The sequence below is a fragment of the Berghia stephanieae genome, chromosome 3, assembly GCF_034508935.2.
Source record: "Berghia stephanieae isolate SIO BIC M18660-M18661 chromosome 3, UCSD_Bste_1.3, whole genome shotgun sequence".
NCBI lineage: Eukaryota > Metazoa > Mollusca > Gastropoda > Nudibranchia > Aeolidiidae > Berghia > Berghia stephanieae.
Genome location: NC_088362.1, coordinates 84,294,662 through 84,402,090, shown reverse-complemented (window position 1 = coordinate 84,402,090; position 107,429 = coordinate 84,294,662). Strand labels below are relative to the sequence as shown.

Below are 107,429 nucleotides of genomic sequence, written 5' to 3'. Positions count from 1 at the left end.
CTCTCTTGCACTATTGCTTTTTGGAATTCCGGACATGTTCGAGATCGTTGCTCGAGCTTGCGTGTTCGTGATAGGAACAAAGTTCGGATTCCAAAACGCAAGAATCAAGGAATCTTATATTCTACAACTCAAGGTTTCTTATTTTGTTTTTAATTTACGACATTTTAAAAACATCAATTTTTCTTCTGTCATATTTAAGTTCAGTTAGACGCTGGATAATCTAATGTCACGAATTATGTTTTGGGAAGGGGTAGAATCAACGTGCACACATTACCAGCAAGTCTGACGACCGAACGCAATTATGGGCTTAAATGATCATCGCTATAATGAACAATATTTTGTGATTTGAGAGTATTGCAATTACAGCAATGAGCACACATCCACTTGGGTTATCCGACCTGTAATTAAGTAGAGTCGGGTAGAATCATTTGTGCGCAGGCAGTCATTGGTGTAAAATATATTTAAAATGAATATTTGATTTAAACGCGTACCATTAATTATTCGTTCACTTATTAGGGGTTTAAGGCGGGTAACAATAAATTTATTCACTCAACAACTTGGCTTTTCAAAAAGTATATATTATAATTGAATTATTCGGGCTTCTGGTAAATGGTCGTATCTTCCTTCAGCTGGCCGAAGACCAGTCACCCAGCGTCCAGTCACCCAGCGTCCAGTCACCCAACGCCCAGTCACTAGACGTCCTACCACGAGACGCCCCACTAGCCCTGAAGGCGGGTGTAACCTTCGATTTGATGCCATTGAACAGAGTAAGTGTGCGATTCTTGGTTGTACGAATAACAAATTGGGCACGAATTGGAAAGAGATTCATACCTCCAACTATGGAACGCTTATCGTTATCTGTAGTTAGAGGGAAGACGAAGTGTACGGGGGGGGGGGGGGGGGGGGGGGGGGGAGAGGAGGAGTAATAAAAGAGGAAAAAGAAAAATTATTATTATTATTATATTATTATTATTATTATTGTTTATTATTATAATATTATTATTATATTATTATTATTATATATTATTTATAGTTAGTATAGTATAGTAGTATAGTAGTAGTAGTAGTAGTATAGTAGTAGTAGTAGTAGTAGTAGTAGTAGTAGTAAGTAGTAGTAGTAGTAGTAGTAGTAGTAGTTGTTGTGTGTTGTTGTTGTTGTGTTTAGTTGTAGTAGTATTTGAGTAGAAGTAGTAGTAGTAGTAGTAGTAGTAGTAGTAGTAGTAGTAGTAGTAGTAGTAGTAGATATAGTAGTAGTAGTAGTAGTAGTAGTAGTAGTAGTAGTAGTAGTAGTAGTAGTAGTAGTAGTGTAGTAGTAGTAGTAGTAGTAGTAGTAGTAGTAGTAGTAGTAGTAGTAGTATGTAGTAGTAGTAGTAGTAGTAGTAGTAGTAGTAGTAATAGTAGTAGTAGTAGTAGTAGTAGTAGTAGTAGTAGTAGTAGTAGTAGTAGTAGTACAAATGTAATAGCAGTATTAGTAAAGGAGAAGAAGAAGAAGAAGAAGAAGAAGAAGAAGAAGAAGAAGAAGAAGAAGAAGAAGAAGAAGAAGAAGAAGACTTGCTTAGGTGAGGAGAAAAGTGCGGCTATTGGGAGTTGACTCCGGGATCCGAGTGTTATGGCACCCTTCCACAGGCTGCGAGAGGGATGTTCTACAGTTGACGGCATCCACCACTCCAAAAAGTGGTTTCCAACGTACTGTCTCTCTTGAGATTCACGAGGTCAACACACAAACACCGCAAAAGTTTGTTTAACGAACTAGTATTATAAGTTATGGGCTCTCTGTTGTTGGCTTCCTTCTTGAATGAAAAACTCGTATGTCCTTTCAGTCCACGACTCGAAAATCCTGGCTTTCAAGGGAAGAGAGGTATACACCATCACTAGGAACGGTCCCGGAAACGCTACAAGAATTAGGAGAATGTTCCGTGGAGCTCCCACTAATATCAACGCTGTTGTCTATGACAGATACGGCAGGAATCTCTTCTTTTTCAAAGGTGAATTTACTTTACTTCGTTTGTTTGTTATTATTGAAATACTTTATTATGTTATTTAGGTATTACCTTTATTTGTGGCCTGATTGAGATGTACAGCGTTACTTTACTTTTCTTTCCCATTACATGGTATTCAAAGGTCACTAGACCCGCTCAACCCTTATTCATGATATGATTTGATATGATATTATGTCATATTCTAGTCGGAAATTTCTCGTTATTAATATTTCGTGCTAAATTTCATCACTTTCAAATGTGACCAATGGTTTCAAAAAGGTATTATGTCGGGATGAACCTGATACTATAAATATAATTTTAAGCTTAACATATCAAATGTGAGTTTTAGAAATGACATATTCTAATACTGATCATTTTTTACATTCAAGTCAGTTTTCTTCAACTAGTGAATTCGAAATAATATCACTTTGCCACGCTGAGTCAAAATGGTTTTTATCTACTTTAAAGAATCCCCCCCCCCCCCCTATCAAAATATCACAGTCAATAAATAGTTTCATGTATCTTCAATTGGTTTATATGAATGAATTGTGGAGAATCTTGTTTTGTGTTTAAATGAACATGTCGGTACATAATCTATTCTTTTGAAAATACCAAGCGAGTAAAAGTGAATACTAAGCTGCTCGAAGCAGCTGTTGACCGTTAAAAGGTAATGTACAAAAATGAACATAACAGCTTTCTAAAATACCAAACATGGAATCTTCTGGACTCAAAACTCGTCTTCAATCAAAAACAAAAATCCAGTTGAAACGGTAAATCCAAAAAAGTTCGTGTTTGGTATCATGTTCTTTTTGGAAGTAAATGAAGTGAGCTAAATTCCTTCCCTTTGTTTAACACGCAATTGCTCTAACCCTTCAGGTCGTAAATACTGGAAGTTCAGGGGCTACCAGAAACAACCCGGTTACCCCCGAGTCCTCCCAACCCCCTTCCAACGTATCAGGGCTGCGATGCAATGGAGAGATGGAGGCATTTACCTCTTCAAGGTACGTATGAGGGAAATTGTTTGCTTTGTTTTGTTTTGTCTTATCATCGTCATCATCATCATCATCATCATCATCATCATCATCATCATCATCACCACCACCGTCATTACCATCATCAAAATCATCATCACAATCATCATCATCATCATCTCCAAAATCATCATCATCATCATCAACATCATCCCCACTGTATGATTCCCCAGGGCCGTGACTACATTCGATGGACAGAAGGGCTAACACAAACCCCATCTGGATATCCCAGAAGAACGAGAGAATACTGGACTAGATTCCCCAGCAATCCTGACGCAGCCTTCAGGAGTTATGACGGATTCTACTACGTCTTCAAATATTTCAGGTAAAATTTTAAATAAATTAACGTAATATGAGACAGAAAAAGATAACGAAGTAAGATATTGATGATTTAGATAATCTAGATCTATATGCATTTGTGCATAATGTAACAGCAACTCACAAGTCACAACACGGTTTGAATTAGGTCTCAGAGTTCGAGCCGTCGAATTTGCTGACGAGACATGCCAAGAACTGTTCTTGACGTGTTGTTAGAACGTTTTAACCGCCATCGTATCTGCCGACTACATGGGACACGAATTCTAGATTTGATGTGATATATTAACGTTTTAGCTGCCATCATGTTTGCCGACTAATTGTGCTTTTCTGTCATTTGACTGTGGATGGAAGTCTCAAGCAACTTGGTGTCATCTGCATACATGTGATAGTACATTATGATCCCCGATGACTTAATCGAGGGTTTTAAGCTCCGAGGCTTGGGGAGCACGTATTTTATGGGCAAGCTGCAGGATATTTTTCCACCAATGAAAACAATCTGCTACCTGCATGCAAGATATGCCGAAAACCATTTTAAGACAGTACCACGAATTACAAAAATGGTCCGAAAGAGTTGAGCATAAAATGCGATAATCGTTCGTACAAAATGTGGCCGATAGGTCCAAGAGACAAGACGGATATTATTTTGTTCGTAGTGTGCGCAGATGACGTCTTTTTTTGTTTTTGTTTTTTTGTTTTTTTTTTTCTAGATGGACCGTAGAGAAAATTTTCACTTGAAGTCGAATAAAGGAAAATATATTTTATTTCATTTTTATTATTTTAATTCTTTTTATCTATTTCCCTTTCCTGTCCACATTCGAATAAAGGAAAATATTATACTTTATTTCATTTTTATTATTTTAATTCTTTTTATCTATTTCCCTTTCCTGTCCACATTCCCCAGATACTGGCGATACAACTCCCGTGCCACCATGTCATCTGGCTACCCCAAGGATACCAAGACCATCTGGCTGAACTGTAACCGTTCCAGTCAGTTGAGATCCCAGTCCCGAAGCCAAAGTGACGTCTTCAGCTGGTTGACATCTGACATCAACAATGGAGTCACTAACAACTGATTCACTCCATCCCTTGCCCACCTATTTGCAGGTCTGATAGCCTCATGCAATTGAGGACTTGATTCAACATTGTCGTAATGGACAGTATTTTGTGATGGTTTCCGGGGTTTTTTTTCATTTAAACAATTAGACAATTATACAATTTTGGATATTAAACTTCTAAATCAACGCCACTTTGGTTTGAGAGTATTTCCATTACAACAGTGAGACCATAACAATCCTGTGTATCAGACTTGTAAATAAATGTACGCATATCTTATTCCTTCTGCTCCTTTATTTCATAGATTTCTGTTTATAACTGTGACCGATCGTCCCAAAACGGTATTATGTTGGGGTGAATATGATGCTGAATGTTAAATTTGCAGCTGACTTATGACATTTCAATGACAGTAAATACCTTCATTAAGAACAGTGAGTTTCGTTTCTTTAACTTTCAACGACTAAGAATTCTTAATATTGATCATCAGTATGACTTTACATTTAATCTTCTCCATCTGTTCCATTTCGACATAATACCAGTTTGACGCGATGGGTTGCATAATATTAAGAGGTGACTTTCAAAGCCTGCTCAGTCAAATCCAGATGGAAAATGAACACTCTTAAGCAATCTATTGGACACCCTAGAATCACCAGAGAAAATTTGAAGTTACAGAATACTCAGGATATTGCTCAATGAGGCAAGCAATATTAGTATTTTCCTCTTTAAGTCACTAAAAACAAATCGCTAAAATATGCAAGTTTTATTTTGAATGATGACATGCTACTATGCAGGTTTTGAAAGTCTCCTCTTTGTATCACAGCATTTTTATAAAGGTGACTAATCGTCTCAAAAAGGTATTATCTCGATGTGACATAATGCTTAAAATTCAATTTTAAGAATAATTTATGAAAATTAAAAATAATTATAGACATTAAAAACATTTTCTAATCAAATTATGCCGTTATTGATAAGATCGGGTTTTATTTCCACGAGTGCCAAATTTGTAAAAATAAAATTGCAGTCTATCGCTTTGTCCATAGTGCTAATGTGCTGTGATATGTTGATGTCAAGAAGTGTTCAAAACACTTTAGTCTATATTACCTTATACTAAGGTAAAAAAAATACAAGTATAATATGATAGACTTAGAATGTGTTTTGTGTGTGCTGGTATAGACTGGAATCCGTATAAAGTCAACACTCTTAAAATCAACTCCTGCTTAAAGTTAACACCTCTTATAGGTCCCATTTTTTTGGGGGGGGGGGGGGGGGGGGGGGGGGGGGGGGTTCTTTGTTTTGTTGGCCTTATTGAATATAATTTGATAATGGATAAGGTCAATCTTGCTTAAAGTCAACCAACCCTCTTGTCCGGTAGAGTTGGCTTTCTCAGGATTCCACGGTATGTGTGTGTGTGACTTTATTATTATGTCTGTATTTATTCACTACTTATTGTGACCTATCATCTCAAAAAGGTGATATATCGGGATGTTTTAGACGCTGAAAGTTGAATTTATAGTCAATAATTTGAGACTGTTATCAAATTAATATGTTTTATTGAGAAGAATAGATGTTGATTTTACAAGCACAAAATTCTAAAATCTTACATTTCTGATCATTCAAACTTTAAATTCATTTATTAACACGTAGTTCATCCCGACTAATACCGATTTTAGGCGATATGTAACAATTTGTTCAGTTTTTTCGGGTTTTGTCTTAGCCTATTTCTCTCAATTTCCTATTTCTTTTTTTTAATGCATAATATTATTATGCTTCATAAAAGCAACCAGTTATAATTAATCGTTTTCCTATCTTTTTATACCCGCCCACCTCTCAGAATGTTGGCTATTTTATATACACACTCTATGCATATTAAAGAAATTGTAACAAATATTTGTTTTGCTTGTTTGTTTGTTTTTTGTAGGGGGGGGGGGGGAAATAAAAATGAATGAATGAACGTGATGATAAGTCGATCAACTTAAAATGTATGATTCAAGTGTTGACTAAAACTTTAAGAGAAGAAAATGGTTATATGAATTTAAAGAAATGGATCGTATTCAAAATAATGAGAGGAACCACTGACTGGTATCAATTCAATGCAAGTACTCCCACCTCATTGTCATACTCGCTAACCGGAAGTTGACTCACAACCCTACTAAAAATGAGGTCTCTGTTATCGGTGGAATTTGACTAAACAAATGTGATATTCCGATAAAACCATTACAATGTCTAATTGTCTTATAAAACATGGAAACCATCTTCATGTCAATTGTAAACACCATGCAAAATTTGGCGATGTTGATTGATAAGGTGGTTTCTGAGCCTTAGACTCCTTCCGCACTAGGACAAAACTGTCCCAGGACAAATTTGTCCTGTCCCGCTGGAGAAAACTTCTATTCAAATGGGGTTCCGCACTAGGACAGGACTGTCCCGGGACACACCCGCGCGAATGCATTATTTTTTTTTTTTTTTTACAAGATTCAAAAGTTAATTTGTAGGCAATTGTCAATATAACTCATACAAGAATATAATATTTTCATCAACAAATCAAGTAAATAAAATCAATAATAAAGCAAGGCAAACATTGATAGTAATAATGATAGTAATAATAATAATAATAATAATAATAATAATAATAATAATAATAATAATAATAATAATTATAATAATAATAATAATAATGGTGATAATAATAATGTAAAATCTTCTATTTAATAGATAAGTTATTTAATAGTTTGAATTATAAATTAATAAGTTAAAAAATAAGTCCTTGGTACAACTCTAATAATTCACATTTTATGAATCAACATAAGATACGATATGACGATAATGATTTTTTACACTGTACAATGGGATTTGTTTACATAAGATTTATATAATCATGAAATATTCTTATAGCAAGAGTAATATTATTGCTGCTGCTGCTACTACTACTACAACAACTACTACTACAACTACTACTATTACCACTACCACTACCACTACTACTACTACTACTACTACTACTACTACTACTACTACTACTACTACTACTACTACTACTACCACAACTACTACTACTACTACTACTACTACTACTACTACTACTACTACTACTACTACTACTACTACTACTACTTCTACTATTACGACTACTACATCTACAACAACAACTACTACTACTACTACTACTACTACTACTACTACTACTACCACCACCACTACAACTACCACCTCTTCTACCACTACTTCTACTACTACTACTTACTTACTACTACTACTACTACTACTACTACTACTACTACTTCTACTACTACTACTACTACTACTACAACTACTACTACTACTACTACTACTACTACTACTACTACTACTACTAGTAGTAATGGATGAAATAGAGGTTGCATATTTCTGTGCTTTACTACGTGGAAAAAAAAAAAGACAAATTGAAAGAGAAAACAATATTGGGTGCATCCTTTAATGACCCAAAGATTGCTCAAGGGTCAATTCCGTAGACTCTATGGTGATCTCCGATCTTATCTTAAAATGACTTTCTTGGAATCACCTCATTTTACCCAGGTGCAAATGACTACCGGTTCGCTGATGAAAGTAATCTTTGACGGACTAGTATCATTCAAGAGGATAATAGAAAGTCAGCATAGCTCGGTGGTACGGTCTTTGCTTCGTACCCGAAAGGCATCAGTTCGATCACCCGCTGATGCGCTGTGTTGCCTTGAGTAAGTCACCTCGCCTAGCTCAATTTACGGCGCTGCACTGCGACTAACGCCTGGGTTATACCTCGCCCTAGCTCAATTTGCGGCGCTGCATTGCGGCTGACGCCTGGGTTATTCCAGTCTTCCCTTGGAATAGACCCTCAAGAAAAATTTCCCATATGGGATGAAAAAGGTAATTTTATTTTTTTTAATTTTAAACTGTTATCTGTCTGCTTAACGCTACAACAACATGGATAAGTTCCGGATTTATAAGCTTAGGAGGCAAGATGGCCCATGGTTAGCGCGTTGTACTCTGCACTCAGAGGTTCTTTGTTCGATTCCGACCGAAGCCAACTTGTACTTTCTAGAGCAAGAAAATTTACTCCAATCACTCACTCCATTCAGGTGTAAAAGGGTACCTGTCAAGCTGGGATAGTAATCTGCGATAGACTAGCGTCCTGTTCAAAGGTTTTCAAACAAATACGTTAATTGTCCGCTTCACGCTATTGAAACCGGGATAACTCCTGTACCATTGGCTACAAGGCTCTAAAGGAGTTAATTTGTCTTACAATGAGTCCAAGTGGCTCAGAAGGACTTACTTAAAAATATTTTCATTGAAAATTCCCGAAATAAATAACGATAAAGATAATTGATCCCACAAGGTACCGAATAGATGTGCGACCGGTTTTAGACACGTTACTGCTGTGTCACAAAGTGTGACACTTCTTAAATTATATTTATAAACATACGTTTTTAAATTGCCGAAAATGTTTATGTTGCTATGCCTTCTGTACGTGGTTTCATCACATAGAATTATTTTTTGAATTGTTCTTGCTTTTTTATATTCAGAATTGAAATAAATAAATAAATCATAACTGTGAAATTGAATGTAAGCTTCAGTTTACTATACGAAAACAGATAAAATGGACGTTTCGGGTTTCCCCTTCATCAACAACATATGATGAATTAAAAACTACAGGCGAATGAGATAATGCGGTAGTGGCGTTGTTAAGATGCATAAACAAAAACATTGATGGGCAGGAAATTGTATGCTACTTTGTGAGGAAGCGCGAATTAAAACAGAGCAATAGAAATTTATAAAAGGTGCGTACTTAATTATGTTAAAAGAGGGGAGGCGGGTAGGAACTGTGTAATGCAGTATAGAAGACAGTGAACTAAAATAAAGTGTGGACTATTGTTGGAAAATAAATACAATGGAATTGGAAATAAATACAAATTGTAAGGGATGTAGGTATTAATATATTAGTGGCATTAGCAGCAGCAGAAGCAACAGTAGAAATAGTAGTAGTAGTAGTAGTAGTAGTAGTAGTAGTAGTAGTAGTAGTAGTAGTATAGTATAGTAGTAGTAGTAGTAGCAGTCGTAGTAGGGATGCAGAAAATAAAGACAGGCATTTCAATTTTGACACGGCGCCGCCAAGTCTGGGACTTTTTTGTCCTAGTGCGGAAGTCTGCTATATTTTTCTACTATCACAAACGATATGAACACGGGACTGGGACAGTCCTGTCCCGTTCATTTTGTAGCATTTCACAACGGCTTGGGACACAACGGGACTGTTTTGTCCCGTCCCAATAGGTGCGGAAGATTCCTCTAAATTCTATATGTTACAGATTTGGGACAGGACTGTCCCAGGACAGTCCTGTCCTAGTGCGGAAGAGGGTTTAGTGTGACTAAAAATCCAATTTGCCAAATATATAAGATGACCTTTGCTTCGTACCCGAAAAGTACATAGTTCGACTACCCGCCGCGCTGCAAGGCCTCAAGTAAGTCACCTCGACCTAAATCACTATGCACAGGCAAACCCATTTTCCTTTTTTTTAAAACATGCTTAATCCATTTCTCTCTCTTTCTCTTTACAATTGCAGCCTTGGAATAGACCCTAATGGCATATTTCCTCTTGGGGATGAATAAAGAGAATTTCAATTTGTTTAATTTCATTATCTAAATCACCCTGACGTATTATCACCGCTTTGAATCGGAAAGTCTCAAATTTGATAACAAAAAAGTCACAATCAATGCTTTGACTTTTGTTTTGTATTTATTATTATTTTTATTTATGGTCTTGTTAATGACATCATCTACAAATCACATTACAAGTTATTTTTAGCGTTTTCATGGTCTCAATATCGAATGTTAAGTGTAATCTAAGTTTTGATTTACAAGAAATAGAATTGACTATAAAATATCATATATTATGTTAGAAATCTCCAGGTTATTGATTAAATTAAGAAATGAATACATTATCACATTTGCATGGCTTTCACGTCAAATCATGCTTTACAATTAATATTCTTACACATTTTGGCAGTCATTCCTACGTGACAGAATCTGAAAAGTATTTCAACCTATACGATTTGCTTTCCCTTTTTTTTTTCAAGCAAATTCTCCTAAGTTGTTATTAACCTTAATTTCATTAATATTAATATGACATGATATGATTTCTTCATAATATTTTGGGGTCTTTCGTCTATTTTTTCGGAAGAAGGTCAGAGCCGAAACGTTGTTTGTTGTATATTGTATCAATATGAGTCACATTTAATTTAGTCTCTTTTATCTATAATATTATATGTAAGTATTTTGGCATTGGATTCAATTTCCTTGGGCTTCTTCTTGGCCTTGGCCTCGCTGACGATATTTGTGTAATCGGAGATGAAAAGACCAACCATATCAATGACGTCACACGGATCCAACACATTCTCCAATCTTTTCTTGGTAAACGGTCGCACTTGCTGCAGCAGAGATATAAGGCAGAGGCGGGGGGGGGGGGGGGAAAGAAATGGAGAGCAGCAATGTCAACAATGCCTTTGAAAAAAAAAACCCTCGAGCTTTTATATAGCGCAGTATCTACTAATGCGCTCAACTCGCTTTACAAGACGTCATTGAATTGATACCGGCAAAAGCGAAATCATGTAAATTGCTCGGAGCATATCAAGTGATTCTTATAAGATTCTTCCATGGCTTTGGATTTATTGAATGAGTATTTTTAACGCGCCACTTAAATGCACGATGATGCGATTAATGCGCTAAAAATGACAATTTAATAAATACATAGCCATGAAGAATGCCTTTATTCCACCTTCAACGTAAGATTCATAGACATACCGTAACAAATAGGTTGTAACATACTTCATTTTGCAATGATATCAAATTATCTATTGTGATCACTTGCTCCTTTATCATCAAAACATATCACTTGGACTTTCCAAAGTTTTACGTTGGCAAAAATTAGACCGACGGCCAATTTATATTCAACGGCATCAATACATATTTCAACGATTATGTTTTTACTCAGAAATGACAGTGTGTCCATGTTTAGGGGTGGAATAATTGACTTTAATCAAGTTTTTACAGCAAACCGGGCGGTTTTCACCAAAGAAGGCAACATTTAACAGTCCACTATTTGTCACTTAGTTATTATTTCGATGAAAACGATAAAATATCAAGTTAAAGAAATATCTAAATGCGCCTTGTGAGGGTAAATTTGACCCGCCACCTCGAGCGGTATTATGTCGAAATTAACTAAGTGAATTTGTAGCAAAAGCATGAAACTTGGTGTTGATTTATTTTTCTTAAGTGACAGTGGATAATGAATTTATGCTCTTACATTGCAAAAAAATGTCAAAGTTCTTATATCTTACTGTTTTAATTCGGGGTCGTTTTCATCCTGATTTAAAACCGCATTGAGACTATGAGTGTCAAATTTGAATGAATTCTTACCATGATGGTCCTTGCCATATTTTTTATACTGGCGGTCATCAGAAAAGTGGTCATCAGAGTGTCAGTGGTCATCTCTGACCATCGGTTACACTTTAGCTCCAAGTCCATGTTTTCCTTCGTTAGGCGTTGAAGTGTCTTGACCAAAGAAGAAAAGAAAGAATAATGTGGTAAACTTCGACACCATCGAGTGACCTCCGCCTGCACCTCACCATCACTGCCAAAATTTGCCCCCTTGAGGCGTCTCTTAAGTCTTAAGAAAAGGAAGAATTCACTTGGAGCTAAATCAGAACTATAATGGGTTGTTCTACGACTTTAGGAAAACTTCCTCTTTCAATGTGAGCATTCTCGATATCCAATGGGCGCATACCATTCTGTCACCAGGATTTCCCGAAAGACATACCCATTTCTTCCCTATCAAATTCCAAGCCTTTGTGAAATGTTCGATTGTCTCAACCAGCGATTAGCTCGATTAAGTTCGTCAGTCTCTTTGGTTGATTTGCTGGGGTTGATGCACTTTGTGGACGACTACTGCGAACCTGCTCATTAATGTTGGTAGAGACAGCATCAGTTCCAGTAAAGCATATAACCCACCTTTGAACTGTTCAAATACCCACGAGTCACCATAAACACGTTTCGCCGTTTATGAATGTTTAGGGGTGCACACCTCTCTGCAGTAAAGAATTCACTCACAGCACGTTGTTTATTGAATAATTTTTGTGTGTGATTTCTTCGACCGACATGTTGGGGTCGGGGGTTCTTTCACATAAGATAAATTAAAATCAAGAAATAGCAGCTTGACAAAATATGGTGGCCTAATAGAAGAATGAATTACGTACATTTTGATTTATAGTTGATACTGGTGAGTTCAATACAATTGGAGATTTTTAATGGGCGTCATGACTTTTCTGGCAAGCCTAATATTATATAATATATATATATATATATATATATATATATATATATATATATATATATATATATATATATATATCTTTACAGAGACGCGCTGTTTTCGGCCAAGAACGCATTTATACCTGTGCTCGATACGATTGAGCTGTCTTGCGGCATTATGATTAGAATGCATCTTCAAAAGGGTGTTAGGCTATTGTTCTGTAAGAAAACTTCGGCCTACCTTTTTCAGCGTGTATATCTCTCGTCGCATGAATATGTCGTGTGTCTTAGCAGAGTTTTTGGTGGCCTGCAGTTCCTCAATTAGTTGTTTCTCCACCAGGTGTCTCTCTGTGAACCGTTTGGTTAAGTATCTGGATCAAAATGAACTTTTATTTATGACGGTAGAATAAAAACTAACGGGATCTTTTATGCAGAGCAATATCCACTTAATGTTCTCAAAAGCGCTTTACGAGGGAGGGGTCCCTTGCCAACAGCAACTCTTGGCATGTAGGACAAGATATAACGCCTGTAAGACGAAATTACTTTTTTCTCTTGACAGAGACAACGTTGTTACCACCAGGGCCCATTTTCATGAACGCGGATTTAGTTATTTACTATTTACCATGAGAAAAGTAAGTGACTAAAAAATAGGATTTCATGAACGCTTTCTAGTCTCTGACTAGCTGGTCTCTTGCCTAGAAGTGGGCGTTGTAAGGACGGTGACTAATTCGGCAATTCTGTGCTGGTATCATCACGCTATCTAGTACACAATGGCAGGTAAGATACCAGCCTTTATACTTTCAACGCAAAATATTTCGAAATTAGAAATTAGCAACACATCCGGTACAGATAATAGTTCGTTCCTTTTCGTAGTTTAACTTACTTGTGCAACAATTGAATCAAATCACGCGATATTGACTCTAGACTGATAGACTACAATGATGACTGTCAATTTTTTATTTAGGCGAATGAAAGTTTCATTGAAACTCAAACAAATGAACAAAAAAAAAAAAAAAAAAAAAAAAAAAAAAACAAACCCAGACAAACAAACAAAAGATAAAGTGTGTTCTGACGAATTACATTATTTAAGTCAATTACAATGCCAGCAGAATAACTTTTGCCTCCATTATACGTTCTAATAATTTTTTTGGGGGTTGTTCTTTGACGCAAACCCTTCGAGTTCTAGACTCTGTTCACTCGCAACTCGCGAGCCGATTAGATTAGGTATTTTAAAACTTTTTACTCCCGAAAATATGTGCTTTTGACAATCTGCACTTTTCTTATATTTTTTTTAAGCCAGTGTCAATATCAACAGGACACTTTTGCCTCTGTCATTCGTAACCGATCTATTTTTCTTCCGAATCGAAGCTCTCTCAATCTAAAAATAGCTGATATCTTGTCGACGCTATGATGTATCCTAGTAACTAGTCTCAGACTAAAGGTTGAAGTCCTGCCTCAGCAAATGACTAAAACTTGGCCAAACTTAGTACGAAGATGCCGTGATTTTAGTCTGGGACTTGGTTAGTCAGCTCACATGAAATCCGATTTTTTCAAGTCCTTGACTTAAGTCAGAGATAGTCAGAGACTAAGCGCTAGTCCGCGTTCATTAAAACGGGCCCGGGTCTGAGTGAGTTGAGAGAATGTGAATAAAGAGAGACTTCCAAGAACTCAACTTTGCGTCGCACAGAGTGGATCGAAGCAGGGACCTACAAGTACAAGTGCGAAAGCGAGTGTATACCACAAGATCACAAAGCCACCAAATAAATAAATTAACTTCTAAATAAACACTAAACTACTTTCAGTTGTAAACTTTTGTACGTTTTAGATAAAAATGAAATTAACAGCTTCAACAAAAATATCGAATACTTAATACGAAACTTTTTGGGCCCAACCCCCTTCTACAACCACCCCCCCCCCCCCCCAACAAAAAAAAACAAACAATTATAACTTTAAAATCGTTATCGTTCATCAAAAATGGATACAGAAACGTTTTATCTCGTTTATAAGCATTTTATGTGAAGTGTTAAAATATCATTAAACCTGTATTTTGTCGTTAGGACCGTGTTGAGAATTATACTCTTTCTTGAAACTGTTATATGCATTATTTGTTCCATACATTTTACTGTACTTACTTTTAATGAAAGAACACTAAAAGTAGAATTCCTTTAATAGTGGGATTCGGATTGTAAAGATGAAAATGAATTTTCTTTTAAGAAAACACAGATGAACATTAATTAATCTGTAGAACAAAGGAAGAGACAAAACATCTACGTACTTGTTGGTAGACCTGAGGGTAAAGTTCCTGTCCATGATGGCATTGAAGTTTAGGAACTGGGAGTCTTGGAGCTTGATAAAACTCTCAATGAAATTGTCTACGGGCTGGAACTTGATCACTTTGGTCATCAGCTCATCTCGGATCTTGTTCATTTTCCAGTCATTGAAAGGTCAAGGACATAGCTATTATAAGACATATTTTGCGATCCATGCCAAACATCGCATTTTGTGAATTTGTGGCCCTCCGCCTCAATTAAGTATAATATCAGGGTAGTATAAATACCGAAAGTTGAATTTATATATATTTTTTTTTAAAGGCACTCACATTGTTATGAATGGAACGATCATTGCTTCCCATGCACTTCATGAGTCAATGACGACTATTTATTTTTGTCATCATTGGCGCATGGAATACATCGATCGTCCCAATCATAAAAATGTGAGTGTCTTTCCATTTACAATAATATTATAATATGCTCTAACCAAAAAATATCGATCATTCTTATAACCTACAAGTATGAGACTTTTCAGTTAAAGTTAATAATAATATATTTTATTGAGTAGAATGAATGATCCATTTTATCAGTTGACCAGACAAGAGCAGGTCATAATCTTTAGGATGCAAACTTGTCATAATAGATTAAACCACAACCTCCATACCAAATTCAAGGTAGAAACTACAAGTCAGTGCCCCTGTGGAACCGGAAGTATGACAAGTGAACACATCCTACAGAATTGCCCAACCTTCTCTGCCCTTAGGAGAAAATACTGGCCACCGACTGCCACAACCAGCCTGAGGAGTAAGCTCCTCGGGAGCATTGAGGATCTCCAGAGGAGAGCGGATATCAAGTGGAGAGTTGACTTAGCATTGAAGCGAACGCGAAGAAGACGAAGAATGAATAAGGATTTGCAAAGTGATAAAGACTAAAGTTTCACATTTAAGGTCATTTTACATCTAAACCCATTTATAGCATCTGGTTCACCTTGACATGATGCCGTTTTTAGACAATGGATTACATAATTAATGCTTCCTCAAAATGGTATTATTTCGGATTGATATAGATGCTAAAACTGTATTTATTGTCAAAAATATGAGACTCGAGTCAAGTTATATTTGTTTTTTTGTTGTTGTTGTTTGTTTGTTATTTTGCTGGGTTTGTTTGTTTTGTTTTGTTTTGTTTTGTTTTGTTTGATTTTTTAAGAATTTGTTTCTTTTTGTTATGGGTTTTTTTTTGGTTTTTGTTTTTGTTTTTGTTTTGTTTTTGTTTTTTACTGAGGAAAATGAACATAATTTCTTAAAGTGACGAAAACTAAAATGTCACAGTTCCGATTATTTTGATTTTGATATCACATTAATGTTGCCATTACAGTTTGCATCGATATAATAGGTACTGTTTTGAGACGATGGGTCATAATATCATGATTCACTCGTTAGATGATCATTCATTGTAGCGTTTATAAATCTTTATGGTCTTGTGGTATGACGCTCAGCTTACGGCCTGAATGTATCTGGCTTGAGCTCCGTTCTGGGCAGGGCAAAGTTGAGTCCTTGGACAATACTCACATTCTCTCATAGCACTCATGTGTGAAGTGAGCATCTGGTTGGTAAAAGCGTTTTCTCCGTCGAAAAAAAAAATGTAATAATGCCTGACAAACTATGAGTAGCGCATGTTGAAACCTAGAGAAAGCTCTTTACATGCAATCTCCTCACTGTAGTCAGACGTAAATTGAATACTGGTCGTTAATAGCTTTGCTTCTGTCAGAAAAAAAAGTAATATCTTCTTACAGGTGTTATGTCGCGTCCTAAACTTATAGTCTTGTTGTTGTCTTGGGACCTCTTTTAAAGGCTTTGAGCACAGGTCGTGAATATTGGGCAATACAAATGACAAAGTGGCCAGGAGCTGCTATTTATAGGGGGAAAGTGGCTTTATAATATATCTATTATTTTTGTGGGTTTTTTTTTTATTTTTGTTTTTACAATTGCTTTAAAAGACAATGGTATTTGATTTAAATCTTTCGGCCGAAAATGGAAAAAGTGTAGATATGTTAATTTTTTTTTAAATAGACGTCAGGCTTTAAAAAAATCAATGATATTAAGATTTTCAAAGTAATGACTTACAAGTTTTATCCACTCCATATTATTATTATTATCATTATTATTATTATTATTATTATTATTATTATTATTATTATTATTATTATTATTATTATTATTGTTATTATTATGATTATTATTATTATTATTATTATTATTATTATTATTATTATTATTATTATTATTATTCCTCTAATCGGGAAAGGAGTGGATAAAACTTGTAAATAATAATAATAATAATGATGACGATGATGATGATGATGATGATGATGATGATGATGATGATGATGATGATGATGATGATGATGATGATAATAATAATAATAGTAGTAGTAGTAGTAGTAGTAGTAGTAGTAGTAGTAGTAGTAGTAGTAGTAGTAGTAGTAGTAGTAGTAGTAGTAGTAGTAGTAGTAGTGATAATAATAATAATAGCTCCACGGCCCGAATAAGGATATTCTTACCCTGTGAGGGTAAGAAATAAATATAATAACTAAAACTATATTATTATATCTAACTGAGCCAATGTTTTACAGTTTTCGAGATGTGAACGTAACCTCACAACAAGCATGTAAGCTGAAATCGAGAAGCACACGTAAGCTATACTACGTTGTGCCTTTCAAAAAACAGAGAGACACAATAATATATGTAATACGTACGGACAAAAGGTGTCCATTGTGCTGGGCACAACTATGGATACTTTCGGTCTTAAACATATTCTTCTAATAGACATTATCTGAGTAGTCAGAATGGAGCATACCTCTTTAAGTTCCTCCAACTTTTTGATGGATTTAGGTATCTCAATATTCAGTTCCCGATTGGCATTCTTGGAGGCAATATAGTAAGCTGCAGCCCGATCCCTCTTCTTCTGGGCATCTGAGATAAACACGTCAAAGCTATATGGAAATAAACAACTAAGTTAAATAAAAGTCCCCTTTATTCATCACCAAAGGAAAATATGTCCGTTGAATCAAAAATTAAAATTAGCTTACATTATTGCTGTTCTCTTTGTGACATTCACAAAATTACAATACCTCAAGCAAGATAATTTTTTTTAGTCCTAGTCGATGTTCTTGAACATGAAGCACTCTATTACTCTTTGTCTTTTTTTTTTCTAGGGCGTGCAGCATGCATCCCCCCCCCCCCCCCTCCCCCATAAAATAGAAATAGACCCTCACTTCCAGAGTTCTGGTATATTTGGTGTGGTTGGATTCTAATGATCCTGTGTTATTAATTAGATTGAATATCCCAGACACCAACCGCATTGCAGCACCTCAAAGTGAGCCTGGGCGAGCTGATATGCCCAAGGACATAACAGCGCTTCGTTGCGTAAAATCGAACTCTATACCTTCTGGGTACGAAGCCAACACAATGCCGCTTTAAAATGTTATTCCTGTGTCAGCCCTATCATAATGGAGCGTAAAATAACATTTTTAAAAATATATATATAAGTTTATTAATAGACAGATGATTAGGACGATTCCATTTAATTTGTCAACGAAACACGATGAATACGGCACTCAAAACGAAAGGGAGATGATGAGAGAATGGTGTTGTTATTTACGATGAGCTTCAAGATTCGACCCCGGGACCACAGGCTTCTGGAGTCTGTTACCACAAGACGGCAAAGCCGCACAGTTGTCAGCTAAAAATATGAAAGGTGTGTATGTTTTGTTTTATGTTTTTAAGGGTTTTACGGTGCTTGCAACACATTTAGGTTATATCAGCGCCAGTAAAAAGGAAGAAAATGGGATAGTAAAAAGTTTTAGAATTACAATTAAAGCACCCAAGAGAAAGTAAGACAAAGGGGAATGGGAACAGATAGGGATCAGATGTAGATTCCAAGAGCATACCACCAATATACTTAGTTTGAGATCACCCATAAGTCTCATCCGGACACAAGTACAAAATCCAACAAAGAGGAATACACTCAAATCCTTTCATTATACATTAAAAATAACAAATATAATAATACATAACAGAGAGATGATTTACAAGGAAAAATATATCATCTCCCAAAACAATAACTATGCATTTGACTGTTTCCCTCCCAGCCAGGACTCCGACAAGGGCCAGAAAAAAAACCAAGTACCGTAATCTCATTCCAAGACAAAGACAGAAAGCTTGTTGGATAAGATATGACACCGAATGTACCTCCCTGCCCGCTATGGGAGGTCAGGATCCCCACCCAGAAAGGTGTGTATGAGCCAACGCCAGACAGGACAAATCCAAAAATACAAGAATAATTCATCCACAAAAAAAAAAAAAATAAATAAATAAATAAATAAAACCAAAAAAAATCCCCCTGCCTTGAATGGAGATCAAACTTTAGACTTCCGATAAGATCAGTCAGACAGGTCTGAGGATCGACCAGTCAAGGCAGGTTGATTTTTTGGGATGTTTTCTTTTCTTGTATTTTTCTGCCTGCTTTGTCTGGCATCGATTCATACACACCTTTTTCCGGATTTTTTTTCTTACACCAGGGCCTGCTCCCTAATTTGTCACATTTGCCAGCTGTAAAAGTTCTTTCTCGAAGGTCTTACTTTTTGAAATGTTCTTGAAGCTCCACGCTTTTCTCATGAATGTCTCTGGCTCTGTTGTCCTGGGGTACCATTTGTTCTTTCAAGAATTCAATCTTCTTCTTCTGGATGGCACACAACTGGTGGTTTGGGGCGGGATGGAATAGTTGAAGGGAATGTGTTGTGTTTTAGAATGTTTCTATTTAGAAATGAACAAGATGTCATTTGCGGAGTACACTTTTATAAATATTTGTTGTTTTTTTTTTTCCTTTTTACTTATAACATATCAGAGTGACAGTTCTATGTAAATATTCTTTGTTTATTACTTTCCATATTTTTATGGCCTATTCATGAACCTGCTAACCCCACATTTTAACACAATTGAGAAAATATGACATGAATTTGATCGAAAACAAGGTTTGGAATAGTATTTGTGTTTAGAAGAAGTGATACAAGTCTTGCATTTTAAATATTCAATTTTGTTTTAATTAGTGAGGAAATCATGACTTGATGAGTGATATGTTCGCCGCAGCACCTTAACTCGTTTTTCAAGTAAATGTGGCTTATCGGGTTTATGCAAGAGGCCACAGATTTATGCTTTGATCGATATTAAATGGCTAGATGAAGTCAATTAATTGAAAACAAAGGGAAGCAATTCTTTCTGGGAATAACTCAATAGTATATACATCAATAAAAGGTTGATGACAATAATAAAATGCTGGAAAAGGTAGGTTATTCACCAACATGGACTGACGTAAACATAATATGAGCAGGTCTGACAACAATTGTCCTCAATCAAAAATTAGTATTATCTTGTTTTAATGGAGAATGGATATTCTCTCTCTCTCTCTCTCTCTCTCTCTCTCTCACACACACACACACACACACACACAAACACACACACACTCTCTCTCACACACACACACACATTCTCTCTCTCTCTCTCTCTCTCTCTCTCTATCTCTATCTATCTGTCTCTCCCTCCCCCTCTCTCCCTCTCTCTCTCTCTCTGTCTATCTATCCATCCATCTCTCTCTCTCTCTCTCTCTCTCTCTCATTCTCCGTGTCTCTCTTTCTCTCTCCCTCTACAATCTATATATCTATCCATCTATCTATCTATCAATCTATCTTTCTATCTATCTATCTGTCGATTTTTTTTTACCTTTCTATCTCCCTACCTATCTGCCTTTATCTCTCTTTCTCTATCTCTCTTTATCTCCCGATCTCCATATCGCTCTCCCCAACCCCCTCCCCCTTCCATCAATTTCTATCCTTCAGGCTATTTATCTATCTACCTATCGAACGCACCCCCCCCCCCTCTCTCTCTCTCTCTCTCTCTCTCTTTCTCTCTCTCTCTCTCTCTCTCTCTCTCTCTCTCTCTCTCTATATATATATATATATATATATATAAATATATATATATATATATATATATATATATATATATATATATATATATATGGGGGGGGGGGTGGGAGGGGGTTGTTTATGTGTGTGTAAAATTAATTGACTGTTTTTCAAGAGATTTGAGTGATTGACGTACGAACATTTTGACACTGTCATAATTTCACCTTCTCGTAGTCCATGTAATCAACAACCCGTCTAGACGGCCCAGTCTCCAAGAAGCTTTCCAATCCTGTCAGTCAAAATCATAGCAAATGGTAAAACTTATAATATGCAGAGTGTATATTAGTATTAGTGTTTGATGAGTCTTAACCTTATGCTGATACTTGTATTTACTACATTTTGGTAGGGTATACAATTTTAAAAGTAAGTAGTTATTCAGAACAGGCAGATAAAAAGAAAATGCAACGAAGCTAAAGAAGACTGGATAAATGAACAATGTCACTATATAATGTCCTGCAAAGAAAAAAATGGCAAATTCTTCCATCAGAAAATCAAAGAAGTGACAAACAAAACTAAATCAGGTGCTAAAAGTGGATGCATCAAAGACAAGCGTGGAAACACCATCATGGACAAAGACTGCATTCTAAACAGATGGTCAGAATATATTGAAGAACTTTTCTTTGATAATCGAGGAGAAATGCCTATGATAAAAGAACTGGAAGGGCCTTCTATAATGAAAGATGAAGTTAGGAACGTCATGAAAAGCATGAAAAATGGAAAAGCTGCAGGACCTGATGCCATAACAATTGAAGCCTTGACTGGCCTGGGTGAATGGGGGATTGAATTCATCACAAACCTTCTAAATCAAGTGTATGACACAGGAAAAATGCCAACTGATATGAAACGATCCATTTTTATAGCACTACCAAAAAAGCCAGGGGCAGTTGATTGTGAACAACACAGAACTATTAGCCTAATGAGCCACCTCACAAAAATTCTTTTGAAGATAATTTTACTAAGAATAAGAAATAAAATACGACCTGAAATTGGGGAGATGCAATTTGGTTTTGTTGAGGACAAGGGTACCAGAAATGGAATATTCACATTATCAATGCTGATGGAAAGATGTATTGAAGTAAATAAAGATCTGTATATGTGTTTCATCGACTATTCAAAAGCCTTTGATAAAGTACAACACGAAAAACTATTCAAAATTCTATCATCCTTGGACATTGATGGTAAAGATTTAAGAATATTACGGAATTTGTACTGGGAACAAGAAGCAGCAATGCGTGTTGACAACGAACTAAGCAGTTTTACACCTATTAGAAGAGGAGTTAGGCAGGGGTGTGTTTTGTCTCCAGATTTATTCAACCTCTATAGTGAAATGATATTAAGAGATATCGAACATAAGAAGGGGTGTGTATTGGAGGAAAGAATGTAACAAATCTGAGGTATGCAGATGATACGGTTCTACTGGCAGAATCTGAACATGAACTACAAGAATTACTGGATGTTGTAGTCAGGAGTAGTGAAAATATGGGACTGGAACTGAATATATCTAAAACAGAATGTATGACGGTATCTAAAAATAATAACCCACCAGCCTGTGTAATAACAAGCAGAGGACAAACAATACAACAAGTTGAATGTTTCAAATATTTAGGCTTCAATGTAACATCCAATGGAAAATCAGATTGTGAAATAAAGAAAAGAATAGGTATGGCGAAGAATGCATTCAACCAGCTGCATACAATTATGAAAAACAGGAATATTAGCATGAAAACAAAAATCAAAGTCCTGGATTGCTATGTACTGTCTGTGCTGCTATATGGTTGTGAGAGCTGGACCATAAACAAGACCATGGTTAAAAGACTGGAGGCAGTGGAAATGTGGTTTTACAGAAGAATGATGAGGGTGTCATGGATGGAAAGGAAAAGAAATGAAGAAATTTTAGAAATGGCAAACAGAAAAAGATCACTGATAACAAAAATCATCAAACGCCAAATGGAATTTTTAGGACACATTATCCGCCACCCTGGTTTGGAAATACTCGCCTTGACTGGAAAGATGAATGGAAAAAGAATAAGAGGAAGACAAAGAATAACGTATTTGAAAGGGATAAGAACTTGGACAGATGAAGCTGAGAAAGGTGGCGCTGCTTTAATAGAATTGGCAAGAGATAGATCAGCTTGGCGGAAGATGACCTCCGACGTCTGCTTCAGATATGGAACTACATGAGATGAGATGAGAGTTATTCAGAGCCATTAGGCCAATGAGTTAACCCCGGTTTCTGTTGCGTAGAACGGACGATGCAATTGCTTGCTACTCTTTGGACAGGACAACAGACTATCGCAAAGTACTTTCCTCCGGATCGTACAAACCCAGCTATCCAATCATTGCTGGTAGAACAACGGGAGTTGGGGGGAGGTTTCCGAGGGGAAATCTCGACTTCTTCATGGATCAATCCCGGTCCCTTTGCCTGTGAAGCAAGTGATCCACCAACTGAGCTATCGGGGACCCATTCGTATATAAATACTCAGTATCATTGCTCCACCTGTCATTCAAGCAGATTTTCTGATGCACGAGTTTGTCAAATCTTAACTTAATTGTGTTACTTATATTCATTACCTTTGGGCATACATTCAAACAACAGCAAGTTTTAATTAAATTTATTATTATTGGGAATACAGTCAATAAGCCACAAGATTATATTGTGTTAACTTTAGCATGCTATAAAACAGCAACAAAGTTTTATTGTGTCTATTACCTTTGGTCCTACAATCCGACAGCAATAGGGTTTCATTGCATGTCTTACAATACAATTCAAACAACAAGAAGGTTTTATTGTATTCATTGCCTTTGGAAATCCAGTCAGACAGCAATGTATGATTGTATCAATTACCTTTGAACATACAGTCAAACAGCAACAAGGTTTTATTGTGTCCATTACCTTTGGGCATACAGTCAAACAGCATCAAGGTTTCATTGTATCTATTATTATCTTTAGTCATACAGTAAAAATAGCAGTAATGTGTTAATGTGTCCATTACCTTTGGGCATGCAGTCAAACAGCAGCAAGGTTTCATCTTTGATGACGGAGTTTCTATCAACCAAGGAAGTATTGAGGTCATCGAAATAGGACAATGACTCCAGGAGATCGGGGAATTCGGGCACCGATGTGTCAAACTTGACCGTGTCTTCGCTCACTGAGTTCACAGAAAACAAAGGAAGTCAATAGAAAATGTGACCTATAGTCTCAAAGCGGTATTATATCAGAGTGAGCATGATGACACCGGTTTTCGCAGCTTTTAACTTCAGTTGGGTCATTAAGTCTCATTGAATTCTCTCTAACAGACTATGTGAACTTTGAAGGTTGCGACTGGGCATTGCATATGCATGGGAATCCTAAGTTTCTTGTTTAGATTTTATCATTTTAGTCTCGGGTGTTACAGTGCAATTCCACACACCTTAACGTGACAAAACTTTGTGATTAGTACTCACAAACTGAAAGGCCATCCGATTTGGCTAGTAGGCATGTACTGAAATAGGTTATGAATAATACTAACCTGCAGATCTGACTACCAAAATTGTTATGGACTTGAAAGGAAACGCTCTCAAAGGAAAATATAGTCTATTACTATTACAGCAATGTTAAATTAAGCCCATGATTAAATTCGGTTAACCCACATGAAAATACGTTGATGTGATTAATTGGTTCGAATTGTTAATACATTAGGATCACGGTGTTCCAGATTGCAAGAAGTATAGCACTAAAATAAATAAAACAGGTTCAGAGAAGAAGAAGAAGAAGAAGAAGAAGAAGAAGAAGAAGAAGAAGAAGAAGAAGAAGAAGAAGAAGAAGAAGAAGAAGAAGAAGAAGAAGAAGAAGAAGAAGAAGACGACGAAGAAGAAGAAGAAGGTCTCTGTACTCCCACTCAGGATGAACGATCATTGTCATATCAATTATCATCACCGTCTTCATTATCACCATCATCATCTTCAACATCATCATCATCATCATCTTCATCATCATCATCATCATCATCATCATCATCATGTTGGTTTTTTTTGTTTTGTTTTTTTGTTTTTGTTTTTAAAGGTTTTACGGCGCTTGCAACACATTAAGGTCATATCAGCGCCAGTAAAAAGGAAGAAAATGGGATAGTAAAAAGTTCAGAATTACAATTAAAGTGGCCAAGAAAAGGGACGAAAAAAGGGGAACTGGTTTAAATAGGAAACGGATGTAGATTCCAAGAGCAATATATCAAAGTACTTAGTTTGAGATCACCTTAAAGTCTCATCCAGACACAAGCACAGGTCCCAACTAAAAGGAATACTCTCAAATGTTTACCAATCATATAATATAATATGTAAACTAAACATAATACAATGCATAACAGAGAGATGATTTACAAGGAAAAATATATCATCTCCCAAAACTTTAACTATACATTCGATTGTTTCCCTCCCAGCCAAGGAACTCTGGCAAGGATCAGGACAAAACTAAGTAATTTCATTCCAAGACAATGACAGGAAACAATTGGAAAACGGATATGGGGGGATAGAAGACACAGCATGTACCTCCCTGCCCACGATGGGAGATCAGGATCCCCACCCAGATCATCATCATCATCGTCATCATCATCATCATCATCATCATCATCATCATCATCATCATCATCAGCATCATCATCATCATTGGCTATCCCACGCAATCGTACAAAGGCGGGAACATTTTGGTCCGTCTGTATAGAACACCATTCCACAGAGCATCCGAGAATTCAAATCATTGTCTGTTTTCAAGAAATCCTTGAAAACATTTCTTTTTTTATGTCATGTACTTTAAATATTGTTTTGTGTTGATGTAATTTAAAGCGCCAAGAGCCTCCTTGTTGAGGAAACCGTGCGCTCTATAAGAGTTATTATCATCATCATCATCATCATCATCATCATCATCATCATCATCATCATCATCATCATCATCATCATCATCATCATTATCATCATAGTCGTTATCATCATCATCATCATCAATGTCGGGGTCAAAATCACGACCCTCACCATCATTATCGATCCTCGTTTTCATCATCGTCATAATTATCAATATACTAAAATATCCCATAATATTAACTTTCAATAAACTAAGGTAAACATCTTAAACCATGTATGAAACAATGCCAGATAAGCAGATAGAAAAATGCAATAATATAAAAATATTCCTCTCGATTGGTGATGGAACCCAGGGTACTGGTAATCAGGAGATCTGAGGTTCGATCCCCATCCTAGACAGGTTGATTTTATAGAGAGTATGATGATGACGTCACGCATATAATATTCCACGGTTGCTTTCCTTGAAATAAGACCACTGTAACTTCCTCTCGCGTTGTTTACATTGGGAACTTCAACTGATTGTGGCCGAGACAACACAAAACTGTCAAAATGCAGAGGATTTATGCTGTCTATGGATGCAATAAATGCACATAAAAATAAGTAAAGTTTAAAAAATACCAGTAAAAGGATAAAATTACCCAACAATACATCAGTCGATGAATAGTAGGTTACTATTACAATATAATCAGATTTAAACAAATATATAAATAATCTCGATCAGAAACACGGAACAAACCATCAAAGAAACAAATTATTTTGAAAATATATTTAAAAACAAAAAAACAAAAAAAAAAACAAAGCAAAAACAAACAAACTAATGGAAAATAAAAACAAGTTTAAGAAACCCATGCTCACAAACGGAACAAGGCCAAACAAAAAAGGAGAAAAGAATCGACTACCTCGTCCAAAAAAAAATAAATACAGAACAAAAATCAGAAAGAGAGGTTGTTACTTGTTTTGTTTTTTTTTTTAATTTTTTTTTGTTGTTTTGTTTTTGTTTTGCTTTTGGTTTGTTTTTTGATGATGATGATAATGATAATGATTATTATGATGATGACGACGACGACGACAATGATGAGAATAATGATAATAATAATAAAAAAAAAAAATAATAATAATAATAATAATAATAATAATAATAATAATAATAATAATAATAATAATAATAATAATAATAATAATAATAATAATAATAATAATAATAATAATAATAATAATTGATAGCTAAAAATATGATGGTAGGTGATTGGAGGATAAGTCTTAACATCCTTTGTCCAGTTTGCCGATTTTATGTGATAAAGATCAATTCCTTCTACACATTCAATGTTTTTCTTTGTAACGTTTATCCGATACAGTGTCCATTGTATTAAAATCATTGGTCGCCATTTTGAAGAAACCTGTACCATAATGAAGGGACTGAACCGTGTAATATGTCAACAATTAACTCCCTTAGTCCTTACCTCATAACTTTTGTATTTTACTGTCTGCTTTGTATGGCACTGTTTCATACACACCTTTTCAGATTTTTATTTTAAATCAATGACTGCCCCCCCCCCCCCCCCCCCCCCCACCTTTTTTTTTTCTTTCTTTTTTTTTCAATTAACCATGTAGGATAACTCACATCTCTCACTTCCGCTGGGACCGAGTGGTGTCCTGTCTTTATCGCTGGAAAAATATAAGCATCAGTTATATTGATAGATAAATGAATCGATATACAAACAAAAAAGAAAAAGTTTGTGGTACATCGCCTCAAAACACGATTATGTCTTCAAGGAACTAAAAAGTAAACTGTCTTTTCTCTAATCATTTTAGCTCTAAATTCTGGCTCAGTCACCAGAGTCCATTCTTAAATGCGACTGTTTCAAACTGAAATTAACTTTTAAGTGAAATTAATCGAGTGATTTACTTTTAAGTTCTAAGTTTAACCCTACATAATACATGTTTGGCGTTTGGCCACGTACAATCGTGAGCTATTATAGAATGAATCGACTCGACTTTTGAGTTATTATTTTTTTTAGGCCGCCAGTTAGATGATTGTTTCTCTCACTCAAGTCCATCTAACCGTCGCCATCGCTTTAACCCAGCTATAATCATTGAAAATTACGCACAGTTTTGTGTGTTGGTACAATTGATGTGGCTGGCGGAACAGGTGAGTATTTCACCTAAACACATAGCACCAATACAATGGAAGATCCACTCCATGCGACCCTTCGTATCAAAACGGTGTTATAACCAGAAATGAGACATTTTTGTTTATGTTATTTCAAGAAATGATGTTCATTCTCTCCAATAAGAGATATGAAACCGTCCAAGTCTCATATAGTTTTTTTTAACAATGATTTCAAATTTGAGCAACTAAATCAAACCAGGGAAAGAGGAAGGTTGGGAAGCCAAAAAAAAAACAAAAAAAAACCCCAAAACATGGAGGTCTTCATAAGGTGTCCCAAGCCAACAGAATCATTTAACATGAAAGACGAGACATGACGCCTGTAAGGCGATAATTCAACTTTTTTTTTTTGTCGACAGATACATCGCCTTTTACTGGTCAGGTGCTCACTTTTTGCGTTGCTGTTGGTTAGGGACCCTTTATATAAATCATTTTGAACACGTTTAATTGTTATTGTACAATATAAAAGCTCATGAATTTACGGTGAAAAATGTGAGTTAAGATTTAAAAGCATCATTATTGGCGGTGAACTTTTTCACCGCCAATAGTGGGAATCGAACTAGGGACCTACAGGTCTGAAGACGAGTCATACCAGAAGGCTACAAAGCCGCATAAAATAATAAATTAAAATATATAATTAAATAGTAAAATAAATAAATGTAGAACTAAGTTGACGTCACTCATGTCTTTATTATTGTTTGTTTTATTTGACATCCACGTTTATGAGTAATTCTCACTTAACTGTATTAACCAGACTATAAATGTTCGAGGTTACACATTGTTTTGTGTGTTGGTCCATTATACTTCCGGATGACAATGTTGTGAGTTTCTTAGCCAAACGCACCCATCTATACATTGTTGTTTGTTTTTTGTTTATTTTTAAGGGTTTTACGACAGTTGCAACACATTAAGGTCATATCAGCGTCGGTAAAAAGGAAGAAAATGGGATAGTAAAAAGTTCTAGAATTGCAATCGAAGGGCACACTATCAAAGTACTTAGTTTGAGATCACTAAAAGCTTCATCTAGACACAAACACAGGTCCCCACAAAGAGGAATACACTCAAATGTTTTACAAATCATATATTATCATATGTATACAAAACGTAATATTGTGCATAACAATAACAGAGAGATGATTTACAAGGGGAAAAAATATCATCTCTCAAAACTAACTATACATTTGACTGTTTCCCTCTCAGCCAGGGGGCATCCGGTCAGGGCCAGGACAAAGCCAAGTAATCTCATTCCAAGACAAAGACACTGCAGATTGGAAAACAAATAAAGGGGGATAGAAGACGCAGTAAGTACCTCCCTGCCCTATAAATTGTTCTGTGTGTCGGTACGTTATATAAGGCTGGCAATGTTATGAATTTTTTTTTAACTAAGCGATAATAGTAGAACAAACGGCTGGAAAGCAAAGCGAATGGTGTGATTTTGTAGAAAATAAAAAAAATATCCTATTTCTGTCCTCTACACAAAATTGCCTTTCATTTCCCCAGTAATGGTCACTTCAAATTATACGTCATGTACCCCTTGTTGATTGGTTCTATAAGAATACGTAACACCTTTTACTCTAAGACATCATTACAAACAATTATATAACAACTTCCGTTTCTAAACCTCGCTCTCACTCACTCTCTTCTCAAGCCATCAATACTCATCACGATCATCACTCATTACTTTATCATTTATTAATAAAGTTATATCTTTTCATTCGGCTCGTCAATGTTATTCATTGTCTTTGGTTATGTTCCCAATCATCATGGTGGCAGCGGCGTAAAGAACTTCACTCGTCCTGTGAGTTAACAACGAAAACAATTAATTGTTATTCTATCAAGTTCATCATTATCTCCGGGGAATCCCCCCGCATGGCATTTTCTCACTCTCAAGGGCAATAACTCTTGGAAATCAGAATTAATCGCTCCTAAGTGACATTCTCGCCAAAATTTCTATCCAAGGGAAACAACCAACTAAATTATCACAATCACTGTTTGTTTATTTTTTTTGAAAGAGTTGCATCCCTGCAATTATGGCAACTTCGAGATCAACAATGTCAATTCCTCCGCCAAGACCACTCAACATGGAAGGCAACTTAGCTTCGAATTGGCGACAATTCTCTCGTGACTGGACTAATTTTGAAATCGCTACTGGGCTAGAAAAAGGGGATGACAGAATACGATCTGCTACACTCCTATCTTGCATCGGACGAGCAGCTATGAATATTTACGATGGCTTCAATTTCGAAGGAAAGGAAGAAACGTTCGAAAATATTACTGAAAAATTTAAGCTTTTCTGTGTGGGGAAAACTAATGAAAGTTATGAGAGATATATTTTCAACTCCCGACAACAAGGACAGGAAGAATCGTTTGAAATGTACCTCTCAGAGCTGAGAAAACTGATAAAATCATGTAATTACGGCACTATTGAAGATAGCCTTCTCCGTGACAAAATCATAATTGGAATCAAATGTGAGGAAACAAGAAAACACCTGCTACAACAACAAGACCTTACACTACAAAAAGCAATTGATACTTGTCGTACACATGAAACAGCCAAAACACAACTACAGAACATGACACTACAAGATCACACCATACAGAAGGTACATCAAAGCAACCATTACTCATCGTCTCGACATTCTATTAGAAAACCCCAATCTTCTCATTCAAAACCTCAATTTCCTCAGCAACGGCATCGATCTTCTCACTCTCACTCTCACCAAAAACAACAATCCTCTACACAATGGATACACTGTTGCAAATTCTGTGGCAAAAGTCACGAGCGAATCAAAGAAAAATGTCCAGCTTGGAATAAAACATGCAAGAGCTGCAACAGAATGAATCATTTTTCATCAAAATGCTCTCGCATTCATACGATTCAGAACGAACATAACACCTCATACTCAGACGAAGATGAAAACAATTATGTTATGAAGCTGGGTACAACAGCAATATCAGCTAGTATGATCGTTAACTTCAAAAAAGTTAAATTCCAACTTGATACTGGTGCGGACGTAAACACCATAGAGAGGAAATACGTGTTTTCACAACAGATCAAACCAACACGTAAAACATTGGTCATGTGGAACAAAGAGAAACTAGCTCCTATCGGTGAGGCAAAAATCAAAACTAAAAATCCAAAAACTGGAAAAATGACATACATCACTTACTCTGTTGTCGAAGATGGATTCAACAATCTATTAGGATTGAATACTCTCAAAGAATTGAACCTCATCAAAATCGAACATGAAAATTTCATTGCTAATGTAAATGACAGCAAAAATGATCAAGTGGACATCGGTGACCTCGGTACTGCTGTACTTCATATCGACGAAAACATTAAACCAAGAACACTTCCATGCCGAAATGTACCACTCGCATTGAAAGCAAAAGTCAAAAACGAACTGGACAGATTGACAGAACGGGGCATAATTGAGCCTATCACTAAACCCACTGCATGGGTCAACCAAATGGCTGTGGTTGAAAAGAAAAACGGCAAAATAAGAATATGTTTAGACCCTCAACAGCTAAACAAAGCCCTCAAGCGGGAACATTACAAAATGCCGACACTCGATGACATACTTCCGAATCTCAACAACGCCAAAATTTTCAGCAAATTTGACGTCAAAGAAGCGTTTCATCATGTTAAACTTGATGAGGAATCCTCAGAACTCACCACAATGATTACACCATTTGGCAGATATCGTTGGCGTAGACTACCTTTTGGTCTCTCTGTAAGCAGCGAAATATTTCAACAACGGCTAAACGAGGCTATCGAAGGCCTATCAGGCTGCACGAACGTTGCTGACGACATTCTCATATTTGGATCATCTGTCACAGAACACGACAACAACGTAAAAGCATTGAAACTTAGATGCAAAGAGAAGCGAATCAGATTGAATGATGAAAAAGCTTGCATCCAGCAATCAGAAATACAATTCTTAGGACACGTCATTAATGGAAACGGCGTTAGGCCAGATCCTCAAAAAGTAAAAGCAATTACTGAAATGCCAGCTCCTAACGATGTACAAGGCATTCGACGTTTTTGTGGACTTGTACAGTACCTTGCACGGTACATCCCTAACTTGTCTTCAAGTGCAGAACCACTTCGTTCACTCACCCACAAAGACACTCCTTTCAACTGGTCCGATACTTGTCAAAACGCTTTCAACGAAATAAAAGACAAGATCGCAACTGCTACTTATCTCGCATACTTCGATCAAAAGGAACAACTCTACCTACAAGTCGACAGTAGTGGTGACGGTTTAGGTGCTGCTCTCATTCAGCGTGGTCGACCAATAGAATTTGCTTCACGTGCTCTCACTAATTCGCAAAAGAAATGGGCTCAAATCGAAAAGGAAACACTCGCCATAGTATTCGCCCTGGAACGTTTTCACCAATACACCTACGGCCGACCAATAATCATACAAAACGATCACAAACCTCTCGAAAATATCCTCTCAAAACCTCTGGGCGAAGCCCCAAAACGATTACAAAACTTGATGATGAGAATTAACAAATACAACATCAAATTCGAATTTGTTCCTGGATCACAGCTAAAATTAGCAGATACTCTCAGTCGTGCATTCTTGAAGGACAGTGCAGAAATAGAAGAACACTATATTAATGCTATTGAAATCCGCGACGTAACTCTGGATAAAATAAGATCAGAAACTCAAAAAGACAATTCTCTCCAAACGTTGATAAAATATGTTCAAAGCGGATGGCCAAAAATAAATGAATTACTTCCAGAACTGAAATCCTATCACCAAATCAAAGATTTCATTGATATTTCTGATGGACTACTGATGAAAGGAGAAAGAGTCATTATTCCAAAATCTTTGCAATCAGAGATAAAAATGCATCTACACAGTTCTCATTTTGGATGTGATTCCATGATACGACGGGCTAGATCAACCGTTTATTGGCCCAACATCAATGCAGATCTCAAACTACTTGTTAACTCTTGCGATGCCTGTCAGAAATACAAACCATTGGACACGAAAGAACCACTGACTCTCCACGACGAAGGGACACAGGCATGGCAAAAAGTAGGAATTGATTTCTTTGAATTTGAACAGAGAAACTACATCGTGTATGTTGACTACTTCTCAAACTTTATTGAAGTTGAAAAACTCGCCAATATTACCACGTCCAACTCAATCATGACGCTCAAGAAACAATTTGCTAGATACGGTATACCTCAAACTTTAATTTCTGACTCTGCAGCACAATTTCAATCAGAAGAATTCAAAACATTTTGCAAACATTGGAACATCGATCACAGAATGTCTTCACCTGGTCATCATCAATCAAATGGAAAAGCAGAATCAGCGGTAAAAACAATTAAACGCATGATGAAAAAATGTTTCCACTCAAAGACCGACCCATACGAAGCTATGTTGGAAATTCGAAATACACCAAGAGACAATATGCCCAGTCCAGCCCAACTTGTTTTCGGTAGACCAACGAGATCATTCATACCCACAATGTTTCAAACTTAACAAACTGACCCGAACATTATAAACAACAGAAACCGCCGACGTGGCGCAATCAAAAAACATTATGATCGAACGGCAAAACCACTATCAGAACTCTATCCTGGACAGCCTGTCTATTTCAAACCGCTAAACAGTAATGTTGCTCAGAAAGGCATCATCAAAAGCAAAAACAACAAATCATATATCATCGAAGGTGACAACACTGCTAATGCATACCGGCGCAACAGACGATATATTCATCCACGCAACTACGATACTTGTGTAACACCCAATTCCAATGTACGATCACCCAATGACGGTAGACATGCTAATGACACTCAACAGCAAGAAAAACATACAGGTTATGAACTATCGCTGAACATTGACAATAATTATAATGAACATACTGCTCAACAACGTCACAGAAAAATAAGAAATAAACCTCGTTGGTTGAATGACTATATTCAATATTGACCATTCTCTGGATAATATAGAACAAAGTGAACAATGACAGATAACATCATTATAAATAATTAATAGACTCATCATTTTTTTCTGTGAAAATTAATTTAGAGAATCTCTTGTTTTAAATATTTTTCTTTGGGGGAAAGGAATGAATGGATGGATCAATTTATCTCATATCACTGTACTTCATAATCATTTTTTTTAAAAGAAGAAAGGATGTTGATTGGTTCTATAAGAATACGTAACACCTTTTACTCTAAGACATCATTACAAACAATTATATAACAACTTCCGTTTCTAAACCTCGCTCTCACTCACTCTCTTCTCAAGCCATCAATACTCATCACGATCATCACTCATTACTTTATCATTTATTAATAAAGTTATATCTTTTCATTCGGCTCGTCAATGTTATTCATTGTCTTTGGTTATGTTCCCAATCATCACCCCTAATGATTTAAGTGTCGAATTGACCGAGTTTAAAATAAGAAGATAGAGTCTTACTCGTATAGCGGGACATATTCCTCAGGGTCTCCATCTTCGGACAAAATGAAATTGGCCATCTCGATAGATCTTATCTACAATCTTCAAGTTGCAAAACGAATGGTAATTTGTAATGAGCAATGGTAGCCGTAGCCTATTCGACAGTGGGTCGTAGATTAAAGGCTCAATAATCTTCCTGAAAATTTATTTGTGGATGGTATTTATTCAACACTGATGTTTCAATAAATCTTGCGGTTCCTTGGAAGGATAACATCACCCAAAGAACGGGTAAAGCAATGCGTATATATCTTTCTTGTTCCATCTCAATATATCTATGCATTTTTTCCGCGATGCTTTAAATTGCTGATCCTTGTTCAATAGATGGCATTTTTCGGTGTATTTCAGTTTCCGCGTCTTTGCAATTTTGCTTAGCATGATACTGATTTTGGATGTGTATATTAACCTGCTAGAAGCTGAGGACTGTAAAAATCATAGGGAAAAATATATTTAACAGCTTTAGAACAGAACACAATCTATAACACGTAACGTTTCAGTCTCAAACTCTTCTTCAGTCACTGACAAAAATAATTAAAATTAATGCTTCACGCATATCTGGATTTGGAGTGAAGTTTTAACATTATAATTGTTTTTGTTGTAAACTGAAAACGAATTTTGAGCCCGAAAATGTCCATGTTAAGTGTTTTATACATTTAAAAAATTTTAACTTATAATTTTTGTTCAATGGTTTTGGTTGTGTCTATTTTGCAAAATGCGGCACTGTGCTCAAGTTGTTTGACACTCGGATTGCGACCTGTAGGTTATGGATTCGAGTCCAAAGGTGTGAGCGTTTTGACGATTTATCCAGTCAGCGAAGACTCTTCCATATTCATGTACTTTTTCGAACCCACCCGGCAACTGTGTCACAATGCAATGTTCAACTAAATGCTCCCGCGGCTTCCAGTTATCAGAAGTGCAAGTGGACGACAGTGCCGTAACATATTGATGCAGGATGCCTGCTGCTAAACAAGTCCTGGACCGCAGTCTGTTGGCCGCCACTCGCCACCGAGTGTCTCCTTTAGAACCGGGAAAGCTTCTTTCCCAAGAAGACGACGCCCCCTTCCCTCTCCCCACCCTGTGTTTGTGTGTGTGTGTGTGTGGTTGTGTGTGTGCTTTGTTTTTAAAGCAAGAAGATGGAATAGTAAAAAAAAAATCTAATTTACAATTAAAGCACCCAATAAATTGTAAGACAACGGTGACTGGTTCAAATAGGGAACATGCATTCCAAGACGCAAACTATCAATGTGCTTGTTTTAAACATTGAGATCACCTTACAGTCCCATCCAGACACAAGCACATGATCTCACTAAAATCCTTACAAAACGTGATATTCAAAACAAAAGAATATTACAGTACAAAAACAGAGAGCTAATTTACAGGTAGAAAACAAATAGCTACTATACATTTGACTATTTCTTTCTCAGCCAAGAATTCCGACGAGGCCATGACAAAACAAGTAATCTCATTCCAAGACAAAGGAAAGCAACTCGGAATACCGAAGGGGAAGAGAAGACACAGTAAGTGATCTCCTGCCCACCACGGGAAGTCAGAAACCCTCTCTCTCTCTCTCTCTCTCTCTCTCTCTCTCTCTCTCTCTCTCTCTCTCTCTCTCTCTCTCTGAGTGTGTGTGTGTGTGTGTGTATGTGCGCGTGTGTGTGTGTGTGTATGTGCGCGTGTGTGTGTATGTGTGCGCGTGTGTGTTTATGTGTGTGAGAGAAAGAGAGAGAGAGATTGTTTTGTTTGTTTTTAAGGGTTTGACGGCACTTGCAACACATTTAGGTTATATCAGCGCCAGTGAAAAGGAAGAAAATGGAATAGTAAAAAGTTCTAGAATTACAATTAAAGCACCCAAGAGAAAGTAAGACAAAGGGGAACTGGGAAAAATAGGTATCGAGGTAGATTCCAAGAGCATACCATCAATGTACTTTGTTGTTTTTTTTGTTTTTAAGGGTTTTACGGCGCTTGCAACACATTTAGGTTATATCAGCGCCAGTGAAAAGGAAGAAAATGGAATAGTAAAAAGTTCTAGAATTACAATTAAAGCACCCAAGAAAAAGTAAGACAAAGGGGAACTGAGAACAAATAGGGATCAGATGTAGATTCCAAGATCATACCACCAATGTACTTAGTTTGAAATCACCTACAAGTCTCATCCAGAGACAAGCACAAAATCCAACAAAGAGGAACACACTCAAATGCTTACATTATACATTCAAAATAAAAATAATAATACATAACAGAGAGATGATTTACAAGGAAAAAAATATCATCTCCCAAAACAATAACTATGCATTTGACTGTTTACCTCCCAGCTAGGACTCCGGCCAGCACCAGGACAAAACCAAGTAATCTCATTCCAAGACAAAGACAGAAAGCATGTTGGAAAACAGATATAAGGGGATAGAAGACACAGTATGTACCCCCCTGCCCGCTATGGGAGGTAATGTACTTAGTTTGAAATCACCTATAAGTCTCATCCGGACACAAGCACAAAATCCAACAAAGAGGAATACACTCAAATGCCTATATTATACATTCAAAATAACAAATAATAGTAATACATAACAGATAGATGATTTACAAGGGAAAAAATATCATCTCCCAAAACAATAACTATGCATTTGACTGTTTCCCTCCCAGCCAGAACTCCGGCCAGGGCCGGGACAAAACCAAGTAATCTCATTCCACGACAAAGTCAGAAGGCATGTTGGAAAATAGATATAGGGGGATAGAGGACACAGTATGTACCTCCCTGCCCACTATGGGAGGCCAGGAACCCCACCCAGTTTTAAAGGTTTAAGGGCGCTTGCAACACATTTAGGACATTTCAGCGCCATTAAAACGGAAGAAAATAGGAAAGTCAAATATATATAGATTTACAACTGAAAGCAAATGAGAAAAAATCAGTCAAAGGGGAAGGGTTCACATTGGGAAGAGATGTAGATTCCAAGAGCATACTATCAGTGTTCTTAGTTTAAATCACCTAAAAGTCTCATCCAGACACAAGCACGTGTCCCCACTCAGAGGAACACACTCAAATGTTTATAAATCATTATATATACAGTACATAACGGAGAGATGATTCTTTTTACAAGGATAAAAATACCATCTCCCAAAACTAACTATATATTTGACTGTTTCCCCCACAGCCAGGGTATGGCCAGGCCAGGACAAAACCAAGTAATCTCATTCCAAACAAAGACAGTAAGCTGTTTGTTTTTTAGGGTTTTACGCGCTTGCAACACATTAAGGTCATATCAGCGCCTGTAAAAAGGAAGAAAATGGGATAGTTTAAAAGTTCAAGAATAACATTAATGCACCAAAGAAAAAGTAAGACAAAGGGGAAATGTTCAAATAGGAAACAGATGTAGATTCCAAAAGCACACTACTTTGAGATCACCTTAAAGTCTCATCCAGACACAAGCGCAGGCCCCCCACTAAGAGGAATACACTCAAATGTTTATAAATTATTATATACAAAATTAATACAATGCATAACGGAGAGATGATTTATTACAAGACAAAAAATATCACCTCCCAAAACTCTAACTAAACATTTGACTGTTTCCCTCCAAGCCAGGGTATCCAGCCAGGGAAAGGACAAAACCGAGTAATCTCTTTCCACGACAAAGACAGAAAGCAGTTGGAAAACAGATATATACAGAAGATACAATAAGTATATCCTTGCCAACAATGGGAGGTCGGCAAAAAGACAGGAAGCAAGTTGGAAAACAAATATAGGGGGATAGCAGACACAGAAAATACCTTCCTGTCCACTATGGGAGGTCATGTTTTTGTTTTGTTTTTAAGAGTTTTACGGCGCTTGCAACACATTTAGGTCATATCAGCGCCAGTAAAAAGGAAGAAAATGGGATAGTAAAAAGTTCTAGAATTACAATTAAAGCACCCAAGAGAAAGTAAGACAAAGGGGAATGGGAACAAATAGGGATCAGATGTAGATTCCAAGAGCATACCACCAATGTACTTAGTTTGAGATCACCTATGTCTCATCCAGACACAAGCACAAAATCCAACAAAGAGGAATACACTCAAATGCTTACATTATACATTAAAAATAACAAATATAATAATACATAACAGAGAGATTATTTACAAGGAAAAAAATATCATCTCCCAAAACAATAACTATGCATTTGACTGTTTCCCTCTCAGTAAGGCCAACATGCGGGGCCAGGACAAAACTAAGTAATCTCATTCCAAGACAAAGACAGGAAGCAAGTTGGAAAACAGATATATGGCGATAGAAGACACAGTAAGTACCTCCCTGCCCACTATGGGAGGTCAGGAATCCCATCCAGCTGTTTGTGTGTGTGTGTGTGTGTGTGTGAGAGAGAGAGAGAGAGAGAGAGAGAGAGAGAGAGAGAGAGAGAGAGAGAGAGATGTTTGTTTGTTTTTAAGGGTTTTACCGAGCTTGCGGCACATTTAGGTTATATCAGCGCCAGTAAAAAGGAAGACATGGGATAGTAAAAAGTTCTAGAATTATAATTAAATCACCCAAGAAAAAGTAAGACATAGGGGAACTGGGAACAAAAAGGGATAAGATGTAGATTCCTAGAGCATACCACCAATGTACTTAGTTTGAGATCACCTAAAAGTCTCATCCGGACACAAGCACACAATCCAACAAAGAGGAATACACTCAAATGCTTACATTATACATTCAAGTTAACAAATGTAATAATACATAACAGAGAGATCATTTACAAGGGAAAAAAATATCTCCCAAAACAATAAGTATGCATTTGACTGTCTCCCTCCCAGCTAGGACTCCGGCCAGAGCCAGGACAAAACCAAGTAATCTCATTCCAAGACAAAGACAGAAAGCATGTTGGAAAACAGATATAAGGGGATAGAAGGCATAGTCTGTACACCCCTGACCATTATGGGAGGTCAGGAACCCCACCCAGAGAGAGAGAGAGAGAGAGAGAGAGAGAGAGAGAGAGAGAGAAAGAGAGAGAAAGAGAGAGAGAGACTCCCTTTCAAAAGTCACATAACGATATTTTTTTTTAACCACACAAACACACACACACCAGCATTCAAGGCAAACTGCAATAGGATTTATTGAGGCAACTTGGGGATTTGACAAAATTTATCAACAAAAACTAACAACGCCTTATAACAATATAGTCTGTATCATTTTCATCAGATTGAAATATTTCTAGAATAGTCTGCATCGTTATCATCAGATTGAAATACTATTTCATAAGACACACTTAGTAACAATTTCATATGATATTATAGTTTAAAGCAACAGGAAAACAATTCTCACTTTAAGAATACAAGTGGTTATCGCGTCATACACGACAGGACATCGAGCTTGATACAGGAGAGAAACAATAAGAAGAAAGAAAGAAACTAACACGAAAAAACAAACAAACAAACCCCTGCTTCATGTTTGTGCCCTTCCGTCTAATTCAGGTAATATGTCGGGTCGTACCATGTAAAAATAAAATTGGGCATTTATAAAACGAAATATCCATTAAACGCGATAAAATTTCCTTTCAAGGGATCCCTGGACAACAGCAACACTTAAAATGTAGGACGGGACATGACGCCTGTAAGGCGATCATCCTTTATTTCCACAGAGACGAAGACGTTAACGATCAGGTACTCGTTTTACACTTGAATACCGCGAAAGAATGCGAGTAAATAATATTTTCCAAGAACTCAACTTTCCGCCGCTTGGATCAGGACTCGAAATCGCGATTTACCGTACTGAAGGCAAACACTAGACATACCACTAGACCACAAAGCCGCGTTAAAAATTGACTTCATGTTCTTATGAAAATATAATATTTAACTTATGTTTAATGTTTTTAAGGGTTTTACGGCGCTTGCAACATATTTAAGTTATATCCGCGCCGAGTGAAAAGGAAGAAAATGGGATAGTAAAAAGTTCTAGAATTACAATTAAAGCACCCAAGAAAAAGTAAGACACGGGGGAACTGGGAACAAATAGGGATCAGATGTAGATTCCAAGGGAACACCACCAATGTACTTAGTTTGAGATCGCCTATAACTCTCTTCCGGGCACAAGCACAAAATCCAACAAAGAGGAATACACTCAAATGCTTACATTATACATTCAAAATAACAAATATAATAATACATAACAGAGAGATGATTTACAAAGGAAAAAAATGTCATCTCCCATAACAATAACTATGCAGTTGACTGTTTTCCTCCCAGCTAGGACTCTGGCTAGGGCCAGGACAAAACCAAGTAATCTCATTCCAAGACAAAGACATAAGCATGTTGGAAACAGATAAAAGGGGATGAAAGAAACAGTATGTACCCCACTGCCCACTATGGGAGGTCAGAACCCCACCCAGGTATTCAACTTAATATATATATATATATATTTCTATACCGAATGAATGTGATAAAGAATTCAATTTTGTAAATCTCGTCGTATTCAACTGTAATTCAAGTTTCGAAATTTGGTTCTGCCCGACATAATACCGAATTGAGTTGAGCGTCACATTTTTGTTTTTGCTGTGTTTGTTTTCAATGGTTTTACGGCGCTTGCAACACATTAAGGTCATATCAGCGCCAGTAAAAAGTAAGAAAATGGGATAGTAAAAAGTTCTAGAATTACAATAAAACAAGAAAGGTAAGACAAAAGGGAATTGGTTCAAATAGTAAACAGATGTAGATTCCAAGAGCACATTACCAAAGTACTTTGTTTGAGATCACCTAAAAATCTCATCCAGACACAAGCACAGGTCCCCACGAAGAGGAATACACTCAAATGTTTACACATCATAAATAGTACATAAACAAACCATAATACAGTGCATAACAGAGAGATGATTTACAAGGAAAAAAATATCATCTCCCAAAACAATAACTATGCATTTGACTGTTTCCCTCATAGCCAAGACTCTGGCCAGGGCCAGGACAAAACCGAGTAATCTCATTTCAAGACAAAAACAGAAAGCAAGTTGGAGGTCAGATATATGGGGATAGAAGACACAGGAAGAACCTCCCTGCCCACTATGGGAGGTCACGAACCCCACCCAGTGTCACATTTTTTATTTATGGGTTTTAAAGAATTGCGACACGTTTGTTGTTTGTTTGTTTTTAAGGGTTTTACGGCGCTTGCAACACATTTAGGTTATATCAGCGCCAGTAAAAAGGAAGAAAATGGGATAGTAAAAAGTTCTAGAATTATAATTAAAGCATCCGAGAGAAAGTAAGACAAAGGGAACTGGGAACAAATAGGGATCAGATGTAGATTCCAAGAGCATACCACCAACGTACTTAGTTTGAGATCACCTATAAGTCTCATCCGGACACAAGCACAAAATCCAACAAAGAGGAATACACTCAAATGCTTACATTATACATTAAAAATAAATATAATAGTACATAACAGAGAGATGATTTAAAAGAAAAAAATTGTCATCTCCCAAAACAATAACTATGCATTTGACTGTTTCCCTCCCAGCTAGGACTCCGGCCAGGGCCAGGACAAAACCAAGTAATCTCATTCCAAGACAAAGACAAAAAGCATGTTGGAAAACAGATATAAGGGGATAGAAGACACAGTATGTACCCCCCTGCCCACTATGGGAGGTCAGGAACCCCACCCAGTGCGACACGTTTATGTCACCACAGCGCCAAGTAAAATGTGAAATGGTAGTACATTCGAAAGATTTGAAATAGGTAGTTATGAAAAAATTTTTTTTAAAAAGATCATGTTAGAGTAATTATTGTCAAGAATAATTATCTGTATACGTGTCTTGATTTAGACTTCATAAATGGCATATCCAAACAAAACCAAAACAAACCAACCCCCCCCCCCCCCAAAAAAAAAAAAAAATAAAAGCAAACAAAAAACCCCAATAAAACTAAATAAGAACGGACCTGGCTAAAAGAGATACTCAAATGTTTAAAATAATAGACTACAATCTAAAAATATATTTATCTAACAGCATACAACAGAGAGAGGATTAACAATGGAAAGAATATTAATTCCCGAAAATCGAACCCTATACACTTGATTGTCAGACCTGTCGGCTGAAAGTCCCAGACAGGACGAGGATAAAACGAACTATCAGTGTTGATGGTGACAAAAATTGAAAAGGGAGGAAAATTTCGAATGACTGCTAACTTCAAGAGAGTGGGAAACTGCACCTATTTGTTCCACCACACATCAAATCTCTCACTGACAGTACATTTGATTGAGGGAAATATAACTTTTTAAAAAAGAGGAAATTCCTCCTCCGACTAAAAAATCGCGGATTTCCGCGGATCCGAGGAAAACCATCAGCATTGAACTATGTTATCATTAAAATGGCAATATTTCATGTCAAACTTTTTATGTTATGTTTTTAGGAGTTTTACGGCGTTTGCGATACTTTAAAGTAATTTCACCGCCAATAAAAAAGGAAGATGACGAGGGAAATTTCGAAATCTGAAGTTAACTCGTTAAAGAAAAGGTAAGATGAATGGGACTGGTTCAAATAGGGGACAGAAGATTCCATGAGCAATTTATCAGAGTGCCTTTTTTGATATTACCTAAAAATCCCATTCAGGCACAGGCAAAGTATGCTGCTGAGGGATACACTCACATGTTTACAAACTGTATTCAAAAGTAAAAACGAAAATACGTAATACATACTTTACAAGGAAAAACATATCATCTCTCAAAAAAAAAAAAAGGAACCTTACATTCAACCTCCTTGGAAGGTCAAAATACCTCACCCAGGCAAACTTTTTAATCAAATCAAAACACGAATAATCTGTTTGTTTTAAAGGATTTTGCAGCGCTTGCGAAAGTTAAGGACATTAGAATGTTTTACCTATTTTCCTCTTTTACCCAGTTAGGTCAACCTAGATTTGTTTTTCAGTTTATCCCTTTCCTTTACTTTGAAATGCTCTCTCTCTCTCTCTCTCTCTCCTCCTCGATACTCTTCTGTTATCTCTTATCTATCACTCTTATATCTTCATTGATATTATTATATCTTAACAGGATAGGTAGGGGTCAATATAACCCTATCGCCGTCTTATACTCTTTAACAAACCCCCCCCTCCCGGCTCCCTATCTTATGATTGATTTATAATTTTGATCTTCGTTTACATTTCATCTCATTACTTCGTATCTCTCTCTCTCTCTCTCTCTCCTTCCCTCTGCCCTTCACACCACACCACACACACACACACACACACACACACACACACACGACACACATTTTTACCTTTCATGTTTTAACGAACTATAATGCCAATGTAGTATAACACATTTCCTTTTTTTTTTTTTGTTTACCTGAAGAAGGCCAAAGGCCGAGACGTTTACTTTGTCTTGCGTCTTTTATAACAGTCATTTTTATTTATTTATTTATTGACTCATTTAGGCTCCTCTAGATTTAGGTCATTTCAGCGCCAGTAAATAGGAAAAAAATAGGATAGTCTAAAAAAAATAATTCAGATTTACAATAAAAAGCTCACTTGAAAAAAAAAGACAAATGGGAATGGTTCAAATAGGGAACAGCTGTAGATTCCAAGAGCACACTATCAGGAATTTAGTTTGAGATCATCCAGACACAAGCGAATGTCTCGACTGAAAGGAATACACTCAAATGTTTACAAATCATGATATCTATTCCAAAAAAAAATGTACCAGTACATGACAGAGCGATGATTTACTAAGGAAAAAAATATAATCTCTCAAAACTATAAGTAAAAATGTGACTGTTTCTCCTCCCAGTCAAGGATTCCAGCCAGGGTCAGGACAAAACCAAGTAATCTCATTCAAAAACAAAAACAAAAACAGAAAAAAAGTTGGAAAACAAATATAAGTGAATAGAAGACACAGTAAATGCTTCCCTGACCACTATGGGAGGACAACATATAATAATTTTAAATAAATAAAAGAGGGTTAAATTAATATTATACAATGGCATCGAATTAACTTTATGCAGTATAAAGCCAGTAATTTTGTATTTCAAACCAACCAATATTAAAGTCAGATTAATGAATTTACGCCTGGAGAAATATCTTTTTTAAAATTCAAAATATATGGCAGTTCTAATGGTAAGTGTAAAGAGATTAACAAGACAACATTTTTATTGCATTTCATTTTTAAAAAACCATAAAAGGCAAAAACATCCGTCAAATAAGTTATTGAAGAATACAGAAATACGTCTGACTGATCACTTCAAAACAGTATAATGTTGATATGGCTGAAACGCTAAATATTCGAATTTGTAAAAAAAAAAAACAAAAAAAAACAAACAAACAAACCAACGAGTCTTTGTTTCATTGGGTGAATGAATATCTAATTTTTTTAACTCACAAAAACTAAAATTTCACCATTTTTACTATAAAATTCCTTTTGAGGTATCTGGTTTACTTCCAATATGAAAAGGTGGATCACACATCTGTGAGATACTCACAAGAATTGTCAGTTGAGTTATTGCTCCGTTGACAATTGACAATAGTTACAAATATAAAAATGGGCAGAAGAAAACGGGATCAGATTGTAGTTGGATTTCTGCACTAAACCATTCATTGTACTTTATGCTTTATACTGTGTGCTGTATTTTATACTTTATAATAACATTTAAACATTATACTGTACTTTATATTTCATACTGTCTACTGAACCTTCTAAGCTAGATTGTATACTGTAATTTTCACGTACTTTATACTGTGCATTTCACCTTCTAATCTTTAGTGTATACTGTACTTTATATAGTTTATACTGTACAGTGCATCCTACGCCGATTTTCACAATTTTGAAATTATTCTACAGATGCCAAATCTCAATCTTTGACAGTCTGAGTGAGATAAAATCTGTTTATTGAAAGGGGAATACATTACAAAAGAGTAACAAAGAAACAAACGACAAATGTGACCAACTGTCTCAAAACGATATTATGTTGGGATGAAATTGAGGATTGGAATTGAACCTTAGGCTTACCTTTTAAATTAAATTTTGACTTGAAATAAATGCTTTCGTTGAAGAAAGTGAATTTTTTTCCACTTACTACTACAAACATATAATAGCTTCTTTTTTTAATTCTGATCATTTTGACGCGAGACTCAATTTACTACATCTGGTATGCTTTTGCTTTTAAGAGTTTTACGGCGCTTGCGACACATTTAGATCATATCAACACCAGTAAAAAGGAAGAAAATGGAATAGTAGATAGTATAAGATGTATAGATTTACAAAATGGTGAGACAAAGGAAACTGGTTTAAATAGGGAACAGAAGTCGATTCCAAGAGCGTACTATCAGTGTGTGTACTCAGTTTGAGAGCTAAAAGCCTCATCAGGACACAAGTACAGGTTCCCACTAAGAGGAATACACTCAAATTTTTACATAATATATTCAAAACAAATACTATGACAGTACATAATGGTTAATTTATTTAAAAGGGAAATAAATATCCTCTCCCAACACTAAAACAAGACATTTGACTGTTTTGTTTCCCACTAGACAAAGAACATCGGCCAGGGACAGGACAAAACCAAGAAGAAACAAGTGACCCCGATAATTTTCTCCCGCAATGCACAACCAGGGGGTGGTCACTGTCATCTTGTTTCATTTTTGGCAAAGAAGAAATAATAATATAAATCTAAACAAAATACAAAATCCAGGCAAAACTATTTTATCCCAGTACAGTTACAGAGTGTAAAATGTTGCCTCAGCATATGAACTCTGCAGTCATATGAAACAGCAAAGTTAGTTAATTGTTATTTCACCTGAGGCTACACAATTTTCTTCATGAAAATGATTCCAACATAATACCATATTGATGAGACATGTTTCAATTGGTGGAAAGGAAAATGACCACACAACCAGAAAGACCCAACAATAATAACAAGTTTGTAGAAAATAATCAACATGCATTTCGTCAACATCTTAAGTTTTAAAAATATAGAAGAGTGAATGTGACACACATATAGAATGAATGAAGATGACATCACCTAGCTCTTTGTCATTATTTTTATATGGCCTTTTGAGTGACTTATTCCCATTAAACTCTCAACCAGACAACAAATAATTAAACTTACACATACGTAGTTTATTGTGTTCCTACGATTGATATGGGCGGTATGATTATTTGTTATTAAGGGTTTTACGGTGTTTGCAACACATTTGTTTTTGTTTTTAAGGGTTTTACGGCACTTGCAATACATTAAAGTCATATCAGGGCCAGTAAAAAGGAAGAAAATGGGATCGTAAAAAAGTTCTAGAAATACAATTAAAGCACCCAAGAAAAGGTAAGACAAAGGGGAATTGGTTCAAATAAGAGACAGGTGTAGATTCCAAGAGCACACTATCAAAGTACTTAGTTTGAAATCACTAACAGTCTATTTATTTATTTTATTTTTATTTTTAAGGGTTTTACGGGGCTTGCAACACATTAAGGTCATATCAGCGCCAGTAAAAACGAAGAAAATGGGAAAGTAAAAAGTTCTAGAATTACAATTAAAGCACCCAAGAAAAGGTAAGACAAAGGGGAATTGGTTCAAATAGGAAACAGATGTAGATTCCAAGAGCACACTATCAAAGTACTTCGTTTGAGATCACCTAAAAGTCTCATCCAGACACAAGCACAGGTCCCCACTAAGAGGAACACACTCAAATGTTTACAAATTACATATAACATGTAAACAAACATAATACAGTTCATAACAGAGAGATGATTTACAAGGAAAAAAATATCATCTCTCAAAACAATAACTATGCATTTGACTGTTTCCCTCCCAGCCAGGACTCCGGCCAGGGCCAGGACAAAACCAAGTAATCTCATTCCAAGACAAAGACAGAAAGCATGTTGGAAAACAGACATAGGGGGAGAGAAGACACAGTATGGACCCCCTGCCCGCACAAACAGTCTACTTAGTTTGAGATCACATAAAAGTCTCACCCAAACACCAGCACAAGATCCCGCTAAGAGGAATACATTCACGTGTTTACAAATCATATGCTAATTTTTTTTTTTAAATACAGTACATAACAGAGATATGATTTACAAGGGGATAGAAGACACAGCAAGTAACTCCCTGCCCACTACGGGAGGTTGTGAATCCCACCCAGGATCTGGGAGGTAGAAGGGAAGTCTTGCTTTAAAAGCATAGCATCAATATTGAAACAATAAGAAGTAAACATTTCAGCAGTTGGTCTTCTTCGGGAGATAGACAAAACACGCCAAAAATTATGAGAATGCATATTTTGTCTTCTCTGAATAATGCCAAAGACCATAATAAAATTTGTTAAGTGATGTTTCGATATCATATTATGCGAGTCACTTTTCACTTTTTCCATTTTTCTTTTATCTTTACAGGATCATGTAGGCACCCTTAGTTTTGAATCAAAGTTTAAATAATACACATACAAAGATACAAGAGGACGGTAAGTTATCACAATTTCTTATGAGAAACAACAATTCATATCATGTGGTATTGAAGTTGTGAATACCTTAAATATTTGCTAGACCTAGCCAACAAAATTGTCTGAATATTTTATAACAGAACATACGGCACCTTATGTTTCAAGTCAATACGCTTGCATAACGTGCAAAATAATTGTGAAAAGAGTAAAAAAAATATGGCAATATTGTAGGAAATCAGAAAATTGACAGACATTTTACAAGTCTGATTTGCAACCAGAGGTAAGCAAAAAAAGTGTTACATCTGTCGTTTTATTCAACAACATGGAGCTTGTGAAAGTTTTAGGTCATATAAGTGGCAGCAAAGGATGATGGGAGTCAAAACAGATTATTGATCTAGAAATGTTTTTCTTCTTACTCATACATAAAAGAAAAAGTAATGAAGGGGCAATCTAGATGAAAAATATCTAGACTAGCTCACCCAGAAATCGCACAGTTCCATTTGAGTAAGATCTCTTCAACGGTTTCAATATGAGACCCACTGCCTCAAAACATTATCATGTCAAGGTCCCCCAGAGCCATGAGCCAGAGTTTATATCTCAGTTTCTATATATGGCGTGAAACTGACAAAAGCAATTGCTTGCTACCATTTGGACAGGATGATAGTTTACCATAAACTACTTTTAGGCAGTGAGTCACATATACAGATTAGGAACTGGGTCAACGTACATAAGGGGGGGAGAAACCAAAACAAGAGTTTATGGAAGGAAATACGTAAAAGTAACTGTGGTAGCTAATGAGATATAGACTATGTTAATAAGTTATGCGCTTTGATCACATCTAGTGGATATTGTGCTATATAAATGCTCAAGTCCTTTTTTACATCGTAATGCTGATGATGGTAATGGTGACGATAACAATAACTTAAAACTTCCACACTGACACTGACACTGCTACAAGATCTCAGCCAAAACGGATACAGTCAGATTGTTACTCGTTGTCTTTAGGGGGTTTACGGCACTTGCAACACTTCTAGGGCATTTCAGCGAAAGAGGTGAGAGGAACAATTGTAGATCTGAAGTGAAAAGCACCAAAGAAAAAAGTAAGACAGTCCCATCCAAGCACAAGCTAAAGGGTCCCGGGATGAAGGATATCCCCAAATATTTAGGTACAAACCAAAAGAGTTTGTGGAAGGGAAAATGGTAAAAGTAAATATGGTAGCTAATGACATATTAGTCATTTACAAAAGAATCTAGACAGTTTGTTTTCACCAATAGCTCAATACTAATTGGAATAAAGACAATTGACATATACATATTTGAAAACTAGACAAAACTAGTTTTCTTTTAGTGTATAAATTATCAAGTTTGTGTAAAGTGTTGAACAGACGCAGATATTTAAATCCAGTCATTAAAAAATTGATTTTGCAAAATCGAGTTTAAAATTTAAATCAGCACAAATGACACACTGAAGTATTTTGTATGTCCACCGTTAGAGTCGATCAATGCCTGAACTCTTTGCCTCATTGAAGATGTTAGCTGATTGACTGCTTCTATTGGTATATTTTCCTATATTGTATTTAGTCTGTCAAACATTTCGTCGAATTTTGTCTAAATTTTTGGGGGATTTTTTTAAAGCTTTCTTTTCATAAAGTTCCACATATGTTCAATGGAATTTATATCAGGCGACACAGCTGGCCACAGGTTCACCAACCTTACATTTGAATCAATTAGGGAAGCAGATATTTGTCGAGCTCTATGAGCTGAGGTGTTATCAAACTGAAATATCACCACTTGATTATTTTGATTCAGAATAAACGGGATGATACTTTATTCAAGAATATTGCTGATGTATAGGTCTGAGCTAAGTCATTGGTTCATTCGTATTAGAACCGTTTTTCTGCCACCAATTATCACTCCTAAGACCATCACTGATCCATATTTTCGATTTGTCATTTCACTGATGGTTTTGTCATTGAAACATTCACCCAGATGTCGATAGCACAAAGTTAGTTGGCTCTGGAATCAACTTCAAAAAGCGATTCATCTGTAAATGAAATGTTGTCCCAGATCAGTCAAGAGACTTTGTGCAATAGGGTCAGCTTTGGTCTGAATTACAGGTTTGTGACATTTCAAACAACGCTCACTAAGCGTGAACATTAGCTTCGGCAACTGCATAGCAGAAAGAAAAATTTATAAACTTGAGATATATACATGTACCAATGTTTTCTCTTCTGTGAGATAATAGCAAATGAAAACTGTCTAGTTTCTTTTGTAAATGGCTATATATGTATGTTAATAAGTTAAGCGCTTTGATCACATCTAGTGGATAGTGTGCTATATAAATGTTCAAGTCCTTTTTTACATTATAATGCTGATCACGGCAATGGTGATGATAACAATAACTTAAAACTTCCACACTGACACTGCGATAAGATGGCTACTTGTCTTCAGGGGTGTACAACACTTGCATCACTTCCAGGGCATTTCAGCGCTTAAGATTTTTTAAAAAGATCTGAATCTGAAGTGAAAAGCACTAAAGAAAAAGTAAGACAAAGGGTACGGGTTCACAGAGCAACAATCAACATGCCTATTTTGATTCTAACTTAAAATGTTATCCAGGCACAAGCTAAGGATCCCGCAATGAAGGATACCCCACATATTTACAAAGAACAACATATCAAAAATAGTATATAGCAGTGAAATGATTTACAAGGGGAAAAAAATCTCACCTCTCAAAAAAAACAGGTCCTATACATTGAATGCCTCCTCTCAGTTAAGGATTTGCTACTGCCAGGACCCTCTGATAATTGTGACTTTGAAGTCAATTTTTTCATCTCAATCATTCCGACATAATACCAGATAGACACTGCAGGTCACAGATAGCAAACATTTCAGGCTTGAAACCCTTCTTCAGCCAATGAAAAAAACCATTAAAAATTTTCATACATCTCGTTAAATCCTGATAGATGTGTGTTTAAAAAAACTGTTTTTGATATTGACTGAAGAATGTGTTTGAGCCAAAAAAGTTCCGAGAATGCAGATTAGTATTTACATTGTCTTATAGAACATAGCAGGTAAGGGCCAACAGAAAAGCAAAAGGAAAAACAAAAATTACTTATCTAGCATCAACATATCTAAAGACAAATCAAATATAATTTTTGGTATTACTTATAATAACAATGTCATGGAATATCTAAGGACTTAAGCATAGGGCACGGAAATATTGTAGAATAATTGAGAAGATCACGTTGTTTTTTTTTTCTTTTTAATAGGAATTGTGAATCAACAAATAAGAATAAATTAATTATTCAAATTCAATTTACAAAAATAAAAGGTTTTATTATACAGAAACAGGGTTGAACTAGGAACTACTGCTATCAGGCTTGGTAAATTCCAGACTATTGAAATGAGGGATATTTTTCCAGCACTGCTTGACACTGCTGAGCACAATAAAATAAAAGCAATGCAATATCTACAACTCATCTTTGTAAAGTTTGCACACACAAGCCAAAATTTCTTCTCAATCAAGTTGGTTTGATAACCATGTTTTTCAAAATGTTCACAAAAATCTAAAAGCATGTGTTTAAAAATATGCCAAAAAAAAAAAAAAAAAGACAAGAAACTATGTTTTGTAGGGGTCAATAATACACTTCTCTATGCTTCTTAAACTCTTACATTAACAGACCTGCCTACTATTACCAAAAATTCGTAGAAGTACGAAATTTCGGCTCCAATTTCAGAACTTCATGAGTATCTCTAATTCATTCAAACAGTGGTACCAGACTACATAATTTACAGGATTTTGAAGAGTTATTTAATCCTAGTGAGGGTAAATTGTTGACCTATAAAGTTCACTATAGTAACTACTATTTTTATCTCTTAAAAACTACAAATTTATAAATGTTCAAGGAGGCAGGTCTGTATTAATACCATGAATCTCGTAGTGATGGCCTGATTAAATGGATCACAACTAGATTAAATAAGAAGTGGGACACAGAAATCTCAAACATGCTGACATGGCCCCATGTTTTCAAAGTATCTGACTAAACCATATCTTTCAGTTAAAAACCACCCAATTCCCCACTCCCCTTCAACACACACACACAAGCGCCAATATAAACACACTCACATAGAGTCACATACAAAAACCAGCACCACGCAGTCTTGTCATTCCACATAGGTACTAATATTTAGGGTTGATATCGGACCTAGTCCCTGAAAATGATGGAGTTATATTTTCTAAGGGGTTTTTGCGACCTTTGCAGCACTTATTACACGAGTGCCCCATCCTGGTTCATTTGGAAACAGAGACTAAAGATGGGCTTTTCTATAATTACAATGCAAATGCAGCCCTTCATATTCTTTCCATAAGATCAGATTTTGCAGACCCAGCTATCAACTCACCCACAGCTGTGGGCTGAGAAAATCGATTTGCTGCTTTAAGATGGCTTTAACACTCTATAGTTCATTCCATAGACTGACATGATGAAACATATATAAATAATAAACGCAAGAATAAACGGTAATAAAAACTTTCTTGACATTTCACTTTGTTGAGTATGCAAAATTATAAAGAAAAGTGCATTATTATTATTATTATTATTATTATTATTATTATTACAGTCTACTCCGGATAATCGCAACTCGGTTAATCGCAACTTTCGGTTAATCGCAACATTTCCCAGGAAACTGAATTAATTCTATATGAAAGTAACTGGTTAATTGCAACAAACTTTGGTTAATTGCAACAAATTTTCAACCTCAAAAAGTGCAAATTAAAGAAATTAATCACACAAAATCTCATGATTAAATTTTATCATGAGTGATATCATGACAGATTGGAGAATCGAGAGTGTGTGGGGTTTAATACTACAGTTTTTGTTTTTGTTTTTAACTCTCTCGAGTTCATGTGCATGGAAAATCAAACAAATATGTTCGATTTTCAATGAGGGTGAACTCGAGAGAGTTAAGGGTTTTACGGCACTTGCAACACATTAAAGTAAAATCAGCACCAGTAAAAAGAAAGAAAATGGGATAGTAAAAAGTTCTAGAATTACAGTTAAACCACCCAAGAAAAGGTAAGACAATGGGGAATTGGCTCAAATACGAAACAGAAGTAGATTCCAAGAGCAGACCATCAAAGTACTTAGTTTGAGATCACCTAAAGGTCTCAACCAGACACAAGCACAGGTCCCAACTAAGAAGGATACACTCAAATGTTTACAAATCATATATAACATGTAAACAAAACAATGCAGTGCTTAACAGAGAGATGATTTACAAGACAAAAAATATCATCTCCCAAAACTCTAACTATACATTTGACTGTTTCCCTCCCAGATAGGATATCCAGCCAGGGCCTGGACAAAACCAAGTAATCTCATACCAAGACAAAGACAGAAAGCATGTTGGAAAACAGATACAGGGGGATAGAAGACACAGTAAGCGTCTCCCTGCCCACCATGGGAGGTAAGGAATTAATGCTACATTTGTGCGTCTCCACACTATTAGAGACAAAAGAGGGTGGGACTTTACAGTATGAGTTTGTTAGGTCATTTGTGACCATTAGATAGGAGGTGAGAGGGCTGAGCATAGTCTAGAAACATGTAGACAATGACAGTTGTAAGGAGAGACTAAGCGATATCCTTTGTTTTGGGATTGACAACTGTGCATTGTGACCAATGATTTGGTGATAGCTTATTGTCTTTCATCACACTAATCTCTTTGACTCTTACAAATGCTGAGAACAAAAGAGTGAAAGTTAATCCAATCTGAATAATTTGTCGGCTTGCATCAAAGCAGCCTTTGATTATCAAAATCTATACAGGACTGCCATATGGGTTTTATTCAATCAAATTGCTCAGTCTGTGGTGGACTAAGTAAAATGATTACAATAACTGGTTTGAGTCTACCATATATTTGTAAAATGTTGCAATAATGGACAGGAAACTAAACTTCGGTTAATTGCAACTTCGGTTAATTGCAACATTTTCGCTGATCTCAAGGTGTTGTGATTATCCGGAGTGGACTGTATTATTATTATTGGCATCATTACTATTGTTTTATCACCACGATCAACCTGACAGCTCACACCTTTATCATTATTCTAACCTAAAACAAAAATATGAACGGCTGAAAGTGTGAGACCCATTCTTTCCACACTCACCCTTATTATTCTTGTTCAGCATGTATTCAAATGTATTCTTTATTATTTTTTTTTTTTGGGGGGTGTGTGTTGTTGGGGGGGGGGGGGGGAATCAACATATGGATACATTTTTAAACTGTCTTTGTCTTATAGTTTTCATACATTGAGTAGGCCTGCAGTACACAATGAAATTATAATTCTAAAAATGGTTGATGAATGGGCAATGTGCATAAACCAATTTGTTTTGTTTGATCTTTCTTTTATATAAATATATAATATATGTATATACTCGAGTACAGTTTCCTCAAACTCATTTGAATGAATTTTTCCAAATTATTCTTTGTACAAGGTTTACTTGAACTACGGCTACCTTAAAACTTTTTTGCATATCGCGAGATGCTTGAAGAAACTGTGCTTGAGTGTATAGGGAAATAAAACATTTCTGTCTTTTACTTCCTGTTAAATTTGTTATAATAATAATTCAATATCTATAAATGCACGTAGTAAACAGTACTAGACTAATCACAGGAGTAGCATTGTTTCAAAACTACTGAATGATGAATAATCTACATTCTGCTGGACATGAAATCCGTAATGCCCAGCGCTGACCGCTTTGCGGACATTGTCCAAATCATCATCCATCAAAAGTACTTCATTATCTTTGACGGAAACTTTGTGTTCTTTTTCAATGGCACTTATGGCTGCTGTTATATGGGCCTCCTTTCCATTCAAGTCAGACATTCCTTGACGGGTCATAAATTCTGGGGTGTTGGCGATTACATACACCTTTTTAGCAACTCTGTGAATGAAACATAAAATATAAAATTTCAGCATGTTTTATAGGGTTTGCCAAATCCAAGCAATTATTATAAAAACACTATATATACTGATTCAAAACATAACTTATTACATAATAATTCTAAGATGGAGGGAAGAAGCTACAAAATGGGTCGATCGACTGGATGGACTCGAGCTTGAGCTTTCTTTGAGCTGCTATTTTTAGTGTAATATTAAAAACTTCAAAGATATAGACAGACTATCAGGGAAATATTTATGTTGATAAGAAACTCTCTCATCTATCATTTATGTTCAATTCAATTATTAATGTAATTCATTCATTGAGTTAAAATGAATTAATATGAAATAATTTATACAGCGCACAGAATCCTCAAAGTGTTCTAGGGCACTTAATAGAAGAAAAACAAATGGACATGGCTTCGAGGAACAGTGGACGAAATAATTACGTGTATCGAAGTCTATGTTTTAACTATGGATGTGGGGGCACCCATGACCAGTTTTTAAGGATTTCTTCTCTGAAAATTTGTGGGTGCCCGAGCACCCACGACCAGTAAATATGATTTTAAATAACGACATGGGATGAGGGTTAAGGTAGACTTCCATGACAGCCACTCAATATGCTGCCCATTTAGATAGTCCCATGACCTGGCCTAAAGATACAAGAGACCAAGGGTAGTATTGAAAGTGATGGGTGGGAGAAAAAGACATGTCACTGTACGTCAAAAAATTATCCTCTCACCTTATTCCATGCTGTAAGGATTGCTATGCAACAATACCAGCATGTTTAGCCTATGATTTGTCTCAGTCTTAATCACTGTGGATGTGGGTGGAGACACAGATATAGGGTAGAGATGGTGAGAGGCGAGTGACGTGACTTTAAGTAACATTCCAGTACAATTAATGTTAATCTTTGGTCAAATCCCCGGCATCGATATGGCTACTGGCTACACAGAATAATAATATTCATTGATATTGGCTTGGTCATTAAAAACCTGAAGATTTTAAAACTTTGCTCTCGTTATGCATGATTTGACATGTGGCTTTTTAGATGACACAGCTGGGTGTAGTCCTATTGTTATTTGCTGCAATAATGGGCTTCATTTCTTCAATCTGAGGTCAAATAAGAAGCGGGGTAGGTGATCTGCGGGACAGTAATGGAGACCTGCAAAACGAGGACATTATAAAAGCAGAAATAATGAACAAATTCTTCTGTGGTGTATTTATACATGAGGACACTAACCATGTGCCAGCATTGGAGACAAGACATTACAGCGAGGCACTTGTCAGTATAGTTATAAAGAAAGAAGACATACTGAAAAATATTATGAAGCTTAACCCAGGCAAATCAGCAGGACCTGATGGACTCCACCCTCGAGTGCTAAGGGAAATTGCGAATGAAATTGCCACACCGCTTCAAATCATATTCACAACGTCGTTACACAACGGGAACTTGCCACAACAATGGAAACTTGGACAGGTTACTCCAATATTTAAAAAAGGCGATAGAAACACTCCTGGAAATTATCGACCTGTGAGTCTGACAGCAGTTCCGTGCAAAGTGATGGAGGCAATAATTAAGGAACATGTGATGGAGCATATGGTCACAAACAATCTGTTCTGTGATGAGCAACATGGCTTCGTGCCTCGGAGATCATGCATAACACAACTAATTACCTGCATTGATGAATGGACAGACGCCTTGGATAGGGGAGAACCGATGGATGCGGTATACCTCGACTTTAAAAAGGCATTTGACACTGTACCCCATGAAAGGCTCATTCAAAAACTACATAGCTATGGCATCAGAGGAAAGATAAACGAATGGATATCTAACTTCCTGCACGACAGAAAACAGAGAGTCTCACTGAATGGGCACACATCACAGTGGTCGGCTGTCACCAGCGGCATTCCACAGGGGAGCGTTCTGGGTCCAGTATTATTCGTGGTATTCATCAATGATCTACCTGATGTTGTAAAAAACGTGATCAGAATATTTGCTGACGATACAAAGTTGTTTGGACCTGTAAGAACAGAAAGTGACCGACATACTATACAAGATGATATCGACAAATTATCAGACTGGTCAGACAAGTGGCTGTTAAAGTTTAATGCAAGCAAATGCAGCGTAATGCATCTTGGTTACAAAAATCCAAAGCACACATACAGAATGAGAGACGATAACGGAGTGTACCAGCAGCTAGGGGAAACAGAAGTAGAAAAGGATTTAGGAGTGCATGTAGACAACAGACTATCCTTCCACCATCATGTCAACTGTGCAATAAATAGAGCAAACAGAACTCTCGGAATTATTAAAAGGACATTCACCAGCAGAAATAATGATATTATTAGGCGGCTCTACACTGCTCTGGTACGACCATCACTTGAATATGGTAATGCACCGAGGATATCACAGCATGTCGGTGACATGGATAAAATTGAAAGGGTACAAAGGAGAGCAACGAAGCTTTGTTCAGATTTGAAGCATCTACCATATGAAGATAGACTGAGGCATCTCAAACTACCATCATTGTACTACAGAAGACAAAGAGGAGACATGATACAAGTATATAAGATAATAAACGAGAAAGATAGAGTAGATAGAGAGCAAATACTACCAGAGAGCACATTTAATAGAACGAGAGGACATAGCGACAAATTAAAAAAAAGACAGGCCAGATTAAATGTAAGAAAATGCTCCTTTGGACTCAGAGTGACAGATAACTGGAGCAGCCTTCCAGAAGATGTAATTAAAGCGAGGACAGTGAATGAGTTCAAAGACAAGTTAGACAAACACTGGCATTACAAGCGTTACCAGCTCCGCCCCAACCATGCAGGTGCGCGTAGATATATCAGAGATAGTGCAGAACGGGTATTACAGGCATAGCCTTCAACCCGAAGAAGAGGTATCTAGGTATCAAGGTATCAAAACAATGAAATATGTGGCATATTATGCCACTTTAGGTTGATTCCACAAACAAATGTCTCTGTAATCCGGACAGAAGGCTAGGGAAACAGGTGTTCCAGATTACGGAGATGTTACTAACATTCAAAATTGTCTTATTTTGACACATCTTTTATTGGATGTCTGCTGACCTGCCCAAATTCATCTTCTAAGCTCTTTAATTGGTTGACTAACCATTGTGTTTGATCTGAGGTACATCGGTGGGTGGTAGTGATATTAAGAATTGGGATCTAATAAGCAGAACTTGCATTGTACACCAACTTGTTCTCAAACAATGGGATGAAATCAGGGATCAAGAATATTTCTGATCAAAAGGTAAAAGTTCATTCCGATTTCACTCATCCAGATTACGGGGGTTTCTTTTCCGATCGGAGTAGACATTGCTAATTTACAACAATTTTTAAAAATTATCTTTAAATAATAAGGCTACTGTGATTTTTTTTTTTTTTAAACCTTAAAAAAAGAATCATGAAAAGAATGTGAACCAGACGTGAGCAGAGAACAGAATTGTCATGAAATGATCGCTGTGCCTACTCTCTCATCATACATAAATCATACTTTTATTATGAACATCCATACATTACACACAAAGTGAATAGATTAAAGTTCAAAATGAGCTCTCTTCATCTATCATACTATACTTACTTCTTAGCCAACACTTTTTGAAGAACCTCTTTTATTAAACCTGCTTGCGAGCTGTAAGTGACAATGGCAGTGAAAGTTCCTTTGCCAATAGTCAAAAGAAGCAAATCTTTCATACAAGGTCTCACATGAGAAGCAAGCGATTGTGCATCCTGTGTCCAATATCCCCGAGAATGAATGTCCACCAAGGTTTTGTCGAAATCTAAAGCCAACAGTTTTATGCCTTTCTTCTTTAGTGCAACGGCAAACGATTCAACTTCTGCCTTCATCTCTTTTGATGGTGAATCCGATGATTGTGAGGTTGCCATTTTTATACATGGAACGACACAACACATCAATGAATTTGATTATATGACGATGCGGTATGGTACTGTTCTGAACCGTCTTTAGCTACTCATTTGAGGTTGGTGAATGGACCCAAAACAAACCAACTTAGTCAAGACATCAATATAAGATTTATTCAGGAGTCGGGCAAATTTGAACGGTTGGTCTTGAAGGGAGATCAATCGACGCCAGGTTCCAAAATAAAACTAATTTTAAAATTAATTTGCAATCTGGGTGCCTACATTGTTCAGGAAACTTTATTAAGAGAAAGAGTCAAGAGTGACCTTCCCCTGAACCTTAGATGTAAACAAAAACTCACGTAATAAATCAGCAGACGACTCTTCACGGCAATTCATTAGACTATGATTATTTTTACCGGTCTAATTTTAGGTGTTTATCTATTTTGGGCTGATTGAACCATTTTTATTGTATCGTGCGTCTCTTCATGCGGAAACGATACCTTTAATACTTCAATAAACAACCCCTTGGTGTATTGTTCCAGAAAGTAAACACCCGTCTGAATAAAAGGGGAGGCAACTTCGGTTTCCTTCATTCGTACAACTGAATGTCAAAATGGCGACATTGAAGGTGTTATGTGGTCGCATTGGCCGTGAGTTGCTTTGTTTTGTATTTTGTGTGTGTGTGTGGGGGGGGGGGGGGGGGGAACGCTTCGTTAATAAATGGCATATTAATAACTGATTTATCTAGATATTTGGAACGTTATTGATTGCCATTATAATTCAAGTTTCGGTGGTACCTAATCTTTTCAAGCAGTTTATTTTTCCGCAAGTTCCTAACTGGCTTCGCTTTGTCATTTATCGAAGTGACTATTTCTCCGAATGCTCGGGAAAATAAACTTGATCTCTAATTCTCCGAACGGGTTCCGTTCGCAATATTTTTTTTTTTTTTTTTGTTGGTTAATTGCGAAAGTGTCTGTGTGAATGATGAATGTCATTTTTTGGGGAGTTTTCTTTTGCCAGTGCTTGGGACCGGGAGCTCTCTAGGTCTTGATAGCTTGATTTTGTTATCCTGTCGTTCAACCTCTGACTTTGGCTTTGTTATTTAGGTTACTGCTGTGCAGCGCAAAGTTCAAAAGTGAACAACTTTTTGATTAAATCCGTCTTTTGTCAACAACATTCCTCAAAATTGCTAGCTTGATGATTCGTGACAATTCCCTGTCCACTCTGTTTGAGCATTTACTAAAATACAGTACCGATTTCCCATTGAAGCCAGCCTTTCGATCTCCACAAGTTGGTGGAGACCGATCCAAAGACCATCAACGGTGAACTCATACTCATAGGGCTACTCATATTATAATTTATAATACATTTTGTGTGGATTTGTGCGTTGAAAAAAAGAAATTATGATATTTCCTAACAATAAGCCATGGGTTACAAAACGATTGAAATATATTCCCAATGAAAAGAAATTTGTCTATATGAGTGGTGGCATTAAACTAGAATTTGAAAAGGGTAAGGAAATCAGAAAAACAATAAAAGAAGAAAAGGGTGAATACAAAAACTAAATGGAGTGACAACTGAGATCGGGCTGCGCAAGGAAAGCATGGGAGATGATAAAGCAAATGGGAGGAGTAGAGCAAAAGAAACGACCATTCCCACAAGGACAAACGATAACTGATGTCAACAAATTAAATTATTTTTACTGTCGTTTTGACAGTGCACAATGGTTTGTCAAACAACAATGAGACAACTCCAGATGTTGAAGAAGAAACTGTTAGGTCCCTCTTCCGGCTATGTAAAGAACATAAAGCACCAGGACCAGACAACATCACCGGAAATATTTTGAAAAACTGTCACAAACAGCTGGCTATACCTTATACAAAACTATTTCAAAGTTCAATCGATGAACAATCAGTGCCAGTACTTTGGAAAACATTGATTGTCGTTCCGTTTTTTTTAAAAAGCATTGCCCATCCGTATTGAACGACTTCCCCCCAGTGGCGCTTACATCGCTTGTCATGAAATGTTTAGAAAATATTTTAAAATGTGAGCTCCTACAAACATGTTGTGACCTGTAATTGCTAGATCCGTATCAATTTGCATACCAGCAACATGTCAGTTTAGAAGACACACTTTTAACAGCAACAAATTCTATCACTAAACACCTTGATCAAACGCCCTCGAATTACCCCAGTCTTGTATGTCGACTTTTCGTCAGCTTTTTTTTAATGCAATGAACACAGATATTTTGCTCCAAAAGTTGTGTAACATTGATTTTCGACGTTATTATATCCTATGATATGGTACAAAGAGTTTATAACCCATAGAATTATGACTTATTGATTAAAAGTGTAATTGCGTTTGGCTGCACTCTATATGGTTTGGCGGATGCTGGCTTAAAGATAAATTAAAAATGTCAAAATCTATCAAAGAGGCAGCAAAAATAATAAACCATCCTCTTGATGGAGTAGAAAGAATTCATGGAAAAGCAATAGAAAGGAAAGCATTCGCAATTACCAACAATAAAAACATATTTTATACCATGAATTTAATCTTTTACCATCTGGGAGAAGGTTTTCTCAGATTAAATGTAGAACTAACAAGTACAAATCAACGTTCGTTCCATCAGTTATAAAAATGTTGAATATTTCATATGGTACAACAAAACCAAGGACTGATGTGTTTACTGATTGACTGATTGATTTATCTATTGTTAGATTAGTTGACCAATTGATGATGATGATAATATTTGGTGTCAAATTGCCACAATTGTAACAAATTGAAAAAGAAATGCATCTCTGTTTATGTTGTGTATATCACACATGAGAGAGAGAGAGAGAGAGGGAGAGAGAGAGAGAGAGAGAAAGAAAATAAGTAGGAGTAAAATATCTGTTCAATGTTATAGTTATCATATAACTTTATTTCAAGTGTAACTAAATGACAAATTGCCATGTTTATGGACACTGAATATCTATTATTATTATTTGTAGGTCTGATAACCCAATTTATTATTATTCATGGGCTCATTGACGTTGTAATGGCAATGGACTCTGGAAATCTGAAAAAAATTGAGGCAAAATGTTGTTCATTACTGTTACAACAATGCTAAACTAGGCCCATAAGTGGGTTCGGATGTCAGACCTGCATATGTACACAACCGGGAAGGGGGGGGGGGGTTCTTTTTTGTATTTTTTTCCAATGTCCAATGGAACTTTTGCCCTTCACTGCTAGAAACTTATGGAAAAGACTCCCTTGCCTTATTTATATTTCCTATTTCAACAAAGTCACGCACCCTCTTTTTTCCCTTCGTTTACATTCACTGCACTATTTTATACACTTCCATAAGATTATCCAATTGAATTAAGACTTGTGGACAGCTAGTGAGCTCCTCCTCTCCCTCTCCCACCCCCCCCCTCCCCAAACTTTATCTGCTACACTCAAACTCAAATGCATTCTTCACATTACCTCCTTTGCCTTCACTAACCACACTAGTCTAGGCCTAGCACAGATCATCAGTGACACTCTGCGCCCACCCATTCTCTCTCATTCCCCCCCCCCCCCTCCCTCTTTCTCTCTTCCTCTCTAATTTCCCCTATTTTATATTCATTTTCTTCTTGCCTGTGTTCCTACCCCCTCCCTCCGCTCTGTCATCACATTTGACAATTTGATCTTTTTTTTTTGGTCTTGATTGTTTGCCTTTTGACGAAGGACAATGTCGTTGTTTGCCGTGTGTTGTCTCCTTTTGTATGATTGTCTTCTCTCACTTCTCTACCTCCTGACCCCGAAATCGTATTTTTTAATCATGGAGACCACTATGACTTTGTCTTCATTTCTATGTTGTTGTGATGTCACAACTAAATTAGTCGAAGGATGGGCAGTCATGTTTATATACAGTCCACTCCGGATAATCGCAACACCTTGGGAGCAGCGAAAATGTTGCGATTAACTGAAGTTGCAATTAACCAAAGTTAAGTTTCCTGACACGATTGCAACATTTTACACATATAAATATGCTAAACTCAAACAAATTGTTGTAAACATTGTTCTTAGTCCATCAAAGACACAGCAATTTTATTGAAACAAAAACCATATGGCAGTCCTGTAAATATTTTGACAAGCGAAAGAAGCTTTGGTGCAAGTCGACATCTTATTCACATTGGATTAACTTTCACTCTATTATTCTTAACATTTGTAAGAGTCAAAGAGATTAGCCGTGATACGAGATAATAAGCTCTTACCAAACTCATTTGTCAATCCCAAAACAAAGGATATCGCACAGCCTCTCTTCACAACTGGCTTTGTTTACCCCTCCTATTTAATGGTCACAGATGACATTACAAACCCTTACTGCAAAGTCTCGCCCTCTTTTGTCTGCAATAGAGTGGTGACACAATACTGTAGCATTAAATCCCGCTCACTCTCGATTCTTCAACCTGTCACGAAAAAATTTAATCATATATTGTTTGCTTGATTTCTTGAATTTACCACTTTGTGAGGGTGAAAATTTGTTGCAATTAACCGAAGTTTGTTTCAATCAACCAGTTAATTTGATATAGAATTAATTCCGTTTCTTTGAAAATGCTGCAATTAACCGAAAGTTGCGATTATCCCGTGTGGACTGTATTATTAGTCTCCGTAATTTGAAAGACGATTTTGGGGATCAGAAGACCTAACTTATGGTCTCCCTATCCAAAACTGGCCTTTTAAAGTATGAAGATAAAAAAGCGTTCCTTCATATAAGGAAAATATTATATTAATGAAAATGGTCTTGTTTACTTCAAATGTGCTGATGAAGACAAAAGAAAAAATTTAGATTTATTATTTCGTGTCATTTGTGTCATTTATTTTTCAGTTCAAGGGTTGTTCAAGCAGGGTTTGCGTCCTGTCTGTGCTTCACCACAAGCAAGATCACATTATAGTAAGCTTTTATGTCTTCTGTGTATCTCTTATGTTGCTTCATTATAATACTAACGAAAGAGTGAAAATGGAAAAGGCTTCGTATGGGAACAAAACAGACAATGGACGTTTCGGGTACAAACCCTTCGTCAGCAAAACAATACACAAATAAACGTGGAAAACAAATAAAATATAATAAAAAATAACTTGTATCGTCTGTACTCAATGGTGGTTGCAGTGGTGTTGATCTAATTGATAAGCAAAGGTCAGCGACAGGGAACAGAACTTTCCAGACTATAATGGAAGATAAAAGACATATTGGTAGTAGTAGTAGTAGTAGTAGTAGTAGTAGTAGTAGTAGGAGGAGGAACAGTAGTAGTAGTAGTAGTAGTAGTAGTAGTAGAAAGTTGTAGTGGAACAGTAGGGGGCGGTGGAGGGGGCGAGGTGAAAGGGTCACGGCGGAGGTGGGGGGGGGGGGGGGGTTGTTGGATGAGCGAAGGAAATACGGGTGGCGATGCGATAGTAAAGTGGAATACACCGAAAAATAGATAGATAGATTGATGGATAGACAGATAGATAGGTAGATAGATAGAAAAGAGGGGAGAGAAGAGAGAGGAAAAAAAAAATAAATAAAAAAAAATAAAAAAAAAACAAAAAAAAAAACAAACAAACGAAACAACAACAAAGAAAAATTAAAAAATAAAAAAAATAATAAAAAAAATAAATAAATAAATAAAATAAAAAAATTTTAAAAAAAAAGGGGGGTGGGGGGGGAATTTGTTTGAGGCGGACCGGTAGAGAGGGGGAATTAGAGAGAGAGAGAGAGAGAGAGAGAGAGGGGAGGGAAGGGAGAGAGAGAGAGGGGGGGACAAAGAAAGAAAGAAAGAAAGAGAGAGAGAAAAAAAAAAGGGGGGGGGGGGGGGGGGAGGTGAGAGAGGGGCGAGTAAACAGCCGAGTGATAGCTGGGTCTATATGTATATTAATGGATAAAAAAGTGGATGAGTGGACATAATGAGAGATAGCTAGGAAGGTAGATGACTATGAATCGGTGGATAATCAGTAGATAGATAGATAGATAGGTAGGTAGAGTTGTAGTTTTAGTAGTATGAACAGTAGTAGTAGTAGAAGTAGTAGTAGTAGTAGCAGTGGCAGTAGTGAGAGCAGCAGTGGTGATGAATATGGGTGACGTTGACATCTAGTGGTGGTCAATCCTGGTGTTGAGTCCGCGTGGAGTCAGCGTTCCCAACAACTTGATCAGGTGAGTTTCCCTACGTCGACGGGCGGAAGTGTCCGAATGGCAAAAACTTAGCACACACACACGCACAAACATCGCAGTGGTCTGGCAGATTGAAGTGTCTGGCCACTGCTGTGTCTGCACAGTTCGATATGTCACGCAAGTGCTGCACGAATCTGTCACCCAGCCTCTTTCCGGTCTCACCATTATAATCTAGTCTTATCACCCACTGTGTCCAAGAAATTGAAATCATTTCTTTCAGAAACCTTATTTTTGTTCCTCAATTTTATTTTTTATCAGTGACAAATCATGTAGACAAGTTTAAGCATGTTTAATAAATCTAGTTTAGGTTTCAAGGTAATTGATTTTTTTTTTTTATTACCTAGAATTTGTGAATGAATATATATCAAAATTTGAGAGTCAGATTATGTGTCTTTCATTGTGCAGCTTTGTGGTCTTGATGACACTCGCCTTCGGACCATTAAGTCCCGGGTTTGAGTCTTTGGAAAAGGCTTTTCGCTCACGTTCTCTTATCATACTCAGGTGTAAAATGAGTACCTGGCTGTTATCAGCATTTTGTCTGTTGAAAAAAAAAATGTAATATTGCCTTATATGTCTCATCCTGCGTGTGTATTGTTCCTGTTGGCTAAAAAGACCAGCTGTAAAGAGCTTTGAGCGCGAATAGTGGATGTAAAAGCTCAAGTTTAGTTTGTTTTTTTGGCAGGATGGGGGGGGGGGTTAGGTTTATTTGTTGTGTGTGTGTGTGTGGTGGGGGGGGGGGGGTCTTATTCTTGCTCCTACAGTTGGAATGATGGGAACAAATAATGTGCAGATCCAGATAGTATGTTATTTGGGTTTTTTATTTTAAAGGCTCTATAGCTTTCCATTAATATTCCTTAGACTCCCATCTATATGGGTTCTCATGGTGAAGCAAAAGATGACTTCATTTATTTTTTTTTTCTGTTTCTTCTCAGAACAAATCGGACAGCAGGATGACAAAATGGAGTGGAGGCCAATTATGGATAGAGCAGCAACGGCAATATTTTGGAATGACCTTTTCAAAGGTAATAATCAGTATATATAGGGATCTGCTTGAATAAATTAACGTGAATATTTATATAGTGTATTTCCATGGATTAACCATGCTCAATGACTGGGTGGGGTTCCTGACCTCCCATAGTGGGCAGGGAGGTACTTAGTGCGTCCTCTATCCCCCTTTAGCTGTTTTCCAAATTGCTTACTGTCTTTGTCTTGGAATGAGATTACTTGGTTTTGTCCTCACCCTGGCTGGATACAATGGATGGGAGGGAAGCAGTAAAATGTATGTTTAGTTTTGGGAGATTATATTTTTTTTCCTTGTAAACCATCTCTCTGTTATGTATTGTATTATTTTTTCTTTTACATATATATGATTTATAAACATTTGAGTGTCTTCCTCTTAGTAGGGACATGTCCTTGTGTCTGGATGAGACATTTAGGTGATCTCAAACTAAGTACACTGATAGTGTGCTCTTAGAATCTACATCTGTTCCACATTTAAACTAATTCCCCTGTTTCTTATTTTTTCTTAGGTGCTTTATTTGTAATTCTAGAACTTTTTAATATCCTGTTTTCTTCCTTTTTACTGGCGCTGATATGACCTAAATGTGTTGCAGTGCCGTAAAACCCTTAAAAACAGGCGATATCGAACCATATTTCTATTTCATGCAGTACCAGTTGCCTGTTAGGTGTACTTTCTATACTGACACTCTCTCAATTTCCATACTGCCTGCAGACCGGTAGGTACTCAACCTCAACCTGAGTCGAGTTGGAAAATATGTGTAAAGTGCCTTACCCAAGGACACAAGGTTGGGACTAGAATTTTCCTTGGTCACTGTTATCCATCTGGCCACTGATTGTGCTTAACATTACCTAACTTTTGTGATAAGACGAGAACCCCTTACCATTGAGCCACACGTATATTTTGACAATTCATATTTGATGGCAAAAAAGTGAAGAATAGTAAAAAATAATGTATCGGTGCTCTGATTTTCTCCCTTGTTCTTGTTTTTACAGTGTTCATTTGGTCTTGTTTTTGTCTTCATAGTTTTTTTGCTTACATGAAAAATGTCCATGTTTCACTACAGAATATCTTTAAGACTATGAAAGAAATATTGCAGAAAGAAGTATATATAGGTACATCTATGGAGACTTATTACCAACATTAACAATTATTTGATCAAATTGACATATATATCTTATTACATGAATTCCGCTCGTGTAAAAAGAAAGATATAGTCTGTGTCCTTGTCAGCATGCTGAAAAAATGTATTGTCACAGAATGATTACAATAAGGGTATTGACCATAGCTATCTTAAGTACTTGCCTGTCACCTGATACAATCAACCCCACAGATCCTGAGCATCACTCATAATTTTGACACAGGCAATTGAAAAAAAAAATCATGGTGCTGTCAATGCAATTCTGTCAATAGTGCGTCAAAATTTTGCTTTGGATGACAAGCAAAAACTTAGATGGCTAACCTGTCTTTCAAGGCAACGGGTGGAAATGTACATATTTTGTGACATTGATGTAAAGTTGTTAATCAAAAGGTAAAAATAAGAGATGCGAAAAAAATTGCCAAATGAACATAATTTTTCCATTCCAAATGGCATAAAATTACAAAGTGTTTTTTGCTTTAAAAACGTCAAATTGGCACTCCTGAGCCCATCTCATACTTCCGCTTTCTAGCAATTTTCTATTGCTATATGTCTATAAGAAAAGCTATCACTCTGTATCACTTGAACCATGCAGTTGAATTTAAATAAAGAATTGAGTTGCGGGTGGTTGGATGGGAACATCACCCTTGAATCATATACCTATGATGTTCGCATGGGTGTACGATCCGATAGTGATGTCGTTTCTTCTTGTCTTTACTAGCCTATCCTGCTTCTTTGGTTTGTGATTGTATTTTTGACAGGGGATATTTTTTTTCCTGTAAATCCTCTGCCTGTTTGTTCTTGGTTTTTATAATTTAGCTTATGATATCTTTAGGTCATGCTTTTGATTGACATTTGTACTATTTTTGTTAGATTGCTTGTTTTTTTGTTTCAGCGGTCTCTCATATAACCTCAATTGTGTTGGAAGAGACCTAAAGCAATAAACAAACAAAAAAAAAAGAATTGAGTTAAGCATCATTTGATACTTTTTTTTTCAAAATCTAACATTATTATTTTTAGAATATTCTTCTTTATGATATTTGTAGACATGAACCTTTGAAATATAAATTTCCAAACTGACATACCTACCTTATGATTCAAAATGTTGAAGCTCATACTGTTTCCAAGAAAGAAATTTGTTAAAAAGGCAATACCAGTCAATTATATTCGTCCTAGGTGGATTGTTCAAAATATATAAGAATCATAATATACAGTGAAACATGTTTATATGCAAAATTTGAAGTCCATCCAACATGTAGGCTTGAGAGAAAAAAATATTATTTTTTATTTAATTTGATTTTTTCTCATTTTTGTTTTTTCCAGGGAGTGGAGGGGGGGGGGGTAGTCAATGAAAAGAGTTGATGGGTGAGGTATTATTCTGGTACTTGATGTTGGGGTTTTAGAATACGTGTGTGGTATTTATAAGTTTGATCTTTCCTTGTGAAAGAGTAATTAGCCATATATGGGGATGAATATATGCCCAAAACAACATGACGTAAGTAAGATGATGGAAAAGGAGAGGATTGAAATTGGATGGCACTCCTGGCAGAGGGTCAGGACTGTAGCCAAGGACTGGATGAAATGGAAGAAAATGTCCAGGCCTTATGCATCTCCTGGCGCTGAGAGATTAAAGTCAAGTTAAGTAAGGGGATGAATATTGTCAATATTTAAGAACAATGAGGGTCTGTCATATGTGACCCATTGTGTCAAACTGGTATTATCTCGGGATGAAAGGGATGCCAGAAAGTGAATATAAAAAGGTTGATCAGAAATATAAAAATGTGTGTTTATACATTTTAAGAAACTAGATTCATGCTAGTCAATTAAATAAATATCCCAAGTTTCAAATTTTTCACAAAAAATTTTTATTGTCAGCATAAACATGACTGATATAATTCCCTTTTGAGAAGGTTGGTCTTATTTGAAGAAAAATCAAAAGCAGTACCGATTTGCTTGCTTGGGGAATAATCTCTGTGGTCCAAATTTCAGTTTGGTTCATATAAATGTGCATAGGTAGCATCTTTTTTTTCTGTTCATGCAGGGGTTGGTATTGTAATTGGAATGGCCATGAAAGAACCTGCTACCATCAACTATCCATTTGAAAAAGGTCCTCTCAGTCCCAGATTTCGAGGGGAGCATGCGTTACGTCGATATCCCTCTGGCGAGGAGAGATGTATTGCCTGCAAGCTCTGTGAGGCCATTTGCCCTGCCCAAGTAAGTGTCACACCTTGTACTAAAAAAAAAAATGGCTAACTCCTCCAATGGATATAAGTTTTAGTTTGTTTCTCGAACATTTTTCTTTTTAGACCAACCCTTTTTTTTTTAAAGGATAAGTAATTAAAGAGATAAATCAGAATTTCAGCCTTATTAATTTAAATTACGAATGTCGTGGTATGACAAGGATTTTTTTAGGCCATGTTGCCCTATATTATTATTATTATTATTATTATTATTATTATTATTATTATTATTATTATTATTATTATTATTATTATTATTATTATTATTGTTGTTGCTCTTCTTTTTTCTTTTCTTATTTATTTTATTTTATTATTATTATATTATTATTATTATTATTATTATTATTATTGTTGCTCTTCTTTTTTTTTTCTTTATCTTATATTATTATTATTATTATTATTATTATTATTATTATTATTATTATTATTATTTATTATTATTATTATTCATTATTATTAGTAGTAGTACTTTTACTATTATCATCATTGTCATAATCATCATTATTATTTTTATTAACTATATCATTATTATTAATGTTTACAGGTAATTTGTCCTCTGTTGTACATTTCTAACAAGTGAAATTGTGTCAATCAATATTTTGATGCAGCTTTTCTTTCTTTTCCTCTTTAGAATTTTTGATTGTCCACTTATGTGAAACTTTCATAAGTTCTTGGTTGTGTTTTCTATTTCAGGCTATTACCATCGAAGCAGAGCCAAGAGCAGACGGTAGCAGGAGGACGACTCGTTATGATATTGACATGACTAAGTGTATTTACTGTGGCTTCTGCCAAGAGGCTTGTCCTGTGGATGCTATAGTTGAGGTATACTTCTCTTTTGTCTTTTATTTTCCAGTTCTTATTTTGTCTGTCGTAAAAAGTTTTCTTTTGGAGGGGGGGGGGGGGGCTGGCATATGTGTGTGTATACTTTATTACAGTATTTCTTTCACAAACACACACAGATTATTCACAATACTGAATACAACTCTTGTTTCCTATTGAATATGTTTCTAACATCACCTAAAGCGTTGAATTTTGTTGCAGTTGTTGTTAATCTTCTTAAAATTTGTGAACCTGTTAGTGTGGTCAGAATGAAACAATTTTCGCTCTAATCATGGAAGTTTTTATTTTTAAAATAAACGTTACAAGTAAATTGAATGTTTAGCTTTAGGTTCATCCTGACAAATTTCCCAAAATATGATTGGGTTATCATGTTGTCTCTTTTCTCTCCCTGCAGGGTCCTAACTTTGAATATTCGACAGAGACAAGAGAAGAGCTTTTGTACAACAAAGAAAAATTGTTGAGTAATGGTGATAAATGGGAACAGGAGATTGCGGCAAATCTGCAAGCCGATTACCTGTATAGATAAATTGATTGGATTAAGTTATGGTGGATGTATATAGATATATAGACAAGTTAATGCATAGATTTGTTTGATAGGAGTCAATCTACAACTACAATCTGCAAAGTATGAGAAAGAGAGAGGGGGAAGGCGTGTTTGTGTGTGTGCACGTGCGAGAAGAAAAAAAAAAGGATGGATATTCTTTTAAAGACCTGGAAAAGGAATAAGTAAAGAAAGTGTTTAATTATAAGGATTGTATCTTACCATCATTGAAAGAGTATTTCTATGTTTTCTTTTCACACAGTTTTACCTATATTATTATGAGTGACGCATGATCGTGAAGAATGTGTGCTTTAGATGTGATTGTTATTGCTGAATATTTATGTGAAAATAAAATTAACTCAACATTTTTCATCCGTTTTTTTTTTTTGTTGTTGTAAATATGTTTATCATAGAATATAGGCATATGGTTATTTAGATAAATACAACAGAACAAATCGGTTGCTGGGTGGGGTCTTCTGACCTCCAATGATGGGCAGAGAGGTCACTTGCTTTGTCTTCCATTCCCCAAATCTGTTTTCCTTTTCCATTCTCCCCTGGTCCTGGTGAGGATTCTTAACTGAGGAGGCAAGCAGTCAATGTGTAGTTCCTTTTTTTATTTTTTTTTTTTGTGACATCTTTTTTTCCCTTCTAAATCATCTCTCTATTATGTACTACTATAATTATTAGTTTTTGATAGGATGCATTGTACTTTGCAAGAATTCGAGAGTATCCTTTTAAGTGGGATCTTTTGCCTTGTGCTTGGGTGGGACTTTCAGGTAATTTCAAATTAGGCACATTTATGGATTGATCATGGAATCATCTGTTTCTGATGTGAAGCAGTCCCCTTTGTCTTACTTTTTCTTTGGTGCTTTTAATATATTTATATATATATATATAATATATATATATATATACGAAAGTGCTCGATAATGGTGGTTAGAGCTAATATAGAATACAAATTGTCACTCACATTTTTTGTGGCCGAAACGTTCGTTTGTGAGTGACAATTTGTATTATATATATATATATTAAGAGAAATCTAGCTTCAAAGTAATCCTTCAGAGTCATTAGTCTTTTGGAGCTGCCCAGTTCTTATAATGTAAAACGGACAATAACAATTACTTGCTACACAAAGTGCTTTCCACCAAGTCTAACAGACCTATCTACCCAATCACTGCTGAGTGGAAAGGGGGGTTAGAAAAAAACAAACATCTCGACATCACCTGGGATCGATCTCAGTCCCTTTATGTGCAAAGTGAGTACTCTACAATTGAGCTATCAATATCAGGACCCCTGATATAAAAGAAAATCACAATTGAAATTGGCTAAAATTGGTTTATTTCAAACTGGCAAGTTTCAAAGGCTATCATAGGGGACAGCAAGGCCGAGATTGTAGTCAAATGCCTCAGGTTCATTGTAAGACGACAAGCAGATTTCTGGCACCCCTTGTCTCTGTTGATTGGCAAGGAAGTCGTAGAACTGAACTGTACCTCTGTACCTAGGAATATGGAAAATGGAATATTTGTTTCTTATTTAGTATTTGTAGTTTTTTTCTCCATTTTAAGTAGGTATGCAAAAAAAAAAAAAATCAATTGTCCACAATCATTTATTATTGAATCCCTTCAACAATAGAAAAGAAGTAGTAGGTTTTATGTACCCCTACCTCTCCAGCACACGCACACACACACACACACACTCACGCTCTTTCTCTCTCCATATAGAGGAGATATGGGCCTCTGCAACTTCTCTACATAAAAAACTTTTCGGACCGCTAGAAGAACTCAAAAAGATGAGTACCTGCATCTTCGAAACGGGACTCCAGGTATAAAGGCATACAAGGAGAAGAAAAAGAAGATAATAATGATGATGATGATAAATCACCTACCTGAGGGAAGACACAGACTCAAATTCATCTTTCTCATTCTCTGGGAATTTGTTGTATGGAATATTCCCGATAATCAGGAGTCGTCCGTCAAAGTGACAGTATTGGACTGGGTGTCTAAGAGAGAAGGAAATTGTATTGCTGTATATTGTGATTTTATTTTTTTAATAATACAATGGTTACCTTCTATTATCCTGCCTCTGCAGCTTTGTGGTCTAGTGACATAACACTGCCTCAGGCTTGTAGGTCGGTAGTTTGAGTCCCACTGTGAGCATTACAGAGTTGAGTCCTGTACAGTGGAATCCTGTTGTAACGAGATGTATGGGACTGGTGCGAAAAATCCGTTATAGCAGGATTCTCGTTATAAGAGATCATGTAATAAACTCAAGGGAAATAATTACGCGGGCCTACTCTGGATATTGGGTTATAATTATTCTTTGTATTATCTCCCCTGATAGTGATATCGTTGAACATGACTGTTGGGCATTAAGTATAGTTGATCAATTAAGAATTTTTTTTTTTATTTTTTTTTTGTGTGTTTTTTTTTATTTTTATTTTTTTTGGGGGGGGGGGGGGGTATGTTTTTTTTGGTACGTTATGGGAGGGGATTGTTCCAGTTTTATTTATCCCATCTAACAAAATACAAATTCAAACACACACCCAACACTCCAGACAGACAATTAAAAAATTAACATGAATTTTAAAAATATTAACAATCAGAATCAAATTCTAACATACATTAAGTCACCACATTCGTCCACTCATTCAAATCTCGAGATCTTAGGCAAATTCATGATACATAGCATAGGTAATATAGATTATCATATAAAAAAACACTTGTTCTTATATCATGGATTTTGGTTTGAAAAAAGAGTCAATTGTTGACTGTTTCTTTGTACTGGTGGGAACGTCATTGATGAAATTGTCTAGGACGTTGATGCTCCCTATCACTGACATGCCGTTTTCTTGCTGCATGCAAAACTGGCGAACCACTTCAAATGCCTGCAGTGCTGCTTTTGATGGAATGATGGCGACTTCTTCTGTTGTGTCTTCCTCTTCTGTTATTTCTGAACTCTCTCCAGTTACACATTGTGCTATGTCAGAAGTTGACAACTCCTCTATTGGAGTAAAACTCTCATCCACTGACAGATATTCATTGGCCGTCATATTCAGAGGCATTATGTCTCTCAGTCTGTCAAAAAGGTTGTCGATATCAGTGCGATCGTTGATGGGTACAATATCGTGCGCGGCGTCTGATACTGACAGATCATTGTCCAAATCAACGGTTGGAGACAGAGTAGTTGGGGTGATTTTGAATCCAGCGTGGCGAAAGCATTTTGCAATGGTCTCCATCTTGACATCGTTCCATGCAGAAGCAGAGGTGTACATTGCATCCAACACACTCATTTTTAAGTAGCTGTCGGCACTCCCATCCTTGTCCATGGTGGCAATAAGTCGTTTTAGTACCCTCTTTCTGTAGAGTACTTTAAACGATTGGATAATCCCCTGGTCACAGGGTTGTAGTACACTTGTGGTGTTTGGCGGCAGGAAAAACAGTTGGATGGCCTTCAAATCAGTCATATGTGGGTGCGCAGAGCAGTTATCCACAATGAGTGCGACGCTTCTTCCTTGCAGAACAAACTTTCTATCTAGCTTCCGCACCCATTGCTCGAAGATCGTACTTGTCATCCACGCCTTTCTGTTGAATTTGTACTCTGTTGGAAGAGCTTTAATGTTTTTGAAACACCGCGGCTTCTCGAACCTCCCTATTGTGAGGAGTGGCAACTTCTCCGTCCCATTCATGTTGGCAGCGATTAACAGTGTGATTCTCTCCTTTGGAATCTTGTTGCCGCTGCACACCTCTCCCTGTCTCGCAAGCGTGCGGTTTGGCAGGCACTTGTAGAACAGCCCAGTTTCGTCCGCGTTGAAGATTTCACCGGGCTGGTATTTCCTCAGGATTTCTTGCAGCTGACCTTTCCTCCAACTGTCAATAGTTTCGGTCGACACTGAAGCTGATTCGCCGCAAACAACTTTCATTGAAATGGCGTGTCTGGCCTTGAAGCGATTCAACCAACCAATGCTCATGTCAAAGTTCTGGTGTCCTAGGGTTTTTGCAAGTTCATTGCCTTTTTCCATTAAGATGGGGCCTGAAATCGGGACACTGAGGCTCCTAGCCTGGTTGAACCATAACAACAAACTGCGGTCGACGTCTTCAAAATCGGGCTTTCTTATTTTCTTCCTTTCCTGCTGGAATCGTCCACTGGTATACGCCGCCATGATGGTTTCTCTATCTTTCACCCCCTCGTGGATCTTTACCTTGCAGTTGGTGAGGGGGCTTGAGGCACACGGGAGGGCAAAGGTGTAAATCCCGGTCGACCGTCACGAGACCATCCCGGGTATCGAGCCAACGAGCCACATGAGCTGCTCGCCCCGGTGTGTGACTAAATTTGATCCAAACCCGGTGCCCGAATAGCAGCCCTATCCCGGGCGCCACACTATTGTCCTTATGTCGAGTCCCAAACAGTCCCGTCAATGGCGAAGCGGTCTGCCGCCTAGCCAAATAATACCGCGTTCGTGTCGCCCGGGTCGTCGGCACGTCCGAGAAAAAAGCAAACGTCCCATGCATCAATCGATCCGCGGCCTGCCGATTGGAAAATGCGACGGCGGGGATGGCGAACTGACGCGTATATTGTCCCTGAACGTCGAGAGCCAGAGTATGGCAAAAAACGAGCTTTTATCAAAGCTACTGGCCGTTCATTGCGTTGATATCCTCCTTTTACAGGAGACCCACCTTTATTCAGGCGCGCAATCTTCCCGATTCCAGATCCCAGGCTATACGGTGGTCCAACGCGAGGACACTTCGAGGCTCAAAGGAGGGGTTAGCGTTTACGCTAAAGAGCCATCGAAGGTAAGGGTCATTGAGAGCGTAACGGACAGCAATGGGGTGAACCGAATTTCCGTGGAAGTAGGTGGACTGTGTTTGCATAATATTTACAAACCACCTAGAGCGACTTGGACTACACCACCGGTACCGGTGATCAGCCATCCTTCCATCTGTCTGGGAGACTTTAATAGCCACCATCACGAATGGGGCTACCGAGACTGCAACGAGGCAGGAAGACAACTCCGCTCATGGATGGACTGTAATGATCTACACCTAGTGTACGATCCTACAGCCAAGGGTACCTTCAGGGGTACCCGCCATAAGAAGGAGTATACTCCAGACCTCACCCTCGTAACGAAAGGCGCGAACGGTGAACCGTTGCAGGTGAAGCGGACAGTCCTCGGGGACTTTCCGCATAGCCAGCACAGGCCGGTTCTTGTCACAGCTGGGGTGACAATACCGAGGGTGCAGTCTCTCCCACTTTGCAGATGGAATTTCAGGAAGGCTGACTGGGAGGAATTCAGTTCCTATATCGAGCAGGTCTGCCCTGCCATTCCTCCCAAGTCCAAGAATATAACCAGATTTAGTAGGCTACTGGTTAAGAGCGCTCAACGCTCTATTCCACGGGGCAAACGGAAATTCTACACCCTTGCTGGACAGCAGAGTCGGAAGAGCTGTACCGAGAGTACCAGCAGACCCAGTCCCAGGACACAGCCGATAGACTACTCCAGTCTCTGGCAGAGGGAAGGAAGCAACGGTGGCAGGAGACCGTGGAAAGTCTCGACTTTACACACTCCAGCCGCCACGCTTGGCGTTTGATAAAGAAATTGGACCCAGATCGGAATTTCGCGAAGGCTGCACCGGAATGCGAGGCAGACACAATTGCCAAGAATATTAAGAACCGTAGCAAGCGGGTCCCTAATCAGGCTTTTGAGCGCGGTGTCCGCAAGGCGTACCGTACGATTTTGGACTCGCTACCTGCGGAGGAGTCGGACTGGACGGCCCCGTTCAGTCCCCGAGAAGTGGGTGCAGCCATTAGCGAAGTGAAGAACGGCAAAGCAGCTGGGATAGATGGTGTATATCCCGATATGGTGACGCATCTGGGCCCCAGGGCACGGGCCTGGCTAGCAGAGGCAATGTCTGACATCCTTGCAAACGGAAAGCTTCCACAAGTGTGGAAGCATGCGAAGATAGTTGCCATCCTGAAGCCAGGGAAGCCGGCGAAGGAGGCAGACAGTTACAGACCCATATCGCTGCTGAGCTGTCTTTACAAACTGTTGGAGCGTGTTCTATTAAACCGATGGGGGCCGGTCCTAGACGCTGCCCTGCCACCTGAGCAGGCAGGCTTCAGGGAAGGGAGGTGCACCACGGAGCAGGTCATTGCCCTTACAGAGCATATTGAGCACGGGTTCGAGAGAAAACAGCAAACAGGTGCTGTGTTTATAGACCTATCAGCGGCGTACGATACGGTCTGGTGCGATGGGTTAATGCTCAAACTTGCAAAAATCATAAGGTGCAAAAAGACCTTGAAGTTGTTCTCTTCGATCTTAGGGGAAAGGCAATTCCACGTCGCGCTGGGAGACGCCACGAGCAAAGTTAGGAAATTGAAGAATGGGGTCCCTCAGGGGTCGGTACTTGCGCCAATGTTGTTTAACGTTTACATTAGCGATATGCCGAACACTTCCTCCCTGAGGCTGGGATACGCAGACGACTGGGCACTCGTTACTCAGAGTAAAGTGTGGACCCGTCTCGAGAGCGTACTCAGCGAGGACGTCACCAGACTCAAATCCTACTTTGACAAGTGGTACCTGAAGATGAACACTTCAAAAACCGTGGCCACTGCATTTCACTTATGCAGTGGTTGGCACACCCGTAAACTGAATGTCCTAGTCGGGGACCAGCCACTCCCATATGAGCCGCGTCCAAAATACCTAGGGGTGACGCTGGATCGCAGCCTTACCTATCGGGTTCATCTCGAAGGGGTTGCCCGGAAGATAGAGAAGCGGAATAGTCTTCTGAGGAAGCTGGCGGGATCGACTTGGGGCGCTAGCCAAGCGCTCCTGAGAACATCCGCCCTGGCACTATGCTATTCCACCGCGGAGTATTGCGCTCCAGTGTGGGGTAGAAGCAGAAACGTTGAGAAGGTGGATGTAAAACTTCGCAAGTCGATGCACATAGTGTCGGGAACGCTAGCAACAACCCCTAGAGAATGGGGCCCGGTGATGGCAGCGATCCAGCCCCCCGATGTCCGGAGGGAGACCATTACGGGAAACTGGCTGAGTAAGATCAAAGAGAGAGGGAATGGGGATACCCCTCTCATGCGCATAATGAACGGTGCCCCCGTTTCGAGCCGAAATAAGTCCGGCAACCCTTGTACGCAGAATCCCTGACTACGGACAGAGCTGCACATACGAGATGGAAGTCGGTTTGGACGAATTCAATCCCTCGCGGGGGCGGGGACCTACACTCCTCTAAGCTTGGTGAGAAGTTGCCAGGCTTTGATACCAGTAAGAGGAGACACTGGGTAGCTGCGAATCGGCTTCGGTCGAGGAGCTGCCTAACGGCCGGTGCGTTACATCAGTGGGGTCTAACTTCCTGTCCTTTATGTCCACGCTGTGGGCAAGAACCCGAAACGGCAGAGCATCTAGTCGAAAGGTGTGTTGTGACGATGCTACCGGGCGGGTTCGCGACGGTGCACGAATGCGGACCGGACTTTGCTGATTGGGTCGATCGTCATAACATAATAGTGTGAACCATAAGAAGCTGCTCTATCTTTCAAGATGGTGTGTAAGGTACTTGAAGCGATGTCATGCGACCGACAAATTTCTGCTTTTGTTCGGATCTTTTTATCGACCTCTTCAATCAACATAGCTTTGGTCTCAAGAGTTAAACATTTACGTTTCTTGATAAATGATTTAGAGTTAGAGGCCATTATAAAGGTGTATTGAACAAGGATATGTCTTGACTGGTACTGATGATAATTAAATTAAAACTGACTAGCGCTAGCGATGTTGACTGCTCGGCGTTGGCAATAAGAAAGAAAGGGACTCGCAAATTGCGTTCTCCCTACCCAAGGCATCGTATAACACCACCATGTCGCCCCCATCCCATTACGTCGTGAGTTTGTTCCGCTTGCTTGCACATCTCATGCCCTCCACTCGCATTCATTCGGTCCATTGTGTGGTTACAGTCTCCCCTCCCGCCTACAACTCATCCCCCATCGTAATCAAAGAAGTGAGAGCCATTGTACTGGTGTGTAAGTGATTACATCTAGTCATCTTGCCTAACATCAGGCTCTTGTAAACGATGCCTAACAGCAAACACTGCTAGCGTATTTCATGCGATGCGCCTACCTTATCTCTCTACCCCTCCAACTCCCCTCCCTCCTAACTCATTCCACGCAGTCTTCATTGTTTGTTTGCACACTGAGGATATCCCATTCGCTATACACACCATCGACGCATTACATGTCATTTCGTAACCGACCAGGTTTTATTCGCTTTTGCGTTGTACACAACAGCAGCAGTCAGCAGCACTATTCCGTTATAACCGACTCGCGTATTTGTCCGATTGCGTTATAGCGATACTTTTTTTACAAAGATAAAGAAGAAAAAAACCCGGGGTTTTAGAAAGATGCCGTTACAACAGACTTCTCGTTATTCCAGGACTCGTTATAAATGGACTCCACTGTAGAAGGCTTCTACTCGTATTCTCTTACTGTACTCAGACGTAAAATGAGTAGCTTGGTGAGGTAACGGCCTCTTACAGGTATCATGCCTCATCCATCACTATTGGCTTGGGACTCCCTGTAATGCGCTTCGGGCACATCTAGAGGATATTATGCTCCATCTGTGTGTGTGCATCTCTGCTCACTTGCCTGACGTTTATGGATGATTTTGCATATTATTTCAAAAACAACAATTTTAATAGAAATTTGAATTTGCAGAATGTGACGGAGCTTTGCATTTGCAGGATAGGCTATGATTTCACTGGATGACTTCGTAAAATGCAAAACTATGTTGCTGTATTATGTAACTCAGTGAAATATAGAAAGCTATTGAATAAAGAAGCAGGATATTAAAGGGATGATTTCAAGGTAATAATGCTGATTCGGCTTACTTTGTCTACAATGTTATGATCAATCTTTCAAAACAATTCATCTATTTTAAAAGGGACTACCCCTCAGAGAAGGAATCTTCTCCCCCCCCCCCCCCCCCACCCCCCTTTCTAATTCTATTGATGAAAGCTGAAAAAGTGAAACCAATCACACATGACTAAAATGGGTCCTTACCTATTGTGGATGTCCCATAACTTGCGACCAGTTCGTACATCCCACATAAACACAAAGCCTGCTTCATCTCCTGACACAATTTTCACCTCGTCCATCTGAATACAGGTGACCTTTGCACTGTGACCTATAAGGGTCATCAGGGGAGTGGTACCAGTGCGTTGGTCAAACAAACGAACTCTTTAAAGGAAAAGTGAAATGAAAATATTAAAAGAAATTGTATAAGAGGCCCAAAATAGCTTTGAATGAACTTAAATATTTCCTGAATGGCTTTGTGGCTGAGGATTATGTCACTTGGCTGTGACCTCAAGGATCTGCATTCAAACCCTTTTATACGCAAGTGAAAAGCTGAGTCCTTGAAAAAGGCAACAGTGCAAATCTGGATAACGATAATCCTGAAAATTGACAATCCCTGGATAGCGACATTGACCTCTGGTCCAATCTTTTTGCTACATATTATTAGTAATAAAACCCCCAAAATAGTGACATGTATTTTTAGTAAAATCCCTGTTTAGCGACATCGAAATAGTAATGATCAGCTACACTGACGTTTAATACAAGAAACCTAGCCTATTTGGCAACCTCGTTTCCAACCAACTGAATATCATTCCCTTCTTAGCCAATAAAAGCTCTTCTTTTGTGGCCAATGAGATGTCCTACTGATGAAATGAGTTTTGTCAGTAGTTTTTCAAAATGACTTTGAGTATTTTTGTGGCAAATGTTATGGAGACAATCTTTTGGTTCAGCCTCAAATGCTCTGACTTCAGGCCTATCATCTGTGAGCAGGCAAAAATTATTGCGGACAAGCTTGGAGTGGCAGATTTTGAAGCGAGCAGTGGTTGGCTCAATAGACCATTTTTTCAGATATTTATTTTAGAGTAGTCCCTGTCCCTTAATTTATGACTTACATATTATCTCTAAATTAGCCTGTGACGAGCCTGGTGAGCACTGTTAACGATCAAAATAATGATATATACATCAGAGAGTGAAAATGTAACTGGTAAACCCTTTGTCAACAGGAAAAATACACATTCTAGCGTGATTGGGATGTGTCTTATCACAGGCACAGGTTTATGCATTGCATCGTTATATTCACAGGTCTCACCACACCCCCTTTTCCCACTATCTTGAAAACTCCGGAATGACGACACCCCTGAATAATGACATAATTTTCCAGTCCCTGGTGATGTCATTATCCAGGGATTGCACTGTAATTTCTCATCCAACCTGGGGTGTAAAAAAGAGTACCTCACCAGTATGACTATGACACTTACCATACTGAAAGGAAAAAGACTGTATGTGGCCTCTTATTACAAGTAAACATAGGTCTTTTTCCTTAAAAACGGCTGTAGGCCCCTGGTTAGAGTCGCTCTTTAAGCAGCCCAAATATGAGTCCTTGGTAAAGGCTATTTACACACATTCTCTAACCTTACTCAGGTGTAGAATAAGTGCCTGTAGGTAATAGCATTGTATATGTTGAAAATTGTATAGCGCCTTGAACACACTAAGAGGATATTGCACTTTATATAAGCTCAAGTTTGTTTTTGTTTTTTTTCTCTTTAACAGTATTGTCTCTTTTGAAAAGACCTTGAGTATTTATATAACGTAACATAACTTAAATGTGCTAAAAGTGTTTTGCAAGGGGGTGCAAACCAACAGCAACAGTTAGCAACAACAGCTGAGTATGGTGAGAGAATGTGAATAAATAGTCTTTTCCAAGAACTCAACTTTGCACCGCCCAGAATAGGACTCCGACCCGGGACCTTCCAATCCAAGAGCAAGTGTCATGCTACAAGACCACAAAGCTGCACCCATAGTTATATCAGCATATGGGCATCATATTTTGTTGTCCAAGTCAAGTGAGCCTATTTAATGGCTATTGAAGTATTGAGTAAATCTGTTTGATACCTGATTAAGTCCATTATTTAAGGACAAAGTAAAGATCAAAAAGACCCACACATGTTGGACTGCTAGCTCAGGGTTGTGGCTTATTGTTTTCTATGAGCTGTATAATTTGTAAGTTTTATCAACTCGTAAAAATGATGGTGCCTTTTAAACTATTGATTCCATGAGACTTGTCCTCAATATAGTGTTCGTTATGTCGGACACAATTAAAGTAGACAATTGGTGACAAACATTCTCTCAATGTAACAGCTCACGTTTTATTTGTGCTTGTTTGTTTTGTATTGAGAGGAGCAATAGATTACCTGACTGATCTTTCATATCAATGAGAACATTAACACTTACTTTCTGTCCCCACTGCCAGTACACAATTCATGTGGCAAAGCGGACGGTAAATCCATACAGGAGATAAACCATGTGTGTCCTGTGAGACTGGCTTTAGGCTGCTTCACCGTCAAGTCATAAAGATTGAGCTGAAAGGTTTGAAACAGACAAAAAGGTTTATTTTAGTTTAAATCATTTAACAATGATTATGGCATTTTAAATATTAAGTCAAATCAATGCCTAGTAAAATTAAGATACAAATTAAGTAATGTACAAAAACGATATAAAAGCTTCAAAAGTGAACAAAATGCTTAACATGGAACGTTTCAGGCTCAAAAACCTTCTTTATCTAATAACAAAAACAGGAAAACATTAATACATCATGGTAAATCTGGAAAGAAAGTGGAAAAGTGCTCAGCACGTCTTTGACTTTTTGTTATTGTATCGCCCGACTTGACTTGCTTGAGTACTTTTAAATTTGAATTGATCTTTTATATGTCTAAATGTTCAAACTGATTTTGTTATTAGCTAAAGAAGAATTTTGAGCCCAAAATGTTCCGTGTTTAGTAATTGTTTTCATTTGTGAAGCTGTTATATTTGTTTCTGTAAATTACTTTTTACCATCCACAGCTTTGTTTTCACTTTGCTGGACAACATCGCACAAAACAGGCCAAAGCCCTCAAAAATCCTGATTGTTAAAAGAATTCTTGTCTCATTATTGTTTTTTTTTTCATTAAGGCAATTTACACACTTTAGCCCATTCAACTCAGGTGTGAATCAGTGCCTGGTTATAGGCAGTGACAGATATTAAGGGTGTGAATATAAAATGACCTGAAAGATGGCGTACTTAATGAAACGGAAACACAATTCCATGTGGCCTGCTAGGATAATAAATGAAGCATTGTGAAGTGCATTGAGAATAGTGATCCCATGGAAATGTGCTCTGCTCTATTAATGTTCATATCCATTTTTTAAAAAATACATATTCAGGAAAGAATTCTCTAGAAATCATGTGCATCATATTAAAATGAAGTCTACATCATAAAGACAAATAAAGCATAATTTTAGTGGAATACATTTGTCACCAATTCTGACCCGCAGTTGAGTCCAAGACCGTGAATATTATTATATAATGACAACTTAGGAGTGAACAACATTTCTCAAAGCTTGATGGCTTATAGGAGTGTCCAAAAATCACAGATCACACTGTCCCATGCGCACAAACCCTTAGATGACATTCCTGTATGTTTCCATCTTTGTAACTATTATTTTGTCACCAATCAAGGAACTAAACAAGGCAGCAAATGGATTCACTCATACATCTTAATACTTTCACTCTATTTTCGGCACAACACAGGATTCCTACATACCTTGGGTTGAGAAGAGGCACCAGTAATCATATTGAAACCAACACCCACTTCATTCTGACTCTCCCTGGCACCGACACAGGTGATTGGAGCATAATAAAGATTATGAATCTGTGGAAAAAGATAGCAGATGAAGTCTTAAAAATGATCATATCAAAAAAAGGCCAGATAAATAAGCTCCTCGAAGCTGTGAACTGCAAAAAAGTATTGAACTAAAGTGAATATAGCAGCTTCAAAAATAAAAAAAATAATGTGCCACATGTAGGACACATAAACATACTAAGTTAGACTGCGTGTTGTTGTTGAGAAAAAATTTTTTAATTACAGTGCAACCTCTGGATAACAACATTCCGGACTAACGACAACCTCTGGATTGCGACATCCGATTTTTTTTTTGCTATATGTTATGAGTAATAAAAAACCTAATATAGCGACATACATTTTGGTATAAACCCTGTTTAGAGACATCATTATATACAATATTCGGCAGTTGATACTGATGCTTGATACCCAACCATCTTCATCTTGTGCACTAAACCAATAAAAAACGCTTTTTATTTCTCCTAATGAGATCACTTTGCTACTGACCAATCAGAACACATGTTCACTATACTGCATGGAATCAGGGTTAGTTAATATAGAACCACAGCAAAAAAAGGTTATCCGTGGATAGAACTTTCAAGGGGCTATTAACCTTCCCTGTAAAATCAGTTCAAATTTGTTGTTATTGTGGTTAATACCTAGGTTCTTTTGGGTTTTTTTTGTTTTTTGGTTTGTTTTTTTTTTGGGGGGGGGGGGGGGGGGGGGTTTGTTTGTTTTGTTTTCAATATCACAAGATGTGGATCTACTTATTTTAAGTGCTTGTAAATTTTGGTGCACTTAAATAAAAATTTCGATATTCGTAAATCGTCATCAATATTGCATGTTAAAGAGAGTGAAAGTGCAACTGGTATACCCTTTGTAAACAGGAGATACACATTCTAACATTATTGGGATGAGTCTTCTCTCGAGCACTGGTCCATGCATCGCACAGCTATGTATTCACGGGTCTCACCATGCCCCTTTTTTCCACCATCTTGAAAACTGTGGAATGACGACATCCTTGGATAACAACATAATTTCCTGGTCCCGGGTGATGTCATATCTAGAGGCTGCATTGTATATAATTTGTGACATTGAAGGTATTCTAGTGATATCAAAGTCAAAGATAAAATACATATACAAAGAATAATGCTAACCTCCACCATAGACAAGTTGTCCTGCTGTATCACACCTTCAATGACTGGAGAGTTCACATCAAAGTCTTTCAACCACACAGAATTTTGACATGACACAACAAGGCTGGCCTTGTCTTTACACCCATCCACCCACAGCATTTTGTAAACCTGGGTTCAGAATTTTAATTATGTAACTATTATACCATACTAAGATAAAAATAAATATGTCATCATCTAAAACTGTCATTGTTATACCATATCGTACAGTGTTCAAAATTTAAATCACAATTAGTATATCATATTGTGTTACGAACATTGAAATGCCACCTTGTAAACAAGAAAAAAATATTTGTGTACAATCATCTAAAAAATCGTACAGTGCACTTAAGTTACAACAAATTCAATGTAAAGGTAAATGTTCATCATAACCGAGGTTTCAATCAATCCGAGGTGTGACATTAATAAACCATATTGTAAGAACTTAAAGTTGTTTAAAATGAATGGATAACTCCCCCCCCCCCCGCCCCCTTCTGCCCCCTGCCCTGCATGCACCACTGTGTAGGTCACTGGTTCGTCATGTGACTCTCGTAGGATTGATCTTAACCCATTCTTGGCTAGGTTAAGGTTAAAGGGTTAAGATTAATGGGTCATCTCCCCACCCCACCCCCCTCCTCACTGCTCATATTGTCTCAAAAATGTAATCTTCACACTCTACCATTCATCTTTTTTAGCAATGATATGTATACGCCCTTGGCCCCCTAAGACACAAGTTACTGATATGCATCCAACCTACAACCCGCAACACCCACACAACTTTGTGGGACTACTTTTTTGTTTTTAAACCTCTTCAGAGAGGTATATTCCATTAGAATGAGTGAGAGACAGTGAACAACCAGCTAGTGAAAACTTGTGTAATGCAAAGTACCAGCTTAACTGGCTTTTTTTTCTCTTTGCCTCACCAGTGGAACACCTCAACTCAGTACATAAACATTCAAGGGCCACGTACAGGGGATTTCATGTCAATGTCAACCAGCCTCTTCCCAGCATCCTCATCGATTTTTGAAACTTGGATCCTGGTTTGTTGAGAAGCAGCCACCAGGGAGCAGCTCTTGTCCATGTCATGAGTACACAAACTGGTGATGTCAGGGTTGCTGAATGTGATAGTATGGACAGGGTCGATGTCTCCGTCGTTCTTCCATATATCTACAAAACCTGCATAGATGCACAGGAATAGACAAGTTTTCAAGTATGGCAGATTGTATGCACTAGAATCATATTAAATTAGTAAATATGCTAAGAAGTGGACTCAGTGTGATCTTAAGAGCTGAGGAGTCTTCATCACTGAAGTTTCTGCCTACCAAGGATGAAGAAGAAAAATGTTTTATCTTCTCATTCCGTTTTACGTTGATATGCTTTGATCATTAGGAAATATATCATCACAAACATATATTGAATTAATTTGCAGATGTGACATGAATCATAACCACATCCTTAAAGCAATTTGATCAATCATATATTTTTTAATAAGCAAAATTCATTGTAATAATAGCACAAATTAATTCATTAATGAGGTTAAGGTAGAAAAAATAAAAATTCTGAACATCAGTATATGTTTCTTCAAAGTCTTGCTCAAAATGCATTTCACACCAATAATGTTCAATTTTACAAGATCAGTGGTAAAAACACAAAAAGAAGATCAGAATTATCTAAGCATGTGACCAGTTGTCTCAAAACGGTATTATGACAGGGTTAACTAGATGTCAAAGGAAATTTTAGTTAAACTAACAAGAAATGTGAAATGTTAGTTTTTGTAATGTTAAGAAATATTCATTCTCTTCAGTAAGACATAAATCTATACTTACATATTTCTGACTACAAAATATTATATTTTAGCATTGACCCCCCACCGACTTAATACTGTTTGGAGGTGATGGGTCACAAATATGAAACTTCTTTACAATAAGATTACTCACTCCTCATTCCAAAATCGTCTAAAAACAGTTTTACAAAGACATCGAGCACAAGACAATTTTCTTTTTTTTTATTATTTTGTTTGCCTGTTCTATGATTAGCAGTAATGCAAATGTTGCTGATAATGCTTCTTGAAACTAATTAATATAAATAATAATAATAAAATGGAAGCTTTAATTTAAGTTATGAAGACAGATGATGTGGACGTTTCAGATTTCCACTTTATCAACAAAACACGATGAATGAAGCATTAAAGAAGAACGAGAGATGATGCTACATTCATTGTGCTTTGTTGACAAAGAGGTAACCCAAAACATCCACATTATCTGTCTTCATAAATCAATAGAAGCTTTCATTTCATTATTGACATTCATGATAAACAACACAAAACTGTATTTTTTAAATGCTGAAATTAACAAACTTATATTTTATTGAGTAGTCCCAATTCCCATCGGAAAGTCCCTAAAACATTAGTTTAACCATATCTCAGGACTTCTTCCAGCATTATGTGGACAATTTCCCTAGAGTGCCTCACAATGACCAAATTGTCAAACCATTACCGTGTCTGAACGAGGCAGCCGTGACATTAGAAGTGGTAAACAAGTGCCTGATTTCATTGCGAATACAGCCCAGGTCCTCCGTGTTCTCATCAATTACAAGCGATGTGTTACTGGCATTGAATGTGCATTCGTCCCCTGTCTCGGTGTTCCAGGTCTTGATATGACAACTTGTATATCTGCGTGGAAAACAATTTGTCATTGGAGTTTGAAGATTGTTCATTATTTTCCCTACTTCGATATACATAATATTAATAATAATAATAGTAATAATAATACTAATACTAATAATAATAATAATAATAATAATAATAATAATAATAATAATAATAATAATAATAATAGTAATAGTAATAATATAATAATAATAATAATAATAATAATAATAATAATAATAATAATAATAATAATAATAATAATAATAATAATAATAAATAATAATAACGATAATAATACAAATTTTAATAATAATAATAAAATAATAATAATAATCAATAACAATAATAATAATAATAATAATAATAATAATAATAATAATAATAATAATAATAATAATATTAATAATAATAATCTAATATCTTTTAAAATAAGCTTTTTATCTGTCAAGTTTTTACTACAAGTTGGACTAACTTCAAATTCTGCATGCAAATATTTTTCATTGTATACTACAATCCTCTTGAACAATGTACTGAGTATGATTATAATTTTACAGACATTGCTTTTTAAACCTTTCCTGGACATGTCCGTTTGGAAATCGGTATTTCAAAGATTCATATCTACAGATGTACTCCATCTAGAAGCATTTTTATCATTTTAAAAAAATGTGTTAAAATGCAAATTTGATTACTTTATAAAATGTATATTATAATGTTTTAATGCTTAACTCAATACTAAATTTGAATACACTGCAGTGCACTTAAGATAATCTCTCAGGGACCAGAAAAAAAAGTTTATCTTATCCAAATATCAAGGTGAGCAACTCTTTGAGTGACACAAACAATTGTTTAATCTATTTGTTATCATCCTTTAATATATAAATATCCCCAGAAAAACAGCCCAGCTTCCAGTTAAGCTTGGCTAAACTAAGAGTGACTTTTTTTTCCGACTATTATTTATTGTTAGAGCCATCTTTCCCATGCAGCAGGCATACGATAATCTAAACACTTGGAAAGGTATAGTAAGAATGAAAAATATTTGAGGATAATTGAGATGCTATCATCACTCATCCCCTAGTCTAAGCAAGGAGTGCCAGTCATGTCATGATTACCAATTGGTGAGCCCTTGAAACTAACCTAGTTAGGGTTAAGTTGGGGGGGGGGGGGAACTACAAGATGCCCACTTCGCTGTGATGTGCATGGTGTGCATGAGACAATAAGGAGGGAAAGGCATGGATGATAGACAATGGCCCCCATACCCATAGTCTCTAGTGTGCTATGACAAAGGCACAAACCCACATGTTCACCTGCGTGTGTGAGTGTGTGCGTCATGTGGCGACATGCTTGTGTATTTCAATAAATCTTTGCACACATAACACACTCTAATAATATAGCCGGTGTTGTTACTTGACTGCAATAAAAGAATGTATTGCGAGATGAGGAGACTAAAAGATGGGAGATGGAGGTGGGGAGGGATGATTGAGAGACTCCCTGTCAATCCCGGTACCAGTCATGCAGATCCAGATTGATCAGATTATCTTATATGGACTAGCTCACAGACAGAGTTTAAACAGTTTAAATAACTAATGATTTAGAGCATAAAAATTGGGACCCGCCTCAGAGTTTATATTTTAAGCAAGAGTTTATCTTAACACAGTTTACCTTAGGCAGACTGCAGTATATAACCTTATATGACCTCAAGGTACAAGTACGAAGCTTTTCTTATAAATATCTGACAATATTTAGAAAACTTGAGAAAGGCGCATAGAGAACATATTATTATTGTGTGTGTTGTTTTGTTGTGAACTATTTTTATGTGTGAAGCACTATGTGTTCGTTTGCATTTGTGTGATTTTGTGACATCATAGAGATTTATGGATGCAGATTACTAACTTCCAGAATAGTCACATGGTCAATCAATTAGGCTATAAGATTCCCACAGTTGTAATAATACCTAACTTTTACAATATTTCTGTGTTAGAATTTCTTTTGTGAAGCAAAAATGTTTTTCTTTTCCTCTTTTTTTTTTTGGGGGGGGGGGGGTAGAGGGGGGGGGGGGTGTAGTTGTTATTTTAGTTTTGTTCATCCGTTTGAAGGAAAATTATTTTTAAAATATTTGGAGGCTCCTTGAACGTGGACAAAGAGAAAAACTCAAGGCCAAACAACACAACAAGTTAATGCAAACCTGGGTGACAATGTTGTGCTGCGCTGAGATATGCCAACGTTTCAAACTAAAACCTTTCAATCCAAAAGTAAATGAACGCAGTGCATATGGGAAAAACGGTTATTGCAAATCAATTTTGAACAAACTAATTTTATGTAATATTGAATTACCCAAAACAAATTGATTTTCTGCAACAATGACTTGTCTAAAACAGTGACATGAAAATCAAACTAGCTCACTTACCCTGCCATGATAGTTGAGTGATGAGATGTCACAGCACAACAAACTCCACCCCTGGCAAATTTCAATTGATATGGTTTGCCAACACGGGCCTGTCAGGTAGATATAAAAGGAATCAAAGGTTACATTTCATTTTTAAATCATAATCTGATGACTTCCTCAGCCAGCAAGATAAATACTTTAATTTTTTTTCTCCTAATAGTCCTGATAGCTCAGATGGTAAAACAATATTTACAGTAAAGAGACTGATATTGATACCGAGAATGGTTGAACTTTTCTTTGTCCTCTCAGCAATGATTGGATTGCTGTATCTGTTGGATCTGTGTGCCATAGACAAATGTCCTATCCAAAGGGTAGCAAGAAATTGTTATTGTTTGTTTAGCATTACAGAAACCAGAATAAACTCCAGCCCTATGGTCTTTATGACTTTGAAGACTACAATTGTTGTTGTTGTTGTCCTCAACCTCAAATAATCAAAACAGATATAAATTACAAATGTAAGATGAACGAACAAAAAAAAATTGTTTGATATTATACTATTGTGCTGCCTCAAGCAATGAATGAAAAAGATAATGAAAAATGAATATCCATAGCTTTGGTTCTGGTCATAAAAAATCAATCATCTTGAAAAAAAAATCGTCTGTCAATCCATTGTAACAACTTAATCACAAACCACTATCTGCAGGCCTTTTCATTTCAAGTAAAGGCACAGTTGTATGAGTGCTTTGGAAGATCAGTTGGTAGAGGGACCAAAATTGATCCTGGGTGAAGACGAGATATTTTCTCTCCCATAAACATTGTTATTATCCGTTTAACTCAATAAAAACCGGGATAAACTCCAACTCCATGGGTCTTATGGATCTGAAAGACTACTTTTTGTAATACAGCTAATAAATGTGTAAAGTAACTCCTGCTTACTTTCCAGTTGACTTCCAGAGCTTTTTGTTGTTGTATATGATGCTGCACCCTCTGCTTCCAGCCTCTGTCTTCAAACACTTTAGATGTCATATCAAAACCAATCTTGTGACAGAGTCGACACCAAAGCAACTCATCATCAGCAAGACTTTTCCAACTGCGACTGACCTATAGAATGAATTAAGTTGATGTCACTCTACTCTTGGATATTGTTTATAGGCCATCAATTAATCCTCACATAAGTGCCTTAAACATACTCTAAAAATTAAAGGTTACGACATTGGGTTTTTTTTTAGTGTTGGGACAATTTATCTAGCAGGCAGAATAGCGGCTATGTGGTCTAGTGGTATGACACTCGCTTTCGGATCGGAAGGTCCTGGGTTTGAGCCTTGCGCTCGGCGCATAGTTGAGTCCTTGGAAAAGGCTCTTTACTCACATTCTCTCACTGTACTCAGGTGTAAAAAGAGTACCTGGCCGTTAACAGCGTTGTCTGTGTCCGAACAATTGTAATAATATCGCCTAACAGGCATACTGTCCCATCCTACATGTTAAATGTTGCTGTTGACCAGGGACCCCTTGTGAAGCACTTTGAGCACATTTAGTGGATATTGCGCTATATAAAGCTCAATTATTTTTTGTTGTTAAGTATTTTACCTAAACGTATAGCATCAATTCATTTTAAAAATAATAAAACATTCAAAGTTTGCCCATGCGCATAAAACTGATGACATTTTACATTCAAATTCAGGAATCAAATATTATGACAAGAAAATTATATATAGGAAAAGTGATATATCATATATAATTTTTTTTTATAAATAAAATTCCCCATATTAATCTTTGGAGAAATTGTTTCTTTAAAATCTATCAAGGGAAAAACTCAAGACAACACTTGAGGCAGCTCTTCAATTTGAAAATAGGGGCTAAGTTTCTTGCCTACTGAAAAATATGAGAGGTCAAAGCGGGACTCGAAACCTAGTTATCAAGGTGGGAGTGCAATACTGTATCTACTCACCCATCTCATCACAATGATTCTCAACTGCCAAGTGAAAAAATAATTTGACAAAGAGAACAAAAAAAAAAAAAACACACAAAAAACTTGAAGTTGTTAGTGACAACTGTAGCTAAGTACCTGAGAACAAATACACAAGGTTTGCATGTCCAAGTACTGAAAAATCTTGAATGCAACTTCTCTTGGAAGACTTGAATCAAAAAAAGGAATTTCATTGATTTCATCCTGGAATAGAAATCAAATATTTTGTTGGTATCATAAATAAGTAAAGACAGAATATATCTTGTTATCATAATAGCACACTACTCTGAATAAATGGGCTCTAGTCACTTTAGAACTAGAAACAATAATTAAATGGATTTAATGAAAAACAATATATAAAAAAGCGCACTCATGTATGTCATAAAGACCCTCGTTACATTTCCTACATTATCTTACCCGAAGTGGCAATTCGGACGCGAGTCTCCCGTGGCTATTCGGACTCCAATGTACGTATGTATACAGAGGGGAGGACGACAAATGTGGGCAGAAGTAGGCAGAGGGTGGAACAGATAAACAAATAGAAAAAGAGTTCAGAAGAAATTCTCTTTTTTGCCCATATCACACTGATTCAACTCATACCCCTACTTTGAACTGTAGAAGAATTGTTGCCTGTCTCACACTATCACAATGTTTTTTCTTTGTCCTGATTTTAATTGGACATCGTGTTATGTTGTAAGAAAAGCTTTTAATTTATGCCACAGTTACTTTGACTGACTTTTGTTACAATATATACTGCCAAGGGGGACTATTCAGACTGAGTCTGAATAATCGTTTGATTGTACATGCGCATTGGAATTTGAGTCCGAATAGCCATGGGAGATTATTCAGACTCGAGTCCGAATAGCCGCAGCCGTATCTCACCCGTCAGCTCACTCATTATTATGGTGCTAAATTTACTAAAACTAAACAGTTGTTCAGCACGAGCTTGAAACAATAACTGAATAACCTTCCCTTTCTAGATGAAGGCAATGGAACGACATTTGCCAATGTGTGCAAGAAAACTGGCAGTGATGATGATGATGTTGGTGATGATAAGTAAGAGGAGCATGATGGATGCTGCTGATGATGATGATGGTGTCAATGTTGAGCACATGAGTATCACGTCAAATATGATAGCATTAAAAACGTGAATGTTGGCTAGTTACCAAATCTGCAATAAATAGGTCAAGCAGTCTTCTGCCACTGTCATCTTTTTTTTCTTTTCCTTTTTCAAAACCATTCTCTGAAAGTAAATGATCTTGATTGGTCTTGTCTGGATTCCGTGATAAGTTTTCAAAATATTTCTTCTTCGCGTAAGACATGGCAGTAGAAGAAATTTCATCTTTACATCTCTTTCGGTTGGGTTTAACTTTACGAGGCGCCTCATTGAGAAATTGGGTTAAAATTTTAAAGGGGTAATATTGATCAGCATCGTCATTTGTTTGATAGTGGTGACTTCTATCTACGATAGCAACTGTTCCTTGTCCTTGCGTCTTAGTATTGGTGGTTAACAAGGGCGATTCTTGACTGTCTTCATCATCTAATCCAATATTCTTATATTCAAATTTATGGTGGCTTGAGACTTCAGCCCCCTTTTGTTCAAATTTGTTATTTTGACTGTCTCCAGACCCACTTTCATGATCACTTTCTTTACTAAAGACTTTAGTTTTAGTTTTAGCTGGAGCTGAAGAGGAAGAGGCAGAGGACTCAGTGGATAGTTCCTTACGCCACTCTTCCCTAAATCGCTGCAGATCTTTATGAAGCGCCATTAAACTTCGTATGGGCTACACACTACTATGTGGGGAAATGTGTGTACACCTCAAATATCAAATACGTTAACAATACGTTTCATTCCTATTAAAAGCGACGAGTCTCTGTGTTTATATTGTGATGTCAGGATTTGTTGACAAGAATCTAGGAAGAAAAGAGTAACTGGCCCTTTAATCATTCCAAAATAAAGTTCTTAGGTAGGCAGAAAAGCGAAAAACGAAATAAATCAACGTAAACAATGGTAACTGGCCGGGTTAGATGACTGTCTTTTTCGGATCGTCTTGAAGATGCTACCATGACAAAGGTTTACATCATGTCTCATAATTTATGATAAAAGTTGTCTTAAATTCCTTTATCATGGATTTTATCTCGAATATCGATTTCGGGAAAGCCTTGTTGACAGTTCCTCTGATCATTCTTGTGTTGTCTGCTACGATTTATGTCATCATCTTACAAACCAAATATTGCTCTGGGAAAACTATCAACTTCAGTAACGATAAGGTTATAGTCTTCATCATTGCTCATCCTGATGATGAGTGTATGTTCTTTGGACCTACTATTTTACAGGCAGTTAATGGAAATCCTAAAGAAGTACATTTACTTTGCCTCACAACAGGTAGGCCACTTACTTATTAGATTTCTAGTAAGATACGTACGTTTTTTAACTTTAAAAATACCCCGCCTACTGTTTATAATTAAAATAAATATTCATATATTACGTGTGTATTTATTTATTTGTTTGTTTGTTTTCCGTATTAGAAATATATCGTTATCGATTTTGAATGTGTGTGGGGGAGTTTGCGAAGCATAAAAAAAGGCAGAAAATATGCTGAATTTGGAGGAACTTATGAAGTGCCCTTGAGCACTTTTGTGTTGAATTTGAGCGCTATTATTATTATTATTATTATTATTATTATTATTATTATTATTATTATTATTATTATTATTATTATTATTATTATCATCATCATCATCATCATCATCATTGTCGTCATTATTTATTATTATTATTATTATTATTATTATTATTATTATTATTATTATTATTATTATTGTTATTATTATTATCATAATAATTATTATTATTATTATTATTATTATTGTGTTGAAGCTGTGCAAAAAAGAACGTAGTGTTTTTATGCACCTCCGTTGACGGTGTATCTTAACGGATCGTTTTTATACACCTCCGTCACGCATGCGCATTCCACCCAATTTCATTAGCGATATTGTGTTTCTGTATTTGGACATGGCGAAAGTTATATTGTGACATCTGTAGGATGTTTTTGTTAATAAATTTATATAAAAATAATAATAATTTAAAAAATCGAAATATAAAACCAGAAAATAGAACTTGCATTGAAGGTAAAATAATGTTTTAGAAAGACCTTATTAAATGTGATGAACAGTTAGGTGGCTCAGTAGCTCAGTGGACAAGCTGTCAGACTCCAACATTGAAAGTACCGGGTTTGATTCCCATTGTTGACATATTTTTTTTCTGATTTACTTTGTTTTTGTTTGCTTTTTTTCTTTCTTTTTTTTTTTTTTTTTTTCAAAAACTTTTTATCATGTTTTTTAAAAACTTCGATTTTAATTTTTCTAAAATTATTTATTTATTTGAGATCAGTATTTGTGTGCCATGTTTCTTTTTACTTTTGATTTTTTAAATTATTGTTATTATTCTTTAATTTATTATCATTGTACATCTGTAATCACTAAGCAGCATGCTAAACTACAATCTAAAACTATTTAAACCCCATGGACGTATGCAGCAACATTTTCATTAATTTACCATCACCGCCAACGAAGGTACATAAAAACGGTGCGTTTTTGTACACCTCCAACGCCACCAAAAAAGAATAACACGATGCAAATGATTTGCCCCTTCGAATATGACCCACCATTTCAACACAGTGTTATATCGAGATGGAGGTTTTGATAGCTGTTGGTAGAGTACTTGCTTCCATGTAAATGGACCTAGATCGATTCCGATTGAAGTCGAGATTTTTTTATCCGATCTCCCTGTCCTCGCTGCAGTGATTGCTATTGTCGGTTTCACGCCATAGAAACAAGGATCAACTCCAGCTCCATCTCTCTCTCTCTCTCTCTCTCTCTCTCTCTCTCTCATTCTCTCTCTCTCCCTCTCTCTCTCTCTTCCTCTCTCTCTCTTACCTCTCTCTCTCTCTTTCTCTCTCTCTCTCTCTCTCTCTCTTCTCTCTCTCTCTCTCTCTCTCTTCTCCCTCTCTCTTTGTCCCTCTCTCTCTCCTCTCTCTCTCTCTCTCCTCTCTCTCTCTCTCTCTCTCTCTCTCTCTCCCCCCCCCCCCTCTATGTCTAATCCCTGTCTAGTTCCTAATCCATTCATTATTTTAAACTAATTTTGTCTATTTTGTTAACTCTGCTGAATGTATAATATTTTTAGTTCATTATATTTATTATTCACTCCACCCAGGTAACGCCTACAAAATGGGAAGAATACGACAGAAAGAGTTATTTGAAAGCTGCAAAGGCCTTAGTCTACCTGCCTGTAATGTTCAAATCTTTGATGACAGGTACTAGTCCAAACAATTCAAGAATGACTTTTTTTTTCTCTCGAAATGTTTTTCTGTTAGTATTTGTATTCGATTATTCATTTTTCAATTACCGTTGACTTACTTGTTCATATGTTATTCGTTTGATCGTGGATTTTTATTTTTATTTGTTTATTTATCTATTTTATTCCATAGAAATGTTTTTCCATCATTGTCTGTGCTCGATGACTTTTTTTTCATGTTAGTGACCATTGACTTATTTTTATATCTGTTATTTATTTTGTTTCCTGAAAAACGAGTTGCATATGGTTATATTATTATGGCCAAGTTATGGTGATTTATTTATTTATTCACTTATTTATCTATTCATTTTTTCTGTCTATTTATTGATTATATTCATATTTATTTATATATTTATCTATTTAATTATTTACCTTTATTGATTTTAAATTATATGTAAATGCATGATTCATATTGGCAATTGCCTAAAATTAACTTTTGAATTGAATTGAATCTAACCCACTCTGGGTGGCGCAAAATTGAGTCCTCGGAGAAGGCTCTTTACTTACATTCCCTCACCACACTCAGGTGTAAAATTTGTACTTGGTCAGTAACAGAGTTGCCTCTGTCAAAAAAAAATGTAATATCACCTGACAGTCGTTATGTCTCATCCTATATGTTTAGTTTTGCTGTAGACTAAGGACCCTGTGTAAAGCGCTTTGAGCAGATTGAGTGGATATTGCCCTATATAAAAGTTCAAGTTTTTTGGCTTTTTATTATGTCAGAATGATCAACATGAAAAAAATTATTTTAAAGTCAAAAGATCAAAGGAAATTTAAGTGTTTGAAATCGAAGAAACAGAAGTGTTCACATTTGATTGAATCACCTTGTACAAGTCAAACCTAAAATGTGCATATGTCAATTGAATGCTTTATAGTACACATGAACTGTTCATGGTTTTTTTAATTCACCTTGTATGCTGATTATCCATGGATTTCCCATGATCACTTCACTTCACAAGGCTTCCTGTTTCGCCCCTGCAGGTCATATTAAATCATATTTCCATTTCCTACAATGATAGGAGTGTGATGTTTGAAAGGATAAGACATTGCACGCTAAGATGATTCAGGTCTTGCTGTTGGAAACTTCATCTCTATTGCTCATTTTTAGGGCTGCTTTGCAACGAAAACCTAGGTTATCTCTGTCTTCTCACGAGATAGACCCGCAAGACGGTTTCTCTTTTGGATAACTAAAAATGATTTATTTGATATTAATGATTAAAGATGCAAACCTGCCAACTCTCTCTCTCTCTCTCTCTCTCTCTCTCTCTCTCTCTCTCTCTCTCTCTCTCTCTCTCTCTCTCTCTCTCTCTCTCTTTAATTGGGAATTTCCTGATATTTGCTCTCATTCCTAATGTACCTAATTTCCAGCTAATTTCCAGATATTGATTGTATTTTACCATTATCACCTCACCATCATCTACATCATCATCATCATCACCACCACCACATATATCATCTTTATCACATCTCATTTAAATCCCAGATTGGCCAAAATTTTCCATAATATTGCTTATAAATGTTGGCCAGTTTGAAGGTGCCTATTATGGGCCTTCAGAGATTTAACACATTCATTTTAGTTCTTTATATACGGAATGATTCAATCTTCTGGAGGAGACAGTTATTGACAATTATAACCAAATTCTTGCCACATTCCTTTCAATCAATTTATCATTATTGATTCATGATTTTTCAATACCACAAGCATATAATAATAATAATGCTGAAAACGTATATAGGGCTATTACTTTGAGACACCAGACTCTAAGCACTTAAATTACAAATTACTTTGGCTGAAACATACTCATCCATACACACAAGCAGACATACACTCACACGCACACAACACAACACAAACCAGACCTCTATCTTGCTTCTCATATCATCCTTTCTTTTAAAAATATAGCCTTGTGGAGAACATTGTGCTTATTTGAGTCAATAAAAAAATTGATACGACGCACAACTCTACTGAAAGATTTGAAAAATAGAAATGTATTTTTTACAGATAGATAAACAGATAACTTGATTTCCTTTTATAATTTAAAGTCAGTTTGAAAGTTCGTTAAGTCAAACAGATATCATAAAAAATTTACCAAAGACACTAACACCTCATGGCCACACCCTCAACTCTATCTGTCCAGTAGAGTCCTTACTTCCGTTGTGTTGATTTAGCGGTGATCAGTGTTGTTATGTAGTAGTGTGTTCTCATTGCGTGTATGTTTATGTGTGTGCGTGTGTATGTGTGTGTGTGTGTGTGTGTGGTGTATACATGTGTGTGTGTGTGTGTGTGTTTTGGAATGTGGTTGCGTGGAAGAAAAAAAAAAAGGGGGTGTCCATCAAGTAGAGAAATTCCTGAGCAAGGGGGGGGGGGGGGGTGTTTGCTAGGAACTGTCAGATTGGCATTTTTCAGCAAATCGTGGCATTCATAGTGATATAATTCACTTAATCACATGACGGTATTCAGATTTACAGAAATTTTAACAAGTTTCACCAATTGACAACATCAACTAATATTACTGCTGATATTACTGTCGTTTTTATGCCATCGATGTGATAATTATTGCCCTGGGAAGTAATTAGTTAAACGTTTCGGCAAACTGTCAATTGGTTCTGTCTAGCTTCTAGCCCGAACAAACCAAAAGTAGACAGATTCGGGGACTTGATATTTTTCGCGTCCGCTTCAGATTTTCATTTGACCTCACATAGGGGAGACATTCCGAAAGCTCCTTCATCCCCAGTATTCATTCAATTTGTATTTTCACCGTTGATCTTTTGTCAGGCGTTTATTTATTCAATTTATCATCATATAAAAGCGTTTTAAAAACTCTAGAACAAACCTTGATAGATTTGTGAAAGTTTAAAATTTCCTAATTTGACCATTGTTTTGATTCTCGGCCGCCATTTTAATTTGTGAAGTATTGAAGGTAGTGCAAAGCACTCCCAAGTAAAGCGTGGTAAAGACTTGCGACTTATTGATATTGATATCTACTGACTGATAAACTAAAATCATGCCGAATAAAGCATGGCAGCGACGACAAGCACATCGATTAAAATGTGCATCTAATCGTAATCAAGCTAATCAAGAAAATGATTCTGGCAATATCGAATGAAAATAGTTCTTTCCCCGCGAAATTGCGGGCTTTTTACTAGTCTACTAAAATGGAAACAGATATGTTTTAAGCGAACGTTTAAAAATAGACAAAGATTCTTTTTCACGAATGCTCTGTGGTTAGGCGTTCCAAACAGAGGGTCTGAAATGAGAAAAGGATCTCATTCCAGCATTACAAAATGGGTTCATTGATAACATATAGTTTTAATTGAATAAAACGAATAGAATTTGATTTTCATTTTTGTTTTTCACAGGTCATTTCCTGATGGCAGCCAAGAGTGGAATTACAATGTTTTGGTGCCCAAGTTGTTTGAATTTGTGAAAAAAGTGAAGCCAGATTATGTAAGAGTGTATCAGTTAATATACAGTTTTTGACCATTAATTGATTTTCTGTCCGAGGGCTCCTTATGAGTTAACGAAACATACAATATAGGTCAAAAACTGTATAAAACACCCCAGTTGCACAGTTTCCTATAAAAATCATTAAGTCAGTAAATTTAAATATACAAATATTAGAACAGTTTTCGACAGACACAAATCAGGTTTTAGTTTAATTCAAAGTGTCAACAAAACATCACATTGTTGCTTATTACTTCGTTGTGTCAGTGCACATATTGTTAAATGACCGTAACACTCTTAAAGGGTCAAATGCCAAAAGTAATGCAGAGCACGGAAATTATCTTAAAAGGTTAAGGTTAGCAGCCATTAATTTTTTGATAAGTGACGGCTTGCCTTTACCTTCTGAATGATTTGTTGAGGTCAATTATACAACTACATCATATCGAAGGTGAAGATCAGGGGTCTTTTAATGCATTTTTAGGCTGACTGCTTTTTTCATATTAGAGAATACCAAAGGGTTAGTGTAATTATTTTTTATAATTATAATGAATGAAAGAAATTTTGGTTAGCCCACAGATCTAGAAAACAAAGATAAAAAATGTGTAAGTTCCTCAGGTTTCATAGCTAAATTTTATCTATTTCAATTATCTTATCCTTTTCCTCTGGGCTGATTTTTATACATTGTGAAGGGCAGTCTTTGTTTTTAATGCTAACCTCGTGATTTCCCCTGAGACCAACTGCTCTGAGTAAAACACACTCTTTCAGATAAAATCAAAATCCATGGAAAATCTTGAAAAGTGATCAACCATTTCAATTGGGAGTTGTGTCAGAGTAAACCTGAGGTTAAATATTCCATCATCATCATCAATCGTGGCTTGTACTCTTGAGCACGTTGCCAGTCAGCTGTCTCCACGAATCACGATCCTCTGCGGTGGGCATGAAATCTGTGTTGCTTTTTAAATCACTTTTGGCTATTCTTAGGTTATTTAGATATGTCATTCTTTGTCTTCCTCTAGCTCTCTTTCCTTTGATCATCTCAGATGTTACCAACTTTTCTATTCTGTCTCTTCTCCATACATGTCCCAGAAACTGTAACTGCTCTTTCTGATGGTATCGATCAACATTCTTCCCTTGCTCACTTTCTCCAACACTTCCTTGTTTGTATACTTATCTGTCCATGATAGCCTCAACATTCTTCTATACATCCACATCTCAAATGCCTCTAACCTCCTAGTACATTCTTGTCAAGTGTCCACGTTTCACAACCACATAAAAGGGTACTTATGACATATGTTTCCACTACTTTCATTCTGGTCATGAAACGCTCTTCAAAATCGTAGAAAAGATCAGTGTAGACAGTAGTAAAGACCTTCAAATTATGAAAAACTTACACTGGAATCAAACAACGTGTGTCAAACTTGATAATCAGACTTCTGTAACATCGAGAAGGGAGTAAGACAAGGTTGCATCTTATCACTGGACCTTTTTAACATATATAGTGAAATAATATTCAAATAAATTGAAGATAGGAAAGGCGTCGTCATTGGAGGGCAGAATATTAATAACATCATATACGCAGACGATGGTACTCTGATGGCATACTCTCCAGAAAACGTGCAGAAAATATTAGATATACTGGTGAACAAAAGTGAAGAGATGGTCCTGAAACTAAATGTTAAGAAAACCGAATGCATGGTGGTCTCAAAGAATGACAACAACACGACCTTCCACTTGTTAAGCAAAGGAGAGTCCATCAAACAAGTAAAGAAATTTAAAGATTTAGGCACTATCATTACCATGTGACATAGAGGATATAAAACAAAGAATAGCAATAGCAAAAAATGTGTTCCATAAAATACGACCAATTGTGTCAAACAACAACCTAAAGTTGAAATACTCCATAAAAAGTCTAAATCATGTGTAATAACTTCATTCAGTTTTAAAGTACTGGATTTTTTTAATCTAATTTTTCATATATTATGAGAGGGAATGTGATTTCTTAAACTGAAAAAAAAAAACCCCCAAAAAAACTACAAAATGTAGATTCAGTCTTTTTGGTCATTTTATTCAAACCCCAATTGTGATCATGTGCAAATTGTGTTGGTTGAAGCTTGAAGAAATAAATAACAATGATAACATGGAATAGAAGCTTCATTTAAATTTATGAAGACATATGATGTGGACGTTTCGAGTTTTCCCTTTGTCAACAAAACACGATGAGTGAGACACTACAGACAAATGAGAGATGAGATAATGGCATTTTTAAGGCATTGTTAATGCCATCCTCTCATCTCTCGTTTGTGAAGCATTGCAAAGCGCATTGAACTTGATGAATAAATCAATGTATATGCGCTTTATAAATGTTCATATTTTATTTTTTTAAATTATTAATCCAGATATTCACATTTGATGACTATGGAGTAAGTGGACACTCTAACCACATAGCCACGTCTCATGCTGTTAGGTAAGAAACTCACATGTATGAATTTAAAAGTGACTTTGTGGTCTTGTGATATGACAGATAGGGCCCTGGTTTGAGTCAAGCTGTAGGCTGAGCAAATTTAAGTTTTTGAAGAAGTTTCTTTACCCACATTCTCTCATTGTACTCCGGTGTAATAATAATAATAATAATAATAATATACATTTGTATAGCGCTCATTCTCGTGTAAAAACACAAGCTCTGGGCACTTTACAATATAAATATAAATTTTAAGTGAAAAAAAATTAATAATAACAATAATAATTCATAGCCAAATCAAGGATTCATATAGAGTCAAGAAAAACAAATACAGTAAAAATGTGTCTTGAGATTCTTTTTAAAAGTAGGTAAAGACTTGCACTCCCTCAGACCACGCGGTAGTTCATTCCAAATCTTGGGGCCGAAACAAGCAAACGATCTATCACCAAATTTTGTTCTTGATCTTTTTTCCGAAATTTTCGTTTGGTCATTACATGATCTTAAAGTGTAATTTTCAAATTTACACATGACCACGTGATCTGTGAGATATGCCGGTGCTATACCAGCCAAACACTTATAAACAAGACACGCTGCTTTGTAATATGTGCGCTTTTCAATGGGCAACCAGTGGAGATAGGCCAACAAAGGGGTTGCATGATCAAATTTTTTTTTGCCAAAAACTAATCTTGCTGCACTGTTTTGCAGTAGTTGTAATTGTTTAATAGAAGCCTGAGGCAAGTTGACAAGCAGCGAGTTACAATAATCTAGTTTCGAAAAAATGAGGGAAAGAACCAATGTTTTACATGTTCCAATTGCAATATACTGACGGATCGAACTGATTTTCTTTAATTGAAAGTATAAAGATTTACAGAGAGCAGAAATGTGAGCTGACATTCTCATTTCTGAATCAAAATAGACACCCAAATTTTTCACAGTCTTTGAAACTTTGATCTTTTCACCCCCAATCAACACCTCAAGACCATCATTCACCTTCAACTGCCCTCTATTTCCCACAATCATCACTTCTGTTTTTGACTCATTCATTTTCAACTTGTTTGCATCCATCCACTCTTTCACATCCGTCACACATTCTTCCACACGTTTCACAATATTTTCGAGATTTTATAATATAAAAATGTATAATAAAAATAGAATTCCCCTTTTTAATTCCCTAGAGGAAATTTATCTTTAAGGTCTATTCCAAACATAGAGTGAGCTTGGGCAGGTGACTTGCTCAAGGCCACATATGCGGCAGGTAATAATAATAATGATGATAATAATAATAATAATAATAATAATAATAATAATAATAATAATAATAATAATAATAATAATAATAATAATAATAATAATAATAATAATAATAATAATAATAGTGTACCTCTCATGTACAAAGCAAAGACCATGCCACTGAGCCATGCTGCCCTGGCTAGTAACAATGATGTCTCTGTCAAAATTAAAATTGTAATAGTGCTTAACAGGCGTCATGAAATGTGTTGCTGTTGGCTTGGTACTGCAAATTGAGCACATTTAGTAGATATTGTATAAAAGTCTTTCTTAGTTTTTTTCGTGGTTTTTTTTTTTTTTTTTTTTTGGTGAGAACTTTTGAATACAGTTTTGTAACTACATAGTTTTCTATTCTATCAGTTTTACCAAACTTCCCTCTTGTACTTTTTATCATGAGACACTTTTTTGGATAAATGTTAAATGCATTGTTTTGTATCATTTCCTTTTACAATTTTCCAGAATTTTATCTTGCACTTGATTCTTCCTGATTATTTTTTTCAATGTCTACACTAAATGCATTAAAGTGACACATTAGGGGATATGCGCTGATGTAAGCTAGAAATCTGAAAAGGTGTGTTTATGAAGCAGTGCCAGACAAAACAGAAAGAAAAAATATAATCAGAAGCAGACTGTTTTTTTTTTTTGGGGGGGGGGGGGGTGTTTGGATTTTTTTTTTTTTCTTTTGGTATTTTTCTTTCTGCTCTGTCTCGCACTGTTTCATTCACACCGTCTCAGATTTTGAATTGGATGCTTTGATTATTTTTTTTTCTCCTCAGGAGATTGTACAAGGAACTCCAACCAAATGATAGTAAGTGTTTGTTGTTGTATTAAACAACACTTTTCTTATATACGATGTGTATTTATTTACAGATCTGATAACCCATTTTCTTATGGCCTCGTTGTAAGGGAAATACTCTCAAACATCATATACTTATTTTCAGATCTGATAGCCCAAATTATTATGAGCTCATTGTTGTAATGGAAATACTCTCAAACCAGCGCAAACATTGTCCTTTACAGCAATGTTAAAACAAGCCCATAATTGCGTTGGGTCATCAGTCCTGCAATATTTGCATTGGTTTATATAGGATATCTATGCTACAGATAGAAATGTGTATTCACAGCATACCATTTTCAAAGAAACAAAGTTCTTTATTGGTCAGCACATTTGCTTTTTTTTTTTTGTTGTTGTTGAAAAATGTGGATTGCTTTATAAATGCTCATTGTGAATGTTCATACTATTTATGTAAAAGAAGAGCGTGGGACAGCGTTATGAATCTTTGCTTCATGCCCAGAAGGTACCGAGTTCAACTCCCAGCTGCGCTATGGTTTTGTGCAAATCACCTGCCCTAGTTCACTTTGTGGCGCCGCAATGTGGCTGACCCTTGGATTATTCCATCCAGTCTTTCATTGGGATATAACCTAAACACCAAATCCCCCCCCCCCCCCCCCCCCCGGGATGAGTAAAAAGATTTTATGTAATTTATTTATTTAAAGATGTTTTGTTAACTGGCTTTCTATTATTGTTTTTTTTCAGAAATTCCTGTTCTGTATGAATTGGAAAGTGTTTCAATTTATAGAAAATACTTGTCTTTCATGGACATTCCACAGAGTGTCATAGCCAGTCGTTTATGTTTCATTTCATCTCCGTCTAACATATTAAAGATACAGGTAAATCATTCCATTTCTGTTACAGTCTCTTTGCACGTTCAGAAATTATAAAATACCCTATAAGACAGAGTCAATGATAACAATCAGTAACTTATACATTTATGCTGTCCAAAAAAATTAATTAATTAATAGCTCTTCTTTTTCATCTTCCTCTACTCCCTCCTCCAACCCAGCCGCCTCCCCTTCTTCTTCTTCTTCTCCTCCTCCTCCTTCTCCTTCTTCTTCTTTTTCATTTTCTTCTTTGTAGTTGTCGTCTTCTTTTTCTGTGACAGAATATTGTAGACGATGTTCATGTTACAGTGCAGTCCTGATAATTCGAATTGAGTGGGAAAAGCAAATGACTTCTATTTATCAGAATTCGATTTGTCTCCAAGCCGTGCCCGGGCCCTTACACTTACAAGCTACACAATAGCACAGAGTAGTAGTTAACTGCACGCTTGTAGGCCTTATCTAGATCTAGATCCATCGATCAATAAAGAAAGACAGCACAGAAGAGAAAGAGAAACGCGTGGAGTGGGGTGTGGCCTATGATTGTTCGTGCCGTGTATTGGTCAGCTTGTGGTTATCACTGTGTGTTAGATCTATTTATAACCAACCCCTTTGTTAGCCAGCGGCCAGCAGACCACAAGTTAGTCTTAGTGATTAGAGCGCGAGAAGGAGAGAGGGATGACGCGAGACAGCTGGTCAATTTGGAGAAAGAAGAGAGAGGGCAGGTGGGACGGAGAGGGAACAACACGCCATTACCCTACATGCCTCAGGGGTCTAGTTATTATTATTATTAGTCAGCTCGGAGGGTGGATACGGAGAACAGGCAGTTCGTTATGACCTTCCAGAGTTTTTTTTTTAGTGATGGGCAAGCACTTGCACTTCGAATAAAGAGAATAACGACTGTTCGAATTCGAATTAACCATGAATATTTTATATAGAAAAAGAAGAAAATAATTCATTTCGGTTAATCAGATTTCGAATTATCTGGACTGGACTGTATTCAAATTTTAAACACCTAGTAATTTCAGATAATTCTTAGACCAAAATTAGACAAAATTGTTAAGTCCAACATAAGGTTATATTGAAAGATAAATGCTTTTCTTTATGTAGTATCAGTTTATAGGATCATATTCCAACTGAAGTGAAACGTTTTGTTTGACAGATATTGACATATGTGATACATCCCGTCAATCTGCTGTTATATCAGATTCGAGGTGAATACAGTTTTAAATTCTGCAAAAACAAATGGACCTTTAAATAGCACATTTCAACGGATTTACTGAACTCAATGCACCTCGTAATATTTCATTTCTTCTCCCAGCAGACCATTATTAACCATATTTCCATTTTACACAGTAACATTTGCCTGATAGGCGTCTTTTTTGTACCATCACTCTTACAAAATCTGTCATTGCCTATAGCCAGGTACTCATTCATACCTGAATTGAGTTCGCTTATGTGTGTTAAGTGCCTTATCCAGAAACACACTGTCATGACCAGAATTTTCCATGATCAAGGTCACCCATCCAGCCAATGACAGCACTTAACATTGCTTGACTTTTATGACAAGAAAAACCACCGTGCCACAATGATCAGAACCTGGAAATTTATTTTTTTATTTTTTTTTCATGTTTAAGAAACGATACAGAGTTCCTCAATAAAACTATGTCTTTTATTTCAAATTTGATTAGTTTCAAATTGAATTGTTACCATCAGATCTTAACTTGTCACATTACCCTCGACTTTGATTAAATGCTGTACCTACTTGTTTATTCAAACAGAAAGCCATGTTTGCTCACAAAAGTCAACTTGTCTGGTACCGATGTCTGTACATCATTTTTTCTCGTTACATGCTCGTCAACACATTCAAACAAATCCCGGTGGAAACTCTGATTAACATCAACTCATGATTCCATTAAAATTGAATTAGTTCATTTCTGTTGTTGGCTTCTTTTTTTTTATTTAATTGCTGTTTGTCCATTTCTAATGGTACAAATTGACCAAATTGAAAAAAAAATTGATATATATATATGGTTTGCTGAATCCTTTTTTAATTTGTCAGAAAGTACTATGTAATAGACCCAAGGTCCAGAAACTCCCTGGCCTATCAGACTCTAAAGAGACTTTCACATCAGACTACTTTGTAAAAAAACAAAACATGCATCTCTTTGGCCTTGTGGTTTTGTGATGTGACACCTATCTTTTGATTTGTACGTCCCCGGTTCGAATCCAATTGTCGAAGCACAAAGATGGATCCTTAGAAAACACTCTTTACTCACATTTTCTCACCATGCTTGGATATAAGGTTGACTTTGTCAAAAGAAATTGTAATATAACCTTATAGTCTTATATTGTGATGTCTCTTTCTGCAATTTTTATATTGCTGCTGGCTTGGGACCCTTTGGTTATTAGTGGATATTACACCATATTTTTAAAAAAGGTGAAATCAAGTTACCCGATTCCAAAACAAAGAAAGCCAGATGGAAAGGATAAATGATTTAGGGGATTGATAGAGGAGATAACAAGGTTGTGGACTGATGTCGAGTCCACTGACCTAGGGATGGCCAATGTTCCCTTCCCCTTAAAATTTATTTGTTTGCTTCAGGGATTTTACAGCGCTTGCAACACATGTAGGTCATTTCAGTGACAGTAAAAAAGTAAGACAAATGAGAACTGGCTTAAATAGGGAACAGAAGTAGATA

At 36.7% G+C, this 107,429-nt stretch overlaps 6 protein-coding genes across 14 annotated transcripts in view; 3 read left to right on the top strand and 3 right to left on the bottom strand.

Annotated features, from left to right (window-relative positions):
* Nucleotides 1–6,268, top strand: part of LOC144968659 (stromelysin-1-like) — a 26,160-nt gene extending 19,892 nt beyond the window's left edge. For all 7 annotated transcript variants that reach the window (XM_078907215.1, XM_078907218.1, XM_078907213.1 and 4 more), the window contains exons 10-14: nt 630–767; nt 1,821–1,985; nt 2,856–2,980; nt 3,184–3,335; nt 4,230–6,268. In XM_078907215.1, coding sequence (XP_078763341.1) covers nt 630–767; nt 1,821–1,985; nt 2,856–2,980; nt 3,184–3,335; nt 4,230–4,401 — 752 coding nt within the window. In that variant the 3' untranslated portion in view covers nt 4,402–6,268. The remainder of the gene's footprint in view (nt 1–629; nt 768–1,820; nt 1,986–2,855; nt 2,981–3,183; nt 3,336–4,229) is intronic.
* A 3,843-nt stretch (nt 6,269–10,111) lies between these two features.
* Nucleotides 10,112–34,779, bottom strand: LOC144969678 (uncharacterized). Its single transcript, XM_078908827.1, has 10 exons — nt 34,436–34,779; nt 27,441–27,484; nt 23,980–24,135; nt 21,151–21,215; nt 19,604–19,719; nt 17,821–17,956; nt 14,970–15,112; nt 12,936–13,065; nt 11,804–11,938; nt 10,112–10,815 (listed from the first exon to the last, which is right to left on the bottom strand). The coding sequence occupies exons 1-10, from the start codon at nt 34,492–34,494 to the stop codon at nt 10,627–10,629; spliced, it is 1,173 nt and encodes a 390-aa protein (XP_078764953.1). The 5' UTR covers nt 34,495–34,779; the 3' UTR covers nt 10,112–10,626.
* Nucleotides 34,780–44,559: 9,780 nt separating this feature from the next.
* On the bottom strand, nt 44,560–59,065 carry LOC144968661 (uncharacterized). Its single transcript, XM_078907222.1, has 2 exons — nt 58,393–59,065; nt 44,560–54,786 (listed from the first exon to the last, which is right to left on the bottom strand). Exons 1-2 carry the CDS (start codon nt 58,722–58,724, stop codon nt 54,510–54,512), a joined length of 609 nt encoding a protein of 202 aa, XP_078763348.1. The 5' UTR covers nt 58,725–59,065; the 3' UTR covers nt 44,560–54,509.
* Nucleotides 59,066–59,187: 122 nt separating this feature from the next.
* LOC144968660 (NADH-ubiquinone oxidoreductase subunit 8-like) lies at nt 59,188–70,992 on the top strand. The gene is made up of 6 exons (XM_078907221.1): nt 59,188–59,323; nt 63,526–63,591; nt 65,778–65,867; nt 69,043–69,215; nt 69,935–70,063; nt 70,476–70,992. Exons 1-6 carry the CDS (start codon nt 59,287–59,289, stop codon nt 70,605–70,607), a joined length of 627 nt encoding a protein of 208 aa, XP_078763347.1. The 5' UTR covers nt 59,188–59,286; the 3' UTR covers nt 70,608–70,992.
* Nucleotides 70,993–71,943: 951 nt separating this feature from the next.
* On the bottom strand, nt 71,944–93,467 carry LOC144968657 (F-box/WD repeat-containing protein 8-like). The gene is made up of 12 exons (XM_078907208.1): nt 92,688–93,467; nt 91,621–91,725; nt 90,492–90,656; nt 89,577–89,665; nt 87,018–87,193; nt 85,493–85,698; nt 84,508–84,654; nt 83,273–83,380; nt 81,924–82,051; nt 79,680–79,856; nt 72,508–72,621; nt 71,944–72,120 (listed from the first exon to the last, which is right to left on the bottom strand). The coding sequence occupies exons 1-12, from the start codon at nt 93,288–93,290 to the stop codon at nt 71,979–71,981; spliced, it is 2,160 nt and encodes a 719-aa protein (XP_078763334.1). The 5' UTR covers nt 93,291–93,467; the 3' UTR covers nt 71,944–71,978.
* Nucleotides 93,468–93,477: 10 nt separating this feature from the next.
* LOC144968658 (N-acetylglucosaminyl-phosphatidylinositol de-N-acetylase-like) lies at nt 93,478–106,661 on the top strand. Of its 3 annotated transcripts, none has more exons than XM_078907212.1 (7): nt 93,478–93,595; nt 95,738–95,837; nt 99,239–99,326; nt 101,720–101,787; nt 103,845–103,876; nt 104,606–104,739; nt 106,509–106,661. In XM_078907212.1, exons 2-7 carry the CDS (start codon nt 95,752–95,754, stop codon nt 106,635–106,637), a joined length of 537 nt encoding a protein of 178 aa, XP_078763338.1. In that variant the 5' UTR covers nt 93,478–93,595; nt 95,738–95,751; the 3' UTR covers nt 106,638–106,661. The 3 variants fall into 3 exon arrangements, with proteins under 3 accessions (XP_078763338.1, XP_078763335.1, XP_078763336.1); XM_078907209.1 differs by having other exon boundaries at nt 93,498–93,907; XM_078907210.1 differs by lacking the exon at nt 93,478–93,595 and adding an exon at nt 94,416–94,653.
* Nucleotides 106,662–107,429: the final 768 nt, after the last annotated feature.

What these genes read in the sequence shown, in the direction of transcription:
- LOC144968658 (XM_078907209.1), top strand. Translation starts at nt 93,619, where the DNA reads ATGATAAAAGTTGTCTTAAATTCCTTTATCATGGATTTTATCTCGAAT. An exon ending in TTTACTTTGCCTCACAACAG is followed by an intron (nt 93,908 to 95,737) that starts GTAGGCCACTTA and finishes CACTCCACCCAG; the next exon opens with GTAACGCCTACAAAATGGGA. An exon ending in GGAACTCCAACCAAATGATA is followed by an intron (nt 103,877 to 104,605) that starts GTAAGTGTTTGT and finishes GTTTTTTTTCAG; the next exon opens with AAATTCCTGTTCTGTATGAA.
- LOC144968660 (XM_078907221.1), top strand. Translation starts at nt 59,287, where the DNA reads ATGGCGACATTGAAGGTGTTATGTGGTCGCATTGGCC. An exon ending in GTTATGTGGTCGCATTGGCC is followed by an intron (nt 59,324 to 63,525) that starts GTGAGTTGCTTT and finishes TTTATTTTTCAG; the next exon opens with TTCAAGGGTTGTTCAAGCAG. An exon ending in TTGGAATGACCTTTTCAAAG is followed by an intron (nt 65,868 to 69,042) that starts GTAATAATCAGT and finishes CTGTTCATGCAG; the next exon opens with GGGTTGGTATTGTAATTGGA.
- LOC144968657 (XM_078907208.1), bottom strand. Translation starts at nt 93,290, where the DNA reads ATGGCGCTTCATAAAGATCTGCAGCGATTTAGGGAAGAGTGGCGTAAG. An exon ending in ACCTATTTATTGCAGATTTG is followed by an intron (nt 91,726 to 92,687) that starts GTAACTAGCCAA and finishes TTTCTATTCCAG; the next exon opens with GATGAAATCAATGAAATTCC. An exon ending in ACAACTTGTCTATGGTGGAG is followed by an intron (nt 83,381 to 84,507) that starts GTTAGCATTATT and finishes CTTTTTCCACAG; the next exon opens with ATTCATAATCTTTATTATGC.
- LOC144969678 (XM_078908827.1), bottom strand. Translation starts at nt 34,494, where the DNA reads ATGGCCAATTTCATTTTGTCCGAAGATGGAGACCCTGAGGAATATGTC. An exon ending in GTTTGACTGCATGCCCAAAG is followed by an intron (nt 21,216 to 23,979) that starts GTAATGGACACA and finishes TTTGACTGACAG; the next exon opens with GATTGGAAAGCTTCTTGGAG. An exon ending in ACCCTCAGGTCTACCAACAA is followed by an intron (nt 13,066 to 14,969) that starts GTACGTAGATGT and finishes ATTTTGATCCAG; the next exon opens with ATACTTAACCAAACGGTTCA.
- LOC144968661 (XM_078907222.1), bottom strand. Translation starts at nt 58,724, where the DNA reads ATGTGTTGTGTCGTTCCATGTATAAAAATGGCAACCTCACAATCATCG. An exon ending in CAAAAAGTGTTGGCTAAGAA is followed by an intron (nt 54,787 to 58,392) that starts GTAAGTATAGTA and finishes TTTCATTCACAG; the next exon opens with AGTTGCTAAAAAGGTGTATG.